Raw genomic sequence first — 121,896 nt, forward strand, 5'->3', positions numbered from 1 at the left:
ATAATAATTATTATTATTTTGAGACAGAGCCTTACTCCATCACTCAGGATTGAGTGCAGTGGTGCAATCAGGGCTCGCCGTAGTTTCAATCTCCCTGGCTCAAGCATTCCTCCCACCTCAGCCTTCCAAGTAACTGGGTCTACAGGTGCATACCACCATGATGGGCTATTTTTAAAATTTTTTTGTGGAGATGGAGTCTCACTCTGTTGCCAAGGCTGGTCCCGAAGTCCTGAGCTGAAACAATCCTCCCACCTCAGCCTCCCAAAGTTTTGGGATGACAGGTGTAAGCCATTGTGCTCGGCCTGGAAAGATTTTCTATCTTGATCTGGGTAGCAGTTATACCACCTGAGGATCTTGTTAAAATGCAGGTTTTTTTGTGGATATCTGTATGTGTACATGCATATATATACATTCATATACATTTTATATGCGCACATGCACTAGTACTTGAGGACACTTTTGGGGTACTTGTCTCTTTCTGTTCCTTGACCTAGCTACTTGCTACACATGTGCTCAGACTGAAAATTCATCAAACTGTAAATAGATATGTGCACTAGAAGTGGGTTTCTTCTCTGTAAAAATGGAGATAATAATAAAAATGATGTCTACTTCAGAAGTTTGGTTGACTAAAGTATAAAAAATATCTGCTGGGCCAGGCGCAGTGGCTCATGCCTGTAATTCCAGCACTTTGGGAGGCCAAGGTGGGTGGATCACGAAGTCAGGAGTTCGAGACCAGCCTGGCCAATATGGTGAAACTCCATCTCTACTAAAAACACAAAAATTAGCCAGGCGTGGTGGCATGCGCCTGTAGTCTCAGCTACTTGGGAGGCTGAGGCAGAAGAATCGGCTGAACCCAGAAGGAGGTTGCAGTGAGCCAAGATTGCGCCACTGCACTCCAGCCTGGGCAACAGAGTGAGACTCCGTCTCAAAGAAAAAAATAAAAAGTATCTGCTGAATAAAGATTAGGTCCTTTGCTCTTATTTCACCATACAGTAAGAGATACAGACAATGGTAGAATTACAACTTAGAGTGCAACATGAAAACAGCCACATTATAAAGTATTAACTTCATCATGTTCACATTTTGTCTGAAATAAAAGCCTTACATTAGAAAAATAATGCTTTAGAGTAGAACTGACGAATAGGTGGGAGAGATGAACTGGAGGAAGGGTAGTTTCCAGACCTCACTGATGGGCATTTTGCCAGTAAAGATGCTTCAAAGAAACAGCCAATAAGTTTTTTTTGTGTGTATATGTATCTGCGTGTGTGTTTATATGTACGTGTGTCAATATGTGTGTATATATTTGTGTAGACACACACATGCATATAAACACATATGTAGACATATATAGACACAAGTATATGCACACATACATATACACATACATATATATACACACACATATGATATGCGTTATGATCTAACAAGATTTTGGAGAATTCTTGAAAACGTAGCCAGCTATCTGATGTTCTTGATATAACATAAATATCTAGTCTCCTTTATAGCTAAGATACGTTTTATATATATACATAAGATATGATATATATATATATATGGAGAGAGAGAGAGAGAGAGCATACATATATGGAGAGAGAGGAAGAGAGAAAGAGATTTTAATGAATTGGCTCATGTGATTGTCGGGGTGGTGAGTCTGAAATTTCTAGGACAGGCATGCAGGCTGCAAATTCTGGCAGGAATTCTAACAATCTTGAGGCAGAATTCCTTCTTCTCTGGGAAATCTCATTTTTTGCCCTTAAGGCCCTCAACTGATTGGATGAGGCCCATACACATTACGGAGCATAATCTTCTTTACTTAATCCAAATGATTATAAAAATTAATCACATCGAAAAAATACCTTCATAGCAACATCTATTTGGGTACCATAGCCTAGCCATGTTGACACATAAAATTAACCATCACAGCATCTATAAATCCTGCTTAGAGTTAAAATAGCTTTGTACTCAGCTTAAACGGCCCTCACTATATATTTAGGCAGAGCACATCTATCTTCTGGAAGATATTTATATCCTGTTCCAAGTGATATATGATCTTACGGTTTAGTGTTGCCTGGACCATGGGCAATGATACTAATCTTGGCTGAAATAGCTTAGTTATAGCGGAGACTAGATATTTATGTTATATCAAGAACATCAGATAGCAAGCTAAGTCTTTAGGAATTCTCCAAAATGTCTTTAGATCATATCGCATAGCAAACCCTCTCATATCAAACTACTGTATATAAAAGTATCCTTCAGTCAATGAAGGGGTTGAATTCCAAAAGTTTGTTTCTTTTTGTTGTTGTCATTGGAAGTTGAAAAATGTTTTTTTTCTCCTCCAAAATAACATTATAAATGGGAGCTATTATGTTCCCAGGTGCACAGAAAGACCTAGATGGTATCCCTATTTATGTAATTTTAACAATTTCCTTAAGTAATTGTTTTCACAATTAATTTCCTGATTGCCTATTTTCCTTTCCTAGACCTACTGAAAATGTCAAAAATGGGTGATCAAGTCTTTTGCCACAAAGTTATGTGAACAGAAAAAAATATTTAGTTGACATTGCACCTATTGATTACATATGGCCCATAGAAGTATTTCCTTTTGATGTATATGTTTAAAAACATAAGAATTAGTTGTTGACATGTAAAAAATCAGGAGATTTCTCAAAAACATGGATTCCTGTATTCTCTTAAAAAAATACAACAGGAGATCTGGCAGGAGGAAAAGTAACGACAGCTGTAGCTTGGGCTCCCCGGGTCACCAGAGCCACCCTTTGGCTGGCTTTACAGTCATGTTACCCGTCTGGCCCTGTAGGCATTTGCATTGTGACCTCTGTCATAGACAGCCTGTAGCTATCACCTTGCTGGGGCTGCCATCACAGATCCAGTGTCTGCCATTGGGCTTTAAGGCCTTTATTTCCCTCCTCCTGCCAGCCAAGATGAAACAGTCTACATAGTGTTGTAGCTACTGCCCTAAGGGACACATGACCAGCACATGAGTTGCCAAATCCCTTTCCACAAGGTCTGGAGGAAGAAGGCCTTATTCCTTAAATCCCCTTCCCCATGGAATGAGGAAGAAGGCCTTATTCTTTAAATCCTCTTCCCCCCGAAGGAAGAAGTCCTCATTCCTTTTTTTTTTTTTTTTTGAGACGGAGTCTCACTGTGTTGCCCAGGTTGGAGTGCCATGGCTTAATCTCGGCTCCTGAAATCTTCCCTCCCAGGTTCAAGCGATTCTCCTGTCTCAGCCTCCCGAGTAGCTGGGATTACAGGGGTGCACCACCAGGCCTGGCTAATTTTTGTATTTTTAGTAGAGACAGGATTTCACCATGTTGGTGAGACTGGTCTCGAACTCCTGACCTCGTGATCCGCCTGCCTCAGCCTCCCAAAGTGCTGGGATTATAGGCATGAGCCACCGTGCCCAGCAGAAGGCCTCATTCCTTAAACCTCCTGGGATCCCTATCCTTCTTTCCTTTCCTTGCCCATGTGCCTACCTGTCTTCCTTCCTCCCTCCTTCTCTCCATTTTCCTTTCCTCCTTCCCTCCTTTCTTCCTTTTCCTTTTTCTTTTCCCTTCCCTTTTCTTCTCCTCACCCCTACCTTTCCCTCTCTTTATCTCTATTGCTGTCTCCTTCCTGCCATCCTGGCTGCAAGTTTTTCAGCAGCAAGGCAGTGAGAGCAGGTCTTCCCTGCCTCCACGTCCTGGTGAGAGTTTATACTTACACTTAGGTGGCAAGAGGCTGGGGCTAGGGCTCTGGGACGGTGTTTAGAGTAGTGGCCCTGGGATGCAGCCCTGAAAGATGGGGTGAGGGAGGAGCCAGGAGCAGTTTCCTCTCATTTTTGCAGCCCCTTCTCTCTCTTTAAGAGTCTTCATAAAGAAGGTGAACGAAGAGAAGGACTCTCTCCGTTTCTGTCTTCTTGGTCCCTCTAATTTTCTGGTCCATTTTATTCAACTCCTTTCTCCCATTTTCTCTCTCTTTCAAACAGTCTTGCTGATCTTGTTCCCAGACAGGTACTTGATGGGAATAAAAGCTGGAGACTGTGCTTAGTGGGGAGAGTAAGAAGTGGCAAAGGGGACACTGAGCGGTGGCCCTCGTGGGAAGGAAGAAGGAGAAGAAGAAAGTTCTGTATTGGATTGGAAGAAAAAGCTCTTTCTGAAGCAACTTGACTGGACTCCGTTTTATACCACGTGTGCGGAGGAGCAAAGGCAGATGCCCTTATTCTCTTTATATGTTTGACACCCCATTCCTGGAGCATTGTGCCCTGTCTGCTTTTGCAAGTGTGTTTCTATTAAGTGAATTATATGATAATTAAAAATAAATGCCCAACAAGCTAAGGAATAGGTTCTCAAGTCTCTTCTTCTTCTCCTTCTCCTTCTTCTTTTCTTCTTCTTCCTCTTCCTCTTCTTTTTCTTGAGACAGGGTCTCGCTCTGTCACCTGAGGAGTGTACTGATGCAGTCTCACCTCACTGCAAGCTCCTCCTCCCAGACTCAAGCAATCCTCCCACCTCCACCTCCCGAGTAGCTGGGAGCACAGGTGTGCACCACCACGTCTGGCTAATTTTCGTATTTTTTCTAGAGACAGGGGCCTCACCATGTTGTCCAGGCTGGTCTCCAACTCCTGGGATCAAGCAATCTGCCTGCCTTGGCCTCCGAAAGTGCTGAAATTACTGGCGTTAGGCACTGCGCCTGACCCCATTTTTTTATTTTTGAAATGGAGGCTTACTCTGTCTCCCAGGCTGGAGTGTAGTGGAGCGCATCTTGGCTCACTGCAACCTCCACCTCCCAGGTTCAAGCAATTCTTCTGTCTCAGCCTCCTGAGTAGCTGGGACTACAGGCATGCACCGCCATGCCTGGCTAATTTTTGTAATTTTAGTAGAAATGGGTTTCACTATATTGGTCAGGCTGGTCTCAAACTCCTGACCTTAGGTGATCCACCCACCTCGGCCTCCCAAAGTGCTGGGATTACAGGTATGAGCCATTGCGCCCGGCCTTTTTATTATTATTAGTAGTAGTAGTAGTACATTATACCAGGGTTTTTGGACATTATAGAAAAGGCCTTTAAAAATAGTTACTAATCAATGGATATTATAGAAAAACAAAGACTGGCCAGATGTTTCAAACTCAGTGTTTATTTTAACACAATCAAACAAAAATCTGGGTATCATTATCCCTTCTCAACTCTGAGTACATAATCAACACATAAAGCATAATGGTGTCTGTATTGTGATGGCCAAATGAATGATTGACATTGTTAGTATACAATTATCATCCCCAAATGTTTATTCAATGCTGATATATTGGTGGAGCTGTGATCAGATCCTACATAAAGCAAATTAATCAGCAGGTAACCACTCAGGCATCATTCACTACTCAACATCAACAGCAATGCTAATAAGACATGCAAAATAATGATGTTAGTCTAAGAGGCAATTTTTAGAAATTACTTGGTTGATTCTGTCTTACCATTAGCTTCTATGAAAATGATAATTTTGACTATTAAAAAGGATACAAATGGAAGCCACAGTTTAGATATATCTCAAGGTCATCTATGCATACTCAGGTAGCCAACACTTAAGTCATCCTGATTTTCCCAAATGCTAGCTCTACTTATAAATGAAACACAAAATACAAGCTTAACATCTTTGTCAACATGATTCAGTGAAATTAAACCAATTAGCTGTAGACAAATAAGCTTAAACAGCTCTGCTTGCCTTAAAAAGAATGTTAATGTCTAACGGTCAATCATGAAAAAAGTCAGAATTCTTGCTCCTTTAATGCTCTATAAACTGTTCTGTAAGTGCTGTGAACAGGACGTTTTACCATATTTTATTCAAGGTCTCTTTGTTCTCCAACCATTCCTTTGTGCACGATAAATTTCTACAGTTAGTTTCTTTTTTTTTTTATCTGTTACTTTTATTATTCAACAAAGCAAACAAAGTCATGGCTTAAGGTGGAAAATATTTGAAGTAAACAGGACAATATTATTTGTGCAAGTTGCCTTATACAAGAAATTCCAAAAAAAACCCCAAACATCCAAAGTGAATGTGCACACTACACATGGTTTCCAGTGAAATTGTGCCAGTGACAGAAAATGTTCTGACAATAAACTATTGTTGATATAGGGGATAGTTGAATAGATATTTTCCCTAGGAACAATTCAAAAATTTGATCTGATTTTATTTTTAACACAACAAAAGTATGAAATCCATAACCAATTATTTCAGCTATATTGGGATGAATTCAAAGGGCATAGCTTGAATTTAAATTGGTATACATTAAGTGATCTATTCATAAATTCATAAAATTTCATATATGTTAAGTGATATATATTAATAATTAAGTAATGTAATATAAAATTCTGGCTGGGTAGAGGTCCATTTTTCTCCTTAAAGTAGGAGAATGACTTTTGGGAAGGTGGATGACGAGGAAGAACCTTCCTAAACATGGCGGCCGGTTCTCAGGCAGATGAATTTCAAATAAGAGTATGTATGGGATTTGAGAACCTAGAAATTGATTCCCTTAAAACTATCTTTGCTCATATGATCCCTTGAAAGTCTTCGGGTATCCCCAGGAGTACTCAAGTTTGAAGATCACTACTATTAAGAACCAAATAACCAAACTTCCTTGACATCTAAAAACACCAGGCACATATATAGAATATACAGAGATACAGATATTATTAACAATAATTTTTATACACCCATATAGTAGATTGTGGCATTTTAAATTCCCATGTCTCAGAAAGAATGCAATAATTAAATCATTTTACTAATCCCATAGTTATCTTTATGTTTTTCAACAAGGAAGAAGGGGATCTGGGAAAGACTTCAAGAGTGATATAACTTGAGTGGCACACACCTGTAATCCCAACACTTTGGGAGGCCAAGGTGGGAAGACCGTTTGAGCACAGGAGTTTGAGACCAGCCTGGGCAAAACAGGGAGACCGTGTCTCTACAGAAATTTTTTTAAAAAAATTATTGAAGCATGGTTGCATGTGCCTGCAATCCCAGCTACTTGGGAGGCTGAGGTGGGAGGATCACTTGAGCCTGGGAGGTCAAGGCTGCAGTGAGCTCTGATCATGCCACTTCACTACAGCCTGGGCAATAGAGTGAGACCCTGTCTCTAAAAAAAGAGAAGAGTAAATGTCTGCCATGATGAAGTGAGGGATTAAGGTTATTTCAGGGGACAGAGGAGAAAGAGTAAGGGTCCAAAGACAAAGGACAACTTAGTGTAGCTCAGTTTGTCTGGAATGAAGGGTGGGAGAAACATGGTCAAAAGTCAGTCTAGCAAGGCAAAAAAGAGTCAGAGCATATGCTAAGATCTGGTGTTTCTCTTGAAGAAGTTGGTGCTTCATGACACAGCCAACAAAATCTATTTAAAGCTTTGGCGCAAGCTGAGACTCTAATAAGAAAACCTTGCCATCAGAGAAATGGGAAAACCTAAAAGCAAGGTGTCAAACTAAGGCGGCTAGCTACAGGGTTAGAGAGAGTGGGAATGACAGGAGGGATGTTAGGGATATAAAAGAATCAAGGTTTGGCTACTAGGTGGATGTGGGGAGTGAGAGAGAAGGAGCCATGGAGAATGGTCCAGGTTTCTGGGTTGGTTATGATGTCAGGATTGTGCTTGACTAGAAAAGTTGGCAACACAATCTACTGCTATTCTGCAGATTTGTGATGCCTCTCCTAACTTTCTGCTCAACCTTCTTTAGAATGGCTTTTCATCCTCATGCTTGTCATCTTGTTAATGTAGAAGCATGTGCTACTTTCAGCATCACACTGGTCCAGGCTTGATGAAGGGAAGGGTTGAAGTGCAAAAGGCAGAGACAGCCCTTTTAAAAAGAGCCTTCCTGGGCCAGGCACGGTGACTCATGCCTGTAATCCCAGCATTTTGGGAGGCTGAAGTGGGTGGGTCATCTGAGGTCAGGAGTTCCAGACCAGCCTGGCCAACATGGTGAAGCCTCATCTCTACTAAAAATACAAAAATTAGCTGGGGATGGTGGTGCATGCCTGTGATCCCAGCTACTTGGGAGGCTGAGGCAGAAGAGTTGCTTGAACCCGGAAGGCGGAGGTTTCAGTGAGCTGAGATCACACCACTACACTTCAGCCTGGGCAACAGAGTGAGACTCCATCTCAAAAAGAAAAAAAAAAAAATAGCCTTCCTGGATGTCCCACCCATGTCATTATGATATGCAGTAGCCCAAGCAGTTTGTATAGCTACCCCTAGTTGCAAGAGAGGTTCTTTATTTTTTGGTTGTTGAATTATTTTATTTTTTATATGTGTCTTTGTTTACCTTATTATTTTTTAAAATAAAAAATTGCATATATTTCCAAGAAAGTTTTTAAGCTGAGCAGATTGCTTCTCTGAACTAAAAGTGATTCTGTTAGTGAAGAATGGCTATAGAGTGGCCAACAACAGCGTTTCCCACAGATCATTGTGAGATGCTAGTTTCATGCTCTGAGACAGGAAATATAGGACGAGTAGCAGGCCTCAGTGGAAAGACAACAAATTTAGTTATGGATGTGTTGTGTTTGAGGTTTCTATGAGTTATCCAGCTGAGATATTCAGTTGAACAAGCATGACTAATGATAATATGGGGGCAGTTCTTGACCTATAAATGACAGTTGGCCCTTCTCAATAATAATCGTTACTGATTATTTGATTTTTTTTTTTTAAGGTATCAAAGCAGGTTGGTTATTTGGTTTTTAATAGCAGTGGCCTTCAAACTAGAATATTCCTGGGAATACCTGAAGACTTTCCAAGGGTCATGTGAGCACACATAGTTCTAAGGGAATCAATTTCTAGGTTCTCAAATCCCATACATACTCTTACTTGAAACTGATCTGCCTGAGAACCAGCTGCCATATTTAGGAAGGGTCTTCATTGTCACCCACATTCACAGAACTCCTTCTCCCACTTTAGGGACCTCTACCAAGCCAGAATTTTATATTACATTACTTAACTATAGATTTGTTGTAAGAAATCACATTATTTTCTTGTTTTATAATTTATTATAAAAATGAAAAAATCCTATTACCTCTACATAATGATTTTAAGACTTTCAGCAATCTACTTTATAAAATGTTCTTCATAGTTTAATACATTTAAATTATTAAATTTAAATTTAATGGTTTTTGTAATGTTCCTTAAAAGTCGTATCAACATATTTACTTGAATTGGAAACTGAAGTCCTTCTGAAGAATGTAAACCTGATGTTGCCTTTGCCAGTCAGGTTGGATGGCAAACATTTTCCACAGATTCAGTGAGCTAAATCTGTTGTCTTAGCTCATCAAAGTTTTGACATAAAATATATTGAAAACATGTGAGAAGATGAAAATAATTTTATTAAAAATTGTGAATTGGGCTAAGGCACATTAAAAGAAAGAGTTTTTATTTTCCCAACCCCTTTGAGTACATCTTACTTTAGAAAATACCTTTGAGCCAAAAATAACATACATATTTAATAACCATTTGATAAGTCTTGGCAAGCCTTTCTTGGGGAAAACCCTGATACCTGGATAAAAACCTCTTTTGCAAGCCAGGTGGTTTCCAACTCTTTACTTCCAACAAAATTGAAGACAAGCTTAATCAAGCTGTCATTTGCTAGAACATGAAAAATAATGTTATGATAGATCACTAGGTGATTTTTGACATAAAATTTAGAACGAGTTGAAAGGATTGACTGATTTTTGTTTCAGCAAAACCTTTTCTATCCCCATTTATTCATATAAGCAAGATTTCTTAGCCTCTACATTTATAAAATGAAAACAAAAATGATGTCAAATCATTTTCATATTATTGACAAATTCTATTCTGGATAGATATATGAACTAATTTTAAAAACAAAGCACATTCATCTCATAAACAGATGCACTCCCAACAAAAATTTTCTTTTATGTTTAATAATTATCAAAAGTGTCAGCATGTTGATCTGCTTTGATCAACTGTGTATTAGCAATTGTAATGGCAGAAAATGTTAATTACAGCATTATGGGCACATAAAGTAAAAAATGTTCAATGTATATACACAATTGTGCAGATCATATAATGTTGTGATCTATAAAAGATTTTTAAGCATAGAATGATACTACATTTGGATAAATTTATGTGGAGGAGGTAGAATGGAGTTAGCAGGGGACAAAGTGAAATTTTTGACTGCTAAAAGCAACTTCTTGTTCAGATCTTTTAAAGCCACATACTTACAGGTATCAAACTTCTAGGGCAGCAGTTCTCAACCTTTTTGACACCAGGGAATGGTTTGGTGGAAACAATTTTTCCGTGAATGGGGGGAGGGATAGTTTCTGGATGATTTAAGTTCATTACGTTTATTGTGCATTTTATTTCTATTATTACTACATTGTAATATATAATGAAATAATTATACAACTCACCATAATGTAGAATCAGTGGGAGCCCCGAGCTTGTTTTCTTGCAACTAGACAGTTCCATCTGGGGTGATGGGAGACAGTGACAGATCATCAGGCATTAGATTCTCATAAGGAACATGCAACCTACATCCCTCGTATGCACAGTTCACAACAGGGGTAGCACTCCTATAAGAATCTAATGCCACTGCTGATCTGACAGAGGTGGAGCTCAGGTGGTCATGCGAGTGATGGGGAGTGGCTGCAAATACAGATGAAGCTTTGCTCGCTTGTCCACCACTCACCTGTTGTGTGGCCCTGTTCCTAAGTGGCCACACACGAGTCCTTGTCCTGGTCTGTGGCCTGAGGACTGGGGACACCTGTGCTAGGGTATTTATATTCTTTTACTACTTTTAAAAGAGCAATGCAAGCTGGAAATTACATCCATTGCAAGTCTTAAAAGTTCTAATAATAAGTACTTCTGGAGGCTGGGCCCTCATGCCTGTAATCGCAGCATGTTGGGAGGCCAAGGTGGGTGGATCACAAGGTCAGGAGTTTGTTTGAGACCAGCCTGGCCAACATGGTGAAACCCCGTCTCTACTAAAAATACAAAAATTAGCCAGGTGTGGTGGTGTGCGCCTGTAATCACAGCTACTCTGCCTGTAATCACAGCTACTTGGGAGGCTGAGTCAGGAGAATTGCTTGAACCCAGGAGGTGGAGGTTGCAGTGAGCTGAGATCTCTAGTCTGAGCAAGAGAGCAAGACTCTGTCTCAAAAAAAAAAAAAAAAAAAAAAAAGGAATCATGAATAAAATGTGTGAAACAATACATAATTTTACAAAATCTTTTTTTGTTTGTTTATTTTTTTGTTTTTGTTTTTTGTGTGTGACAGAGTCTTGCTCTGTTGCCCAGGCTGGAGTGCAGTGGCGCGATCTCGCCTCAATGCAACCTCTGCCTCCCCAGTTCAAGCAGCTCTCCTGCCTCGGTCTCCCTAGTGGCTGGGACTATAGGCGCGCGCCACCACATCCAGCTCACTTCTTTTATATTTTAGTGGAGATGGGGTTTCACCATGTTGCCCAGGCTGGTCTCAAATTCCTGAGCTCAGGCAATGCGCCCTCCTCGGCCTCCTAAAGTGCTAGGATTACAGGAGGAAGCCACCGCCCCCAGCCAATTTTACAAACTCTTTTAAGGCAGCAGAGCAAAATGTAGTTTGAATACCACTACCATATCCCATTGTCATTCATGGAAGCTGGCCCTTCATTTTTTATTTTTTTATTTTTTTTAAGACAGGGTCTAGTTCTGTCATCCAGGCTGAAGTGCAGTGGCGTGATCATAGTGCTGAAACCCTGAACTCCTGGGCTCAACTGATCCTCCCGCTCCAGCTCCCCTGCTATCACCACCCTGGGCTGCGACTGTAAGTGTGCACTAGGCTAATTAAAAAAAAATCTTTTTTTTGGCCCGCCTGTAATCCCAGCACTTTGAGAGGCCGAGGCGGGTGGATCATGAGGTCAAGAGATTGAGACCATCCTGGCCAACATGGTGAAACCTATCTCTACTAAAAATACAAAAATTAGCTGGGCATGGCGGTGCATGCCTATAGTCCCAGGCAGAAGAATTGCTCAAACCCGGGAGACAGAGGTTGCAGTGAGCCAAGATCGCACCACTGCACACCACCGTGGCAACAGAGCGAGACTCCGTCTCAAAAAAATTTTTTTTTTTTTTTTTTTTGTAGAGACTGGCCTTAAGTGATCTTGCCTTAGCCACACAAATTGCTGGGATTATAGGCGTGAGCCATGGGGCCCTGCTGAAGCTGGACCTTTAGATGCCCTTGGACACGAGTCCCCACGTCAGTTTGCCATGCTCAACACACACAACCCTTGTGTGCCTAGTTCCTCTTCCAGAGCTGGGGTCAGTGTCCAGGCTCCATGCTTTCCCTAGGAGGGGATGTTATTGTGGCAAGCCATTTTGGGGCTTCGTAAGAGCTGATACTGAAGGCATTCTGAGACCATGAGGACTAGCCAGATCGCTGGAGAGAACCCAAGGCCTCCCTGGATGCCACTCCACAATGGGGACTTCAGGCTTAAGTCTTCTGGTGAAACTGAAGACTGTGACATCAAAGGCCAGAGAAGAGGTGAGGAGGATTCAGGGGCTTTGAAAATGGAACCCAGCAGCCACTGAGCTGAGGCTTTGAGGTCTGAATAAGCGAAATGATACTGTTTGGCACAACTCATTTCTTTGGAAAAGAAAGATGAAAATCTTTTTAGCATACAGAAAAATATGGAGAATATTATGGGAAGTATCCATGTTCTACTCACCAAAATTGGATGTCATCATTTTGCTATATTTGCTTCGGCTCTTCCCAATGAACTTCTAACTGTATCAGCAATATATCAGAAATGTTTTAGTTTGGGAAAACATGATATTATGCGGTGAAAGAGATTTTTAAAAATAAACACAGGCACTGCTCATTGTATCCTTGAAATTTACCAGTTTCTGGTCCTTGGTCCTGTGCGTTTCATAATAATATACATTGAAACTTCCTATGTTTATGTTATGACTACCTTGAAGTTTGAAATCCTGAAGTATCATCAGTATACTCAAGAAACTCCTTTTCTAGGTTACCAGTTCAAATTTGGCTTGAAATCACTGGAGTGGCTGCAAAATAATTACAATTGATCATGTTCACTGACATCATAAAGACTATCATTAGAGTAATTTAGGTATCATCTCTTTCCAAAATTTTATCATGAGTTCCACTCACTGATCCAGACAACCACACATCTATTATCAAATAAATGTGAAAGTGGGTGTTAAGTTGAGCCTACACATGGTTCAGTTCACTTGTCTACTTGCCATCCTCTTAGGACTTACGTGTTCAGTATGTGTGGTCATAGTTTGCTGAAACTGTGATAAGCAGATGCCATGTCCCTCTCAACAAGAGTCAAAGGATTTCATACTTGTGATCAGCACCCACAGGAAGAATTACATTTTTTTATTGGTTCAGTAGATACACATACATATTATATTTAAAAAGCATATTTTATATATATATGTTTTTCTTTTGGTTTTACTTGGTTGAATAGCGTACCCCCAAAATGCATGTTCACCTGGAATCTCAGAATGTGGCCTTATTTGGAAATAGGGTTATTGCAGATATAATTAGTTAAGATGAGGCCATACTGAAAGTTGAGTGGGCCCTGAATCTAATATGACTGTTGTCCTTATAAGAAGAGGAGAAGAGACACAGAGACAGACAAACACAGGGAAGAAGGCCATGTGGAGACAAGGACAGAGATTGCAGTTATACAGCTGCAAGACAAAGAAGACCAAGGATTGCCAGCCACCACCGGAGGCCACAAAGAGGCAAGGGTTCTCCCCTAGAGGCTTCAGGGAGAACATGTCCCTGCCAGCATCATCCAGTTTGTAGTATTTTGTTATGGCAGCCCTAGGACACTATACATATATATATATATATATATATTTTTTTTTCTATCTATTTTGTGTGTGTGTACATTACAATGTTTTCCCAAAATAATGCTTACCTATATTGTTCACAATACATTCTGATATTTTATTTCTGGGTATAGTCCATTATATTTTGTTCAATTTTTTAAAGATTGGGCTATGAAAAAATCAATTTCTTTTTTTTTTTTTTTTTTTTGAGACGGAGTCTAGCTCTGTTGCCCAGGCTGGAGTGCAATGGCCGGATCTCAGCTCACTGCAAGCCCCGCCTCCCGGGTTCACGCCATTCTCCTGCCTCAGCCTCCCGAGTAGCTGGGAGTACAGGCGCCCGCCACCTCGCCCGGCTAATTTTTTTTTGTATTTTAGTAGAGACGGGGTTTCACCGTGTTAGCCAGGATGGTCTCGATCTCCTGAACTCGTGGTCCGCCCGTCTCGGCCTCCCAAAGTGCTGGGATTACAGGCTTGAGCCACCGCGCCCGGCCCTGAAAAAAATCAATTTCATTAGGATGCTATGTTCTTTTCAATAAATCTGCAGGATGGAAAACACTAGATGCTCCTAAAGGAAAGAGAGTATGTTATATATTGAAAAATACCTAAAGTGTTTAATAATTAATGCAAAAAAGGCATCAGTGTCACTTGCCTTATTTTGACATTATTACTACATTAAATAAAAGTCCCCCAAAGAGCTGAAATGTTAATGTGCTTTCCCAAAAGATGTGACTATTTGTGTCATGATACAGGGACTCCACACATAACACAGACAGGAAACCCACTTTTCTATTCAACTCAGTGACACCTGAAATTGCGTTACTAGAGCTGTGTATAACTGTATATCTCTAAGTTTTAAAGTCAGAAAAACTGACTTTTAGCTGGGTGCCACTAGTCACTTAGACAAATGACTTTAGGTGAAATTAATAAGTATCTCTGAGCTGCTCTTTTCTCATCTGAGAAATAGTGATAATAGTACTGTATACCTCGCATCATATAAAGTGCTTAGCAAAGTGTCACACATGGAGAAAGTGCCCAATATCTAGGAGTTGTCTTCTATTCTCCATTTATACTGATGGGTTCAGAGAAAGGGACAATGGAAAGATCATGAGGATACCAGCTTCCAAAAAGAGAGAGGAGGAGATGGAAATGAAGATGCCTCGGAGATCACAATAGACTGGCCAGGAGTGGTGGCTCATGCCTGTAATCCCAGGATTTTGGGAGGCCAAGGCGGGTGGATCACCTGAGGTCAGGAGTTTGAGAATAGCCTGGCCAACATGGTGAAACCCTGCCTCTACTAAAAACACAAAAATTAGCCCGGCATGGTGTTGTGTGCCTGTAATCCCAGCTACTTGGGAGGCTGAGGGAGGAGAATTGCTGGAACTCATGAAGTGGAGGTTGCAGTGAGCTGAGATCATACCATTGCACTCCAGCCTGGGCAACAAAGCGAGACTCGGTCTCAAAAAAAAAAAAAAAAAAAAGAGATTATAACAGACACCACACAAATACAAAGTCCCCCAAGAGTTGTAAAGGTAAGAACTGGTAATATTATATGTGTTTCTAATTTCTATTTCTAGTTTGTCAGATTTTGCCCTAGGTTCAGCTAGTTATCAACTTTTCTATTTGTTTCTGCATTAGTATAGTAAGATACACATATTAAAGTACAATAAGCTTTTATAGTGAAGCAATCCAAATATACAATGGCTTGAATAAGACAGCAGTATAAATCTGTCACCTAACAGTCCAGAATTAATCAGGTCAGTACCAGTGGGGAGCTCTGCCATTCTCAGTAAGTGTCTTCTCTTTCCCAAAGCTTATCTCCCAGGCAGCAGGAAAGGGGAAAGGGCGGGGAGCACACACGCCTTCCTTTTGCTGGGCACTACAAAGAGACAGAAGTCACTTCTATTCACAGTCCATCAGCCAGAATTTACTAACATGACAATACTAAACTGTAAGGGAGGCCGAGAGATAGATCTGATACTGTGGCAGTCATTGTCCCTTAATGGATTTTGGTCTCTACCACAGTCCCTCCCTCTTGCTTTCCAAATATGCATACTCTTCTCACATATTGAACACATTCACTCCTTCCATGAAGGAGACAATCCAAACACCCTTCCAGTGACTAAAACCAACTCAGAGTCCAAGATCTCTGGGTGGTGTGCCATCCTCTTCAGCAGGGCTGGAAGTGGATCATTTGGTTCGCTGGCCCATAAATGAATAGAAAAGTGTTCTGTCCTCTACTCCATCCCCAAAATACAGTGGAGAAGTAGAAACAGGGTAACTTCCATACGTATTTCATTTAGAAAAGCAAAGAATGGGAAGCACATGGCAGTTATGGGAATTTTGAATTCCCGCTAGGTGGGAATAGGGAAAACATGTCAGGGACCCCGAATGGAGGGACCGGCTGAAGCTGTGGCAGAAGAACATAAATTGTGAAGATTTCATGGACACTTATTAGTTCCCCAAATTAATACTTTTATAATTTCTTACACCTGTCTTTAGTGTAATCTCTGAACATAAATTGTGAAGATTTCATGGACACTGATCACTTCCCCAGTAAATACCCTTGTGTTTTCCTATGCCTGTCTTTACTTTAATCTCTTAATCCTGTCATCTTCTTCATAAGCTGAGGACGATGAATGTCGCCTCAGGACCCTGTGATTGCATCAACTGCACAAATTGTTTGTAGAGCATGAGTGTTTGAACAATATGAAATCTGGGCATCTTAAAAAAAAGAAAAAAAGAACAGGATAACAGCAATGTTCAGGGAACAAGAGACGTAACTTTGAACTGGCCGCTGGTGAGCCGGACGGAACAGAGCTATATTTCTCTTCTTTCATAAGCAAATAGGAGAAATATCGCTGAATTCTTTTTCTCAGCAAGGAACATCCCTGAGAAAGAGAATGTGCCCTGAAGGTAGGCCTATAAATGGCCCCTTTGGAAGCGTGTGCCGTCTTTTATGGTCGAAGCCGAAGGGATGAAATAAGCCCCGGTCTCCTGTAGCGATCCCAGGCTTATTAGGACGAGGAAATTCCCGCCTAATAAATTATGGTCAGACAGGTTATCTGCTCTCAAACCCTGTTTCCTGATAAGATGTTATCAACGACAATGAATGCCCGAAACTTCATTAGCAATTTTAATTTCACCTCGTCCGGTGGTCCTGTGATCTTGCCCTGCCTCCATTTGCTTTGTGATATTGTATTACCTTGTGAAGCATGTGATCTCTGTGACCCACACCCTATTCGTGCACTCCCTCCCCTTTTGAAAATCGCTAATAAAAACTTGCTGGTTTTACGGCTCGGGGAACGTCATGGATCCTGCTGACATGTGATGTTTCCCCCAGACACCCAGCTTTAAATTTCTTGTGCTCTTTCCATTTATTTCTCAATCCAGCGGAGACACTTAGGAAACAGAAAAGAACTCACGTTAAACATCCGGAGCGGGTTCTCCCGATAAGGTCCTTCATTAGGGCCCTAGATCTGCTTCCTGGAAGGAGCCTTCCTGTCCACTGTCCTCCACAGATCATGTCTTTGCTCTCTTGGTCCACTAGCCTTGTGGATTGCCTCTGAAGGGGGTGCTGGAGAATGTGCCCTTCCTGTGGCAGACAATCCTGTTAGTGCAAGATTAAAGGCTTGGGTTGCTTTAAAGGGCCAAGAACAGTATGGATCTGACACCCTGGGGTGGTACTCTTCCCGAGACTGCTACTAGAGCTGTGAGTTCAAGAGTGCAGCTTTGCAGCTGTGCTCCAGTGGTCAGGAAGCTGGAGTCAAGGCATGATCATTGCTGCTCAACTGCCCTCCACGCCTAGGAAGCTGAGAACAGGAACTGGGACATTGCTGCAGAAAAAAGTGACCAAAACATTGGCAGCAATATGGCCTCCATTTCATTTCTGCCTCCTACTTCTCACAAGATTCATGTACTGGGCAGAGTACAATGCACATCCAGAACCCAAGCTGTAAGGGAGTTTTGGAAAGATGATTTTTTAGATGTGCAATCTTTCTAATCAGAAGGAAGAGGGCTTGCATGTTGAGGTAGCCAACTCACGGTCTCCATCACAAGGTTTATAAAGGAGTGTCTATTTTGATAAGTAAGTTCACTGTGAGTTTCAGTGACGTTGATTTAGGAGATTTTGGTGTCCAGTTAGAAGGTCTTGTGTCCTATAACTTGGGGGAAAAGTGTTTTGTGGTGTTTTTTTCTTTTGGAAAATCCCAGAGCCCCTTTGTGAATGTCAGCATGCAGTAGTTGATGCCCCCACGGCCTCCAGCAAGGGCAGGCAATACAGACTGTGCCAACACAACTCTCAAGGGCCAGCATTGACTGAAATGGCAAAATGGGGAAGGGATTAAAGAGACCCTGGCAGTTTCTCGTCAATCTAGGGACAAATGAGAACTTCTTGTACCTACTCTGGGGCTGAACTGGAGTCATTTGCTTTTTTCCAGATTAATGGCAAGATGACAAATGACATGTTCTGGTTTTGTAGCCTTAATAACACCATCTCCCCGTAATAAATATAGTATCACGACTGTGGCGGCTGCTGCCGTTGCCACAATGACTCACTGTGAATGCTATTATTAACATCACAACCCTTTACAATGAAATCTGGGTAAAGTGGTTGCCTATTTGTCACTGTAAAGTGGCAGTATACCAATGGTAATTTTGTAGGCTGAAAGGTGGAAAAACTTAATTCAACTTCCTGTGCACCTTACCATTAACCATGGTTTGGACTTAAGGAATTACCAGACTCATTTGCTGTTTGTTTCTCATGAGTCACATTTAAACAATGAAAACAAATCTGATGGTTAGTACTATGCCTTCAGAAATTTTCTGCAACACCATAAAACTGTATAAATGATAGGTTATGTATAATAAAAATACCGTCATATTTTTTGGCTTATAATATGTAACTATTTTGAATCCAGAATGAGGATTTCTTCCCAGTAAACTATTTGGTGAGAACCTGCAGTTTGTTATGCTCTGAGTATCTGATTCTCTCACTCTCTCTCTTTAACACACATGCACACACACAGATGCACAAACATACCTTTTATCTTTCTCTAGTTTTGGGAGGTAATATCACTCAATAGTTAAGGTTTGGACTTTGGAGTTAAGCTCCATTGTAGCCTCGTTCTGAGACTTGAAAGTTATTTAACTCCTCTGAGCTTCAGCTGGCTCACTGACAATTATTATTATAGGACCAGCCTCTTGTTGTTGAGGAACTCCATGAGATAATGTCTGCAAAGTGCTTAGCTCAGAGCATGGCATACAGTAAATGCTCATCAAATGTGATTCCTTTTATTTTTAGCCATGTTGTGAAATGTTATTGTACTAGACTTGTGTTTAAATTGTTAAAGAGTTCATTTTGGAGGAAATGGCATGAGTAGTAAGCATATGTTATTATCAGAGCACTCGTAACTATCTCCTGACAAAATAACAGAAAAATGGTATTTACTATCAGCACCAAAGTTCAAGTTTATATTTTGTAGCTTTGATGCTTAAAGAGCAGCATCAGCTCTTTTAGTATATTGTACTTACATTAACTATATTAAAAAGTACATTACATAATTTATAACACGGTGATAGAAATGTGTAACCTATATGCAAGGGAGCAGAACATGAAATAGTAAAATAATTTTTAGGTACTATAATGGTTTCTGCAGGAAAAGCATTGCAAGTCTGGGTGCAAAACCTGCATATTAAATGCAGATCTTTTTGTCCCTTACCCTGAAGCTGTGGAAGAGATCTTTTCAAAGGGGCTCCAGGAATCAACTATAGAAGAAAGAGCCATCTTTTCCTAAGGAACTTAATTCTCTCCACCAAAAACCACAGGGATGGTAGAAATGGCTCTTCCAAGCATGATGCGAGCACAGATCCAAGATTCAGGAAGATAATAGGAACCTGAGAGCTGAGAAGTGGAGTGAACAATAGATACCCGGGAAGAGACCAGATGTCTACTGAGCCTGGTAGTAAAGATGGACTAGAGGGTGCAGAGAGCCAGAAAGGGGTTACTGACCTTATGGTACTGGAGCCAAGGTATGTTTCCTTGGAAGATCATCTTCAGGTGTTGGTGGGCACAAAGAAATCACTGGTTTGAGAAGGCAGAGCAAGGAACAAAAAATTACAGAACAAATCAGGAGTCCAAAAATCTTCAGGACCTGACAGCGAAGGATCCTGCACTCAGTGACAGGTTTAATATTGTAGATGAATGAACACAAATGCCAACAGTGATGTGAAATGCAAGCCCTGCAGTTACTACGGTCACCTGATGGAAGGCAAAAAGCCTAAGGAAATTGCAGGGAGAATCTTGCAAAGTCAGAACTACTTCAAAAGAGTAATTTGGCAAGGTCAGGCCTAGAAATGGGGAAAGCGTGAGGCTGGGGACTGTGACAAAGACAAAGCTCTGGCCCTGCTCACCTGGGGCGGGAAACATTCACCAGTCCTTTAATGAGAAAGCATGTACTGACTGCATGGAAACCACTCCTGCATCTTATTCCTTATAAATAGCAGGACACGAATATTTGTCCAGGCTAAGAGCAGGGCAAATCCGTAGCATAGCCTGGATTCTTCCCAATTAATCTCTTTCTACTCTCAATCTCCAACATAAAGAATTCTATTCAGTTGTTATTAAAGAGGAAACTGAATGAAAATAAATAACTGAATCTCAATAGACCAAGAGGACCATTTGCTTGAAAAAATAGCATGATTAAATTGCAGTTTTAATAAGAGTGCGTGTTTTGGAGTCAGCCAGATTCAGGTCTGAGACCTATTTCTAGCACTAAGTGGAGGACTGTGGGCTCATTAATTAAACTCTACTGGCATTATTTCCTCCTGTGAAAATTGGGAACAATGATGTCAACCTTGCAGGTTTGAAAAATTTTAGGATTCGGCCGGGTGCGGTGGCTCATGCTTGTCATCCCAGCACTTTGGGAGGCCAAGGCGGGCAAATTACCTGAGGTTAGGAGTTTGAGACCAGCCTGGCCAACATGGAGAAACCCCATCTCTACTAAAAATACAAAAATTAGGCTAGGTGCCGTGGCTTATCCCTGTAATCCTTCATTTTGAGAGGCCGAGGTGGGCGGATATGAGGTCAAGAGATCGAGACTATCCTGGCCAACATGGTGAAACTCCGTCTCTACTAAAAATACAAAAAAAAAAAAAAAAAAAAAATTAGCTGGGCTTGGTGGAGCGTGCCTATAGTCACAGCTACTTGGGAAGCTGAGGCAGGAGAATTGTTTGAACCCAGGAGTTGGAGGTTGCAGTGAGCCGAGATGGCGCCACTGCACTCCAGCCTGGAGACAGAACAAGACTCTATCTCAAAAATAAATAAATAAATACATACATAAATAAATACAAGTTAGCTGGGCGTGGTGGCATATGCCTGTAATCCCAGCTACTCGGGAGGCTGAGGCAGGAGAACTGCTTGAGTTCAGGAGATGGAGGTTTCAGTGAGCCGAGATGGCACTCCTGCCCTGCAGCCTGGCCAACAGAGTGAGACTCTGTCTCAAAAAAAAAAAAAAAAAAAATTTAAGCTTAAATGAACTTACTAAAAAAATCATTTGGAATGAGGTAGGTGGGCAGTACATGTTAGTCTCTTTTCTCTTGATTTTGACATTCCCAGAACCAGACTCAGGTATAAGTCTGATGGGCACCCTGACAGGTGAGACCACGGGCCAAGTATCGCTAAGTTGTGCAGGCTTCCAAAGGGACTGCAAAGGTCTCTGGAATCAGACTGCCTGGGTTCAGAACCACTCCATCATTTTCTGACCTGGGAGGAGTTACTTATTCTCTCTGTTGCTCAGATTTCTTACCTATCAAAGAAGATAGCAGTGTCCACTTACAGGGGTTTTTGAGTGCTAAGTGAAATAATCCACATAAGGCTTTTGGGATGATCTGAGAAGGGCAGGACTGAGGTGAAGTCCACGGAGACAAAGTTCCAGGGATGTTAAGATAGTCATCTCTGGAGTTGCCTAGCTAGGTGTTGGTCAAAGGTAGCACCAGAGGGCAGCATGGTGATTGCAAGGCCCCTCCCAGACTCTGTGGATGATTTTAAATTAGTCATACTAGCCTTCCAAAGAGGCTTTGTGATATAAGTACAGAACCTGGGAATGGCCCCTTCTGCTCAAATGTAATAATGCCAACCAACTTTGTAGAGCCAGGCTCTGTGACAGCCCACTCCCCCAAGGCTAGCTTTGGATGGGTAGCATTTACTGAAAATTGTACTTTAAATTTTTTTTCTGTCTACTTTTTTTATTATTATTATACTTTAAGTTCTAGGGTACATATGCACAACGTGAAGATTTGTTACATAGGTATACATGTGCCATGTTGGTTTGCTGCACCCATCAACTCATCATTTACATTAGGCATTTCTCCTAATGCTATCCCTCCCCCAGCCCCCCAGTCCCCGACAGGCCCTGGTGTGTGATGTTCCCTGCCTGTGTCCAAGTGTTCTCATTGTTCAATTCCCACCTATGATTGAGAACATACAGTGTTTGGTTTTCCATCCTTATGATAGCTTTCTGAGAATGATGGTTTCCAGCTGCATCCATGTCCCTGCAAAGAACATGAACTCATCCTTTTTTATGGTTGCATAGTATTCCATGGTGTATATGTGCCACATTTTCTTAATCCAGTCCATCATTGATGGACATTTGGGTTGTTTCCAAGTCTTTGCTATTGTGAATAGTGCTACAATAAACATACGTGTGTATGTGTCTTTATAGTAGCATGATTTATAATCCTTTGGGTATATACCCAGTAATGGGATCACTGGGTCAAATGGTATTTCTAGTTCTAGATCCTTGAGGAATTGCCACACTGTCTTCCACAATGGTTGAACTAATTTACACTCCCACCTACAGTGTAAAAGTGTTCCTATTTCTCCATATCCTCTCCAGCATCTGTTGTTTCCTGACTTTTTAATGATCGCCATTCTAACTGGTGTGAGATGGTATCTCATTGTGGTTTTGATTTGTGTTTCTCTGATGACCAGTGATGATGAGCATTTTTTCATATGTCTGTTGGCTGCATAAATGTCTTCTTTTGAGAAGTGTCTGTTCATATCCTTTGCCCATTTTTCGATGGGGTTGTTTGCTTTTTTTCTTGTAAATTTGTTTAAGTTCTTTGTAGATTCTGGATATTAGCTCTTTGTCAGATGGGTAGATTGCAAAACTTTTCTCCCATTCTGGAGGTTGCCTGTTCACTCTGATGGTAGTTTCCTTTGCTGTGCAGAAGCTCTTTAGTTTAATTAGATCCTATTTGTCTATTTTGGCTTTTGTTGCCATTGCTTTTGGTGTTTTAGGCATGAAGCCTTTGCCCATGCCTATGTCCTGAATGATATTGCCTAGGGTTTCTTCTAAGGTTTTTATGGTTTTAGGTTTAACATTTAAGTCTTTAATCCATCTTGAATTAATTTTTGTATAAGGTGTAAGGAAGGGATCCAGTTTCAGCTTTCTACATATGATGAGCCAGTTTACCCAGCACCATTTATTAAATAGGGAATTCTTTCCCCACTTCTTGTTTTTGTCAGGTTTGTCAAAGATCAGATGGTTGTAGATGTGTGGTGTTATTTCTGAGGTCTCTGTTCTGTCCCATTGGCCTATATAATCTATTTTAGTACCAGTACCATGCTGTTTTGGTTACTGTAGCCTTGTAGTATAGTTTGAAGTCAGGTAGTGTGATGCCTTCAGCTTTGTTCTTTTTGCTTAGGATTGTCTTGGCTATGTGGGCTCTTTCTTGGTTCCATATGAACTTTAAAGTAGTTTTTTCCAATTCTGTGAAGAAAGTCATTGGTAGCTTGATGGGGATCGCATTGAATCTATAAATTACCTTGGGCAGTATGGCCATTTTCATGACATTGATTCTCCCTATCCATGAGCATGGAATGTTCTTCCATTTAATTGTGTTCTCTTTTATTTCATTGAGCAGTGGTTTGTAGTTCTCCTTGAAGAGGTCCTTCACATCCCTTGTAAGTTGGATTCCTAGGTATTTTATTGTCTTTGTAGCAATTATGAATGGGAGTTCACTCATGATTCACCTCTCTGTTTGTCTGTTTTTGGTGTATAAGAATGCTTGTGATTTTTGCACATTGATTTTGTATCCTGAGACTTTGCTCTCTGTTTGTCTGTTATTGGTGTATAAGAATGCTTGTGATTTTGGCACATTGATTTTGTATCCTGAGACTTTGCTGAAGTTGCTTATCAGCTTAAGGAGATTTTGGGCTGAGATAATGGGATTTTCTAAATATGCAATCATGTCATCTGCAAACAGGGACAATTTGACTTTCTTTTTTCCTAATTGAATACCCTTTATTTCTTTCTCTTGCCTGATTGCCCTGGCCAGAACATCCAACACTAGGTTGAATAGGAGTGATGAGAGAGAGCACCCCTGTCTTGTGCCGGTTTTCAAAGGGAATGCTTCCAGTTTTTGTCCATTCAGTATGATACTATCTGTGGGTTTGTCATAAGCAGCTCTTGTTATTTTGAAATATGTTCCAGCAATATCTAGTTTATTGAGAGTTTTTAGCATGAAGGGCTGTTGAATTTTGTGGAAGGCCTTTTCTGCATTTATTGAGATAATCGTGAGGTTTTTGTCTTTGGTTCTGTTTATATGATGGATTACATGTATTGATTTGCATATGTTGAACCAGCCTTGCATCCCAGGGATGAAGCCCACTTGATCTTGGTAGATAAGCTTTTTGATGTGCTGCTGGATTCAGTTTGCCAGTATTTTATTGAGGATTTTCGCATCGATGTTTGTCAGGAATATTGGTCTAAAATTCTTTTTTTGTTGTGTCTCTGGCAGGCTTTGATATCAGGATGATGCTGGCCTCATAAAATGAGTTAGGGAGGATTCCCTCTTTTTCTATTGATTGGAATAGTTTCAGAAAGAATGGTAGCAGCTCCTTTTTGTACCTCTGGTAGAATTCGGCTGTGAATCCATCTGGTCCTGGACTTTTTTTGGTTGGTAGGTTATTAATTATTGCCTCAATTTCAGAGCCTGTTATTGGTCTATTCAGAGATTCAACTTCTTCCTGGTTTAATCTTGGGAGGACGTATGTGTCCCGGAATTTATCCATTTCTTCTACATTTTCTAGTTTATTTGCATAGTGGTGTTTATAGTATTCTCTGATGGTAGTTTGTATTTCTGTGGAATCAGTGGTGCTATCCCCTTTATCATTTTTTATTGCATCTATTTGATTCTTCTCTCTTTTCTTCTTTATTAATCTTACTAGTGGTCCATCACTTTTGTTGATCTTTTCAAAAAACCAGCTCCTGGATTCATTGATTTTTTTGAAGTGTTTTTGTGTCTCTATCTCCTTCAGTTCTGCTCTGATCTTAGTTATTTCTTGCATTCTGCTAGCTTTTGAATTTGTTGGCTCTTGCTTCTCTAGTTCTTTTAATTGTGATGTTAGTGCGTTGATTTTAGATCTTTCCTATTTTCTTTTGTGGGCATTTAGTGCTATAAATTTCCCTCTACACACTGCTTTAAATGTGTACCAGAGATTCTGGTACGTTGTGTCTTTGTTCTCATTGGTTTCAAAGAACATCTTTATCTCTGCCTTCATTTCATTATTTACCCAGTAGTCATTCAGGAGCAGGTTGTTCAGTTGCCGTGTAGTTGCGCTGTTCTGAGTGAGTTTCTTAATCCTGAGTTCTAATTTGATTGCACTGTGGTCTGAGAGGGAGTTTGTTGTGATTTCCATTCTTTTACATTTGCTGAGGAGTGCTTTACATCCAATTATGTGGTCAATTTTAGAATAAGTGCGATGTGGTGCTGAGAAGAATGCATATTCTGTCGATTTGGGGTGGAGAGTTCTGTAGATGTCTATTAGGTCTGCTTGGTGCAGAGCTGAGTTTAAGTCCTGGATATCCTTGTTAACCTTCTGTCTTGTTGATCTGTCTAATATTGACAGAGAGATGTTAAAGTCTTCCATTATTCTTGTGTGGGAGTCTAAGTCTCTTTATAGGTCTCTAAGGACTTGCTTTATGGATCTGGGTGCTCCTGTATTGTGTGCATATATATTTAGCATAGTTAGCTCTTCTTGTTGAATTGATCCCTTTACCATTATGTAATGGCCTTCTTTGTCTCTTTTGATCTTTGTTGATTTAAAGTCTGTTTTATCAGAGACTAGGATTGCAACCCCTGCTTTATTTTTGTTTTCCATTTGCTTGGTAGATCTTCCTCCATCCCTTTATTTGGTGCCTATGTGTGTCTTTGCATGTGAGATGGGTCTCCTGAATACAGCACACTGATGGGTCTTGACTCTTTGTCCAATTTGCCAGTCTGTGTCTTTTAATTGAGGCATTTAGCCTATTTACATTTAAGGTTAATATTATTATGTGTGAATTTGATCCTGTCATTATGATGTTTGCTGGTTATTTTGCCCATTAATTGATGCAGTTTCTTCACAGCAACAATGGTCTTTACAATTTGGCATGCTTCTGCAGTGGCTGGAACCAATTGTTCCTTTCCATGTTTAGTGATTCCTTCAGGAGCTCTTGTAGGGCAGGCCTGGTGGTAACAAAATCTCTCAGCATTTGCTAATTTATAAAGGATTTTATATCTCCTTTACTTATGAAGCTTAGTTTGGCTTGGTATGAAATTCTGGGTTGAAAATTCTTTTCTTTAAGAATGTTGAATATTGGTGGCTTGTAGGGCTTCTGCAGAGAAATCTTCTGTTAGTCTGATGGGCTTCCCTTTGTGGGTAGCCCAACCTTTCTCACTGGCTGCTCTTAACATTTTTTCCTTCATTTCAACCTTGGTGAATCTGACAATTATGTATGTTGGGGTTGCTCTTCTTGAGGAGTATCTTTGTGGCGTTCTCTGTATTTCCTGAATTTGAATGTTGGCCTGCCTTGCTAGGTTGGGGAAGTTCTCCTGGATAATATCCTGAAGAGTGTTTTCCAGCTTGGTTCCATTCTCCCCGTCACTTTCAGGTACACCAATCAAACTTAGATTTGGTCTTTTCACATAGTCACATATTTCTTGGAGGCTTTGTTTGTTTCTTTTTATGCTTTTTTCTCTAAAGTTTTCTTCTCACTTTATTTCATTCATTTGATCTTCAATCACTGATAACCTTTCTTTCACTTGATTGAATCACTAGTGAAGCTTGTGCATGCATCATGAAGTTCTTGTGCCATGTTTTTCAGCTCATCAGGTCATTTAAAGTCTTCTCTACATCGTTTATTCTAGTTAGTCATTCTTTTAATCTTTTTTCAAGGTCTTTAGCTTCCTTGTGATGGGTTTGAACATGCTCCTTTAGCTTGGAGAAGTTTGTTATTACTGACCTTCTGAAGCCTACTTATGTCAACTTGTCAAAGTCATTCTCCATCCAGCTTTGTTCCTTTACTGGTGAGGAGCTGCAATCCTTTGGAGGAGAGGAAGCATTCTGGTTTTTAGAATTTTCAGCCTTTCTGCTCTGGTTTCTCCCCATCTTTGTGGTTTTATCTACCTTTGGCCTTCAGTGTTGGTGACCTACAGATGGAGTTTTGGTGTAGATGTCCTTTTTGTGGGTGTTAATGGTATTCCTTTCTGTTTGTTAGTTTTCCTTCTAATAGTCAGGTCCCTCAGCTGCAGGTCTGTTGGAGATTGCCGGAGGTCCACTCAAGACCCTGTTTGCCTGGGTATCATCAGCAGAGGCTGCAGAACAGCAAATATTGCTATCTGATCCTTCCTCTGGAAGCTTTGTCCCAGAGGGCCACCTGCCTGTATGAGGTGTCTCTTGGCCTCTCCTGGGAGGTGTCTCCCAGTTAGGCTACACAGGGGTCAGGGACTCACTTAAGGAGGCAGTCTGTCCGTTCTCAGAGCTCAAATGCCATGCTGGGAGAACCACTGTTCTCTTCAGAGCTGTCAGACAGGGATGTTTAAGTCTGCAGAAGTTTCTGCCGCCTTTTGTTCAGCTATGCCCTGCCTACAGAGGCGGGGTCTGTAGAAGTAGCAGACCTTTCTGAGCTGCAGTGGGCTCTGCCCAGTTCAAGCTTCCCAGCTGCTTTGTTTGCCTACTCAAGCCTCAGCAATGGTGGATGCCCCTACCTCAGCCATGCTGTAGCCTTGCAGGTTGATCTCAGACTGCTGCACTAGCAGTGAGCAAGGTTCCATGGGCGTGGGACCCACCGAACCAGGCATAGGAGAAAGTTTCCTGGTCTGCCGGTTGCTGAGACTGTGGGAAAAGCACAGTATTTGGGTAGGAGTGTCCCGATTTTCCAGGTACAGTTTGTCATGGCTTCCCTTGGCTAGGAAAGGGAAATCCAGTGACCCCTTGCACTTCCTGGGTGAGGTGATGCCCTGCCATGCTTCAGCTTACCCTCTATGGGCTGCACCCACTATCCAACCAGTCTCAATGAGATGAACTAGGTACCTCAGTTGGAAATGCAGAAATTACCCGTCTTCTGTGTCGATCATGCTGCGAGCTGCAGGCTGGAGCTGTTCCTATTCAGCTATCTTGGAACCAGACACCTACTTGTTAATTTCTTACTTGCTTATTTTATTTTTCTGTCATTAAAATGTAGCCTAGCTGGTGGCAGTGGCTCATGCTTGTAATCCCAGCACTTTGAAAGGGGATGGTAGGTAGATCTCTTGAACTCAGGAGTTCAAGACTAACCTGGGCAACATGGAGAAACCCCATCTCTACAAAAATTACAAAAATTAGCTGGGCATGGTGGTACATGCCCGTAGTCCTAGTTACTCAGGAGGCTGAGGTGGGAGAATGGCTTAAGCCTGGAGGCAGAGGTTGCAGTGAGCTGAGATAGTGTCACTGCACTCTAGCCTGGGTGACAGAACAAGATCCCACCTCAAAATAAATAAATAAAATATAATAAGTAAAACAAAAAATAAATAAGGAAATTTATTGGCTCATATAGCCAACAGGTGCAAGGGTTGAATCCATAGCCTGATACAAGTAATCAGGATCCCACAATGCCACTTTCCTCTGTGCTGGTGTCATAGGTTTGAGATGAAGATTTGTTGAATGCAGGCAGTTTGCTGGGGAGTGCTCTCAATAGAAACATGGCTCAGGGGAGTAAATAAAGCAAGACTGGGCATGGGAGACAGCCGATTCTGTGATGAACTCTGGTACCGAATAACCCTATCTAGGGTTGTTTGGTCTTCAGCAAAGGGGACTGGGCCTTTATAAGCTCTCAACCCCACATCCATCAGTCCTTGGGCAAGGTGGCTTTTCTTGGTGCGGGCAATTCACGGAGAACAACTCAGCTGAGAGCCATCGGCTACCAATATTCCAAGCAGCTGGAAACATCAGTGTCCCAGTCCAGAGGGAGTGATTTGGGCAGTATGCCATGCTTTATTTGACTTTATTTTCAGGCAGCATCTGTCCATGTGCCATCCAAGATGGCCACCTGCAGTTAGGCTTACATGGTGGTCCTTGACCCTGCAATCTTTCCTCATAGTAACAGTGAAAGTCCCAGTGAGGGTTTTGATTGGCTTGATTTGAGTCATGTGGCCATCCCTAAACCAATCATAATGCCAGGGCAATAGGCTTCTCTGATTGTTCAAGTCTGGATTGTATGTCTACTCCTGGAAGTAGTGGTGATTTCTGAAAAAGATTACCGAAAAGAGGATTTCAGTTCAAAACTGACAGTTGCCTATGCAACCTATGTTTTGGGTTAAATAGTAGAATGCCACGCAACAGATTCATCTCTTGAAGTCCCACTCCCACTCCCATGGAATGTGATCTTATTTGGAAATAGGGTCTTTAAAGAGGTAGTCAAGTTAAAATGAGGTCATTGAGGTGGGCTCTAATCCAACTCCTCATACAAAGGTGAAATTTGGGCACAGCCAGCCATGAAGGGAGAATGCCATGGGAACATGAAGATGGCTGTCTACAAGGCAGGGAGAGAAGCCTGGAATAGCTCTTCTCTTCACAGCCCTCAGAAGGAACCAGCCCTGCCAAAACTTTGATTTCAGACTTTCTAGTCTCCAGAACTGTGACACAATACATTTGTTTTAGACACCCTCTTTGTGGTACTTTGTCACAGCAACCCGAGCAAACTAATAAAAACCTGATGGAGATTAAACTTTTTAGGCCACAAGATTTCCTGAGGCCATAACACAGATGCTAAAATAGGTTATTTGTCTTATAATTTTGCCTGTCTAGTACTTAGTGGATTTGTCAGAGGCGTCTGAACCAAAGCAACTCCATCTTGAATAGGGGCTGGGTAAAATAAGGCTGAGACCTCCTGGGCATTCTAAGTTACAGTATGAGATAGAAGGTTGGCAAAAGACACAGGTCACAAAGACCTTGCTGATAAAACAGCTTGCTGTAAAAAAGCCAACCAAAATCCACCAAAACCAAGATGACGACAAGCGTGACCTCTGGTCATCCTCATTGCTACTCTCCCACTAGTGCCATGACAGTTTACAAATGCCATGGCAATATCAGGAAGTTACCCTATATGTTCTAAAAAGGGGAGGCATGAATAGTCCACTCTTTGTTTAGCATATCATCAAAAAATAGCTATAAAAATGAGCAGCCATCAGCCATCAGGGTTGCTCTGTCTATGGAGTAGCCATTATTTTATTCCTTTACTTTCTTAATAAACTTGCTTTTTCTTTACTGTATGGATTCACCCTGAATTCTTTCTTGTGTGAGATCCAAGAAGCCTCTGTTGGGTTCCGGATCGGGACCCCTTTCTGGTAACATCTTTCTGGCAACCAAGGAAGGGACAATACTGAGGAAATCTCCAAGCTAAATGATAACTTTGGGTAAGTGGTGGGGTCCAGTAACAGATTGAAATATTAAATTGCTCACTAAAAGTTTCCCATTTTGCTCTGTGCAAGTGTAGTCTATGTTATCTATTCTCAGGTAAGATTTCATGAGAGGGTTAAGCTTGGAAGCATTCAATGTACACAATGAATTAACTTCTTTCTCTCTCTCTCTCTTTTTTTTTTGTTTTTTTGTTTTTGAGACAGTCTCGCTGTGTTGCCCAGGCTGGAGTGCAGTGGCGCCATCTCAGCTCACCGTAAACTCCGCCTCCTGGGTTCAAGCAATTCTCCTTCCTCAGCCTCCCAAGTAGCTGCGATTACAGACACCTGCCACCACGCCTGGCTAAGTATTGTATTTTTAGTAGAGACGGAGTTGCACCATGTTGGCCAGGCTGGTCTTGAACTCCTGATCTCAGGTGATCCACCTGCCTTGACCTCCCAAAGTGCTGGGATTACAGGTGTGAGCCACCGTGCCCGGCCAAATTAACTTCTTTCTTATGTGTCTGTAATGGCACTAGCAATGTATCATCTCGGTGGGGTAGGGGTGGAATTGAGGCATAATCAAAATCATTTTCTCTTAATTTTCTCATGAAACCCCAATTCCCCAATTGAGAAAGGTCAGTAGGCTCTAGTGGTACCAACTGCATCTAACTCATATATCTCTACTTTGACTTGTACCAGTTATCATTTATGCACCTGGAAGTTATCTTGGTCTGACAAGTCAACATCATTGAGTAGAGGCAATTGGGAATGGTAGCCAGTGCCTCTGTCTTTTTATGGCACTGTGGTCATAAAAATAAAAACTTTAATGCCATCTTGAGTTCATAAGGAAGAAGAGGAAATTCCTAAATGGCAGAGATTGAGAGCAGTAAATACACAAGCTAAAACTATGACAGTCCCAAGTTGAAGTATTATCAGATTCAGTATTGGCTTAATAACTTGAATTTTAATGTTAATGTAATTTTAATTTTAATAGTCCAGAGACATTCTGGGCTATCTGGCTATTCTTGTCTATTTTGTACATTAGTCTCTCATGATCTGTTTATTCTTATGCCAACCTAAATATAAGGGGATATATAATAGGTCCTCAATGTCATGAATAGGTTCTTGGAAACTAATTTTAAGCCCAACAATGTAGAACAGATCCTTGAATAATATCATTTCTTTCAAAGTCATTAGTAATAAAGTTAATGAGAATTTTTTTTTTTGAGACAGTCTCACTCTGTCGCCCAGACTGGAGTTCAATAGCATGATCTCGGCTCACTGCAACCTCTGCCTCTGCCTCCCAGGTTTAAGTGATTCTCCTGCCTCAGCCTCCCGAGTAGCTAGGATTACAGGCATGCTCCACCATATCCAGCTTATTTTTATATTTTTAGTAGAAACAGGGTTTCACCATGTTGGCCAGGCTGGTCTTGAACTCCTGGCCTCAAGTGATCCACCCACTTTGGCCTCCCAAAGTGCTGGGATTACAGGCCTGAGCCACCCTGCTCAGCCAAAATTGGTTTTGTTATACGTTATTTCACTTAAAGTCACAGCTTCCAAGAACCTATCCAAGTCCTTAAGTGAGGACTGACTTTAACAGCTGGAATGTCTAATTTATTCATATTACCCTTGAGTTTCATTTTAAAAGTTAATCTCACTCATTTCTCTGGCTAAAAATAAAATATTTTTAGATCGTCTTCCAAATTCCATTGCAACAGTGATTGGGATCACACTAAATCCATAAATTAATTTGAAAATATTTACATCTTCATAATAGTTGGGCTTTCATCTAGTCATAAGATGTGTTCCTTCCAGTTATTTCTTTCTTTCTTTTTTTTTTTTTTGAAACTTAGATTCAGAGATTAAGTGTTCTCCTCATCATCTTTGGTTTGTACAAAGCTACTCTCTTATTTTAAATCACTTTTCATGTCTGAGGAATTTCATTTGTAGCCATAGAGAATCAAGTTGACCTTGATTGAGAAGACCTGACATTGAGAAAGAAGCAAAAAGACAAATGAAAAACAAGGGTGGCTGTGCTCTTCCTGGGTCTCAGCCACTGGATTTACTCTATTGCGGAGGCCTGACTCCATTCTGGACTCTGATTCAGATACCTCTAAAGTGCACTTCAGGCCAGGTACAGTGACTCACGCCTGTAATCCCAGCACTTTGGGAGGCCGAGTCAGGTGGATCACCTGAGGTCAGGAGTTTGAGAACGGCCTGGCCAACATGGTGAAACCCCATTTTTACTAAATACAAAAAATTAGCTGGGCATAGTGGAGGGCGCCTGTAATCTTACCTACTCGGGAGGCTGAGGCAGGAGAATCTCTTGAATCCGGGAGGTGGAGGTTGCAGAGAGCTGAGATTTTGCCATTGCACTCCAGCCTGAGCAACAGAGTGAGACTCTGTCTCAAAAAAACAAAAACAAAAACAAAAAAACAACTAAAGCCAAAACAAAAATAAATAAATTTTAAAAATGCACTTCAGATTCTTTCACCTCTGCCTGTCTCAAGAATCTTTGGCTAACTGTTGTTGCGACCAACAAGTAAGTAGCTCTAGGTGGGCTCTGACTTCTCATATGCACAATCAGACAGGGCCCTGCTGCCAACACCGCTTGCCTTTCGCCTTCCACCGGTCACCTCCTTCTGGGGCTTCCCTTTTGATTCTAAAGCACTGAGAAATTTCAGGATCTGTGTTGTGGCCGTTTATGATGGTGTAACTTAAAAGTACAAAGAAGTCAACTCCTTGTGGGGCCATCCACTGTCCGGTGGAGTCAGGACACTGTCCAGTGGAGTCGGGAGCTGTTGGACAGACTGTCCTGATAGTCAGTCATTTATAAAGCTCCCTGGAAAACAGAGACTACCGTCAGATGTGGTAGTCTATCTCTTTAGATACCAAAGGATGACATGCTTGGTAACACACTCATATTGTTGCTCTCCCTCCCTCACTTCTTGGCTTTGTCTCCTCTCTCCTTCCTAGGCTTGCATGCTCTAATAAAATAGTAGCACATGAGCTTTTGCTTCAGGCTTTGGTTTCTAGGGAACCCAATGTAAGACAGATTTTGTAAAATAGCTTTCTTTTTTTTTTTTGAGATGCCCAGGCTGGAATGTAGTGGTGCGATCTTGGCTCACTGCAACCTCTGCCTCCCGGGTTCAAGCGATTCGCCTGCTTCAGCCTCCTGAGTAGCTGGGATTACAGGCATGCACCACCATGCCCAACTAATTTTTGTATTTTTCGTAGAGACAGAGTTTCACCATGTTGGCCAGGCTGGTCTCGAATTCCTGACCTCAAGTGATCTGCCCACCTCAGCCTCCCAAAGTGCTGGGATTACAGGCATGAGCCACTGTGTTGGGCCACATAACTTTGTTTCCTTATAAAAACTCACCTTTTGCCTAGCTAGTTCATATAGAGTCCTGTTATTTGCAAACAAGCCAAAAGTATTTAATTAATATGTCTTTTATGATTATTTATTTTCAATTTTTCTGGAGAAAATATTTAAGAATTTCTTCCCCAAAAGTTCATGTGGCAGGATAGCTTTTTGATTCCATGGATATGTATCATTTTTCCCTTTAAGCCATACAGTTTGAGTATAGAACTATGGTATAGACACAAAATCTGTTATCCTTAAATTTTGCAGAAATAGGCCTATTATTTTCAACACCCTGTCTAGCAGCTGAGAAGTCTGATGCCACTATGATTCTTATTCTTCTCTTTTCCAGTGTGTTTTTGGAATTAAAAGAAATAATTTGAGATCAGAAATTTTGTGATCATATGTACAGCTGTGTCATCGTGTTCTCTGGGAAGTGGATGCTGCAAAACTATTTTAACTGTAGGAGGTTTACTATGGTATAAACCTTGGGAAACATAAAATGAAGGGGAAAAAGGATTGGTTAGGGAAAGCATAGACCCCGATACAGATCTGACACTTCTCAATCTAGTTTGTCAGTTTGGTTGTATCTGCTCTCTCTTTTCCAAGAAGTTTTAAAAATTTGTGGTCAGCCAATGGTACTCATCCATATTTTCTTTTTCATTTACCTGTTTTTAGAATTCAGTGGACGATGTGGTAGAAGGATGACAAACGTGCACTCAGTCTGCCATCTTAAAGTATTCAAGAACTTTCCAAGTTTGTGTGTGTGCGTGTGCATGTGTCTGTCTGTCTGTGTAAAACAAACTTGCTTTCCATGAAAGCTTTACAAAGTTACATTTCCACAATCTGAATATCAGTGAGAGTATTTCAATGTAACATATAAAAAGTTGGGTTTTATTAAACAAACAAATAAAACATTTAATTTTATAGACAACATCTATGCTTAAAATGTGTAATCATCTTTAGTAAGGTGAAACGTTTGTCTTTCTAATATGGAAAAATTTCAAGCATATACAAAAGTAGGGAGAATTGTATAAAGAATCGCATGTGCTCATTACCCAGTTTCACCAATTTTCAATTATTCCAGGAACCAAGGTAAAATGTTTTGCTAAATATATATTAGCTATTGTGTTTCTTTCTTTGTAAATTTTTTTAATGCTTCTAACTAGCTGTCTTCTTGGATTTTGGTGTTTTTCTTGTCAAAAAAAGTTATACACTTCTTAGAAATTAATGTTTTCTCTTTGTCATAATCATTGCAAATATTTTTATCACATTTTTCTTTTGATTTTCTGTTGTGTTACACTGAATTTTAAATTTTTGTTTGCTAAATGGAATGATGTCGGAGTTGCTGTGATTTTTAAAAATTGTTATTTAATTTTCCAGCACCACGTATCTAAAAAAATTAACAGTCTGTATTTCAGAATAATAATATTACAGGTTGGAAAAAAATTCTTATTATTTTCTAGATTTTGAGATTTTCCATTAGGCTTTTTTCACAAAATGAAGTTTATTTCAACATTATCTTTTTTTAGAAAAAAGCCTAAATTTTTAGAACAAATCTAGAACAGAAAAATTGGAAAGACTACGCAGAGTTCCCATGAACTCCATACCCAGTTTCTCCTACTTCTAGCATCTTACATTAGTATTCATCACAACTAATAAACCAATCCTGACATATTAATAAAAGTCCATACTTTACTCACATTTTACTTAATGTCCTTTTTCTGTCCCAGGATCCCATCCAGGAGACCGAGTTACATTTAGTCATCATCTCCTTAGCTCCATTTGGCTATGATCATTTCTCAGAATTTGTTTGTTTTTGATGATCTTGACAGGTTTGAGAAGTGGTCAGGTATTTAGTATAATGTCTTTCTACTGGGATTTGTCTGAGGCTTTCCTCATAATTAAACTGGGGTTTTGGGTTTCAGGGAGGAAAACCATAGAGGTCAAGTTCTATTTCATCACATTATGTCAAGGACACATGTTATCAGCATGACTTATCCCTGTTGATTATCACTTTGATCACCTGGCTGACGTAGTGTTTGTAAGGTTTCTCTACTACAAAGTTGCTTTTGTTTCCCTTTCTGTCCTGTACTCTCTGGGAAGGAGTCACTTTATGCAACCCACACTTAAAGACTGGGGAGTTATGCTCCCACAGTGGTGCAGCTTCTACATAAATTATTCGGAATTGTTCTGCCTAGAATTATTTGTCTTTTCTCCCCTAATGTATTTATTTAATCATTTATTTATGTAGTATTGATAGTGACAGGAGGCAGCCAAATGCCTAGGCAGACAGCAGCGAGTTCTCAGTGAAATCCCACCTCCAAGCAGAAGAGAGTTTAAAGCCTGAAAGTCAAATTACAAGTTAAATCCCCAGACTGGATTGAGAACTTGTCCTCCTGTTTGGGGTGCTTTCCTCTATTGATCCCCATCACCTATTTTACATATGCCTACCCTTTTATAATTTGTTTTCTATACTGTTATGCCCACTTTTGAGTGGTGTCTTCACTTTGACCTTTTTTGCATACTCACAAGTCAATCAGCATGCACTCCCCATCCTGTGCCTATAAAGACCCCAGACTCAGTCAGTAGAGGAGGAGATGGCCTGACTTTGGTGAAGATGACCTGCCCTTCCTGGCCCCTCTCCAGCTCCCCTGTCCACTGAGAGCGTTTTCATCACTCAATAAAATTATCTGTCTTCACCATCCTTCAGCCATCCAAGTGACCTCATTCTTCTTGGATGCTGGACAAGAGCTTGGGACCCACTCAGTGCAGGTATTCTAAAAAAGTTTGTCACAATGGCCCTTTGCCCTCACTGGCAGAGGGCAGCCACCCCACACAATGAGGCAAGGGGCCAGCTGAGCTGCTAAAATACTGCCGTCCATCAGACTGTAGATGGTGGAACTAAAACAGTACTGTGATACCCTCTCTGGGCCTTCAGGGTCATAGGCACTCTCACCTCAGTGCCACCACATTCCCTTTGAGGCAACACACCTGGTCTGACTGTAGGCCCCACCCAGAGCAGCCATCTGGATCCTGCACTTGCCCACTCACAAGCTCCCTCCCACATGGGGTTGAGCACAGTGGGCCAAGTAGATGTGGTGCTCCTGCCGCATGTCCAGTGAAGGGGCAAAAAAAATCATACATGAGTGTGGACTCATAAATATTTATTTTATATTTTGAGTTATAATCCAATGTTATTTCTTTTAGCTGTTGCTGTTGCACAAATTGTTCCAGCCTTAGCCATTGGAAGCTCTTTCCTTTGTCTCCTGGGTCCTTTTGACTACCCTCACTGTTTGTGTGTGTCTGGGGGCAGGGGGTTTGCATGAGTTAGTGTTTCCTTACTTTCTGGCACTATGAGATGTTCCAGGCCCATCTTGTATATTTTCTGTTTCAATCTTAGAATCAGCCATTTCACCAAGATACTCTGGTTACTTTTATTGGAACACGGATGCTAAGTGTGCTTGTTACTCCAGTGTTGTTGGTTTTAGGTCCTCTTAGCAGACAGTGCAAGGAAATCTATGTGTGTATACTAACATATATATATATACACACACACACACACATATTTCTATATGTAACCATCTGTATCTATATTAAGCTAAATATGAACTCATATTGATGCCTCCAACTTTATTCCTTTACCACTAAGATCGCTCCAGACTCTCCCCTTGCTTATCTGTAACCTCCAACTTCAACAGTGAGAAACCAGGCTCCTACCATCTGCCATGTGTTTACTTCATTGTTCAAATAGAGTATACATGTAGAATAGTAGCAGAATTGTTAAATTCTGTGGGAAACAACTTTCTTAGCTAGAAGTACAGTGCCTATGTAGTTTCTTTTGACTTTAGTTTCACAGACTTTGCTCATTTCCAAAGTTTGAGGTCAGCACCTGAAACATTTGTAAGGCTGTTTTGTGCATTTGTAATAGAGTTAGATTGTTTTGTCACATTCTGCCTTCCATCCTGGGATTCCCCTGACCCCCTAGTTTTGTTTTAATTTTCATACATAACTTCTTTGTGTTACCAGCACTACTTTAAAAAATAATTATTTTCTTCAATTTCTAACGTGTAAGGTTTTATCACGCATTAAAGTCTTACGTCTAGTAATATCTGTATTTCTTTGCTTCCTGTGTGTGTGGTACGTAAACCTCCTATCTAGCAATTAAATAAAAATTGATTTCAAATTAGAGCAGAGAAAAATACAAAACTTCCTTGGAGACACTATCCTACAACCCAGGCTGCTACTATGATTCCCACAGAATAAAACAAGTTTATTGGCATACACAGAAAGTTAAAAAACATACCGTTAACCATGGGTGACAGCAAATACAGCAAAGATTCATACCCCCAGGAATTTGAAATATAACGTGAACAATGAAATAAAATATTAAAAAATAAGTAAAAAACAAATAGTGATGATTATTTGGGGGAGTTAACAACAAATAGTTACATGTAAAATGAGTTACTTGAGAGATGAGAGGGTGTTTGTGAATATAGGTAGTTCAGGTTCTCCTATTGCCAAGTATCAGGTTCAGGGTACTAATGAATTTAGATTTTGTTAAGTGTCTTGGCAAAGTAGTTCCACCGAGGGCTGATTCTAGGTCTTAATGAAAATGAGCACTTTGACTAATAAATTGTGTATTGTTGCATTTTACTGTGATAAGCTCTAAGCATAACAGAGAACATCAGGCAGGCAGATGTGCAGTGAGCATGGTTTTCAAGTCCCCCCAAAGCTTCACAGACATGCCTGAGTGAACAGTAGTTTTCCATCTGTTTAGAGTAAGGCAATGTTTACCATGCCTCTTGTATACCAGTTTCTAAAACTCCAACCTAATTACCTTTTATGTTTGCAAAAGCTGCCTTTAAGTAGCTGTATCATTGAACCTCTGTTTCTGGGTACATAAGTTATAAATAAATAACTTCTAGGCTGTGGTTGTATGCAACTAGTTATGTCCTGGGTTGCAAAGCTGAAGAGTGATTAGGTAAGACAAGCTTGGCCAGAACCTATTGTAGCTTGTGAAAAATCTAAGACCAAAATGAAACTAATTGGAATACTATAAAGTAAGACTTCCAAAACCATTTGAAAAATAAAAGGAAATGCAGAAAACCAAATTCACCAAAAAGAAGTCGGGAAAGAAGAAAGAGAAAAAGGAGGAAGAAGAAGAAATGAAAAAAGCATATTAAAAGAACAAAATGAGATGCTAAAATTAAATTTAAATATATACTATTAAAATATGTTAAATTTAAATGAATTAATAGAGTATTTAAAAACCAGAGATTATCAGACTGAATTTTTAAAATCCCAGTTAAATGGGCCAGGATCAGTGGTTCACACCTGTAATCCCAGCACTTTGGTAGGCTGAGGCGGCTGGATCACTTGAGGTCAGGAGTTTGAGACCAACCTGGACAACATGGTGAAATTCTGTCTCTACGAAAAATACAAAAATTAACCGGGAGTGGTGGTGGGCACCTGTAATCCCAGCTACTCAGGAGGTTGAGGCATGAGAATCATTTGAACCCAGCAGGTGGAGGTTGCAGTGAGCCGAGGTCACGCCACTGCACTACAGCCTGGGTGACAGAGCATCTCAAAAAAAAAAAAAAAAAATGCTGTTACATGTTTATAACACCTAACACAGGATAGCATGGGGACATTGTAAATAAATAAATCAGTAATTCATACCAGAAAAATCTCAATCAAAAGAAAACTGGTATACTATAGTAATTCCACGCAAAATAGACTCTAAAGAAAAAAAGTGTTATTAGTTACAATGAGGATCATTACATAATAATAAAATGAACAATTCATTAGGAAGTTGTACCAACTCTGAATCTATATCTCGTACAATAGAGCCTTAAAATAAATATCCAAAATCTGACAGAATTACAAGAAGAAATGGATAAATTCATATAATCCCCTCAGTAGTAAATGAAGCAGTCTAAAAGAAATAAGTAAAGTTATAGAAGGTTGATACTACACAATTTAAAAACTTGATTGAGTTGATATAAATAGAATTCTGCACACATTTAGAAAATATACTGCTTTTCGGCTAGGCGCAGTGGCTCACGTCTGTAATCCTATCACTTTGGGAGGCTGAGGTGGGTGGATCACCTGGGGTCAGGAGTTCGAGACCAGCCTGGCCAACATGGTGAAGCCCCCGTCTCTACTAAAAATACAAAAATTAGCTGGAGGTGGTGGCACATGCCTGTAATCCCAGCTACGCGGGAGGCTGAGGCAGGAGAATTGCTGGAACCTGGGAGGCGGAGGTAGCAGTGAGCCTAGATGGCATCACTGCACTCCAGCCTGGGAGACAGAGCATGACTCCATCTGGAAAAAAAACAAAAAGAAAATATATGTGCTTTTCAAATTCTCATAGCACTTGTACAAAAATTGGATAACTACTAACCACAAAACAGATTTCAACAAAAAACAAAGAATAAATGCCATGCAGATTACATTATCTGATACCAGTGTAATAAAATTAGAAATTAACAAAAAGGTCATCAAATCTCCATTCAATTAGAAATAAAATAATGTACATGTGTAATATTATATCATAATGAAATGATACATATCATAATGAAATGATATATACCATAATGAAATGATATATATAATGAAATGATATATATATCATAATGAAATGATTATATATATCATAATGAAATGATTATATATATAATAATGAAATGATATATATATATATATATATTTTTTTTTTGAGTTAGAGTTTCACTCTTGTCATCCAGGCTGGAGTGCAGTGGCACAATCTTGGCTCACTGCAACCTTCACCTCCTGGGTTCAAGCAATTCTCCTGCCTCAGACTCCCCAGTAGCTGGGATTACAGGTGCCCACCACCACACCTGGCTAATTTTTGTATTTTTAGTAGAGACAGGGTTCCGCCATGTTGGCCAGGCTTGTCCTGACCACAGGTGATCCACCCACCTTGGCCTCCCAAAGGTGAGCCACCGTGCCCAGCCCAAATGATATATTTATTAAAGAACAATAATGGCACTAATTAAACTAGAGTGTGCAATTACTTGGGAAAGAAAATAGCCTTGAATGCACACATTAAAAAAAGACAAACGTTTCAAAATGAACGTCCCAAGTATCAACCTTAAAAAGTTAGAAAGGAACAATATAGTAAACCAGAAAAAAAAAGTGGAAGAAGCCAAATAATAAAAATAATAAAAATGAAGACTGGAACTAAGAAGTTAAAAAATGTATAATAGAGAGGATTAACAAAAATTAGATACTGGTTCTTTGAAAAGGTTAACAGATTAGAAAAACTCTTGGTGAGAAAGACAAGTGGAGTCACACCAAAAAGTTAAATGCAAAGGAGGATATAACCAACAAATAGTAGGTATTTTAAAATTATAACAGAATATCAAGAAGAAGTGTATGCATAATTATGAGAACATAGGTGAAATGTCCATTTTCTAGAAAAACATAATGTAAAAAAATTAGCTCAAAAAAGAAACACAACCTCCAAATCCATCTTAGACCATTGAAGAAATTGAAACAGCGGTTTTAGAAGTTTGGAGCTGGAGGGGCTTGGTGCGATGGCTCATGCCTATAATCCCAGCACTTTGGGAGGTTGAGGCAAGTGGATCACGAGGTCAGCAGTTCGAGACCAGCCTGACCAACATGCTGAAACCCTGTCTCTACTAAAAATACAAAAAAACTAGCTGGGCATAGTGGCGGGCGCCTATAATCCCAGTGATTTGGGAGACTGAGGCAGGAGAATCGCTTGAAACCAGAAGGCAGAGGTTGCAGTGAACCGAGATTGTGCCACTGCACTCCAGCCTGGGCAATAAGAGCAAAACTCCGTCTGAAACAAACAAAAAGAAAAAGTTTGGAGCTAGAGATATTGATCACATGGAGGTACAGAGGCTCTGTCTAAGGAGATAGACACCAGAAACTAGGAAGGGTAAATGGTGGGTTGTGGAGGGGAAGGGTGGATAAAGAGGTGCTGGAAAATGGTTACAAACATGCAGTTAGATAGAAGGAATAAGTTCTAATGTTTGATAGCAAAGTAAGGTGTCTATAATTGACAATAATACATTCTATTTTTCTTTTTAGTTTTTTGAGAAAGAGTCTTGCTCTGTTGCCAGGCTGGAGTGCAGCCGTGCGATTTCGGCTCACTGCAACCTCCCCCTGCAGGGTTCAAGTGATTCTCCTGCATCAGCCTCCTGAGTAGCTGGGACTATAGGCACATGCCACCACGCCCAGCTAATTTTTTGTATTTTTAGTAGGGTGGGGGTTTCACCATGTTGGCCAGAATGGTTTCAATCTCTTGACCTCGTGATCTGTCCACCTCAGCCTCCCAAAGTGCTGGGATTACAGGCGTAAGCCACTGTGCCCAGCCAATATATTATATTTTTCTAAATAGCTAGAAGAGTGGACATGAAATGATAAACACTTTGGTGATGAACCCCCCCAAATAACCTGACTTGATCATTACACATTCAATGCATGTAACAAAATTTCACTTGTACCCCATAAATATGTATAAATGTTATATATATATGTGTGTATGTGTGTGTGTGTGTATATATATATATATATTTTATATATATATAAAAGTTTGCCTACAAACAAAAGTAAACACCCTAAGGCCAAGGTGGTTTTCTAAGCAAGTTCTACTTTATCTTCTAGCAACGGAACAGATAATCCTCATATTATATATATAATTCCAGAGAATAGTTAAGACAGTGCCTTAAGTAGGGGCAGTGTCTCCCCACTCTCCTTGGTTCATGGTATGCCAATAAGGTAACCTTGATTTCAAGGGCCAAAAAAGGAAGGAAAATTATTGGCTAATTTTAGCTAGGGATGTAGGTACAAATGCAGCTAGATGAGAGTGGTTTCACTACATCATCGACTTTTACAGCAGGGGGAGTACGTGTATAGCCTCAGTCCTCCTGGCAACTTTTGAATGGTTGAGTAGCTGGGCATCCAGGATCAGGTTCCTTTTTTGAGACAGGGTCTCACTCTGTCGCCCAGGATGAAGTGCAGTGGTGCAGTCTTGGCTCTGCAATCTCTGCCTCCCAGGTTTAACTGATTTTCCTGCTTCAGCCTCCCAAATAGCTGGCATTACAGATGTGCACCACCATACCTGGCTAATTTCTTTTGTTTTGTTTTGTTTTGTTTTTAATATATTTTTTAAAAGTAGAGAGGGGGTTTCACCATGTTGGCCAGGCTGGTCTCGAACTCCTCACCTCAGGTGATCCACTCACCTCTGCCTCCAAAAGTGCTGGGATTATAGGTGTGAGCCACTGAGACTGGCCTTCAGGATCAGGTTCTGATCCAAAAACCTTACTAATGTTCTTTAGTCTGTGTCAGTATGGACAGTCAAGTTGGTACATGTTACAGGTTGAATTCTGAACCCCTGCCTCACAGCAAAATGTTGAAGTTCTAACCTGTAGTATCTGTGAATGTGACCTTATTTGAAAATAGGGTCTTTGCAGGTGATCAAGTTAAGATGAAGTCATTAGGATGGGCCCTGATACAATACGATTGGTATCCTTATTAAAAAGGGAAATTTGGCCAAGTGTGGTGGCTCATGCGTGTAATCCCAGCACTTTGGGAGATAGAGGCAGGCAGATTCCTTGAGCCCAGGTGTTCAAGACCAGGCTGGGTAAAATGACAAAACCCCATTTCTATCAAAAATTAACCTAACACAGCATGGTGGCATGTACCTGTAGTCCCAGTTACCCCAGAAGCTGAGGTGGGAGGATCACCTGAACCCAGGAGGTTGAGGCTGCAATGAGCCATGATCGTGCCACAGCACTCCAACCTGGGCAACAAAGTGAGATTCTGTCTCAAAAAAAAAAAAAAAAAAAAAAAGAAACCAACCAAACAAAAAAAGGTGGGATGGTGAGGGGAAATTTACTTACAGTTACAGTCACACAGGGAGAACACCATATGAAGAGGGAGGATTGGAGTGACGTATCTTCAAGCCAAGGGGTATCTCAGCTGCCAGGAACTAGGTGAAAGGCATGGAGCCAATTTTCCCTCAGAGACCTCAGAAGGAACTAACTTTTCCAACACGTTGATTTTGAAATTCTAGCCTCCAGAATTGTGAGACAATACATTTTTGTTGGTTTAGCTACCTAGTTTGTGGTACTTCGTTACGGTGGCCCTATGAAACTAATACAGTACCCATAACCTTAGTTCCAAAGCAAGACAACATTCCCCTATTCCATGACATGCTAGAACTGGGGTCAGGATAGTATAAAGGTGAGGCCTTCCTGGTTTCCACTTCTCTGTTAAGTTGGGTGGTTTTCTAGACACCTGTGCCTAAGGATGGACATAATTGTCCAGCCTGCTGTTGTGTTGTTTGATAGGCATAATCAGGTGGAGTCTTTGGTAGGGCATTGCATAGGACTTCACTACCTCTCCCCTGTATCGTACCTTGGTGGAGGTTTTCTCTGAGGCTGAAAGAAGGTTTGGCTGGTGCCCAAGCCTTCCCTCCCTACTGCAGTATAAACCAGAGAAGCTAGAGCAGTGACTCTCAACTGCACAGTGTGAAGGAGGGATATCCTTTCACAGGCAATGTCAGCATCTCTAGAAAAGGGTGGGCTGCAATATATATTTCTTAAAAGCATATTCAATATTTTAACAAACTTAGTCATGTTTTTCCATTCTTTAGCTTTCTATTTTTAAATATAGAAGCAGGCCAGGTGTGGTGGCTCACACCTGTAATCCTAGCACTTTGGGAGGCCGAGGTGGTGGATCACCTGAGGTCAGGAGTTCGAGACCAGCCTGGCCAACATAGTGAAACCCCATCTCTACTAAAAATACAAAAATTAGCTGGGCGTGGTGGCACGTACCTGTAATCCCAGCTACTCAGGAGGCTGAGGCAGGAGAATCGCTTGAACCCGAGAGGCAGAGGTTGCAGTGAGCCAAGATCATGCCACTGCACAGCAGCCTGGGTGACGAGCAGGACTTCATCTAAAAAAAAAAAAAAAATGTAGAAACATAAGAAGTTTCTTTTCCTTTGTTTTGAAATTTCAAATAAGATAGTTGGGGTATGTATTAGTTTCCTCTGGCTGCCATGACAAACTAGCACGAACGGAATACTACTTTGGATGGCTTAAAACAATGGAAGTGCATTGTCTTATAGTTCTGGAGGCCAGAAGTCCAAGATCAAGGGATTAGCAGCATTGGTTCTGCCTGGGGGAGAATCTGTTCCATGCCTCTTGCTGAGCTTCTTGTGGTTTGTTGGCAGCCTTTGGCTTTCCTTGACTTGTCGATGCATCACCTTGCCTTCAACTTTACATGGCATTCTCCCTGTGTGTCCGATTTCCCCTTTTCATAAGGATGCAGTCATATTGAATTAGGGCCCATTCGAATGACCTCATTAGCTTGATCATCTGAAAGATTCTATTTCCAAATGAGGTCACATTCACAAATATGGGGGGCTAGAGCTTCAACATATTTTTGGTGGGAAACAATTCTGCTGATAACACAGTGTATGAGTTTCTTATGTGTATCAAAAGGGGAATTGGTTTTAAAAAGTTAAGGACTTCAAAGCTAAATAGTGCAGCCACAGCTGATGTCTTGTCACATAGGTCCTGAGATGTTCCCTAACTTGCTGACATGAATCACAGACTTCAAAGCTCTTGTTGTAGAATTCCTATGCCCTACCCCTACTTACCTTAAGAAGTTGGTGTGTCAGAGGGTCCACAGGCCTCCCTGAAGTGGCTTTCACTTACATACTTTCAGTATGTAAGTATGTATGTCAAGTATTTGGGCTTTCTGGCAAGCAATGTGAAGAATAATCACCCATTTAGTTTTCTTAAAAAAAATTAAGTTTGTAGCTATAGGAGAAAAAAATAATTAACTTTATTTTTAAAAACGCTGAGGCTGGGTGCAGTGGCTCACCTCTGTAATCCCAGTCAGCACTCTAGGAAGTCCAGGTGGGAGGAGCACTTGAGTCCAGGAGTTCAAGACCAGCCTGGGCAACATAGTGAGATCCTGTCTCTATGAAAAAAAATGTTTTTTTAATTAGCTGGGTGTGGTGGCACACACCTGTGGTCCCAGCCACATGGGAGGCTGAGGCAGGAGAATTACTTGAACCTGGCAGGTTGAGGCTTCAGTGAGCCATGATTGTAACGCTGCATTCTAGCCTAGGAGACAGAGTAAGACTCTGTCTCAAAAAAAAAAAAAAAAAAAATTAAAAATAAATAAAATAAATTAAAACCTGTGAATTATGCTAGCAATATGCACCCCCACCGACATACAGAGACATATGGAGAAACAAACCCACCACCCCGCCCCTGCTCCAGCGACACCCCTGACGGGAGCATGCATGCGTACATAATGCAAGGCTGAGTCTGCTGCGGGAGAGTTTTCACCAAGGAGACAGGAAGGCTCCAGCTCAGTCTGGGCTCTGCAGAAGGTGTCCTTGGCTAGTCTCAGCTCCTGGCGCTGGGCAGCAGATAGGATCCAAGCTGAATAGAAAAGAGGTCTGTAAAACCTGGCTGTGACTACCTTACTCTTCAGCCTCATCTAAAGCCTTCTTCTTTCCATGTGGAGGGTTGGTTCTTTCTTACACATGTCTCACATAACCCACTGTTAATTACCTTCAAACCATTTATGTTTCAATTTTTAATTATAATTTTTATTTAACTGTTAATTGCTAGTTTTCCTCATCAAACCCTGTGAAAGCAGAGAATAGCCTGTGTTGCTTTTAATCTCCTGAGAACTCACTCACTATCACAAGAACAGCATGGAGATAACCGCCTCATGAGCCCAGGAGTTCAAGACTAGCCTGGGCAACATAGCGAGACCCTGTCTCTATGAAAAAAAATATTGTGCCACCATGTGAAGAGGGATGTGTTTGCTTCCCCTTCTGCCATGATCGTAAGTTTCCTGAGGCCTCCCTAGCCTTGCTGAACTGTGAGTCAATTAAACCTCTTTCCTTTATAAATTACCCAGTCTCAGGCAGTTCTTTATAGCAGAGTGAGAACGGATTAATACACAGGACAAACACGTGTCTGGCGCATAGTGCAGCCTCAGGAAGTGTTTGCTGAATGAATGATTTTGTGAATGAATGAATTTATAATTGAGAGATGGCACTAAAGACAAACTGTTTCTGTGTTTTTCAAGGTCAGATATTACACTATTTTCACAAATCATATTAATGTGTCCAGCATACCTTATGACATTTCCACCCAAAGACAATTAGGATATTTTGTTCTGCCATGCCTTGCTACTTGTGAATAGGGACTACTGGTAAAAGCTTGTTGCGTTGATTGGATGCTGGGGCTACAGTTTGCTGATCTTTAAGTGTTGATTGCACAGTCCCCAAGGGAAGGCAGGATGATATGGTTTGGCTGTGTCCCCACCCAAATCCAATCTCGAATTGCAGTTCCCATAATCTCTACGTGTCGGAAGAGGGACCCGGTAGGAGGTAATTGAATAATGGGGGCAGTTACATCCATGCAGTTCTTGCGATAGTGAGTGAGTTCTCAGGAGGTCTGATGCTTTTATAAAAGGTTTTACCCACTTCGCTTAGCACCTCCCTCTTGTGCCACCATGTCGAGACCGACGTGTTTGCTTCCCCTTCCACCATGGTTGTAAGTTTCCTGAGGCCTCCCCAGTCATGCTGAACTGTGAGTCAATTAAACCTCTTTCCTTTATAAATTACCCAGTCTCAGGCAGTGCGAGAACGGATTAATACACGGGACAAACATGACAGGAAGGTCATGTTTGATTTTCAGGTAAGTATTAAAATTTCACTCTAAATTCATTAGGTAGTGAATAGGTCCTTTATGTATTTCATAAACTATCCATATTTGACTTACCTCTCTATTGAACAAAAAAGTAATATTTAAAACAGGATGGAAAATGTTTTATAATTTTTTTCAAGGAACTAGACATAATTCTTAAGGTACTATTAGATTATAAAATTCAGTGGAAATGTTTTGTTAAAATGTGATCTTTCTCTCCTGTAGTCCTGGGACCATCATTATAAGGACCCTTAAGAGCAATGATGCACTATGTTTGTGGATATTGGGACATTTTAAAGATCTCATTATCTTTCATTGAATGGGGTTAGAGAGATATTTGATCTGCTCAAGATAGGAAGTAGAAGTTGCTAATAGTATCTATTTCCAGTCATTGTGCTGCTGCAAAGATGACATGCAATGGGAAGAGAGAATGAACCGAGTAATTCCTGGGTTTTAGAATTTCTAAATCTGAGAGAGCGGATCCAGGATTAAATGGATACAGTGGTAAACACAAAAATTTAATCTGAGCCACTTGATGGTTTTCCACTAAGATTATTTCAATTCAACTACAGTGAAATTTAATTACTAGTTACAGAGTGCCTAATGGAAACAAAGTTTGGATCATGGGTTTCTTGGTATTCTTTAACTGTTCTCAGATTAAAGTTTTGTTCCAACTCTGAACATAATCCACTCTTACACATCTAAGTTTCTGACCTAATCTTGCCTCCTTTTTTCTTATAATAAAATTATACTCTGTTCTCTTTCAAAACTCTGCTCAAGCTTCATCTCCTTTAATTAGCCTTTGCAGACAGTGCAGATAATGCCTGTTGTGGTATTTATTCCCACAATCTCTTTATCAAGAGCAGAAATGTAGACTCTCAAGGGGGCCATCCTCTGTCCAGATCTCGTTCCCCAACACCTCCCACCACAGGCCCTCCCTATACACCCCAAATCAGTGGCTCTCAATTTTGGCTGCACAGTAAAATTCCCCGGGGAGCTTTAAAAAGGTTACTTTTAAGAAGCCAAACAAGAATTTTTAATTTGGTATCCCTGGTAGCTGTAAAACAAAAACAAAAAACGAAACAAAATAAAAAACTAAAATTGGAAACCATAATCTCTAAAGGCAAGCCTCCCACAATTTGTTTTTTAAAGTTTTTAGGTCACTTAAAGATTTGTTCACAGGTGAGACTTGTCTTAAACAAAGCAGGACTCTCACTTACCTTAATATGTCTGTACTTAAGTATATGTTTCTTTATTTTTCTTTTGTTTTTTGTTACGTGTAATCTCACAAAATCACGTTTTAAAGTCGTATTTGGGTTCTCCAAAGAAACAGAACAATAGGTGATACACACACACACACACACACACACACACACACACACACACACATATAAAGATTTGTTATGGGAGTTGGCTTACACCCCATGTCTGCTGTCTACAGGCTAGAGAACCAGGCAAGCTGGTGCTGTGATTCAGTCAGAGTCTCAAAGCCTGAGAATCAGGTAGATGGTATAAGTCCTGGTCTGAGCCTGGAAGACCAAGAACCAGGAATGCGGATGTCCAAGGGCAACAGAGAAATAGAAGTCCTAGCTCAAGCAGAAAGAACAAATTCACTTTTCCTCTACCTTTTTGTTCTATTTGAGCCCTCCATGGATTAGATGATACCTGCCCACATTGCTGAGAATGATCTTCCTCGCTTGGTGTACAGATTCATGTGCTAATCTCTTCAGGAGGTACCCTCATAGACACACCAGAATAGTTTTACCATCTATCCAGGCACCCTTAGCCCAGTAAAATTGACATGAAACTAACCATCATAAGAGTTGAAACATGTCTTAGATGTCATTTCTTTCAATTTACCTGTGGAAATCTCCAGCAAAGGACATGTCTTACCCAGCCCCTGGATTAAGAACCAAAACATCAAGATTTACTAGGCTTAAGATGTTTGGAAGATTATTGTTATTATCATGATGATTATTATTTTAGACAGGGTCTTGCTCTGTAGTTCAGGCTGGAGTGCAGTGGTAAGATCACAGTTCACTGCAGCCTCAACCTACCAGGCTCAAGTGATCCTCCCACCTCAGCCTCTTGGGTAGCTGGGACTACAGGTGTGTGCCACCACACTGGGTCAGTTTTGTATTTTTTGTAGAGACAAAGTCTCACTATGTTACCTAGGCTGGTCCTGAACTCCTGGGCTCAAGCAATCTCCCACCTCGGCCTCCCAAAGTGATGGAATTACAGGCGTGAGCCACTGTGCCTGGCATGAAGATAATTATTTAGAAAGCAAATTCAAGGGTCTCTTTTATTTGTAATAGCAGACCAAAGTGAGCCCACAGATCACTGGATAGTCATGGCAGAGTGAACATGCCTGGCCTCTGAAGTCATGAGACTCCCTCAACTTCAACTCCTGGGATTGTCAGGCATGTCTCAACTCTTCCTCTTTAAGCCAGTTTCCTTATTTTCAAAAATGCAGAGAGTAATGCCTCGAGGCTTGTTTTAAGGATTAAATTGGGTAAATATTTAAGAAAGTGGGTGACATATAGTTAAATTTTTTAACAGTTGTAAAATGGTGAGAACCTTCTTTCACTGACTTTAAAAGGTAAAGAGAAAAACAACTATTTTGCATTTGAATAGGTGTTTATTATTCTGTCAGCTCTAATGATTTTTAAATATCTCAAAATTTCTCAGTATAACCCGGCTCCACCCGGCCATTTGGATTCAAAAGTGTTTCTGGCATGCTTCCTAGAGCTTACATTTCTGTATTCTTTGAAGCATCTGAAAGAAATATAAGCTCCACTGTTGTCCAGAAGGAAGTTAGCATATTAGTCACCTATAAAAGTACGAATCTATAATGTTTACAATATAACCCTTTCAAAAATTTCTTTAGAGGAAGAAGAAAAACCCCAAAGCAGATACAAGACATGGTGATTTATTCATCACTAATGAAGAAGGAGAGTTAGAAATGCAGTGAGAGGTGGGCGCCGTGGCTCATGCCTGTAATCTCAGCACTTTGGGAGGCCAAGGTGGGTGGATCACCTGAGGTCAGGAGTTTGAGACAAGCCTGACCAACATGGTGAAACCCCGTTTCTAGTAAAAATATAAAATTAGCCAGGTGTGTGGTGCATGCCTATAATCCCAGCTACTTGGGAGGCTGAGGCAGGAGAATTGCTTGAACCTGGGAGGCAGAGGTTGCGGTGAGCTGAGATTGTGCCACTGCACTCCAGCCTGGGCAACAAGAGTGAAACTCCATTTCAAAAAAAAAAAAAAAGAAAAGAAATGCAGTGACAGTGAGGGCTTCAAGGCCCCAGGGAGCTTAATGCTTGTGTGTGTGTGTGTGTGTGTGTGTGTGTGTGTGTGTGTGTGTGTGTGTGTGTGTTCTGCATGTTCCTGATGATCTTTCAGTTTGAGCCACGAAGAAATCAACCACTTTTCTGTTTTGCCCCCAGGAAAAATACCAGAACAGCCTATCAGAGGTAGAAAAACAAGAAAAGATAAGATCTTAACTATCATAATGAGGACAGGCACTTGCTTTTAACCTCAGAAGCAGGGGAAGTGGTAGAATTTGAGTGTTGCTTGCAGAATCCGAAGCTCTACCGAGGCTGGAGCAATGCAGATGTCTACCAAGACCTCTGATTATAAGTGACAATTTCAACATCAAGTTTTTTGAACTGGAAAGTAAATTCTATCCAATAATTTATTTTGGGGAAAAATTCTTCCCCAAAGTCTCCTACGTCTCCTACTCCCAAAACTTTTAACCCACTTGACCTTAGACTGGGGAAATTACAGAAATTAGATAAACATAAAAAATTAAACGATGAGAAAGTATTGCATTGTATTAAGTGTTACAGGTCTTTAAATCTTAACTATATATGCTTGCCTCTGAATATACCTTAAATATAAGTTATAATAATGACCTATGCTATTTACTTAGACCCCAAAAGAATTGTTGGATTTAAAAGGATGTACTTATTTCACCTCTCTTAATTCCCTCTCTTTGGACCCAGGATATCTTAAAGCATCACCCTATCTAACCTAAGCAACCTAAGGGCTGCCCCATAAATTATAATACAGCATCTTCCCAGTAGCAAAGCCATTGTCAATGGACAGAAATTATAGAAATACAAGACTCATCTCAACATAAAAAGGAACTTTCTGGGAACCAAAAACGTCCAATAATACAGTAGACTGCCTTACAGAGTGCTTAGCTCACTGTTACAGGAGGAGCTCAAGCTATGTCTAAATGATCAGGTTAAGTCCAGAGTCAAGCTAAGACTAAATGTCCATCTACTTGGGATATTGTGGAAGGAATTCCAGAGCTTGATGAAAGGTTGGATTCCAAGGTCTCTTCCCAATATAAAATTATATGACTTGGAATAAAATAAATCTGACACTGAATACTTTGTTTGGTGTCACATTTCTGATTTTAGATAACTCAGCTCATCAAGAATAAAGAGTATGGCTTATTTTTAAGCTGGAACCCATCACATTTTATTGGGGGTCCCTTAGATGACTGTTAGTAACTTTCAAAAACTGAAATATTACCTAGTTTATGGTTTTGGATTCCATTTACATATGTTTCCCTGCCCCCCCGCCCTTACCGCTTACCTGCCAATGTGTTCTTCTGTTTCATGTTTTATCTATTCATTATGTCAATTATACCTGAGTACAAGATACTTTCATGGAAGATTAATTTCTATTGTAGACCTGAGTGAAATCATATATATCATTTCCACCAATAACCTTTGTGGCTGGAAGTCCTGTGCTGTGTATATTCCTCAAACATAAGGATAGTTCTAAGAGGTTCTGTCATTAGTCCCTTGAATGAAAAATATATTGCATAAAACATAATTTATTTCTTTTAACTCATTAGGAGCCATTTAAAAATTGACAGCAAAATTTATTCCTTACCAAAAAAAGGGAGGTTGCAGATAAAATGGTGTTCTCCCCTCAGCACACGGGTGTTGCACATGTAGGGATAACAGCTGGCACAGGAATAGTAATAGGCAGCCATTGTTTTTGCACCTGGCTGGGGAATCACAGTCTGAGGCTATAACAAGTGCAGCTGCAGAGGTTCTTGTCAGATTTTTCTGAGCCACAGAAATGAGGAAACAATCATTTTAGATCTATGACATACTAGTCTTCATGAAATTACCTCAGATATTAAAGAAGGATAAATGACGTAAAGAGTAAAATATGATTATTTTGAACAGTCTCCAAACTATTTAGTGCACTTTTCTATTATCTTAAGAATAAAGAACATTGATTCTAAAGGAAAACAAAATAGAAGAGGTATTTGAGGAAAAGAAAAATATGGCACTGAACATCGGTATTTGGATATGTGTAAATGTTATCTGACTTAAGTTCTTAGAAGGTACAACTGAGACACTCATTCAAAAGAAAATGAGGATCTGTTTTTGGAAAAATAAAGGGTATAAAAAAGCTTATTTTGAAAAGGAATAAAATTAGACTTGTTCTGAAGGTCTATTATGTACCTCACATAAAAAGACACTACCGAATTTCTTCCACTCCCTTCCCTTCCATTTCATTCTGTTCCTCTCTGTGTCCTTCTGGTTCCCTTTTCCTTCCCTTTGTCCCTTTTTTCTCCTTTGCTTTCACAAAGGTTTCCTAAAACACTTAAAATCTTTGTATAAGGTCATCTCAAATCGGTAAAGGTGAAAAAAAGGCAGCTCTTATACAGCAGTTGTTGCACTAAGGGATATGGCATCTTCATAAATTATTCAAATATAAGCTGGAATGGGCACAACAGGGTAAGTGAAGTAGAGAATAGTGTGATGGGTAATGAGAGGTAGAGACAGCATTCTGCCAGAAGCCAGGGAAGGTCACATCAGGGAACTGGCAGTGGAAACAGAATAGAGGGCAGTCTACTTGTGAGGGACTGTGGACACAGAATCCACAGGGCCTGGAGATTAGATGGCTAAAGTTGGCAAGAGTGAGGTGAAGCCAAAGAGGCCAGCCATTTTTCAATTATTTTTACTGGTTTTCCAGAGTTAAGAAAACATAAAGGAGGAATGTGTCTCTCCTCACACGTAGTGTAGGATTGAACACGACTATTGATTCCCAAAAGAAAATCTACTTCATAAGCCAGTGTTGAGAAGCTGGTATTTGACTTGCGATTTTATATATGTAAGTGTGAGTAGGTGGAAACTGGGGTGGGTAGAAAGTAGTTACAGGGCAAGATGTTTCACTACTGAGACAGGTCTCCTCCTCCAAATCCATTTCCTCCCCCAGATCTCTCTGTCCCCACCTGCAGTTGATGGGACTCTTATTCTCTTTCATCCTCCCTCCCACTCATACGATCTCCAGCTTCTTTCTTTTCCTGGTTTTCTCCCCACCTACCTTTCCATTCTCATATGTATGGAAATGTATCTCACCCCATCTCCTCCTCACCCATCTCTTAATATTGTTTTCAAGTGTCTGCGGTCCTGAGGATGACTGCATGTGTTCTCAGCAAGCAAAAGATCCTTTTGCTAAATGATCCACCCCCTTTACAGAGTGACAGATGAATTTTAAACACCCAGTTTTTATTTCTGGGACACCCCCAACTGTTGTCAACCTTGGCATCTAAAGCACTGCTGGGTAAAGACATTAAATAACAGTTTTGTCATCTCAGCAAATAATTACAAGTACTCTGAGACTGAAGAGCCCATGCAAATGTTTCCAAAGGTCCTCAGGTGGTCAGCAAGGGAGGTCTCAGATTTCTCAACTGTGTCACTCATTCTCATTTTATGCATTTTTATCTGTGGGAACCTAACATTATCCTTGGTTATCTGGTGTTAGTGCCAATCACATTGCTGTGGAGGTCCCTTCTGCCACATACCTGGACTGAGCACAGAGGCTCCTCTGTATCTGTTGATGAGGAAGCTAGTCACACTATGAAAAGGTTGGAACGTGCTACTTTCCTTTCATACCTGGCTGAATCCTGAAGAAAAACACTACCTTCATAAAACCAACCACAGAAGTATATTACCTTCCCTCTATTTTTCTTTTGCTTCAAGGCAAATCTTGTTACCCCTTTTTATCGAATGGGTTGGAAACCTAAGACTTGTTCTTTGACACCAGAGGTGCAGGTTATTTTATGTTTAAAATTCCCTTTTCTGTTTTACTCTTCTCTTTCTGTTATTAGGTAGAGAGATAACTCTCGACCAAATCATTTTTAAAAAGTGTAATTCAACATGGAACTAGAACCATTCTCCAAAGAACACCTGTTGTTTTGTGGTCTTGAATTTCTGAGGAAATCTGCTTTCACTTGATATAACTCTAAAACCTTATTGATTTTTTAGACACCCACCTCTCAGGTACACTCTACTTTCTTAATTTATAATTTCTTATACTTAGTATTAAGGAAAAGACAAGATATGCAAAGTAAAAATAAAGTGAAAATCCTTCAATTAAAACCTGCTTTGATTTTTTTCATGTGAAGCTTGTTTGTTGTGATGGGATAACCTTTTAAACACAATATTCCATCCATAATAAATTTTTGCAGCAAGTTAGGTGTTTGCAACAAAACGTGTATATTTCCTTTAGAAATTGAACAGAAGTTTCCAGAATCTCTTCTCAATGAGCGTTCTCCTCCAACCCTGAAAAATAAAACCAGAGTTGTGTCCCCTCTGTTATCTCATAGCACCTTCAGCATATTTTTGTCATTGTACTTACCACATCATAATTAAATTGTCTGCTTAAGTAAACTCTGTAGACTTGCTTTTACTGAACTGGGGTTTGGTTTGAAGCCATCAGCCCATACTGAGATATAATAAAATGTAAGAGCTGAAACTATAAAAATACTAGAAGAAAACTTAAGGAAAACTCTTACGGATATTGGTCTAGGCAAAGAATTCATGAGTAAGACAAAAGCACAAGCAACAAAAACAAAGCAGGGGCTTAATTAAACAAAACCTTCTGCACAGCAAAAGAAATAATCAACACAGCAAACAGCCTCCAGAATGGGAGAAAATATTTGCAAACAGTGTATCCAGCACAGGGCAAATAACCAGAATATACAAGGAACTCAAACAACTCAACAGCAGCAAAACAAAACCTCATTAAAAAGTCGGCAAAGGACATGAATAGACATTTTTCAAAAAAACACATACAAATGGACAACAAACATATGAAAAAATGCTCACCATCACTAATCATCACAGAAATGCAAATTAAAACCACAATGAGAATCTATCGTACATTAGTCAGAATAGCTATTATTAAAATGTCAAGGTGTCCGGAATTGGTGGGTTCTTGGTCTCACTGACTTCAAGAATGAAGCTGCGGACCCTCACGGTGAGTGTCACAGTTCTTAGAGATGGTGTATCCGGAGTTTGTTCCTTCAGACGTTCAGATGTGTCTGGAGCTTCTTCCTTCTGGTGGGTTCGTCCTCTCACTGACAGGAGTGAAGCTGCAGACCTTGGAGGTGAGTGTCACAGCTCTTAAAGGCGACCGTCTGGAGTTGTTGGTTTTTCCCAGTGGGTTCGTGGTCTCCTGGGCTTTGGGAGTGAAGCTGCAGACCTCTGCGGTGAGTGTTACAGCTTATAAAGGCAGCCTGGACCCAAAAAATGAGTGACAGCAAGATTTATTGCAAACAGCAAAAGAACAACGCTTCCACACGGTGGAAAGGGACCCAAGTGGGTTGAGCTGGCTGGCTCTGGCAGCCTGCCTTTATTCTCTTATCTGCCCCACCCACATCCTGCTGATTGGTCCATTTTACAGAGAGCTGATTGGTGCATTTATAATCCCTGAGCTAGACACAGAGTGCCGATTGGTGTGTTTACCATCCGTTAGCTAGACATAAAAGTTCTCCAAGTCTCCACTAGACTCAGGAGACTAGCTGGCTGCACCTAGTTGATCCCGCACTGGGGCTGCCGGCAGAGTTGCCGGCCAGTCCTGCCCCATGCACCGGCACTCCTCAGCCCCTGGGTGGTTGATGGGACCGGGCACCAGGGAGCAGGGGGCGGCACCCGGAGAAGCTGGGGTTGCCCGGGAGCCCACCACGGAGGGGGCCCTCGGACATGGCGGGCTGTAGGTCTGGAGCCCTGCCCTGCGGGGCGGCTGAGGCTCTGCGAGAATTTGAGCACGGTGCATACGGGCTGGCAGTGCTGGGGGACCCGGGGCAACCTCCGCAGCTGCTGGCCCGGGTGCTAAGCCCCTCACTGCGCTGGGCACGGGCGCCGGCCTGTCGCTCAGTGTGCGGCCCGCTGAGCCTGAGCCCGCACCCTCTGGAACTCATGCTGGCCTGCCAGCGCCTCGCGCAGCCCCGGGTCCCACCCGCGCCTCTCCCTCCACGCCTCCCGGCAAGCAGAGGGAGGCGGCTCCGGCCTGGGCCAGCCCAGAGAGGGGCGTCCACAGTGCCTTGGTGGGCTGAAGGGCTCCTGAAGCGCTGCCAGAGTGGACACGGAGGCCAAGGAGGTGCCCAGAGCGAGGGCTACTAGCATGTTGTCACCTATCAAAGGCAGGGTGTGGTGGCTCATGCCTGTAATCCCAGCATTTTGGGAGGCCAAGGCAGGTGGATCACTTAGGGCCAGGAGTTAAAGACCAGCCTGGCCAACATGGTGAAACCCCATCTCTACCAAAAATACAAAAAATTAGTTGGGTGTGTTGGCACATGCCTGTAATCCTAGCTACTCAGGAGGCTGAAGCACGAGAATTGCTTGAACCCAGGAGGCGGAGGTGGCAGTGAGCTCAGACTCTACTACTGCACTCTAGCCTGGAAGATAAAGTAAGACTCTGTCTTTAAAAAAAAAAGTAAAAACAAACAAACAAACAAACAAAAAACATGTTGGCAAGGATGTGGAGAAAAAGGAATACTTATACACTGTTGGTGGGAATGTAAATTAGTACAACCTCTATAGAAGACAGTATGAAGATTTCTCAAGGAACTAAAAGAATTACCATTAGATCTAGCAATCCCACTGGGTATCTACCCAATGAAAAGGAAATCGTTATATCATAAAGATACCCACACTCATTTGTTTATCACAACACTGTTTACAATAGCAAAGATATGGAATCAACCCAAAGTCCATCAATGGATGAATAGATAAAGAAAAAATTATATATATACATATAATCTACTCAGCCCTAACAAAGAATGAAACATGTCTTTTGCAGCCACATGCCTGAAACTAGAGGACATTATCTTAAATGAAATAACTCAGAAACAGAAAACCAAATACCGTATATTTTCACTTATAAACGAGAACTAAGTAATGTGTCCACATGGGCCGAGTGTGGAATGATAGACATTGGAAACTCAAAAGGGTGGGAAGGTGGGAAAGGCATAGGTGATGAGAAATTAATTCATAGGTAAAATATACGTTATTTCGGTGATGGAATAATAAACAATTCAGGTGATGGAACAATAAACAATAAAAACCCAGCCTTTACCATTATTTAATATATTCATATAATACAATTGCATTTGTATCCCTTACATTTATACCAAAGAAAGAGGTGAAAAGAAAAAAAATAGCCCCACAACATTTACCATAAGGACAGTGTTGAAAATGTTCTTCAGTGTATCACACAGTATTTGTATTTGGGCCAGATGTGGTGGCTCATGCCTATAATCCCAGCACTTTGGGAGGCCGAGGTGGGCAGATCACGAAGGCAAGAGATCGAGACCATCCTGGCCAACTTGGTGAAACCCCGTCTCTACTAAAAATACAAAAATTAGCTGGGCATGGTGGCATGCCTGTAATCCCAGCTACTCAGGAGGTTGATACAAGAATCTCTTGAACCCGGGAGGCAGAGGTTTCAGTGAGCCCAGATTGTGTCACTGCACTCCAGCCTGGGCAACAAGAGTGAGACTCTGTCTCAAAAAAAAAAAAAAAAAAAGAAAAGAGAGTATTTGCCTTTGGATGATCCTTGAGGGTTTTGTTTGTTTGTTTGGCCCTATGTCAGGAATAGGTATGCTTTCCCTGAGCATGTGGTCTGGTTTTATCTGGTGGAACTGAAACAACCTCAGTTGTCCCATGGAACTGGTGTTTATGGTTTCTTTGAATAAACATAAAAATTAACCTCCCTTAAAACGTGAGAAAGTTAACATTTGTCTTATCTGAGTTCCTTTCTCAGGAAACCAACCATGAGGACTGCCAGATAGTATCAAGGAACTGAAACTTACCAGATCAACATGTCTGGACAATGAGACACAGGACCCTTCACCCATCATCATTGGCCTAACTGACCACCTGCTTCCTGTGAACCACCTTCTTTTTCTTATTCCTCTCTAATTCCTGTTTTCCCACACATGGTTAAAATTCGTTCCTGCTGCATAAACCCCTAATTTTAGTCAGTCAGAGAGATGGATTTGAGACTGATCTCCCATCTTCTTAGCCATAGCACCTAATTAAAGCCTTCTTCAAAGCCTGGCAATACTTATTGTCTCAGTAATTGGGTTTCTGTGTGGCAAGCAGCAAGACCTAGACTGAAATCCTGGTGTTTTGGTAACAGAACCTGTGGATTGTCTCTGCCTTCACAGAGATTACCAAAAAGCTTAGATCCAAATTCCTGGTGCATCCTTAGCAAATACATGCAGGTCTTCATTGCATTTATTTTGTGTATTACCCTGCCTCTAGTGTATGATCCCATCATTGCCTTCCCTTTGCCTTTCTCACTTGTTTCTAATGGACTTTATTTTCTTACATAGTACCCCTCTTTGTTCCCCTCTGTAAATCCTTTTGAAGAAAGGCATGAGAATAAAGACATATCTGTATCTTTCTCTTACCAGGCTATGAGCTCTTTGAGAATGTCCTGGGGTTGTCTCTCTATCATTTTGCACTTGGATGTGGCACAGACTTCACTGTATGTTCAGTAAATATTTTTTAAAGTAAACTAAATGAAGTTGCCATTGAAAAATAAAAAGGAATCATCTGGTAATTTGAGCAATGCCCATTTTCTCTTTCATGGTAAGACAAAAGGAAAAGATTGAGAATCCAACTGTCACCTACAAACAAGAAGGCAGAAGATATTCCTTATCTAAGTCAAGGATAAATAGATGACCTCAATGAAAAGTTCCTTGTTTTTTTAACCTGTTGATGGTGTCATCGTGACAATGTTGTGGTTTATAAACCAAGAAAAATGAAAGATGCCTGTTATCCATCTATCACAGAGCTTTGCACATAGTTGATACTGGATAAATACATGTTGAACCCAGTCTCTCTGAATACTAGTTTGAGAAACAGAGTCATTTAGAACACTTGGCAGGAAATGTCTGGTACTCCTTTTTCCTCAGATTGAAACCAAAAACATCTCAGGAAACCATTGAACTCAAGATTGTTAAACCAGAGTCATACAAAATACATCTAGCTCACTGGGCAATGTTTTTTAATGACAGAATGCCCTATTTCATCTAGAACTTTTTTTTTTTTGTCATTTTTTTTTTATTATGCTTTAAGTTCTAGGGTACATGTGCACAACATGCAGGTTTGTTACATATGTATCTATGTGCCATGTTGGTGTGCTGCACCCATTAACTCATCATTTACATTAGGTATATCTCCTAATGCTATCCCTCCTCCCTCCCCCCACCCTATGACAGGCCCCGGTATGTGATGTTCCCACTCTGTGTCCAAGTGTTCTCATTGTTCAGTTCCCACCTATGAGTGAGAAGATGTGGTGTTTGGTTTTCTGTCCTTGTGATAGTTTGCTAAGAATGATGATTTCCAGCTTCATCCACGTCCCTACAAAGGACATGAACTCATCCTTTTTTAAAGCTGCATAGTATTCCGTGATGTATATGTGCCACATTTTCTTAATCCAGTCTATCATTGATGGACATTTGGGTTGATTCCAAGTCTTTGCTATTGTGAATAGTGCTGCAATAAACATATGTGTGTATGTGTCTTTATAGTAGCATGATTTATAATCCTTTGGGTATATACCCAGTAATGGGATCACTGGGTCAAATGGTATTTCTAGTTCTAGATCCTTGAGGAATCGCCACACTGTTTTCCACAATGGTTGAACTAGTTTTCAGTCCCACCAACAGTGTAAAAGTGTTCCTATTTCTCCACATCCTCTCCAGTACCTGTTGTTTCCTGACTTTTAAATGATTGGCATTCTAACTGGTATGAGATGGTATCTCATTGTGGTTTTGATTTGCATTTCTCTGATGGCCAGTGATGATGAGCATTTTTTCATGTCTGTTGGCTGCATAAATGTCTTCTTTTGAGAAGTGTCTGTTCATATCCTTTGCCCACTTTTCGATGGAGTTGTTTGATTTTTTCTTGTAAATTTGTTGAAGTTTTTTGTAGATTCTGGATATTAGCCCTTTGTCAAATGGGTAGATTGCAAAATTTTTCTCCCATTCTGTAGGTTGCCTGTTCACTCTGATGGTAGTTTCTTTTGCTGTGCAGAAGATCTTTAGTTTAATTAGATCCCATTTGTCAATTTTGGCTTTTGTTGCCGTTGCTTTTGGTGTTTTAGGCATGAAGTCCTTGCCCATGCCTATGTCCTGAATGGTATTGCCTAGGTTTTCTTCTAGGGTTTTTATGGTTTTAGGTCTGACCTTTAAGGTTTTAATCCATCTTGAATTAATTTTTGTATAAGGGGTAAGGAAGGGATCCAGTTTCAGCTTTCTACATATGGCTAGCCAGTTTTCCCAGCACCATTTATTAAATAGGGAATCATTTCCCCATTTCTTGTTTTTGTCAGGTTTGTCAAAGATCAGATGGTTGTAGATGTGTGGTATTATTTCTGAGGGCTCTGTTCTGTTCCATTGCTCTATGTATCTGTTTTGGTACCAGTACCATGCTGTTTTGGCTACTGCCGCCTTGTAGTACAGTTTGAAGTCAGGTAGCGTGATGCCTCTAGCTTTGTTCTTTTGGCTTAGGATTGTCTTGGCAATGTGGGCTCTTTTTTGGTTCCATATGAACTTTAAAGTAGTTTTTTTTTTCCCATTCTGTGGAGAAAGTCATTGGTAGCTTGATGGGGATCCCATTGAATCTATTAATTACCTTGGGCAGTATGGCCATTTTCACAATATTGATTCTTTCTATCCATGAGCATGGAATATTCTTCCATTTGATTGTGTCCTCTTTTATTTTGTTGAGCAGTGGTTTGTAATTCTCCTTGAAGAGGTCCTTCACATCCCTTGTAAGTTGGATTCGTAGGTATTTTATTTTCTTTGAAGTGATTGTGAATGGGAGTTCACTCATGATTTGGCTCTCTGTTTGTCTGTTATTGGTGTCTAGAAATGCTTGTGATCTTTGCACATTGATTTTGTATCCTGAGACTTTGCTGAAGTTGCTTATCAGCTTAAGGAGATTTTGGGCTGAAACGATGGGGTTTTCTAAATATACAATCATGTCATCTGCAAACAGGGACAATCTGACTTCCTCTTTTCCTAATTGAATATGCTTTATTTCTTTCTCTTGCCTGATTGTCCTGGCCAGAACTTCCAACGCTAGGTGGAATAGGAGTGGTAAGAGAGGGCATCCCTGTCTTGTGCCAGTTTTCAAAGGGAAAGCTTCCAGTTTTTGCCCATTCAGTATGATATTGGCTGTGGGTTTGCCATAAATAGCTGTTATTATTTTGAGATACATCTCATCAATACCTAATTTATTGAGAGTTTTTAGCATGAAGGACTGTTGAATTTTGTTGAAGGCCTTTTCTGCATTTATTGAGAAAATCATGTGTTTGGTTCTGTTTATATGATGGATTACGTGTATTGACTTGCGTATGTTGAACCAGCCTTGCATCCCAGGGATGAAGCCCACTTGATCACAGTGGATAAGCTTTTTGATGTGCTGCTGGATTCGGTTTGCCAGTATTTTATTGAGGATTTTCACATCGATGTTCATCAGGGATATTGGTCTAAAATTCTTTTTTTGTTGTTGTTGTGTCTCTGCCAGGCTTTGGTATCAGGATGATGCTGGCCTCATAAAATGAGTTAGGGAGGATTCCCTCTTTTTCTGTTGATTGGAATAGTTTCAGAAGGAATGGTACCAGTTCTTCTTTGTACCTCTGGTAGAATTCGGCTGTTAATCCATCTGGTCCTGGGCTTTTTATGGTTGGTAGGCTATTAATGATTGCCTCAATTTCAGAGCCTGTTATTGGTCTATTCAGGGATTCAACTTCTTCCTGGTTTAGTCTTGGGAGGGTGTATGTGTCCAGGAATTTATCCATTTCTTCTAGATTTTCTAGTTTATTTGCATAGAGGTGTTTATAGTATTCTCTGATGGTAGTTTGTATCTCTGTGGGATTGGTGGTGATATTCCCTTTATCATTTTTTAGTGCACCTATTTGATTCTTCTCTTTTCTTCTTTATTAATCTTGCTAGCGGTCTATCACTTTTGTTGATCTTTTCAAAAAACCAGCTCCTGGTTTCATTGATTTTTTGAAGGGTTTTTTGGTGTCTCTATCTCCTTCAGTTCTGCTCTAATCTTAGTTATTTCTTGCCTTCTGCTAGCTTTTGAATTTGTTTGCTCTTGCTTCTCTAGTTCTTTTAATTGTGATGTTAGGGTGTCCATTTGAGATTTTTCCTGCTTTCTCTTGTGGGCATTTCGTGCTATAGATTTCCCTCTACACACTGCTTTAAATGTTTCTCAGAGATTCTGGTACATTGTGTCTTTGTTCTCATTGGTTTCAAAGAACATCTTTATTTCTGCCTTCATTTCGTTATGTACCCAGTAGTCATTCAGGAGCAGGTTGTTCAGTTTGTATGTAGTTGAGTGGTTTTGAGTGAGTTTCTTAATCCTGAGTTCTGGTTTGATTGCGCTGTGGTCTGAGAGACAATTTGTTATAATTTCTGTTCTTTTACATTTGCTGAGGAGTTCTTTACTTCCGACTACGTGGTCAATTTTGGAATAAGTGCTATGTTCACCTAGAACTTTCAAGTCATGATTCATAGTAGATTAATTTTGTCCTTTAAAAGAAAATAAACCAACATAGCAAATATTGGGTTATTTTTTCCACTTGCAGGCTTTACTAGAATAGAAAATGCTAGCAATTTATTTGTGGGTACTGAAACTTATGGTATAGATCTAAACAGAATAAGATGTTGGTGGGATGGCTTTTCTTTAAGATCAAATTTTTGTCTTTAAGTCCCATGATTTTTTTCCCCCTTCAAAATGTCTCCTATAGTCATCCTTTTCCTCTGTTCTTCTTTTAACTCCCTAACCCCAAATTCTCATCGTCTCATCCCAACAATGATACAACAGATTTTCAGCTGGCTTCCTTGTCACCGATTTTTCTATCAAATCAATCCTGAATGTTACTATCAGAGTATTCTTCCAAAACGATATTTTCATCACATCATTCTTATCTAGTAACTTACAATAACTTCTTAGAGCTGGACAAATCAACTTCAAACTTGGGCAAGGCATTGCTTCTCATCATCTCCTCCCCCACTGGCTCCCAGCTTTGTACACTAGAGTGCGCTCTGTTGCAATCTTAGCATCCTGCATGGGTCCCTGGTACAAACTGTCCCTTTAAGGTATCTGTATCTGCATGCAACAGGAAGTGGGGTGTGGTTTGTTCTGGGATGAGACTACAGTTGTATGCTGAAAAGAGTTTATCCTTGACCTAGAACTAGTACTGCTTTTAGAAAAAAAAAAATCTTGTTTACAGTTAAAAAGCATAGCACTTACAGTTAAAAAAGAAGAAAGGCAAATAACAACAAAGAATATAACATTTAAATGCTCCTGGTAATAACAACCACTATTTATTGAGAGCTTACTATGCGCTAGGCACTACACATACATTATCAGTCTTAACTCTGAAATAGATACCATTATCCCCATTTCACAAATATCTTGCCCACAATCACACAGCCAGCAAGCCAAAACTGCAACTCGGGAAGTCTGGCTCCATACACAGGCCCCTAACCACAAAATTATAATAACCCTTCATTGGATCTAAAGCTGGCATCTATCCTGAAACCTGAGAATTGCCTGCCCTAGGAAATAACAAATGTTTTCTGCTTACATGCTAGATAGAAGGAATTTCCTCTATCTTGAAGGGAAAGTTTTTTTTTTTTTAAACGAAAGCACACTGTAGTGTGGGTCCAAACAAGGCACAGTGGTACTCTTATCACCCTTGCTTCCACTTTCGAGCAGCTCCTTTAGGTATTGATCAGGTGTTTCATTTTACAAAGAAACCCCACAGATTACTGAGGACAATGTTTTAACCCAAACCAGACCATGGGCCACAGTATGACAAATTGGAGAGTGTGGTAGGATTGGTTCAGAGTAGAGTCCATGCTGTGATCCTCTGTGGGAGACTCTTGAGTAAACCCAACTTGGCAAATTTAATGGTGCAAAAAAATGGCCCAAGCCAGGAAGGCTGCAGAATCAGTGTCTCAGCATTTCAAACAGAATTTTCTAATAAAAATGTTAACACAATATACAAGTAGAGAACTATGACTAGGTGATCAACAGCATATAGGAAGTGGCCATACCTAGAATTTCAGGCATAAGAAGATCTTGTACATGGGATGTTGCCTCCATTGCCTACTACAATATCACAATTTAATCATTTCCCATTGGCTCATAAGAGCTGGTTGTGCACGTCTCTTCCCAACCTTGAGTTCAGTGGCTTGTGCTGATAACCTAAAATTGGCCACAGTAGGAGTATTTATACCATGGGCAACTAGAAATGCTACAAATCAGGGTTCCCTCCCACCTCCCTTCCCAGCCAGTTTAGCAACAGCACAGCACTAAAACTACCCCAAGAGTTGCTTAAAACAGCAACTATTTATTATTTCTCACAATTCTGTGGGTTGACTAGGCTCATCCGGGCAATCTGTTCCATGTGGTAAAGCTGTGGTGACTCATACGGCTATATTCAGCTAAGATAGGATTTCTCAAGCTTGGCACTAGGTTTGGGGCTGGATGATTGTTTGTTGTTGTGTCCTGTGCATTGTAGGCTGTTTAGCAGCATCTCTGGCCTCAACCTACTGGATGCTAGAAGCGACAACCAAAAATATCCCTGGACACTGCTAAATGTCCCTAAAGGCAAAATTGCCAGGGGTTGAGAAGCACAGAGCTAAGACCTTGGCTGGGGCTGGAACAAGAATATCCCTTCTCATCTTCCACATGTGCATGATCTTTTATTAAAGAAAAATGTTATTCATGACATTTGTTAGAGATGGTAAGGCAAACTTTTCAAGGGGACTACTACCGTGGAGTTTTGTATTAAGAGAGAGAGATTGGACTAAACTCCAAATACAACAAGAAAAAGCAGGGATTTGTAGCCAAGAAGCAGGCATGGGAGTCAGTGGATGGACAATTACTAAGACGAAACATCAAGGTTAGGGGGATTGTGGCCAAACTGACTTGAGAGGATTCTTGCCGAAGGCAGTCCAGGCTGATTTCATATGGAAAGTTGGAGATTTTTATGAAATTGACCCAGCAAGATTCTTGCTAAAAGAGAACTAAGCAGGCTAAGGACAAGGCAAGGTTGGGGCCTCGTCAAAAAGATGAATCAGAGGGACCTGACTCAAGTTTGGTCAAGGACAGAGTCTTTGTCACCTTCTCCATGTGGCCTCTCATCATTCCATAGTCTGTCTCAAGTTTCTTTGCAGCATGGTGGCTGGCTTTTGGGAGAGCAAAAGCAAATTTAGGGTCCAGACTAGAGCAATTGCACTTTTGATGCATTTCTAATCAGTCAAAGCAAGTCACAAGGCCAGGTTAGATTTAAGTAGAAGGCAAATAGACTCCACCTTTTGAAGACAAGAGTAGCACATTTGTGTTCATCTTTAATCCATGCAGTACCATGTTTGCATTTAAGGACTTAGAGCAAATATTCTGCAGGAGGAAAGGAAATATTAAGACATAATTCTCTTCAAGATTGACTGAAATTAACTCCAGAACCATACATAGCAGTCCTTATTACTGGACTAACAGTGAAACTGATTGTTCATATGATGGTAAATTTTTGTTCCATGTAACAATTATAGCATATTTGAAATTTCTTAAAATGGAAGCAATACCATGAATATTCAACTGCTTACATAATTTAGAATTAGTAGTTAATGTATTATATCTTCTGACAGTTTCAGTTTTATAGTTTTGAAGATATTTCCCAAGAAGTCTTCTAAAGAATTGGTTGTTTACAAGAGGGATCCAATATCTGTCTTTTCACCATTGTATCAATACTCACCTGATGGCTAGTGCCAGAAGTAGATTATTTTCTTTTCTTTTTCTTTTCTTTTCTTTCTTTTTTCTTTTTGAGATGGAGTCTCACTCTGTTGCCCAGGCTGGCGTGCAGTGGCACCATCTGGGCTCACCACAACCTCTGCCTCTCAGGTTCAAGCAATTCTCTTGCCTCAGTCTCCCGAGTAGCTGGGATTACAGGCATGCACCACCACACCCAGTTGATTGTTATATTTTTGGTAGAGATGGGTGGGGGTTTCACCATGTTGGCCAGGCTGGTCTCAAACTCCTGACCTTAAGTGATCCGCCTGTCTCAGCCTCCCAAAGTGCTGAGATTACAGGTGTGAGCCACTGTGCCCAGTTAGAAGTAGATTTTTGTTGTTGTTGTTCCAAGGCATTATTTCCCGTAAAAATATACAGCAGGACTCTACTTCCACAGAATGTTAATGGGCATTACATGTAAAAAGATTTATAGGTTATATACATTTGGGAAATTCTAAGTTGAGAGTAAACAGGTTTCTTTACTGCTGGACTTTTAGGATCTTTACTATGCTAATATATATTGTGACTCATACAATATACAGTGTTTCCTAGACTTATTTTACCACAGAAATAGAGGCACATCTTATATAACTAGTGTTCCTTAGAATATTCTTGGTAGAAATCATTCCAAGTAGAAATAAAGGAGGAAGCAGAATCTTGAGAGAAAATTCTAGCCAAGATCAATCAAAATAAACTCCAGAAACAAGCAGAGCAGTAGCCTTAGGACTTAGAAAAAAATAGGTGTTCTTGAAGTAGATCCTCAGATCCAACAATGAACTAACTACACTGATTGTGTTTGTTCTAAAAGTCAACAGTTCTTTAACTGCAGGGGCCTGAAACACTTAAGCCAAAGATCTTTTGCAAAAGTTATTGTAAATTAATGAAATTTTATCATCCAAGATCATCAAAGATTCATTAGTTGAAACAGCAGTGTGGAAAGGAAGAACTGGAATAAGGTCTTACCTTTTTCCATGCTTTTTATCTCATAAACTACACTTGAAGTCCTTGAAAATGAGAACTTAAGAGTGCAAGCAGTATATTAATATATTTGTGGTAAGTAGCTTCTAAGATGGTTTTGTTGTTGTTGTTGTTGAAACAGAGTCTTGCTCTGTCGCCCAGGCTGGAGCTCAGTGGTGCAGTCTTGGCTCACTGCAACCTCTGCCTCCCAGGTTCAAGAGATTCTCCTGCCTCGGCCTCCCAGTTAGCTGGGATTACAGGTGCGTGCCACCACACCCAGCTAATTTTTGTATTTTTAGTAGAGATAGGGTTTCACCATCTTGGCCAGGCTGGTCTCAAACTCCTGACCTCATGATCCACCCGCCTCAGCTTCCCAAAGTGCTGGGATTACAGGCGTGAGCTACTGCACCTGGCCCTAAGGTGGATTTTAATGATCCCCATCCCTTCGTGTTCATGCCCTTGTGTAATCTCCTCCACCCAAGCTTGGGCTAAATCTGGTGACTTGCTTCCAAGAAACAGAGTACAGCAAAATGATGGATGTTACTTCTGAGATTAGATTACAAAAAAGATTGGCATCTGTCTTATTTACTCTCTCATGCTCCCTGTCTTGCTCCCTTGGATGAAGCCAGCTGCCCTGTTGTGAGGTGCCCCAGGCTGAGGCTCCTGTGGTAAAGAACTGAGGGGAGGTCTGGGGCCAGCAACCCACGAGGAATACTGAATCCTGCTGACAACCCTAAGAGTGAGTTCGGAAATGGATCCTTCCCCAGTTGGCTGACTATAGCCTTGTGAGGACTCAGCTAAGCCATCCCTAGATTACTGATTCACAGAAACTGTGAGATAATAAATGTTTGTTGTTTTAAGCTGTTAAATTGTGGGGTCATTTCTTAGGCAGCAATAGATAACTAGCACCGTATTAAAAGAGGCATTTAGAGAGGGCCAGTGTTGTATTATCTAAGTCAAATCTTGCAGACAGCCTACAGAAGCACTGTGGTTAAGTCAAGCTTTAGAATGGCAGAATAGAAAAGTGCTGATTTTAATTGGGAAGAAACATAGGGGATATTGATAAAAACTAGGTGACAAAAATCTTTGAGATTTCAGTGACACTCCAGAGGAGATATCAGAAATACAAAGTGTAGAAATGGATAATTCCTTGGCCACTGCAATTGCTGATGAAGGTATTGCTATTATATGGGTTCTTGTTATACAAATCGAGACCAAACTGAGCCATTCCTTTTTGGTTTAAATATTATGCTAGCTGAACATAAAAATGTGGTTTTAGAAGAATTCGTTTTTTTCTTCATTAGGTCTGGCTCAAATTATTCTTTCAGGTGCTCCTCTCCATTCTCTTTTATTGAATGAATATGTATTAAACACTTACTATTTGCCAGGCCCTGTTTTATGTATAGGAGATTAACAGAGAAATCCTCACCCTCTTGAAACTTACGTTCTAGTGTGGAAGGACAGACAGTAAACAAAATTAATAAACACAAAAATAAATCTCTTAGGCCAGGCGCGGCCTCTTAGGTGGCTCACGCCTGTAATCTCAGCACTTTGGAAGGCTGAGGCGGGCAGATCGTGAGGTCAGGAGTTCAAGACCAGCCTGGCCAATATGGTGAAACCCCGTCTCTACTAAAAATACAAAAATTAGCTGGGCGTGGTGTCGCACCTGTAATCCCAGCTATTCAGCAGGCTGTGGCAGGAGAATCACTTGAACCTGGGAGGCGGAGTTTGCAGAGAGCAGAGATCACACCACTGCACTTCAGCCTCAGCAATAGAGCGAGACTCCATCTCAAAAAAAAAAAAAAAGTAAATAAATAAATAACTCTCTTGAAGGAAATGTCCTTTTGGGATTACTGGGGCCTAAGATAGTACTGATGTTGAACTGGGACAATAGTATGAGCAAGGAAGGCACAGAGGTTGGAGTAAGCAGCAAGTTCAGGGATCATTCAACAAAATTCTGACCGTTTTTTATGACTGCTTTTATAGATTATGAAAATAATCTAAAAGTCACAACTAAAGGATGGAAAAGGGATTTTAAGGGCAAATATTTGAGAAAAATATTAATATTTGTAATCGGGAACAGCCTAAAGGGACAGTAGATCTATGGAATTTATTAATCAATATTCTTATTTGCTTTAATATTCCATTTTTTCAAAGTTTTTATAATCACAATTGTCATTATTCCTCAAAGAAAACCTGTGGCCATAGGAGAGGCTATTTCCAGAAGAAAAAACTGATGCATAAAGACAATACATTGCTCCAGGTATATTTATTTGAAGTGACCTTTTTAGCAGATCAGGCTTTAGTACCTTTTAACTTATGTTTCCATTGTGGACATATTCTTGTGTGCATTACTGTGTTATCTGCAGAATTCCTTCTGAGCTCCTATATGATCTTTTGGATCAAGGTATATTTGGATATTTGGCTTCTTACCCATATTCTATGTCTTCAATTATCCTTAACACATATATTTTGTACTTTAAACCTAATCCAAACTTAGCTGACCCCAAGAGCTCAGAAGACAGGCACAAAATGTCAAATGAACAAAACTAGGGCACTGAAACAATGACTGCTTATTCCAGTTCAGCCTGAAAATTAGCCCACCCCTTTCTCAAGGGTGTAAATTGTTTGCTTTTGATGCCCTTGATTTGTTGCTGTGCTTTATTTTGTTTTTGCAGTGAAGTGAGCGATAGGGTGGGTGAGGTTTCGGGGAAGGAAACCTGGGATAGAGGTATAATTTTTTTTTAAGTTTATTTCAGAGCATGAGTTGATCAGGGAAATTGAAGAATGAGAAGGCAAGTGTAGATGTACAGAACAGAGTGGCTTCCTCAGTTCCTTGGAGTTCTTTATACTTCTGGAAGTTTCTAAGGGGAATGTTCCATTGTACCATCTGCCACCTTTTGTCTTTTGGTACGCTGCCTCTCTCTCTCTCACCTTGAGAAATGGTGGGAAAAGGGCTAGGACAGCAGCATAGAACATAGGAAATGGAGTCCTTTAACTTCACCTAAATTTTGTTCCTAACATCTTGATTTTAGTATATTGTCTTTGTAGCAATAAAATCGTAACTATTGCCTCTGCATCAAATTTGACTAAGGCTAAAAACAGATTAGCAAGGTTGAGCATGGAAGAAGTGGCAAGCTTCTCCTTCCTCCTTTTCATTTTGTTTCAGTTTGAATAGAAGGAGGTAGCTTACACAATTAACTAGAACAGTAACTGGCTGCATGTCTGGGTGCTTTGAGCCAATTAGGATATTTTTGTGGAAAGTTTCCAATTCTTAATTCTCAGTTATGTAGAGGTGGGAGGCAGCTGGTGTGAATGTCTGTCTGCAGGGTACATGCATACTAACTCTGATCCAATATGGCATGACAGCAATGTGCTTATTCAAGAAAATAATTATCTCAATTTTCTTGTACTCTAACCTAAAATGTCTTCACCTTCATGACTTAAAAAAACAAAACAAAAAAACAGAAAAAAAGAAACGCCAAAGCTAACATCACCAACATATTTTGAGACCTCTAGTGGTATCAATAATGATACTAAGCTAAGTCTGAATGGGCAACACTAATTCACTATCTTCCTCCACAGCTCCATTGTCTTCCCCCGGAAGTCTCCCTTTAACCACCATCATCATTTCCTCTGATTTTCAGAATTTCTTGACTTCACTTGCTCCTTCATCTCTCATTTTTGGTGTCCAGGTGGCCATCAAAGCAATATCCCAGTGTGTAAGCTGCTGTGGTGAGGGATGTGCAGGGAGTATATGGGGACAAGTCTAGTTTTGGGTTGTCAGAGATTTCCTAGAGAATTGATGATTTACCTGAGATTTTAAGGTTTGGAAAAATATAGCCAGAAGAAGAGTGCTTTAGGTATCTTCCATGCAGCAAATTTTTATTGAATACTTACTGTGTGTCAAGGTTTATGCTAGACTCTGTAGAGTTAGAAAGCTAGGCACAATCCCTGCTCTCTTAGCACTTAGGGGATTTCAAGGTAGGGGAGAAATAGACATGAAAATATAAGCACAAAATATCTAACGGGTCACTATCCTCTAATACACATTAGGGAATTAAAAGTTTCATCTTCTTTTTTCTGCTAAACAGTCCAACCAGCAATTTCCCCTGAGTATCCAGTGCTTGCTCCTCCTTGCTGCTCCAGGCTCTGTTATGCACTCTGCTGTGGTTGCCTAGAGCTCCCAATCAGAATCCTCTCTCCATTACCTGAATGTGGGGGAGGGTATTGTTTCCTGTACTTTCCTGTCTGTATCTCTATAGTTCACAATGAGGCAGAGAATAGAGTCTGGAGGCAGGGAACCTAAGGGCGTTTCACCCCGACTTCCTAAACTAAATTGAAAGGAAAACCCTAACTTTCCACACCTAAGTAACAAAAGAACCAGAAGCTGCTCTCTTTGCAAACCCTCAGCTTTTCTGCGTGGCAGATGGGAACTTGGCTGTCGGCAACCCATCAGACTGATTGCGGGTGGAGTCTTTGTTTGCATAGAAGTGCAACTTTGTAACTTCACCTTAGCCTCTGGTTGCTTTTTGAACAGAAGTGTGCAAAAAGTGTGTTTGCACAGAAGTGTGACCTTTATAACTCCACTTCAGCCTCTGATTGGTTGCCGCAAGCAACCAGACCAATTGTGGGCCACCACTTCATTTACATGGTGTGAGGATGAAGTGGCCAGTAGGAAACCTCCAGGGGTTATTTGGACCTGAGAAGATTCTGTATCCGGAACCTTGAGCCACTACTGGGGCCGCTTCCACACTGTGGAGTGTACTTTCACTCTCAATAAATCCCTGCTTTCTTCTTTCCTTGCTTCCTTCTTTCCTTGCTTTGCTGGGCGTTTGGTCCAATTGTTTGTTCAAAATGCCAAGAACCTGGACCACTTGCAGTCAGGACCCTCTAATGGTAACAACAACACCGTGACAGAGCTTTTACCGAAGAGCTAAATTAAAGATTACACTATAAAAGGGGAACACTGTAAAGCTGTCAGCTAAACTAGTCTTTCCTCCACAGTTCGTGAGGAAAGAACCTAATTTATACATTCAAGAAATTTATGCTAGCTGTTCTCTGATGTGCCCAAGGCAGATAAAATCTATCCATGGAGGTTTCATTTGAGTGAGAGGGAGATATGCAAGAAATAAGTAAACACGTACATTGCCAACATAATTAGAGATGGAGGAGGAAAATAACAGGGTGGAACTTCTGACAGCTCTCCTGGGAAGGTCTCTGTGGAAGTGATGTATTTGAGCTGAGACCTGAAGGAAGGGAAGGAGTTGGCTGAAAAGGCAGAACAGAATTGCAGAAAGAGATCAAGGGGAGCTCTTCCCAGGGGTCCCCTGCCCTCATGTTGCCTGTCTTCACAGGTATCACCTAATCTCCTACTGCTCATAACCTGGCTACCCATCTTTCAGGACAACTGAGCCCTACGCATAGGGATGGGTTCCCCCCAAGCAGGGACTGCTTCAAAGTCCAGGCAACATCTAGTTACATCCCTGGATGATGGGTCTTGTTTCAATGAATTGTTTTCACCACCAGACTGTGAAGGCTCCCATTCAAGACCCTGGTGTTCATCCCCATTGTCTGGGAACCCTACCCTGTTTCTTTTTTTCTTTTCTTTTTTTTTTTGAGACAGAGTCTTGCTGTGTTGCCCAAGCTGGAGTGCAGTGGCGCGATCTTGGCTTCCAGGTTCAAGTGATTCTCCTGCTTCAGCCTCCCGAGTAGCTGGGACTACAGGCGCACGCCACCACGCCCAGCTAATTTTTTTTGTATTTTTAGTAGAGACGGGGTTTCACCATGTTGACCAGGATGGTCTCGATCTCTTGAACTCGTGATCCATCCGCCTCGGCCTTCCAAAGTGCTGGGATTACAGGCATGAGTCACCGCGCCCGGTCCCCTATTTCTTTCATTACTGTTACTGACGGGCATAGCCTTTGAATGAGTTATTAATCCAAAATCCTTTGTTTTCCATTCTTGCTCTAGTCACAGCTTATTTTTCCAGACCATATTGTTCTAAGCCTCAATTACATTAAAGTCAGGAGGCCACCAAAGAACTCCACATGCCACCGCGCTGGCGGGTGGAGCAAGTCAAACAGGGCGGCTCACGAACACCCAGGAGTCCAGGAGGCCGGGGTGGGGACGCCTGATTGACGTCACTGGAGGTGGCCCGGCCCCGCGCGCGGCGTGACGTCACGCGGGCGGTCCCGTCAGCCGTGAGGTCACCTGGTGGGCGCGGCCAGGCCGAATCCCCAGTGTCGTCACGGGAGGGGGCGGGCCCAGAGCGTGTCAGCGCAGCCGAATCAAAACAAGCCGGAGACCCGCCTTTTCCCTCCGGCTCGGGAGAGTCTCGCTCGCGCCCCGGGCCCGCGGCGCCCGCGCGGCTGCGAGCCTCGGGTAGCCGCGTGCCGGCTCCAGGAAGCCGGAGAGGGCGCGGCGGCCGGGATGGCGCGGCACGGGCCGTGCGGCTAGACGGGTGCCGAGGGAATCGCCGGCTCGCGCCCTCCGTTCTTTCCCGGAGCCGGCTTCGCGCAGGGCCGGGAGCGGCCGTGCAGCTGGGATCCGCCTTCGCTGACGCCGGGCACCTACCTGGACGCTCGCGAGCGAGATGCCCAACCCCAAAAACAGCAAAGGCGGCCGCAAAAACAAGCGCGCCAACAGCAGCGGCGACGAGCAGGAAAATGGAGCCGGGGCCCTGGCAGCGGCGGGCGCGGCAGGAGCGGCGGCCGGGGGGGCCCTGGCGGCGGCTGCCGGCTGCGGGGCGGCGGCGGCGGGTGCGCCGGGCACCGGAGGCGCGGCGGGCGCAGGAGGCGCGGGGACTGGCGCCGCGAACGCCGCGGCCGCCGCGGGGGCTGCAGCCGCGGGCGATGCCAAAAACGGTAAGACGGGGCTGGCGGGGAGAGCGCCAACTTCCTCCCCGACGGGGACGGCGCGGTGGCGGGGCCCTGGGTGGCGCGGGCGGTGCGTGGACAATGCGAGAGTCAGGAAGTGCTCACCCCGCCCCTCCGCCCCGCCGCGGCTGCCCCTTCGCGGTCCCCACGCCTGGCGGCGGGGACGGATCTGCGGCCCCTGCCGGGTGTCCGCGCGGGGGGCAGCCCGCGCCCCACACTCTGAGGGACTCCAGGCTGCGGCAGCGCTGCCCTCGGGCCCAGCCTGCTGCCCGCGCTGGCACTGCCCCGCCGTGTGTGCCGGGCCGCAGGGAGGAAGGAAGGGAGGAAAGAGCCGCCCAAGTTGAGAAGAATGATCCGACTGAAAACTTAGGCACCGGTTCATTCTTCTCGGTGCTCCCAGGCCACCCATAACCCCCGGAGTAAGGGAGAGCCTCAATTCTCTGCACACCCAGGCTTGCTGCGTCGATCGCCACAGGTGAAGAGGCCTCGAGACATTTAGGGCCTCTGTGTTTGCTCTTAATTTTTTGGCTTGCTTGAGGAAGGAAGAGAATCTGAACTTGACTTCCGTTCTCAGCCCGTAGTTAAAAAAAAAAAAAAAATCATTCTCTATGTCATTCTGCTTAACATTGTCAGAAGGAAGCTTTATAATCTTAGGTAGCGCCTGAATGCTCTTTTTGAGGGGACACTTAGGAACTGGCCAAGATGTGACAGGATTTCTGTTCTCATTACAGAGCCGTGGTTTTCGTTAGAAGGTGCTGGGCAAACACTTTTACTCATTTGGACAGTTCTTTGAATTCCTCTAGTCAGGCACTTTTTCCAGGAAGACAACCTAGGTATTTTAATGAAGGGAGACTTGAATTGTTATATCTGGCTTTTAATTTACAGCTTCAGGTTTTCAGGTTTTTAAACCATTCTTTATGTAGATCAGGCACTTTTTTTTTTTTTAGACGGAGTTTAGCAATTTCGCCCAGGCTGGAGTGTAGTGGCGCGATCTCGGCTCACTGCAACCTCCGCCTTCCGGTTTGAAGCGATTCTCCTGCTTCAGCCTCCCGAGTAGCTGGGATTACAGGCCCCCACCACCACGCCGGGCTAATTTGTGTTATTTTTAGTAGAGACAGGGTTTCACCATGTTGGCCAGGCTGGTCTCGAATTCCTGACCTCGTGATCCGCCCATCTCGGCCTCCCAAAGTGCTGGGATTACAGGCGTGAGTCGCCACGCCCGGCCAGATCAGGAACTTTTTAAACAGGGCACCTGCATTTACAAGCAACCTATAGCGCTCTGAACATAGGCGGCTGAATGTCGCCTGTTAGAAACAGAACTGTAGGCCCCGTTGGCTGTGTCTCTGCAATATTGAAATAGGAAGATTTATTTATTTATTTTCAGAAACAAACTTACCCCGTTTGTGAATGTCTCAATACTAGTTTTGGGTAGCCTGTGTTCTTCATGTTCTTTTGTTTTTCTCCTGGCTTTAACCTTCATTTTGGTATTGATGTGGCAGAGAGAAAGGTGCTCAGACTCTGGGTAGGACAGACTCCTAGCTCAGCCATTTAGAGCTTCGTCATCTTGGAAAGGTCAGTCTTCCTGAGCCTCAATTTCCTCATGTGTAAACTTGAAAAAAAAAAATTACCCTGGCTCCCTCCTAGCGTTATTGAGAGGCTCGGAGTGTCCCTTCCCTATTATGCTCCCAGTTCTTGTTATTTTAAAGGTTACATATATAATGAGCTTAAGGTTTCTCACAAAGAGTGCATGAACAATGATGACAGCTTTCGTTTATTCATTCAAAAAAGATTAACTACCTGCAGTGTTCCAAGTACCGTGTTCAATACTAAGGGATCCAGCGGTAATTAAGAGGAGGCATCCTGGTCCTCAGGGAGCTTGCATTCCTGTTCTGCTGGTGGTTTTGGTTTGCTCTGCCACCCCCTCCCCCACCGCCTCCTTTTTTTTTTTGCCCTATGTGGAAGCCTCAAGTTCTCAGTTTCCTTTTATTTTTCTTACTCCAAAAGATTAGTCCACTTTAAGGTGGTGAGAGGAAATTTTTTTCTTAGGCTACTTGTACCTCCTAGTTTGTACATATCAAACTGGTTAAGGGGCCCCTATTATTCTCTGAAGTGGCAAACTCAAGTATATTTAGCAGCACAGTGTATGTGAAGAGCTGTGTTTCTGATTAGGAGCTTAAGTGAAAGTCAGAGAGAAAAAGGAATGGGCCAACATTCCCATAGTCAGGGGCAGAGAATGTAACATATTAGAGGAGTGAACCAGATTTTATGATGCCCAGTTCTTGGTTCTGACTTGGTGTGAAGTCTACGTGAATGATTCACCTTAATTTGAAGAACCCCCCCTCAATTCTGCAGTTGATGATAACTGAACTTGTATGCTGAGGACTCCTGTGTGCAAAATCAATGAATACGGAAATTACAAATGCCTTTTTTTTTTTTTTGCTTTGCTTGCTTTCTTTCTTTTTTTCTTTGCTATTTACAGCTATACTTTAGGTTTGGGAGAGGTGTTACTGGTGAATTTTTAAACGAAGGGGCAAGAGATGTGTCAATTCTTAAAATCAACTAAGGACCAATATTTGGATTTTTAATGTTAAAATTGTTATTGGTACTAGTTTTAAGTGTATTTCAATTTTTTACTTAACCGTGACATTAGGTTTTGTAATTACGAATATTACAAATCAAGTAATTATTACAAGAAAGGAGGTACTTGATATTTGCTGAAAATTGTAAATAGTTTGTTTTCACTGTTCAAGTCAGCTATCTGCATCTACAAACATGCAAACTTAATGACTTCACTTAAAATTAATAGTGTTTATTTGTAGTTGTTTGGAGTTTATAGAGTGGTTTTGTGTCTTGTAGCTCTTGGGCAGTGTGGCCGCCAGGGCAGGGCAATATTAGCTTTTATTTTGTTCAGTTTGTCAAGTGGGCATAAATACTTATTCTATAAAGGAAGATTACTAGCTAGGGAGAGCTTGGGGAAGCTGTGGTATAGTTGTGGTTGGAGAAGTTGAACTGGCTGCAGTTGTGCATCTTGAGTAAGTTTAATATTCTTAGGATATCATACCTCTAATAATAAATTTATTGGATACTAATTTTAAGATGCTAGTTTATGAGGCCTATTTTTCAGGGATTGGAGTAAAAGACCACCCCATCCTCTTCCTACGTAGTAATCTGTCTGCACACATACTGTTTGCATTTTCATTGTAGGTACACAAGATTACCAATGGTTATATTTAGAATCTAGTTATCAAAAGGTAGATATGTAGTTTCATTCTGGTTCCATTAGGCCTCTGCAATTTTGCTTCAGGACTAAAAGTATTTGAAACCTTGATCATGGTATATCTAGTTTTCAATGGGCCTGGCTCTTAAGTACTTTTATAAATTCCTGTTACTGGATGACCATGGTCCATCACTCCACTCATTCCTGACTGACACCAGAACCCGTGGGCAGCAGAGTCTGCCTTAATTCATGGAACTGTTTCTAGCAGATGGAGTTCGTTTGCATAGAGATTGGCTTTCCATTTGGTGGACCTAAATTCAAATTCTGGCTCTTCAAATTGGCTGTCAAATGACCTTGGGCAAGTCATTTAACTTCTCTGAGCCTTGGTTTCTGCTTTGTAAAATGGGATTGTAGTACCTACCCATACAGATGTAGTAAAATATCTATATAATATATTTAAAATAAATAGATTACATACACTAGATAGATTAGAACAATGTCTGACTTACAGTACCAGCTTATGAAGTGTTAGCTGTTTATCTTAGATCCTGGAAATAGTCTGAGCAGAGATACACGTGCTGGAGGTTTACTGGGAGTGCTCTTGGCATCATTCCTAGTGGAGGAGGGAAGGAAGCAGAATTGGGCAGAAGCAGGAGTTGAACTGTGTTGCATCTGTAACAGAGACCCCAGTTGACCCTCTCTTGGGGAGCTCTGGAGGTGGGATGGCCTTTCAGAATTATCTCACCTTAAATAATAGGGGCAGGGCCTTCTTGTACACACTCCCCTGACTCCCAGTTGACTGATCATTTCAACTTGGGCTCCCTACAGGAAGAGAGTATGACCTTGAGGGTGGCATCTCTTTACCTGGAAACCCTTTGTGGAGAAGGACTCGACTGAGAAGCTTCAGCTCTGAGTGAAAGGAGAGCCATTCTTATTCCCCTAGCATTATGGGTGTCTTCATTTAGACCACCAGTACCATTCACATAATACAGGTGTGGGATAAATATTTCTCACTAACAACTAAATAGACTTTGTGGAGGAGACTGGGAATTAACCACCTTTATAACAATGTTTCCATGGGAAAATGCGTTCTGAATTCCATATATCTGTTTACAAGTAGATTTTTTTGGAGTACCACCTGCTCACTATGCACAGGATTTGTATTTTGCTGCATATTTAGGTCACTAAAGACACTTTTTATAACCCAGGTTTGTAGTATATTTTAAGTAGTTTCTTTTTAGATGTTTACTTTAATTCCTACTACATTTAAATTACCTATATCCATCAGAAGGAAAATGAAAAATGTTTGCTTGCTGTTTGTTTTCAAATCAAGGAGTATCTGTTGAGGATTTAAGGTATATAGACTACCATTATAATCTTAGAAAACATTTTCTTGCCTTATCTAGAAGTCAGTTTTTTGGGTCTTCAGAAGTATTTGCCTTTGGATGTTGTCTTTTGAAATTCACCTTTATAATGGAGATTGGCAGAAAATATTGCCTCATGCATCAAAGATTCTTCCTGTACACTTTGTGTATTAAAGTGAAGAGCTCTTCTGTGCGCCGTTCATGGCACTCTATGCACAGTCTCGTCTTTCTCTCATTCTTTACTTGTTACAGGACCTGTGATCTGTCCTTAAGTTCTAGAAACTAAACCTTCAATGTCAATTTTCCTGTAAGTCCAAAAATTTCATTCTATGGAGAATTGAAAACAGGAGATAAAATGGGAAAATCTCTTGCAGCTTAATCCTCCTATGAGTTTACTTCAGGCTTTTAGCTATGAATAATTTAAAGAACTTGAAGGTATCAGAAGAGATTCTTTACAGGGAAAAAAAAAAAATCTGTCCTGACTCATTTTGATCACCAACTCTTTGGCATTTTTAAGGGCTTTATTTATTTGAAAATATTGTGTAATTTTATTATTTTACCAGTAATAAAATAAGCATTGTAGAAAAAAGCTTTCCTTGCCTTTCTGGTTAAACACATAATTCCACCACTTAAGAGATCAACATTATTAGTATTTTGATATATGTTCTTGCAGCCTTAAATTTTTTTTTCTCACAAAACTTTTAAAAGTACGTATACAGTTTCTGTAAAAAGAAAGTCATATATATTATAATCTGATTTTTACACATAGAATCGTTTGTGGACATTTTAGCAGAGCAGTAAATATACCGGTGCATCGTCATATGTCTGCACCTTGGAAATTTGATCATTCCACTATTGTTTACCTTTAGGTTCTTATTCATATATTTCTGGGCATTTGTCCACTTAATTACTTCATGTTTTAGTTTGTTTCTGCTGCCACAACAAAATACCTCAGTCTGGATAATTTATAACAATAGAATTTTATTTCTCACAGTTCTAGAAGCTGGGAATTCCGAGGTCACAGCCAGCAGATTCTGTAGCTGGTGAGAATCACAGCATCCTTACATGGCAGAAAAGGTGAAAGGGATGAACTTGTTCCTTCAAGCACTCTTATGAGGGTTCTAATCCCATTTATGAGAGCCCTCATGGCCTAAACACCTTCTTTTTTTTTTTTTTTTTTTTTTTTTTGAGACGAAGCCTCCCTATGTCGCCAGGCTGGAGTGCAGTGGCGTGATCTCCACTCACTGCACCCTCCACCTCCCAGGTTCAAGCGATTCTCCTGCCTCAGCCTCCCTAGTAGCTGGGACTACAGGCATGTGCCACCATGCCTAGCTAATTTTAGTATTTTTAGTAGAGACAGGGTTTCACCATGTTGGTCAGGATGGTCTCGATGTCTTGACCTCATGATCCGCTTGCCTTGGCTTCCTGAAGTGCTGAGATTACAGGCATGAGCCGCCACGCCCGGCCGTGGCCTAAACACCTTCTAAAGGCTCCACCTCATACTGTTGCACTGGGGATTAAGTTTCAGCATGAATCTTGGAGGGACACAAACATTCAAACCATAGCATGTACTGAGGAAAAATTCTTCCTATGGACTTGCTATGTCAAAGGATATGCATATTTTCATGACTTTTAATACATGCTGACACATTGCCCTGTTGAAAGGTTGTACCAGTTCGACATTGCTGTGATCAGGGTACTTTTCCCATGGTCTCATCATTCCGTGGTTGTTTTAAAGGGATGCTGGAGAATTGCTCAGCAAATTCTCCAAAATGTCTTAGCAACTGGAGGGCCGCATTTGCATCCGGAATTTGGAGCAGATGCTATCATACATAGGGGGACTTTCCAAGGCTGAATGTATTTCTGTTGGAGACTTCTGTAGTCTTTAGTGATTTGGTAGCATACAGAGATTTTAAAAAGTATTAATGGTGGCTGGGCAATGGTGGCTCACGACTGTAATCCCAGCACTTTTGGAGGCCGAGGCGGGCGGATCACAAGGTCAGGAGTTCGAGACCAGTCTGACCAACATGGTAAAACTCTGTCTCTCTACTAAAAATACAAAAATTAGCCGGGCATGGTTGCGGGCTCCTGCAATCTCAGCTACTCGGGAGGCTGAGGCAGGAGAATTGCTTGAACCCATGAGGTGGAGGTTGCAGTGAGCCGATACCGAGCCATTGCACTCCAGCCTGGCGACAGTGAGACTTCGTCTCAAAAAAATAGTAATAATGTGTAGATGATATTTTAGTAACTGATGATAGAGTTAGTGAAGATGAAAGCATAGACCTTTGAAATTCTGTCTGCATCATGATTCTAATCTTATAAAGTAAGGTCTGGAGTTTTTAAAGTTTTAGTGAAAAAAGACTGGGTACTTCAGGCCTGGATGTAAAGCTAGGTGCCATAACTTACTAGCACAATGGCTTTGGGGCAAGCTATCTAACTTTTCTCAGCCTCTGTTTTCTAAATGCAATCCTTTGGGGTGTTTTTTTTGAAGGAAAACAATATATGTGAAAGACTTTGGCACAGGGCCTGGCAGATATGAGCCTTGTCAACAACAACTTTATAAATTTTGTGGTTTGTTCAACCTTATACAACTAAAAAACTTGTTAAGCCATTGTGCTGTTAAGAACAGACACTAAGACATTAATGTGGAAAAAGACTATAGTACCATGCACGTTTTTATTCAAGCACTGCTTTGATTCAAAATGATTATCTACTCTTCCTCCATCTTCTCTTCCTTATAGTTTACTGGGAAAAAAATCAGATAATTTAGCTAAAAATAAGCAAGCAAAAAGCAACATGTAAAAATGGGTACATCTTCCTTATCTAGAAATAAATGCTGCCGGGCATGGTGGCTCACGCCTGTAATCCCAGCACTTCAGGAGGCTGAGGCAGGCAGATCACGAGGTCAGGAGATGGAGACCATCTTGGCCAACATGGTGAAACCCCATCTCTACTAAAAATACAAAAATTAGCTAGATGTGGTGGCACGTGCCTGTAATCCCAGCTACTCAGGAGGCTGAGGCAGGAGAATCGCTTGAACCCGGGAGGTGGAGATTGCAGTGAGCCGAGATTGCGCCACTGCACTCTAGTCTGGCGACAGAGCGAGACTCCGTCTCAAAAAAAAAAAAAAAAAAAAAGAAAGAAATGCAAGTAAGTTATTATATGTATTAAACAGGGGCAACTGTGAAAGAGCAGGAACATATGAATGGCAGAATATTGGGTTAAATCTAAGTACTGGATTTGAAGATGGAGAAGTCACGTGAGTATGTGGAGTTGTGTAGCTGAAGGAGGTGAGGAGCACAGGTTGTACTTTGGGGGATCAGCCAGGGCTTAGTGTTACTGAGAATTAAACACAAGACCCTTCCCTCTCTCTAGGCAACTACTGGATTCATTAGGTCCTCATTCATTGTTTATGCGCTCATCCATTTACTACATATTTATTATGCACCTACTGTCTCCTATGACTGAGAAGTACAATGTTAAATTATACTTGGGGGCATCAGAATCCACACCCTCAAGGGCTCACTGTGAAGCTGGCAGAGAGACATGGAAACAAGAGCCATGATAAGGTACTGTGGGTACCCAGTGGGGAAAATGATGTTTCCTGGAGGAGGGGACATTTGAGCTGAGTCTTACAGGAAGAGAGACAGTGAATTCTAAAGATAGAGAGAGGATGTTCCAAACAGAGGGAGGTGAGAAAGGGCCTTGAGTTCTGGTTGCTCCAAGAGTTTGATGTGGCTCGTGTCAGGCACTGTGGTAGGACTGGAGGCTGGAAAGGGGGCTGGGTCAGACAGTCAAATCTGGATGTTTTGTAGCCAGTGGAGAACCGCCCCCCTAGGTTTATAAGCAAGGACATGGTCAGCTGAATTTGAAAAGGGGGTAATCATAGGTTGTTGACAAGTTTGTAAAATTATATATTTTAACAGAATGAGTATCTTTTAATACAGCTAATAAAGGATTGGAGGTGGTGCCTGCCATGGACCCTCAATTGTGGGTCTGCTGATCAATGAAGCAGATTGCACATGGCCCTTGCTGCTTTTCTGCCCATCAGGATGACAGTGTTGCAGGATCCAAGACTCCTGTATGGAAAGCCTGTCTTAATTGTGGGCAGCAACAGCCCCATGCTTTCTGAGCCTTGTGAGGTTACTAATTGAGGTTAACATCAGAGAACTAGATGCCAGGGGGAGGGATTGGGACCATCTGAGCAGATAAGATTTTCTCTAGAGGCAGGGGCTTGTCTCTATGGCTTATTTTTCATACCTAGGTAGAAAGTGTATATCTCTGTGCCAAGTTGTACTAATTATCTTGGTTTGTCATTTTATTTTTGTCAACATCTTACCAGTTTTTAAAACAATAAACTCTAGTGAGGGGAGATGCTATTTTGTACAGTGTGACTGTGTGTGTTTTAATTTTGTATATTTCAGAAAGCTTCCAGTTTTCAGTGGTTAGTGAAATAGCAACTTGCTTTATTTAATCAACAGGATGTTTTAGCTTAATTGTACTTGAGAGCTTTTTATAAACTAGCAAAAAGTCAGTAGCATTTGTAATACTTTAAAACGTTACGATTTTTCAGACAAATTATTTTGGCTAAATTATACAGATAAGGGTAATACTTGAAAAGTCTAAGAGTGAGAAACAAGAAAGATATTAAGAGGAAGCTTAAAAAAAAGTGAGGAAAGAGGAAGACCAAGTGTTGAATGTAGTCACATAATTGCTTAGATGGCATTTAATGAGAAAGTTAGCATTGTTCTCATATATACTCATAGTGTATTCCGTAGATTTAAATTGTCAAGGAGAAGAAACTTTCTCTACTCTCTTAGGCTTAGTGATTGAGGGTCTGCAGGTTAAACTGGCAAGAGACAGATTGCAAGAGAAAAGACATTTAATCATAGAAAAATGTGACTCAAAGGAGTGGTTAGAAGCAGGGGCTTGTATGTTATTTTAATAGGGGAAGGGGGAGGGGAGAAAAGAGAACTTATGGGAAAACAGAGGACTTTTTGGAAAGATAAGTGGGCCTTTTGGAGAATACATGGAAGATACGATCGTTTTGTGGTAATATCAACTTGGTGTGGGGTGAAGACTTCTCATCTCTGGTGATGAGTCACTCTTCCTTGGTTGCTCCTGGGGAGGGGATTTATGTTAATCGAATGCTTTTGAGAGCCTCTGCTTTTAGGCCAGTAAGAGATTTCAGGAACTTAATCACTTTCAGCTCTTTAATTTTTATGCCACAGTGGCATATTCTGGACCGCTTCAAAATATATTGCCACTCAAATCATATTACCCCCCTTCCCACCAAGAACAATTACAGATAGTCAGATAGGAAAAGATGGTCCAGGTGTCATAATTCACATTTCTCTTTATTTCATTTTATTGGAAATTCATTAAAAATAGAATGCCTTAAGGTCTGTTCCTTCCTAACGCTGATCAAGAGGATGAATTCAGACAAAAGTTAGTAAGGTATCAAATTGCTCAGGTAAGTAAAGCAGCTACTTGCCACATTGAAAATGTATGTTTTTCCCTAGGGGTAAGCATAGGTTTGATTATACTTTAGATCATATTCCTTCAAGTTATAAAGTCATCTCAGGAGAGTCTTTTGACACTAATGTTGAAACTGAATCACAAGTTTTGTTTTCATTTTATAAATGAGCACTCCTGATTGTGATGCTTATTTCAGTATAATATTTAGTATAACACAACTTACTAAGGTAACACACTAGTTGTTATGCTTAACACAGCTCAGTGGGCAGAAGTCAAAACAGAAATGTACAGAATCAAGTTCTGGCTATTTTTGATTGGCAGCAGGTACAGTCTGTAATCTGAGAGCGGGAGCCCGAGATGGCTGGTGATAGGTGTCAATGAACAGACACGGAGAGCCCAGAACAGTGCTGCCAGAAGCCATGAAGAGGGCCTGGCATTAAAAATAAGAAGTGCCTGCAGTGGTGGAGGCAGAATTGTACATACCTAAAAACACAGGGAAGCTCAAAGAATTCTTCTAAATGGTTTCCAGCTCCTTGGATCCGTTCTTACTGGGCAGTGCCTATGTGTCAGTGACTTTCTTTACCTCAGTAATGATACAGTTCCACTATGTTAGGCATATAGTTTTAGTAGTGAAGGTGATATGCTGTAGTGCAGAAGCAAATTAGAGAAGATTCCTGGGTGATTGGTGTGTTGGGGCTGTAGAACTCACAGAAAGGAGAAGCAGCCATTCCTAGTGACAGGAACAGTGAAGATGCCACAGCTCCCCTTTTTTAGTGTTTAATAGGAGTCAGGTGTGATCCCTGTAGTCCGCAGTCTACATTTGAGTATGAGGACAGTAAGCTTCTGAGATGGCCTTCCCTTCTTGCTCTGAGAATAGGCTTGGCTGTAGGGAAGTGTGCCTGACCCCCATGCTGTATAGTTGGAATCTTGATGTTGGGTCCGTCTTGACTCACACACATACGTACAGAAATAATGAAAAACTATATGCAGGTTTTTAGAGGACAGGACTGAAATTCAGTATGAAAACACCAGTATGGTTTTTATACTGAATAGGGACATTTACATTACTTTTAAAAGGTCTTGTGGGTTGGGCATAGTGGCTCATGCCTATAATCCCAGCACTTTAGGAGGCTGAGGTGGGCGAAACACTTGAGTCCAGGAGTTCGAAACCAGCTTGGGCAACATGACAAAACCCCACCTCTGCAAAAATACAAAAATTAGCCAGATGTGGTGGTGCGTGCCTGTAGTCCCAGCTACTCGGGAGGCTGAGGTGGGAAGATTGCTTGAGCCTAGGAGGAAGGGGTTGCAGTAAGCTGTGTCTGGCCTGGGTGATAGAGCGAGATACTGTGTCAAAAAAGAAAAAAGCCTTATGCTTGTCATTCTGGTACTTGAACTGAAATTACATTTGTAAAACAAAATACTTGACCAAGGGAGCACTTTATTCACACATTGTACACGTATGTTGATCTGATCCTTCCATCACAGAAGGACTTCCTGGTCTTGGCTCGGGAGATTGTGAACATTTGAACTGGCACTTCCTGTACTTAATGGACCAGAGTTCATAACTAGCATGTGATTATCTTTAGGGTAAAGTCCTAGCAGTAGGATCACTGGTTTGATACATATTGCCAAACTGCTCCTACAGACGAGGTTTGCCAGTTTACACCATCAGTGGCGATAGTTTCTTCACACTCTGTAATGTAAATTTCGATAATCATTTTCATCTTTGCCAATCAGATGGATGAAAAATCACATCTCATTGTGTTAATATTTACATTTGTTGGATTGTCAGTGAATATCTTTTTATATTTATATTGATCATTTGTATTTTTTTTCTTGCTTGTGATTTTTGTCCATTTTACTAATAGGGTATTTGTGTTCTTACTGATTTTCACAAAGTGTTTGTATATTCAGGGTACTTTTTGACATAGCTTTCCCTAGTTTATTGTTTGTTTTTCAGACTTGTTTATGGTTGTCTTTGCTGGTTAGAAATTTTACAGTTTTGTATGATTATGTTAACATCCATATAGAAATAAAGGAAAGGTAAGGGAGTGTGAGGAAAGTTGTGAAATTACTTGTAGGCAAAGCAGTTTGGGCATGGCATAAAGTTAGCAACTTTGAGTTCATTTGTATACCAGTGCACAGTAATGCTATTACATTTATGAGATTGTGTTTACTTTTTAATTTGGAAGGCTCTGTTTCTCAGAATTGGTTGCAACCCGCCAGGTGTGGTGGCTCACGCCTGTAATCTCAGCACTTTGGGAGGCTGAGGCAGGCAGATCACTTGAGGTCAAGAGTTCGAGACCAACTTGGCCAACATGGGGAAACCCCATGTCTCTACTAAAAATGCAAAAATTAGCTGGGCATGGTGGTGCATGCCTGTAATCCCCAGCTACTCATGAGGCTGAGACAGGAGAATCGCTTGAACCCAGGAGGTGGAGGTTGCAGTGAGCTGAGATCATGCCTCTGAACTCCAGCTTGGGCATTAGAGCGAGACTCTGTCTCAAAAAAAAAAAAAAAAAAAAAATTGGTTGCAACTTCTGCTGCCCTCCCTTACCTCCTGTCCGAGTCTCTGGCCACTCACTGCTGTCATGTCAACAGGTGAGCTCCAGTGCTCAATACCCGTCTCTTCTTGCACATTTCTAAAATCCCTTGTAGTTTTTTTCCAGCTATGTAGGACTTTGACACTTGTAGATAAAGACTCATTATTTACTTGTAATTGCCTCTTCTTAAGAACCAGGCTGCAAACTGAGGCCTCTTAAGGCTAAATTGCCCATAAGTTGCTCATAATAACAGACTTAAATGCTGAATCATAAGAAAGTTCTCGTTTTTCTCCTTCTGGCACTTGAACTGAAATTACATGTGTATATTAATAAAATGAGAACATAGCACTCAACTGAACCAAGAGTTTATTCACACACCATGCATCATGCTGATGCAGGCAGCCTTTGTGCCTTCTCAGATGTCTGTGATTTGGAAGAGGTTTCCAAACTCATTCCTGTTCTAAAGAGTGTGAGATTTGGGAGATACAGGTTATAGGTGAAGATCTGGCTCTGCCATTTTGCAAGACTGCTGAACCTTGCCAAGTCCAAGTTTTATCTGCAAAAGTGAGCATAACATGATACTGTTTGTGATGAGCTTATTTTTCAAACCATAGAGCTGTTTGGAAAAGCAAATTGTTGTGCCATGATTTGGGGATTTTAGTTTTTTCTAGGTGAGTTTTTGGTTCTCTGTTTGTAATGTGGTGTTGGGTGGCTGCTTCCCAACCAGAGATGAATGCACACACTGATTTGTTGGAAGAACCAGTGCTGACCTTGGCTTTCCCCCAGGGAGTTTGCAGTGAATGCTGGTCTTCCAAATCTGTATTCTGCTGCCTGGGGGAGCCTTTCGTTTCTCTGCAAGTTTGGATCTGGGAGCTCTTGCTGTGCAAATTTTGCCCAGAGAATCTGTAGTATTCATTCTCCTGCTGGTCTCAGGGCAAGTCCAGTTTTTTGAACGAGACCTTCTGGAGCTACTGCAAATGGCCTTTCTGATCCCACAGTGGGGAGAAACTGAGGTAACTGAAGTCTTGAGGAGGGTTCTTTCACTAGTGTGAGCATAGCTGACTTTGGAATTCTTTTGTTGTGATCTGTGGATCAATTCTGTTCCCGAGCTCTCCTGGATTTTGTTATAACAGCAGAGTCCACTTAGATTTTAACCATTTGATCAGCAGAGCCTTGTTTTTGGCCTGTTGTGCTGCATGATTTACAGTGTGCATCTGGATTTGTAATTATGCCTCACATAGTTTATATTTTGATTCGCTTTTCCGCTTTCTCCTCTTTACTTGCCTCTAGGACCATATGGAGTGGAAGTTTGCATGTTGTTGTAAAAGCATTTTGAAATGTTCACCAGACTTTCGTGGTTTCCTTACTTCCCTTTTAGGTTTTGCATTTTAAATTAGGTTATAGAATTGTGAATTTACCAAACTATATTGTGGATTTTATCCAAACAGTTTCTGTGGGTATGAAATACTGGTCATGTGTATGTATCAATATTTTATATGGAATCATTATACTTCTTGGGGTTAGGCTGACAAAAAACAATTTGTTAGCTTCATTCATGAGAGGTATTCAGATTTGAAATTTTTGACTTTGGAATTAATCAGTTTTCCTCAACTTATATTTTAATGTTCTGTGATATATGTGATCTACAGATGACTTTGGGGGTAGGAGTGGGGCTAAGAAAAAAAGAAATAGATGATAAAAAATATGACTTTGAATAATTTTAAATAATTTTAAATATTTTTTTCTTGATTAATTTTGGACATATGAATTAGAATTCATTTGGAATACATATTGAATATAATCATAGTTATATAACAAATTCTCTAATGGTGGAAAGTAAGTTTTAGATTTTTTTTGGTAACTCTTTTCACAAATGTTAGATTATTTTTCCCCTCTGGTTTTGAAATGAATAGTTTTGGGTCTTTGAGAATGGTCATACCATAAAATTGTGTCTGTGTTCCACAAAAGTTAGTAATTGGAAAAGGAATGAACATTTAGTTAAAATATCACTAGCTTAAACTATCAATGGGAGTCTGTAACTCTAAGTTTACTTAGTTTTCCTTAGAAAATTTTATGAAATACTCCCTTGAAATCAAATCATATTATAGCAAGTTGCTTCAAGTTAGTATATGTGAACTGCTAGGCTAAGACATAGTCATGACTGATTGTTGAGTCTAGTTTTCATTTTTACTGAGGTATGGATAAGACTTAGACATGCCCTCTTCTTTGACAAGTTTTTCCTTGTTGCAACAGATCCTATAACTTGCCTGTTGGTTGCTGATGCAGCTTTTCAGAAATAGGCTGTGCAGTGTGGCCCCAGGCAAAAGCTTTGTCTTTTCTCCCCAGAACCTAGCAAAATGACTGCCAGAATGATCACTATAAAGCATTTTACCAGGTTATTTTGAAGGGATGCAGGGAGCAGAAAGAGTGTATTTCAGGAAGTTCAGCAGGGCAGAAAAGGCCTGTGGAAAACAAAGAAGTGTAAGGATTTCTTTTATTTTAGGGTATGTGTAGGGTAAGGAAATGAATTTAGCTACATTGTGCTGAGATTTTATTGATTTAAATACAGTAGTCTTAAAATCATCTTGGGAGTTGGTGTGTTAACTCAATCCATTGATCCAAACAGAATGCAGGCAAGGCAGGCTGAACTTCTGTTTCTCCCGGCAGTGCTTTTTCTGCTACTTAATTTGATATTCTCCATACTGAGAGAATGATGTTTTTTTACATTCTTTCGAAGGAAAATCCTCCTCTTTTGAGTTTAGCAATTCTATTAACTAGAGCAGATTGTTGTTATTTATTTTTTATTTTTTATTTTTTTGAGACGGAGTCTCGCTCTGTCCCCTAGGCTGGAGTGCAGTGGCCGGATCTCAGCTCACTGCAAGCTCCACCTCCCAGGTTCATGCCATTCTCCTGCCTCAGCCTCCCGAGTAGCTGGGACTACAGGCACCCACCACCTCGCCCGGCTAGTTTTTTGTATTTTTTTTAGTAGAGACGGGGTTTCACCGTATTAGCCAGGATGGTCTCGATCTCCTGACCTCGACCTCGTGATCCGCCCATCTCGGCCTCCCAAAGTGCTGGGATTACAGGCTTGGGCCACCGCGCCCGGCCTGTCGTTATTTTTAAGGAGTGCAAAGATTGGGGTCAGGAAATCTTTATACTGTAATTGAGTTTAAGTACTTTTTTAACGTGGTCTACTTAGGTTGGTGCAAAAGTAATTTGTGATTTTTGCCATTACTATTTTTACCTACTTTTTTTTTTTTGAGACAGAGTCTCACGCTGTTGCCCAGGCTGGAGTGCAGTGGCGCGATCTCGGCTCACTGCAAGCTCCGCCTCCCGGGTTCCCGCCATTCTGCTGCCTCAGCCTCCTGAGTAGCTGGGACTACAGGTGCCCGCCACCGCGCCCGGCTAATTTTTTTTTGTATTTTTAGTAGAGACGGGGTTTCACTGTGGTCTCGATCTCCTGACCTTGTGATCCGCCTGCCTCGGCCTCCCAAAGTGCTGGGATTACAGGCTTGAGCCACCGCGCCCGGCCTTACCTACTTTTTAAGTACTCTAAGGATTAATATGAGGATTGAACATTTTGAATAAGATCCTATTCTTAATTGTAGAACTACATACTACTATCTGGTTACACAAAGCTGTGGGGTCACTGCCTCTCCATATAAGCTGGCTCTGTGCTCTCGATTGTCCTGTATGCAGTATGGGTGGAAATACAAGAGAGACGGCCACTTACTAGCGGAATGGCCTTGGGCACATCACCGAAGGTGAGCCTTCCTGTGCTCAGAAAAAGTTTGTGGAATCTGGACCAAAGCGATTGTCCAATATCTATTCTGTGAAACTTTGATACTTTTAAGAAACGTTTAGGATAAACTATGATACTATTATCTTCATCCTAATGTTCAGCCTAAACCAGGCATATTCTGGGTCCATATTCTTTTGGGTCTAGACGTGGCTTCTATTAGAAAGGAAAATATGAATCTTCTACTTTATAATCATTATTGAAGTGATTTCTTACTGAGATCAGAGTGTCAGAGCCAGAATGGAAATAACAGGTAAAATAGAAGCCTGTAGTTTTTAATTTAGTTTGAATTTGAGGCTGGGTAGACTTATGGGTTTTAATTTCAAAGTAAGAAAATGGTGGGTCTAGGAGAACAGACTAAATATATTAAGAGAATGTTAAAAACTCAAGTTGTTAACTGTATTGAAGAGTTGGTTTTGTGTGTGTGCATGTGTGTGTATGTGTAGCTTCCATGTTTATTTTGACAGAGTGGTTTGCCTGAGTAAAAGCTTTGTGTTTAAATCCTACTCTAAGCAAAGAAAAACATGTTTAACTGAATGTAATTGCCTTGTGTTCAATTTGCTACCCACTTTGGAGCAGGTTCACACACTGAAATAACATAAGGGGAAGTTAAATTACATCAAAGGTTAAGACAGATAAGCTTAAGTGATTTCATTGTAGCTCCTATACTAATTAAAACAAGTTGACAAAATATTTTTGTAAGTACTAGCCTTCCTTTATGTGCAGTGCTTAGTGTCTTTATTTTTAGTAGAAAAAAAGATCTTAAAAATATTTGAGGAAATTTATATTAAAACCTTTTGAGTTTTCATTTAAATAATACTTGCCAGTTAATCAGGAAATGATTCTTTAAAAATTTTTTTATTTTTAATTTTTGTGAGTACCTAGTAGTATATAGGAAATGATTCTTAAACACCCTGTGAATTTGAGGTACAGTGTGGAGCATCAGTGGGCTGCAGTTAACTTTTTTGTGCACTCCCATCTCTTCTCATCTAATTTCCATGTTACAGCCACAGGGATGGGCCAAGGCTGAAGCAGAGACTTTACCGTAGCTGGTGATCACATGGAAAAGCAAGGCTGGGGCCTAATTACAGGAGCTCCTTGAACATGACCCAAGCACTTGGAGCATTAGTCCGAGTTTCTGAGGTTTCTGAATGTGTATATGACATGATCATAGTCAAGGTTTCAGAATGCCGATCTGAAAGTATTAATCAATCAAACTTTTTTTTTGCTGTGTATCTCCTAAGAGAATTAGAAAAAAACCAGGGTTCTTGTACATTTTTAAGTTGTCACACCCAGTTTTTTAAAGGCTTAAATAGATGCTGAGGATCAATGAAAAGTTTCCAGTTCATTATAAACATTGTCATTTACTTTTATGCAAACAGAATCCTAATTATCATAGTAACTTGGTAACCATTATCATCCATTTAAAAAATTATATATATATATGTGTGTGTGTGTATATATATATATATATTTTTTTTTTTTTTTTGAGATGGAATTTTGCTCTGTTGTTGCCCAGGTTGGAGTGCAGTGGCACGATCTTGGCTCACTGCAGTCTCCGCCTCCCAGGTTCAAGTGATTCTTCTGCCTCAGCCTCACGAGTAGCTGGGATTACAGGCATGTACCACCATGCCCAGCTAATTTTTGTAATTTTAGTAGAGACGGGGTTTCGCCATGTTGGTCAGGCTGGACATTCCTGACCTCAGGTGGATCCTCCTGCCTCAGCCTCCCAAAGTCCTGGGATTACAGGCATGAGCCACTGTGCCCGGCCTAAAAACATAATAGAAATTTTACATTCTTTTCTTTATTTCCATTCAGTTTGTACTCAGAATTTGATCCTAAGACAGGGTGTTGTCCTGCTTAAAAGCATTTTATTGATCATCCTATCATATTTTCCTATAACAAAATATATATATATAAACTTAAATTTTTATTAAGATGGACTTCTGAGATGGCAGAGTAAGGGCCTCCAGAAATTTGCTCCTCCATGAGAGCAATAAGAACACTGGCAAGAATTACCAAAATTAACTTTTTCAGAACTCTGGAAATTAACCAAAGGCTTACAGTAATTCTAAGAGCGTTCTTTCAAGAGAAAGGACTGAATCATAATAAAAACAGTGAGCTGTGGCGTTTTAACTTGTGTTAGTCCCACCCGCTTTCCCTAGCTCTGTGGTATCAAAGCAATGTAAATGCTATGTAAATAGTTGTTATACTGTAAATTTAGGGAATAATGACAAGAAAAATAAACCTGTGTATATTCTGTACAGACACAACCATCCGTTTTTTTTTTTTTCCATTGACAGTTGGTCAGATCCATGGATGTGGAACCCACAGATATGGAGGACAGACTGCATCTGAATAGGGTAGAGAGGGAGTCCTAGCTACCTGGAGAATGTGTGCTGTACCAAAACAGCATTCTGATTCACATTCCATAACAAAAACTCTGGACTGGTTTAATAAGACACAATGCAGGCCAAACTGACCCATTGGAACTCTGATCTAGGGGATATGTAGACATCATATCACCTATTATCAGTTGAGCTTTTAGAAGATTTTGAACAGCAGGGAGTTGTGAGTTGTATTTTCTAACCAGTAACTGGTCTACAGATGACCCATGTTGCCATTTAATCATGCAGTCATATGCTTTACCTGTTGGGCAGACTAGGGAAGGGATAAAGTCATTAGTCTTTTCAGCAGAAGTCATTGGGATTTCAGAGGTAAGGGGAAGGGGCCAAATCAGCCATGGCCTTTGGCCTCCAAGCACCATTTTGGAGCTCATCAAGGGAGAAGAAGCAGGTCCAACATTTGGGACACTACGTTGTAATTTACGTGGTAAATGAAAATCACATAGATAAACTATGAATAAAGAGGTTTGAGTATTGCCACATTTTGAATATTTGTGCTGACAAAGGAGGACATTAATATGGATAATCAAAATCAAGATTATTGAGTATTGCCACATTTTGAATATTTGTTCTGACAAAGGAGGACATTAATATGGATAATAAAAAAATCAAGATTATTTTCCTAAGCAAGGATAATATTGGAATACGGCACTAAAGACTGACAAGAAGTCTTTAAAAAAAGGATTGTTTAACAACTGGTTGGACAGTTTCTCCACAGTTGTACATATACAGTCATGCATTGCTTAATGACAGGGATACATTCTAAGAAGTGTGTCATTTGGTGATTTCATCCAAAGGCATACATCGTAGAGTGTACTTGTACAAAGTATAGCCTACTACATACCTAGGCCAGATGGTATACCCTGTTGCTCCTATGCTACAAACCTGTACATCAGGTTTGTTGAATACTGTAGACAGTTGGAACACAATGGTATTTATGCATCTAAACATACAGAAACATAGAAAATGCCCAGTAAAATACAGTACAAAAGATAAACAGTGGTACACACATGTAGGGCACTTACACATGAAAGGAGCTTGCAGGACTGGAAGTTACTCTGGGTGAGTCAGTAAGTGAATCTGAAGGCCTAGGACATTACATTACTGTAGACTTTGATAAACACTGTACACTTAGGCTACCCTAAATGTAGGGAAAAATGAGATAGGTATACTAGGACGTCACTAGGCAATAGGAATTTGTCAGTTTAGTTACACTGTTATGTGACCACTGTTGTGTATGGAGTTCATTGTTGAATCAAACGTCATTATATGGCACATGACTGTATATGCACATGTACATATACATACATACATTTAACACATATGCTTAGTCTGGAGTCTTCTTCCCATTTTATGATAGTGTGATTTGGTTCCAAGAGCTCCTGAATCTACATTTCCTTCAGAGCACATTATGCAGTGCACGTTCGTGCTAGGATGCTGCGTAGTTTTCAATGATTTAGTACCCTCAAGATCTAAATCTCCAAACAAGAGAAAAGGCAGCCTGCTAATTTGTTTTCCAGTACAGTGTGATCCCATTATATACAAATTGAATTATGCAAATTTCAACTAATCACATACAAATAATATTAATAAAAGCTTCACATTGTGTGCAAAATTTCAGTAAGCATGTTTTCCCAAATTATGTGTGAAGCCATTTCATATTTTCAAAGCTGTCAGGTCAACTGAATTATAAAAATGCTTTCTTACACAGTGGCATCATTTATATTTTTTATATTTTATATGTTTATATTTTATAAATATGTTTATAGTTTATATGTTTTTATTTTCTTATAAACAGAAATAGTAACTTGTAGCAGTATTATGTGAACTCTTCTCATTGCTAGAACTTCTGTAAGGATTTTGGTGACATTTGTATTATTATTATTATTACTTTTTACATTCACCATCATAATTTATAATCTTTATTATAGCTTTTTCTTTTTTTTCTTTGACAGGGTCTGGCTCTGTCGTACAGGCTGGTGTGTAGTAGCATGATCTTGGCTCACTGCACCTTCTGCCTCCCAGGCTCAAGCAGTGCTTCCACCTCAGCCTCCTGAGTAGCTGGGACTACAGGCATGCGCCACCACACCAGGCTAATTTTTGTATTTTCTTTTTTTGATAGAAATGAGATCCCACCATGTTGCCCAGGCTGGTTTTGAACTTCTGGGCTGAAGTGACCTTCCTGCCTTGGCCTCTTAAAATGTTGGAATTATAGGCGTGAGCCATTGCATCCAGCCTGTAGCTTTCAAAATATCACCTAAGTGTGCTAATACTGGTGCTGAAAAACATCCTGGAAATCAGTAACTTTGGAACAGAAATTAGATGTGATAAAAGATACCAGGACATGACACGCTGTTAATTTATGAAATAAACTCAGAAGTATGAGAGTCAATGCTGATAGAATTAAAAAGTATGAGTAAAGCAGAAATACAGCACAATAACTGCACGTGTCTATGTTCTGAGTGTGCATTCCCCATACTCTAGACTATGGAATAATCTGTTCTGAATTATGTAAGTTCTTCAGAACCATGTCTCATGAATAAAATGCAGTCATGCTTCATGAAATCACTGTTACCCATGCTAAGGAAAGATGGCTTAGGTTTAACATATTGTTACAGGACAGGGGTCCTGATCCAGACCCCAAGATAGGGTTCTTGGATCTCACACAAGAAAGAATTCAGGGTGAGTCCGCAGTGCAAAGTGAAAGCAAGTTTGTTAAGAAAGTAAAGGAATAAAAGAATAGCTACTCCATAGACAGAGCAGTCCCAAGGGCTGCTGGTTGCCCACTTTATGGTTATTTCTTGATGATATACTGAACAAGCAGTGGATTATTCATGCCTCCCCTTTTTAGACCATATAGGGTAACTTCCTTGTGTTGCCATGGCATTTGTAAACTGTCATGGTGCTAGTGAGAGTATAGCAATGAGAATGACCAGAGGTCACTCTCGTCGCCATTTTGGGTTTGGTGGGTTTTGACCGGCTCCTTTACTGCAATCTGTTTCTGTCAGCAAGGTCTTTATGATATGTATTTTGTGCCGACCTCCTGTCTTATCATGTGACTTAGAATGCCTTAACCATCTGGGAATGCAGCCCAGTAGGTTTCAGCCTCATTTTACCCAGCTCGTTTTTAAGGTAGAGTTGCTCTGGTTCACACGCCTCTTGACAATATAACAGAGTACTTATTTGTCTGACACTGGGAAGAACATCTTCACGGGGTTAGAAGAAGATAATTTTGAAGGTCTCCTTTTCCTTCTATTTCTTTGAAACTAGTTAGTAAATATTGAGTGAATTACTTTATGCATGCTGTACTGCTTTGCTGTGAAGAAGCACTCTACTTCTTGCCCCTCATAAGCCTAAAGCACACATAGAAAGTCATGCGACAAAAGTGTAAGTTGGGAGAGCATGCAAGTGGCAACATTTGGCCCAAGAGTAATATAGAGGGCTGCAGAGAGCGGGATGGTACTTTCCCAGCTAAGAGAGGCTGGCACCTCCCTGGGCTTGGGAAGATGTGGAAGGGATTTGGGATTGGGACAGGATTGAGGCGAGGCACAGGTGGAGGAAGGTGTGTGCCTGCATGTAGCAAAAGGGGGCAAATGAGAAGGGGTGAATATACTGAAGTGCTCAACTCCTGGTGGACTTAGCCAGCCTTGCACTTAACGTGGAGAAAGGAGGATGGATGGCCACTTCCTGGTTGTGACTTTGCTCTGAACTTGTTCAAAATCCCTTGATTTTTATGACAAGTAATATAAAGTGATATGGTGTTTATTAACAATTGCTTATAGTTAAACAGTGCTTGGCCAGGTGCAGTGGCTCACACCTGTGATCCCAGCACTTTGGGAGGCTAAGGCAGGAAGATCACTTAAGCCCAGGAGTTCAAGACCAGCCTGGGTAACAGAGTGAGACCCCCATCTCTACAAAATTTTTTTTATAAAAAATCGGCTGGGGCTGGGCACGGTGGCTCACGCCTGTAAGCCCAGCATTTTGGGAGGCTGAGGCAGGCGGATCACGAGGTCAGGAGATCGAGACCATCTTGGCAAACACAGTGAAATCCCGTCTATACTAAAAAATACAAAGAATTAGCTGGGCATGATGGCGGGTGCCTGTAGTCCCAGCTACTTGGGAGGCTGAGGCAAGAGAATGGTGTGAACTCGGGAGGTGGAGCTTGCAGTGAGTGGAGATCACGTCACTGCACTGCAGCCTGGGCGACAGAGCGAGACTCCATCTCAAAAAAAAAAAAAAAAAAAAAAATCAGCTGGGAGTGGTGGTGTGCATCTGTAGTCCCAGCACCTGTAGTCCCATGCTGAGGTGGGAGGATGGCTTAAGCCTGGCAGGTTGAAGCTGCAGTAAGCCATGACCATGCCACTGCACTCAGTGTGAGCAACAGAGCAAGACCCTGTCTCAAAAAAAAAAAAAAAAAAAAAAATTGTGCGTACGTGCCAAGCACTGTTCTAACTACTTTAATAACTTTTTTATTCCTCATGGCAACCCTTTAGGGTTAGTTATTAGGGTATTAATATTATTATTTCTGGACCAGGCATGGTGGCCCACGCCTACTATAATCCCAGCACTTTGGGAGGCCAAGGTGGGCAGGTCGGGAGTTCAAGACCAACCTGACCAACATGGAGAAGCCCTGTCTCTACTAAACATAGAAAATTAGCCAGGCATGGTGGCACATACCTGTAATCCCAGCTACTTAGGAGGCTGAGGCAGGAGAATTGCTTGAACCTGGGAGGTGGAGGTTACGGTGAGCCGAGATAGCACCATTGCACTCCAGCCTGGGCAACAAGAGCGAAAATCCATCTCAGAAAAAAAAATTGAAAAAAAAAAATTATTTCTGCCATTTTACAGGATTTTACAGGTGAGGAAACAGAGGCACAGGGAAGTTCGGTGATTTGCCAAAGGTCTTTAATAAGTTGCAGAGCTGAGTCACATCCAGGCAGGCTGGCTCTGTGTCATGTCGCATAGTCGGGAGTCGTGGAAGCTGGAGATGGAGGACACTGGTCAGAAATTCATACCCTAAGAGGACCATGCTCTCTGCAAACAAGGGGATTTGTTCCCACATAAGAGGAATAATCAGCGATCTAATAAAACAGTTTTGAAACCTTACATTTGTAATAACCAGTTCACTTTTACACAGCTAGTATCCCAAGGAACCGGGACTTACACATACATGTCCTTTTTTTTCTCGTTTTTTTTTTTTAAAAAAGTACCTGGGTGATGTTAGTTTGAGGAAGTGAGGGTGAGGGCCAAGCTCTGTCCTGACAGAGAAGGCCTGGACTGAGTCTGGGAGACCTGGCTGGAGCTCTGTGGCTGCCTCCCCAGCAGCTGGGTTGGTTCTCCCCATGGGTTCACCCTCTCTCTAGCACTATGGTCACAACCAGAGGACTGAGTCTGGTTGGGTCATTCTTTCCTTCGTCAGAAGATTTATTAAACACCTATTTACACAGTAGTGGGTTTACATGGATGAATGTGACTAAGTCGTCCCTACTTTAGATTTTGCCTGGAAAGCCTCGTGTGACTTAAGAAGACCCTCCTTACCTTCGTTCCACCCAACTCCCCACCTGCTTATGAGGCAACTATTTTAAGGAGGATACAAATATTTAACTCACAGTTAAAAAGCTGAAAATAGCAATGTCCTGTTTATGGGGCTCCTCAGTGAATGAGGTTGTCAGGGGATTTGGGCTCATTGGGCAATCAGTGTGATCCTCCTCTTTCAATAGGTGGGGAGCACAGAGTTCTGAAGTGCTGAGGGCAGGATGCAGGGTAAGAAAGCTGGAGAGACAAGATAGGCTTGGCCCAGGTGACTTCAGCTAGCTACTCTGTTGTCCAGACTTGAACTCTTGAGATTTTTGCCCAGAATCACATGAACCCTGTTGATTTTAACTTGAGCAGGAGAAACAGAAGCTGGGTACTGAACACTTGATGATGAACCTAAAATACAGGCCTTAGAAGGTTCATATACTTTTTAAAAACAATGCCAGCTCCGTGTAAAGGAGCATTTTTCTGTTTTGCTTGTTAGGTTATCACAGTTTAGATTAATGCCCCAAGGGAAGTTGGTAGCACGAGTGTATGATACCCTTCTCCCATCTCTCCTGTTGAAGATTTAGTTGTATCAGATCAATCTATATTCCATTTATGCCTTTGTGGGACTGCTATTCTCTTTTTTTCTTTGGAGACAAGGTTTCACGCTCTTGCCCAGGCTCACTGCAGCCTCAATTTCCTGGACTCGCTTGATCCTTCTGCCTCAGCCTCCTGAGTAGCTGGGACTATAGGCACATGCCACTGAGCCCAACTAATTTTTAAAAATTTTTGTGGAAATGGGGTCTCACTATGTTGTCCAGGCTGTTCTGTAACTCCTGGCCTCAAGAGATTCTCTGGCCTCAGCCTCCCAAGTGCTGGAATTATAGGCATGAGCCACTGTGCCTGGCCATACTTACTTATTTTCTAAATACCTACTGTATGGCATGTTTAAAACATTAGAAAAAGTAGAAAACATTGGAGCAGTTTGCATTTATCTGGGGAGTGAAATACACCAGTGTAAAATTATGGTAGAAGTAGCATATAAGTAAACATTTTTATGGAACTTTATAGTGTTTCCATGTACATGAACTGAATAGGGCAAGCATTTTATCCCCACTTTACAGATGAGGAAACAAAACTGCTCAATGTCAAACAACTAATCAGGAGCAGACCTGGCACCAAACACCTCTCTTCTATTATTTCCTGCTGCTTTTCCAGTTTGGACAGTGTGTGTGTGTGTGTGTGTGTGTGTGTGTGTGTGTGTGTGTGTTTTGTGTGTTGTGTGTGTTGGGGGGGGCGGTGCTAATGAGGGAGGAAAGTGTGTTTGAACCGAGCCTTGAAGGAAATACTGTCCGAGTTTAGAGGCCAACACACCTCGGCAAAAGCATTGTCAGATGTCCTCTGACTGTTCCCGAGGGCCCACCCTGTTACGCCATTTTGCCTGTCTCCCTGGGAGCCTCACCCTGCTGGTGTGTAATAGGGTGAGGTGTCTGTTGTGTATATTACTGGGCATATTTAACATGCTCTTGGCCTTGTATTTGTTTTTGAAGCCTACCCGCAAGGCCACATCAAAGTGGCTGACTGTAAACAAGCAGGGCTGGCAAGTTGGAGTGGGGGCTCTTTATACAAGGAAGAGGCTTGCTGGTTAGGAAATAGTGGAGCATGGCTGTGAACATGACAAATACTGTTAAAGGGACAGGGACGGGCACAGCTGTGGTACCTCATCTGTGTTCCATGTGTGCACTTCTGTTAGACTATTAGGGCTCTTAGCTCAAGACCTGGCATGTAGGAAGTGCTCAGTATTGGTTAAATGATATATTTGCTGCTTTTTGAAAAGATACAGAATTTTTCCTCTCTTAATACACCTTTCTTTAATGTGAAAATACTTTTCAAAGAAATATCAAGTCAGTCTCAGCATTTACATTTGGAATATTGTGAATGCAAATGTTAGTTAGATCTTCCTTTGACCTAATTTGATTTTATTGGTCTTGGGTTAGTAATAGTTGGTTATTGTGGTTACATTTCAGTGACATTCACTTCAAGGCTCTTCATTTGAAGGATCAAGATTAAAAAAACTATACTTAATAATTGACCAATTAACATTTTAAAGGCCTGTAAAAGTCACAGCCCAGGTGACTGGTAAATTTACTCAGTTTCAACCACTCTTCTACTACTTTTTGGTGTGCTTGAGTACATCCAGGTCTGTCTGTCTAGGATTACAGCTCTCTTTTTCCCTTCTGCTCCTCTTGTCATGTGCGGGTTTGGTGAGCCAGTGTCTTTAATGCGACTTCATTCAACACTGGAGTTGTACAAAGCCTGGGCCCAGTGGTGCCAGGAACACTAAGATGAGTAAAAGGCTTCCTTTCCTGAGTCATCAGCTGGTGAGGATTATGAAGAGAGTCCCCATGATGAGGGACTCAAGTAAGATTGGGGCCAGACCATCGGGGAGGGGAGGGGAAGGGTTGGACTCAGGATAGGGGGCAATCCTGGTAAAATTGGTGTGTAGAGAGGTGGGCCTGGAAGCAGTAGGAGTGGAGAGGAAGTTTACTAGATGCCAGGTGCTTTCTCAGTACTTCATGTGTATAGTTTTTTTCATTTCATTCTTCTGAACCATTAAAGGTACATTCTGTTGTTTTCTATATTTTATACAGAGGAAACTGACACAAAGAGAAGTAACTTGTCCAAGAGCATGCAGCTTATAAATGGTCCTGCCTGGATTCCAACTCAGGCAGTCTGGTTGCGGAGTCTGAACTGTGAATTGCTGTCAGTGGCTGAATGGGATTTGGACAAATGAAGATTAAGGGGAAGCCACGGTGATCAAATATTAATACATAGAGGTAGACAAATTGGTTTAGGGCCATTTTGCCAAGGCCCTGGAATCCCACACCTGAAGGGGATAATTGTAACATATGACAGAACTAATATTTGTACAGGCTTTATGGGTCCACATTGCCACCACCCTCTGCTGATTGATTTGGTGGAATGTTGTGTCTGTGTTTCAGTGTGCAGGGATAAGGTTGGGAAGGTTGTTGAGTAGAGGAGTCACATGGTTTGTTCCCTCTCGTATGTCTTTAAGCTGTCCTGAGGTTTTGGCCTGCATTCCCTGAGCTCATGAACATGGTTAAGGCTCAGCCTCTGCTGTCTTCTGTCCCTGCCCATGCTCTTTCCCTGCCCTACAGTTACCATGTGGAAAGAGTTTCCTGGAGTCTCCCTGTTTCTGCCTTTTCACCTCACTGTCCACCTCTGCCTGCCCTCTATCATCCCTGAGGAGACAGTGCCCTGGCTCACTGCTCATTTTGGTTGGGACTTTTCAGGCTTATTGCATCCTGTGAGTTCTCAACCAGGGGTGATTTTGCCCCCTAGGGGATACCTGGCAGTGCCTGGAGACACTAAGTGGGGGTGGCTTTTGTGAGATGGACAGTGAGGTTGCTGCTAGGCATCTTACAGGATGGCTCCCACAACAGAGAATGATCCAGCCCAAATGTCTGTAGTGCAGAGGTGGAGAAGCACTGATGTTACTTGGTGCTCTGGGACATTTTGCAGTTCTTCATTCTTTATTTTTTTGAAAGGGAGTCTCACTGTGCCACTCAGGCTGGAGTGCAGTAGCGCAGTCTCTACTCACTACAACCTTCGTCTCCCGATTCAAGCGATTCTCCCACCGCAGCCTCCTGAGTAGCTGGGATTACAGGTGTGCGCCACTACACCCAGCTAATTTTTGTATTTTTAGTAGAGATGGGGTTTCACCATGTTGGCCAGGCTGGTATCGAGCTTCTGACCTCAGGTGATCCACCCGCCTCGGCTTCCCAAAGTGCTGGGATTACAGGTGTAAGCCACTGCGCTGTCCCCTAACTGCCTGGACGTAATTCTCTCCTGACTTGTTTTTCAGTAAATTCTTAGTTCATTTCTTACCAATCTCTGCAGGGGAATCTTCTCCTCCAGCCTTGGTTCCAGTCCTTGCATCCCAGGATTCTTTTCCCGGCCTCTGGTCTCTGCCCACTCCTCACATTTTTCTTGGGCATCTCATTAGTCCTAGGGATTTGACCTTCATCTGTGGCTGAGTGACTCCACATCTGTATTCACAGCTCTAGATGTCTTGAACTCCAGTCAAATTCATGTCTTCTCCACCTCCGTGGTGCACAGGCACTTCCAAGTCGGTGGGTCTTAAGTAGGGCAGCCCTAAGACTTCTTCATCCTCCCTGCCCCGCTCCCACATTGCTGTCCATCAGCATTCTCTCTCTCTCTCTGTGTCTTCTCATGCTGCTCCTGAAGCACAGGCACTCTTCATTTCTCAACCTGCAGCACCCTCCCTCTGGCCTCCCTACTTCCAGTCCTGTACCCCACTCTGCCACCGGGGAAGCTTTCTACAGCAGAACTCTGAGGCTGGGAGTCTGACTTTAGCTTCTGTCATCTGTACACATAATCTAAACTGCTTCATGACCAAGCCCAGTGGTTCCCAATTGGGAGAGTAGTATTGCCCCCCAAAGGGGCCCTTCGAAAGTGTTACGAACGTTGGGGGTATCATGATGGGGAAGGTGGGGTAGGTGGGCTACAGATACTGAGTGCTCAGGCCCAGTGATGCTTCTTGCAGTGTGCTGTGCAGATGCTTCTTGCAGATGCTTCTTGCAGCGCATTACAGGAAGAGAATTGTCCAGATTACAGGAAGAGGGCACTTAATAATAGTGCCCTCATTAAGAAGTGGTGATGTAGTTTTTAGCTTCTGCCTAGAGGATTAGGAGAGAAATGCTGAGCACTGGTCCTGGAGAGTACTTACTTTGGGGATCAGGAGGCAAAAGAACTGCATGGTATAAAACACTACGGAAATGCAAGCAAGAGTGTAAGGGAGTGATGAATTGTATTGAAAATTGTAGAAATGCCAAGACACAAGTGGGGAAATCTGTTAGTTGTGTGACTCCCTGAAGCACCCTTCTCATCCCGGCCTGTAAGCCGCACCAGCCCCCGCTCATACAACCGGCAGCCACTCTTTTGGGCCTGTGGCAACAGGTATGCTTCCTTGGTCCTGCACTATGAGACTCTCAGTCTCCCTGTTTGGCCCCACATTTGGTCAGTTTTGCCATCTCTGCCTTAGCCCCTTTCCACCTCTGGCCACCCATTACACAGCTTCTTTTATAAATAAAAATATCGCAAGCTGTGTCACAGTCAGTTAACGACAAGAACAGCAGCAACTACATTAGTAATCCTTTATGTGCCAGGTACTGTGCTAAACTCTATAAGCATTTCTTATTTAATCTTCAGAAAATCTCTATAAGGTAGCTACTATAATTATGCCCATTTAGGGTTGAGGAAATTGAAGATTAAACAGATGAAATAACCAATTCACTTTTACACAGCTAGTATCCCATGGAACTGGGACTTACACATGCATGTCCTTTTATTTGTCATTTTAAAAAACAGATTTTATTTTTTAGAGCAGATTTAAGTTCACAGAAAAACTGGAAGTATAGAGTGTTGCCATATACGTCCTGCCCTCCTCCAGCCTCCCCCACTATGAACACAGAATAGTCCATGTGTTAGAATCGATGAACCTACATTGACACATCTTTGTCACTTAATTTCATAATTGACATTAGGGTTCCCTTTTGGTGGTGTACATCCTATGGATTTTGACAAATGTATAATGACATGTATCTGCCATTATAGTATCATAGGAATAGATTCACTGCCCTAAAAATCCTCTGTTTCACTTGCTCATCCCCCACCCCCCGTGGCAACCACTTGTTTTTTTTTTTTTTTTTTCACGACTCTATCATGTCTTTTTGACATTTTAGAAATAAATTCTAAGTTCAGATGTTCAGTTATCATTGAATATCTATAAGGAATCAGTGGAGTTCCCATATCCATGAATCATGTTTATTTCTTAAGAATTGGGTTAGTGGATTCTACTTTCTGTCACCATGTTTTCTGTCCTTTCTGGGAACCGGCTTGGCTATTTGCACCATGTGTGGGACATGTACTTAAGAAAGAGTATAACTATGTTATTCCCACTTCCTGTCCTGATAGCTTTGGAAGAATTCTGGTTTTTCCCTTCACAGCCCGTCTTTGTAATTTTGTTTAGACCAACAAATTAGTTTGATCCATTATCCCTGACATTAGGTGTCAAACCACCTTAGATGAGAAATGGGCATGAGTTCGTCTATGTTTCAGCATCTTTCTGGTATTCAGGACAGCCTAAAGGTCGGGATGAAGGGCTTTGAAGGCCCTTTTTAGAGATTCCACCGGACTGGTTGGTTAAGTAGTGATGAAGCTACTTATATTATTCCCTGGTTCACTGGAGTGATTCATCTTTAAAGGAACCCTGGAACTGCCTTTCATTGTATTCATGTATTAGAAAAACCTTACACCATACTGTTGCAAGTACAGGTTGAGTATCCCTAATCCAAAAACCTGAACCCTGTTCTCTCTCTATTCCTCCCCCAGAAGCCCCATGTGCCACTCCCTTGATCTGCAGCTTCGGGAGGCCAGTGGACCTGGAGAAGGACGACTACCAGAAGGTGGTGTGCAACAACGAGCACTGCCCCTGCAGCACCTGGATGCACCTGCAGTGCTTCTACGAGTGGGAGAGCAGCATCCTCGTCCAGTTCAACTGCATCGGCCGTGCGCGCAGCTGGAATGAGAAGCAGTGCCGCCAGAACATGTGGACAAAGAAGGGCTACGACCTGGCCTTCCGCTTCTGCTCCTGCCGCTGTGGCCAGGGCCACTTGAAGAAGGACACAGACTGGTACCAGGTGAAGCGGATGCAGGACGAGAAAAAGAAGAAGTCTGGCTCCGAGAAGAACACAGGGAGGCCCCCTGGTGAGGCGGCGGAGGAGGCAAAAAAGTGCAGGCCGCCAAATAAGCCCCAGAAAGGCCCGAGCCACGACCTCCCCCGCCGGCATTCCATGGACCGGCAGAACTCCCAGGAGAAGGCAGTGGGTGCCACGGCTTACGGTGCCCGCTCCCCCGGCGGCTCCCCAGGCCAGTCCCCACCCACGGGCTACTCCATCCTCTCTCCCGCCCACTTCAGCGGCCCCCGCTCCTCCAGATACCTCGGGGAGTTCTTAAAGAACGCCATCCATCTGGAGCCTCACAAGAAGGCCATGACCGGGAGCCATGTGTTCAGAAATGCCCACTTTGATTACAGCCCTGCGGGGTTGTCAGTTCACAGGGGGGGACACTTCGACACCCCCGTGCAGTTCCTTCGGCGGCTGGACCTCTCCGAGCTCCTCACTCACATCCCCAGGCATAAGCTGAACACTTTCCACGTGCGCATGGAAGACGATGCCCAAGTGGGCCAGGGGGAGGACTTGCGGAAGTTCATTCTGGCCGCGCTCAGTGCCAGCCACAGAAACGTAGTAAACTGTGCCCTGTGCCACCGGGCACTCCCGGTGTTCGAACAATTCCCACTGGTGGATGGAACTCTGTTCCTAAGCCCGTCCAGACATGATGAGATCGAATATGATGTTCCTTGTCACCTTCAAGGTATAGGTGTTAATTCACCTTGCCTGCTTTCTGTTTGTTAAAAACCAAACAGCAAACAAGACGGATTGCTCTATTTTGGCTTAGTTTTCACCAGTGTTGTTTCTTTGTTCTAGTCAGGTGCTAGGTAACATTTGAATATTTCAGCTTCGCCCAGTGACGTGGTGATTTTTTACTCTGATGTGGCAGTACCAAGTACAGTTGTCCTAGTGGATAATTTTGTGTGTGTGTTCTGTAATTTGAAGAGAGGATTGCTGGCGTGTGGTTTTGCATAATGGGGAAGGAAGTTAGTGGAGTTTTTGCATATTTGTCACTTACTGTAAACCTGTTTAATGGGTCCAACTAGCCGTGCATCCTCTTTGATCCTTATAACAGCGAGGAAAAGCAGTGGTCAGAAAAGGGCCAAGGTGTTTTTAGATTAGTTGAATTAATTTTGAAGTTATGAAAGATGAGACTGTCTTGATAGCAGCAAAGGTAAACAGGATTATTGAAAGCTCAGGCATTAGCCTGGTGTTGGTGGTGGATGGAGGGAGGGGCGATGGGGAAGCTTATTATTCCTATGGATGACATGTAAGGACTTAGTATGTTTCAGCCATAAATTGAATAAGATGAGGTTGGTTAGTATAAGAAATCTGTCAGTTCATATACAACTACTGAACTTCCATAAAGGTGAGACACATCACATATAACATGTTTATACTTTAAATGTGTGCTAAAAAGCTTGTTGTAAAAATGATATATCCCTACGTGTCTCCTTCCCGCCAACCCTGCTGTGTCAGTACCCAGACAAACATTTTCAAATCTTAGCTTATGCTTCAAGTTTTTAACATCATGATTGTAAATACTGCTGTCTTCATTCTCCAGTTTTACATATTATCTGTTTATTGACTGGCTTTGAAGGTGGATGACTATGCATCCCCCTTCTCCTCCCTCTCAGGATGAGATACCACAATTCTTGGTTAAATCCTTAATGTTTACTAACGTGAATATATATTTAATATTGAGCCAAGAAGTATGGGGTTTTTTCTTATTATATAGTACCGTATATTCTAGGACTCCTTTTGTTTTTATTAGGATTAATTGATTATTTTCATTTGCATAGGTTTTTTTTTTTAATAACCTTGGCTAGTTCTCACTCTCCAGCAGCTTTACAAACCATCTTTCAGAAACATTTCCACATACCTGTCAGATTTTTTTGGAAAAAAAAAATTTTGCCCCTGAAAATGCCCTTCATGGAGACTCTTACCCTCCTGCTTCTACCTGTCCTGGTGCACTCAGGACCTGGTGTACCACATTGCTGTCCTTCTAGGAATGCCTTCATTTCTGTCCTATTTTTTAAAATCTTGTTTCCTGGATCTCAGTATTTTATTTTTTCTCGGTTTGTTCTCTCAGCTTTTAGGAAACATCCCCCAGGAGCTTTTTGAGAAAGGGAATAGATGATTTGAGACTTTGAACATCTTGAGAGTATCTTGATTTTATCTTCACTCTTCATTGCTATTTAGCTGGGTGTAGTCTTCTAAGTTATACATATTTTGCCCTCGGAATTTTGAAGACATTTCTTTACTGTCTCCCATCTTACAATGTCGCTATTTTGAGAGGTCTGATGTTACTCTTATTCCTGTCTTTGCCTCCATCTCTACCCCTCCATGAAGGTTTTAAGATTTTCTTCATATATCCCTAATGTTCTGAAATTTCACCATATGCTGGTCTTTTACACAGTTTTCTCTGTTTGTTGTGCTTTCTGCACTCTCTTGGCCCTTTGGCTCTATAAAGTTACCATCTTCCATTTGGAGAAATTTGTTGTTGTATTATTTCTTTGATAATTTCCTCTACCCTATTTTCACTTTTAAAAAATTCTGTGAAACTCTGTATTAATCAGACATTAGACCCCTTAGATTATCTTTTGTTGGAGTGGAGAACTCCTTTATTTTATATATAATAAAGGATATATAATATATACATGGCCCTGTTCATCTCTTTTTTCTGCTTTATGGAAAATTTCCTTGACTTTTTATTCTGGTGTTTTTACGGAGTTTAAAATTTTCTGTTCTTACATTTTTGATTTCCAAGAGCTCCTTTTAATAGCATGCTCTTCTTGTTTCATGTATGTAATTTCCTGTGCTACCTTTCTGAGCAAGGAAAGGGAGCTGAAATTGCAGAGAGAGTAGTCTCGTTCATTTTGAGAATTGTAACTAACTTTACCTTATATCTTTTAGCATTTGTTATAAAGCAGAACATTCCAAAACTTAGTGGTTTAAAACGATAATTTAATGACTTCTCACAATTCTGTGGGTGGATTGATTAGGACAGTTAGGTTGGCTTAGGGGGTCTCAGCCGGAATGACTTGTCTTATGTTCCATGTAGTTTCATCTTCCAATAGGCTAGCTTGGACTTTTTCACATGGTGCTCTCAGGATAGCATTCAAGAGATATGAGTGGAAGCTGCAGAGTCTGTCTCTAGAGGCTTAAGCTTGGAACTGAGTAACATCACTCCTGTCACATTTTGTTCATCAGCATAAGTCCTAAGTCTAGCCCAGGTTCAGATGATGCTGAAATACTCTGTTTTTTGATGGAAAGTGCTGCATAGAATTTATGGTTGTTTGTAATTTATTGCCCCCTACGATCTCCCTACAAACTCCCCAGTGCTTGTCCAGTTTCAGAGCTTAACCATTTACTATCCCTCACTGCACTTTCTGACTTCATATAGTTTGATTCAGGGTTGAAATAACTTCATTGTTTCATGATGGAGTTTGTGTTTTTGTTTTTTTATCCTGTTTAGGGGTAATTTTAGAGGGAAGTGGATGGAAACACCTTTATTTCTCCATCATAAAACTTGAAACATTTTTTGTGAAGATGAATATGGGTACAGCATATATGAGAATAGTAGTGTTCTTTTTCTATCTGTAATGGACAAATTATTTTCATGTAATCCATTCATCTGTTGATCAAACTTACGGATTTCACACATTCTGGGTACTATCAGTTCTTGCTTGTCATCAATTTATAATCTTAGGATAAGATGCTTTTATAAAATGTAACTTACCAGGCTTCAAGTTCTAGTATCACACCTGGATATGATGTACATTAAGTATCCTTTAATTTCCAGAGGAAGGGACCACTTTGGCTGGGTTCATAAAAAGAGGCAGCATGAATGCTGATGTCAAAAGGTGGGCTGGATCTTGGTAAGCAGAGGGTCTACCCAGGTCAGGTGTTTGTTGATGAGGAGGGAGTGCCTGCAAGCAAAGGAAGGGTGGTTAAAAAGAGGGGCAGGTTGTGATCAGGAGATAGGGAGAGAACTGGTTGGAGCCAAGGGTGTTCTAGAGTGGGAAAGGAGTAAGATAGGGAGAGAATAGATTGCAGAAGTACTTTCAAGCCATAATAAAGAGCTTTGCTATATGTTCTTTATGAATGTGAATGGACAGATTTTCAACGTTTTTTTAAAGCAGGCAGTCACGTGGAGGAAAGGGACAGGAAAGGGGTTTGAAAGGGGTGGGATCTACAGACAGAGTTGAGACTTTGTAGTCTAGATGCAAGGATATAAAAGAATGCTAAGGTGTGGACAGAATGGAAGGGAGGGGATATTGTCAAGAGGTTATTTTAAAGAAAAATTATAGCTTGTAAATTCAGAAACAAAATTCACTTTGTTTCTAGACCAGATAAATGGTGGAAGAGTAGAGAAAGGAGATGGGTAGGTAAAGGTGGAGAAAGGGCCTGGTTTTGGGGGCAGAAGATGAGGTTCGTGAGTCTTGGGTTTGAAGGGATGTTAGGACTTTTGTGTGGAGATGTCTAGCAGACACAGTTAAAAATAAGCATTTGAGTTGATAACTGGGGAGTTTGTAACAGTGGTGGTTAAAATCCTAAGGGTGGAAGAGCTCTTGGATAGGAAGAAAAGAGAAAGAAAAGGAAGGAGGATATGATAAATCCATGACCAAATCTTGAGGGTACTTTGCAAGGAGCAGATGAAGAAAGAGGTAAAAATTAGGCCGAAGTACTTGTGTGTGTGTATATACACATCAAAACATAGACATACATAAATAGATAATGCGCACATTAGATGTGCATCACAAAGATACTGAGAAGTTGAACGTTTGATATAAAACCTGAAGATCAGGGTATTTAATTATTACCAGAGAAGTCATCATTGCCACAAGTGAGTCCTTGACCACATGTCAAGGTTATTATTGCCACATCTTTGAGAAATCCATGCCATCTTATTTGTAGTAAGAAAATGTAAATCATGTCTTTAATCACCAATTACTGACCATGCATTCTTCCATTTTCCTTTCCTTTCCTCTCCTCCCCTCCCCTCCCCTCCCCTGCCCTCCTCTCTTTTCTTTTCTTTTTTCTTTTCTTTTCTTTTTTTTCTTTTCTATCTCACTCTGTCACCCTGGCTGGAAAGCAACAGAGTGATCATAGCTGCTGCAGCCTTGGACTGCTCAGCTCAAGCAGTGCTCCTGCCCAGCTTCTCCAGTAGCTAGGACTACAGGCTCAAGCTACCATACTTGGCTTATTTAATTTTTTTAAACTTTGTTGTTGTTGTTGTTGTTTTGTTTTGTGACGGAGTTTCGCTTGTGTTGCCCAGGCTGGAGTGCAATCCTGCGATCTCGGCTCATTGCAACCTCTGCCTCTGGGTTCAAGTGATTCTCCTGCCTCAGCCTCATGAGTAGCTGAGACTACAGGTACCTGCCACCACGCCCAGCTAATTTTTTTGTATTTTTAGTAGAGACAGGGTTTCATCATGTTGGCCAGGCTGATCTAAACTCCTGACCTCTGGTGACCCACCCGCCTTGGCCTCCCAAAGTGCTGGGATTACAGGCATGAGCCACTGTGCCCAGCCTTAAACTTTTTTAAGAGATGGGGTCTCACTATATTATTGCCCAGGCTGGTCTTGAACTCCTGGCCTCAAATGATCATCCCATTTCAGCCTCCCAAAGTGCTGGGATTACAGGCATGAGCCACTGTGCCTAGCCCGACCACGTGTTTTAAAAAGCATTTTCAACTCCAATAGAAGGGCCACACTACACTGCAGGCCACAGGATTGCATAGCGTGCAGGGCTGACACAATGCTGCAGTACTTGCTGTGTCCAGTGGCCCTCTCTGGATTACTACTTCCTCGCCCTGCCCTTTACCCCTCACTGCCCTCCCCGGACTCTGTCTCTGGACTTTGTTTGCTCTCTTTTCCTCTGAAAATAGGTTTTGTTTAGCTTTAATAATTTATTAAGATTGATCTAATTAAGAAGTTCTTATTGGGCTTCTTTACCACTTTGAACCACATGTGATTGTTCTCCAGGGAATCGGCTTTTGGTTTAAATTCACAAAGGGTTTAGAAATTCAAAATTCTCTGTGGTCAGGACAATGTTTAGTAGAACTGAAACAAATCTAGACTGAGTCCAGACCAAGTGTTCCTGTGAGTTTACCTGTAGGTTATGGATCCAAGAGACATGAATCAGTCTGGACTTGCTACTTAATTATCTCATGAACTTGGGCAAGCTGCTCAGCTTCTAAGCCTCACTTCCTACTCTCAGAAGTGGGAGCAACAGTAATGCCTATTTTGTAATGGTGCTGTTAGGGTTAAATGAAATGATTCACATGGAGCTGGTAGCATAGTGCCATACCCTCGGTTAACTCTTAGTAAAAGTTACTCTGTCTTCATCATTATGGTCATTGTTAGCAACACCTGACTTCTGTGTCTAAAGCTGCCCTTACCCTTCTTAGCTGTGACCTCTGTACCTGTGAATGTTTGGGAATTGCATTGAGTAAGCAGGATGAAGAGTGCAAATGAAGTTGTTTCCAGTGGCTCCTGGATCCTTGAATGGACTTCCTAACATGCCCCAAGGCTAGAGTAGATGTGGCATGTGAGACCCTTTTATTTTCAATGCCATAGAGCAGAGGTGGGCGGCATTTCAAGAAGTTCTTGTCATCCTTCCCCTTTTTGGCATAAAGGCCCCCAAGGTTATGCTGTCTTTGGCTGTTAACATGCCCCATCCATTTACCCAACATACGCTTACAAAGTGCTTTCCACATCCTAGACATTGTGATAGTCACTGAGTCTACAAGGATGAATAAGACATGGTTCTTGCACTGAAGGAGGAAGGGGGTCATGCAAGCAAATGCGAACGAAGGGCTCCCCCTAAGTACTGTAGATGGAACATATATACCTTTCCATCGGGTAGGGAGCAGGTTGGTCCTTACTACTGAGTGCTGAAGACCCATAGTCTGACTGATGGCAATGAGCAGCACATTCTGAATATGAGGCCACTTAGGATTATGTGTTCTCCTGATGGTAGTTTTTAACATGGGGAAGCGCCCTGGGTCCCACACAGAGAGCAGAAATGTTGCTGTTATATGTTGCCTGGGCAGATTCTGGGCATTCTGACTTTTCCCTAATTATTTAAACTGTGATGCTTCCATATACACTAGGATGACATCTTTCCTTTATAAACATTAAGATGTTATTAAATAATGGGGATCATGTTGTAACTTTTAAGAGCTCAGTGAATAAAATGTTGAACTTCTTTTAAAAAATTACAAGTAAGATACAATTCTGGTTCCTAAATTAGATGTGGTGATGGCTGAGCATTTTGAGAACAAGGATAGTTAACATAGTAATTTTGGTTGTGGTGTAATTTTGGGCTATCAGTCCCCAAGACAGACTTGATTTTTATGATGGACTTGTCAGGGGGTGAGAGCTTGTGACAAGACCAATGTTATTGGTTAAGTCTATATGCTAAACATAAAGTTTTGAGCAGGAAGTCCTGCGTAAATACAGTACAGGCTGGTTTTGAGTATATGTGGCTTTTGTTTCTTGAATTTGGATGGACCCATTATGTAAGTCCAGCAGCACTTTTTGGAAAAGCAAATTGAAGCCAAGTTTTTAATATGCTTGAACTTAAAATACATGTTTTATTGACAATAACTAGTAGTTCATCATTATCCTGAAAGGACAGCTTGTGTACTAAATATTGATTTTTCTTTTTATATTTATCCAAAAGATAAAATCTTTGCTTATAATTGGTAGATGAAACATTTTTTATCCCCTTGGAGATGAAACATGATTTCCATGATGGCCACTCAGAGCCTTGTGTCTTCTGTGCACAGGGAGACTCATGCACCTGTATGCGGTGTGCGTGGACTGCCTGGAAGGGGTTCACAAGATCATCTGCATCAAGTGTAAGTCACGGTGGGATGGCAGCTGGCACCAGCTGGGCACTATGTATACCTACGACATTCTGGCTGCCTCTCCATGTTGTCAGGTAGGTATTGAACACACTGAGGGAGCAGTGGGTGATACTAGGCTTCTGTCCCCAAGTGAATGTAGGGAAGATGCTTCTGGCAATAAAGAAGAAATTCAGTCTAGCAATGATGGCTGAGTTACTACTTGTAATGTAGTCATTTAGTGGAATACTGTGCAGTCATTAAAAGGGATAGTGTATAACATATAATTATGTGGGAAGCATTTCCAGTATATTAGGTCAAAAGAATGGGTTATAAAATGGCATAATAATATGCTTGCATTTGTAAGTAAGTGAGCATGAAAAGGGAATTGCTAACCTGTTACCAGATGGTCTCAGAGGTGGGAGGCTGAAAGATGCCTTTAGTTCTCTTTTTCCTTGAGTATATTTTCTAAGATTCTGTATGATTAGCTTATACTAAATTTATAATAGAAAAAAAGTTACTCAAAAGGAAGAAAGTCACTTTCTTAAATAGGATTTTCTTGTTGTTTTCTTTCTGTGGGATAGTACAGTTATCTAGGAATTGCCTGTCTTGTAAGGTGTTTGAGGTTGTAATCCTTAAAGCACTCCTAAAAGGAGGCATTGTCTCATGCTATGAGAACATCTGAAATTTAGCTGTCATCAGAAAAAGAGGGAGGTATTCACATATGAAAACACAAATAACCTATAGAATCACAGGAGACAAAATCCTTGGAAATATCTTGCTTTATTTCCAAGTGCTTGGGAAAGAAAATAGCTTGTTACATAATTCCTTGATACTGTCATGGGCAGGAGAGAAATTTTTCTTTGCTCTAAAGTGTTCCAGCCTGGTTTTGTAGTGCAAATAGCTGATACATACTTTATTAGTTACTGTATAGTTTTATGTCTTTAGCATTATGACTTGATTTTTCTAAAGAGAATATCTTTACTGTTATCAGTAGTTATTCACTGTAGCATTTTACGATAGTTATTATGCCTTAATGCCAGCTCATGAGGGAAACCAGAGGAAGTAGCTCCCCTCTGCACACACAGCGTGGAGGATTATCTTTTAAATTAAAGAAATAAGGAAGCGAAAGAACGTTTGAGCCTGTTAACTCAGAAGATTAGCACTGGAAAGGACCTGGGATCTAGACCAACCTCCTTATTTCCTCATACAATGGAGGCCTACAAACTTGGGATGTTTTACCCAGGTCTACATACATTGTGTCACAGCCATGACCGCACAGTGTGACTCCTGTTCTGGTGGTCTTTGTGATGCACCATTGAAAGGCAATGAGATTATTTCCATGTCTTTAGGAAGAAAAACAGAACAGCATCCTGCCACACCCAGCCTCTTGGTATTCATCATGCACTGTATTTCTTCCTTAAAACAATTGAAGCCCAGACCTTTCTTTTCTGGCACCCTACTGAAATGGAAAATATGTTCGATTACTATTAATTTAAAAAAAATCTGTGAGGATACAAGTGTTAGACGCTACTAATGAATCAAGAGAAGTCTTCAATAAGATGTAGCCAAAAATAAGCAATAATTGATTCTTAGAAAGGCATAACAGGGTGAAGACAGGTTTGCTCAGAATCACACTTTTAATCAGAGAGATTACATAGTTAAAAGAGTGTTTATCTCAGGTTACAGGAAAGTAGTTCCTGCAGTGGTTGGGGATCAGCAGGCTGCTTTGGTTCACTCCAGCCTTGCTGCTTTCTAAGCGTGGTCTTGGGCATGGTGCTTTATCACATGTGCCTCAGTCGCATTATCTAAAAGTCAGCTAATACTACCTACCTCCCAGGAGTATTTTGAGAGCAAGTTGAGATTATACTTTTTAAGTACATTTTTTAAATGAGTCTAAATTTAGTCTGTTTTATTTATAATTTCTGGTTATTCACTTAAGTCCTGGACCCATTGCTGAAAGGTTCCAGGACTGTGCTGTTAAGGAGAGGCTAGGCATGAGTGAAGATGCAGGGTGCTGGGAACTCCAGAAGCCTCAGACCAGCACCACACTTCCTGGATTGCTAATTTTACTTGAGTATCTTGGGAAATTTTATTTTTACGTCAAAGAAAATGCAAGTTTTATATAGAGTAGAATGAAAAATGAAATTTTAAAGAAGTTTCGTGGAGGTTTGGGTGAGGGAAGTCAGCTTCAGCCACTGTCTTAAAATCCAGGGGGAGGGGTTTCTGATTGTTAGGGAACTTCAGTTAGGCAGTACTAGTTTAGAATTTTCTTCTCATAAGTAGGTGAAACAACTAGCAGTGCTGCATATCAGGAGAGAAGTTGGGAGTCTTTCAGGCATACCCTGTTTCCCTGTTTCTGGTAATAAAGGGGATCCTTTACGAAGCCCTTGATCAGTTTCCCAGCATTTTGGTTTGGGTGGCTTTGACAAGTGTTGGGTAGTGGAGGGGTGTTGTGGCTGATGGTGTCTGTTTCCCCCAGGCCCGCCTGAACTGTAAGCACTGTGGGAAGCCGGTGATCGACGTGAGGATCGGAATGCAGTACTTCTCAGAATATAGCAACGTCCAGCAGTGTCCACACTGTGGGAACCTGGACTACCACTTCGTGAAGCCATTTTCCTCCTTCAAAGTTCTTGAAGCTTATTGATGAAAGCTTTGCTTTAGTAATAGCTATTTTATTGATATTATTACTTTATTACATATCTTTTATAGGGAAACATTCTGTGACATTAATTTCTTTTCTAATTTAAAGGAGAGTTACTTTGTTGTATGTGTGCCACTGAAATAGGGGCTGCCCTTGCCCTGTCTTGATTCCCGAGTGTTAGTCTGTGGTTTTGACCAGAGCCCAGATGGGTAATCCTGTGCATTTGGGTCGGGGTTCACTCTTACCAAGAGTCTTTGAGGCAGCTTTAAGATGGTGGGGAGGATGGGGTGAATTTAGGAAAGGAATTTGTGGTTATAAACTAAGAGCTTGATAGGAGTTGGAAGGAAACACTTACTAAAATGTTAACTTTCTAAAAACCTTCCTTTAGATCTTCCTTGGGCCTTTGGAAAAACATGTGACAAGTGAATGTAAGTCTGTGCCTGGAGAGCTAATAGTGCATTAGTCTATCTCAGCCTAGTGTTCTGCAGCACACATGGGCAGGCAGTTTACTCACACTGACAGGTGATCTGAAAGTGGCACAAGTGCTGTTTCTATCGCTATTGTAATTTGCCGATTCATTTTTCATGCTGAAAACAATATCCAAATTGTAAGACATATGAAAGATACTAGTGTTGCAAATTATGTTTAGGTAAACTGACCTATAACAGAATATGTGAAATGAATTTGGAAATAATGCAAGAAGGCAGAACTCAATCATTTGAATTGTGTCTTTGAAGTTGGTAAAATAGCTCTTAAGGAGAACCCATGAATAACATGATTTGGGCAGTGATGATTTATTACAGGTTGCACTGTTGAAGTGTCATTTGGTGTCATATTCTTCTCACAGGTAAATCAGCCACAGAATCTAACTGGTGAGCTTCAGAACCAATAATTGCCACACTTATTGTCCTCAAAATTACTTATGGCCATGTTTAACCCATTTAATTCTGAGTTTCCAAAATCAAAGATTTGACCTTAAGAGGGAAGGGAAAAAAAAGTATGAAAGGATGATGAAGAAAATAATTTTACTATTTCTTTTTTAAGTATGTTTTGGAAAATCAATGATTGTAATGCATAGCAGTACGTTTGAAAAATACACCATTCTAAAAAGCCCATGATACCTTACTGTTGATGAAAAAAGATGATCATATATATAGAACTTGATTAGTCAGAGCATTGGGCATTCCAAAATACAGCCTTTGGTTCAGTAGATTTTAATGCTTTAAATAGACTGACATCCCATACCCTTATAGAATTGGAATATGATTTCTCAAAAGTTAATTTCATAATTTCATGTATGATGTGCATATATGCTAAAAATGCTGAAAATCATTTTATGAATAGCCAAATTTGGGGTTGATGTGGACATTTTATATTATTCATTTGGTTTATACCTTTTTTTTTTTCCTGTGTGTTTTTTCTTTTCAGAAGTATTTAGGCAATACTGCAAGTGAGTTTCAGTTCTTTTTTTCTTTTTTTGAGATGGAGTCTCAGTCTGTCACCCAGGCTGGAGTGTGGTAGTGCAATCTCGGCTCACTGCAACCTCTGCCTCCCGGGTTCAAGCAGTTCTCCTGCCTCAGCCTCCTAAGTAGCTGGGACTACAGGCGCATGCCACCACCCTCGGCTAATTTTTTGTATTTTTAGTAGAGACAGGGTTTCACCATGTTAGCTACGATGGTCTAGATCTCCTGACCTTGTGGTCCACCTGCCTTGGCCTCCCAAAGTGCTGGGATTACAGGTGTGAGCCACCGTGCCCAGCCGAATTTCAGTTCTATATGAAATATTTGATGTTGCGTTTGAAACAATGCAGCATTAAAGAACCAATGTTATTGACTAATAGTTTTTATCTTTCAGTTTGGATGATTTGGTTTGCTGCATCTAGGTTAGTGTTTGATCATCTGAAAAAACTTTTCAGTGGGAAGAAATGCATGAAATGCCTATAAGAAGTAGAAAGTCATTGAACTGACAGTGTTTGATGCAACTAAAGGAGGAGGATTGTAAGACATAGCTTTCTGCAAACTTGTCTTTAATGCACAAAGCTGTAGTGGTGAATTAACTATTTCCTTATTGATTCTCTCATGTACCCAGATGCAAAAAGTGCTAAGTTTCTCTTGTCCTCGTAATACCATTTGGATTTTATTTCTGAATTTAAATAGTAAAATATTGATGATGCTGATCTTTAACCCACCTAAAATTTTATAGTGAAACCTGCTTTATATTGTTGTTCTGAAGCTTACAATTGACCTATACATTGCATTCAGCAAGCTCCTGAATTTAGAACTACTGTCGGTGTAGTGTATGCTGTGTTCCATGTTGCCTTTTTAGATGGTTTTCTACCCCCTGAACAATAAATAGGATGAGGTTTTACTGTAATTGGATAAAGTTTACTCTTGGACATTATTTCAATGCTAAATTAAGGATTCTATGGATGTCTTCAGTTACTTAAAGAGAAAATAATGAGAGCATGAAGCATATCTGAGAATATCTTTCGCCTTTAAGGTGATTCATTCTTGTCTAGAGGGAAAATTTGGTTGATTTGGGAATAAAGTATAATTGAGTATTCAACACCATGAAGATAAATCTTATTTTGGAAATCTACTGACCGTAATACCCCAAGCTTGCCCTGAATACTTTGATTGGAATTGGAATATATCAAAAAAGGTTATTATTTTTGTTGTAGTTACGATACTAAAAGAATATTAGTTACCCAAGAGATCCAATTTCTGTTTTTCTGATGAATAGTGTTCAGTAAAATGAAGCAGTCTTAAGAGTGACTAATAATTTCAAAGTGTTTTTTCGTCTACTCTTAATATTTTTTAATTATTTATTTTTAAGGGTTTTATACCTTGAACAAATACAGTGATCTGCTTTAGTTTAGTGAGAGTACAATTTCTGATTGATTGTTTTCTCTTCAGGCCATCTCACCTCTTCATTCTCTTGGTACATTTGAAGCAGTTGATATAATGGGTTTATACTTTAAAAGAGATATGGTGCCATGAAGTTGGGGAGTTGGGTGAATTTTCCTCTTCTAGTTACAGAGGAGCTTTCCTCAAATGCCCTTTAACTTCTAGGTTTTGTGCAAGAAGTTCATTTTCTGAGTAAAAGTTATTTTCATATATGTTGGGGGAAAATTAACTCATCAAAAAAGAATCTTATTAGGTATTTGAACTCTGAAACTAACAGATAAGACTTATATGTACCTTATTAGAGCACCAAAACTAATTTGCTAAAATCTTTTGTTTAGTCCTGCAAGACTGATGCTTAATACACAGTCTGTTCTCCTGTGTCTAGGTCACGAACTCCAGTTTGCTTTTCTGTTTTGTATCCTGGTAGCAGCTGTTGAGTGACTTTCATTGGAGATTGGAAAGGAAGTGAGGAGAAAGTGTTCTTGTTTAGTGTTTTATTTCCTATAATAGGATGCTGCCTAACCCAGTTCATCTTTATGTCCTGTTCACTAAATATTCCAGGTAATTGAAATAAAATAAAATGGATGGGCTCCGTTAAAACCAGCTCAAAAATAAATTCTTGTCAGTAAAGATTTCTTGTCAAGATGTCTTGGATTGCACTTTTGTTGAGGAAAGACAGTGTAAATAGTTAAAGAATGTGGATAAAATTGAAACATTTGGTTGTGGAACTGTGTGTGGTTTTAGAGGGTTTCTGTTTGTGAAATGTATGTATTAAAAATAATAAAATTCCAGAAACTAACATTGTACTCTGTCTTTAGTTTGTCACTTTATTTTTCATTGGGATTTTTGAGCAGTGGGATTGTCTGGTCAGAATAAGATGAAGAGAAAGCTTTCTGAGGTTTTGATCACTATTCAGATAACCATTTCAAAGTCACTCCTGCAGCTAATAAAAACTACCAACTTTTTATGTTGCTTACAAGTCATGTATCACATGTAAACTCACTTTGCAATAAAAGCTTTCTGTATAACAAAATTGATTCTATGTGAATAGTCCAAAATTGTTGTTCTGGTTTTAGGGAATTCTATTGGATAGATGGTATAGTGTTAAAGATTAGATATACCCCAAGATCAACCACCCATAGCCACATAACCAAAACTTAAGTCATCCTGATTTCCCTGAAATGCTAGTTCTAATCAAACAAAACAAAATGCAAGGCCTTGTCGGCATGATTTGGTGAAATCAAACTTACTAGCTACAGTAGTCCCCCCTTATCTGCCGTTTTCTTTCTGCAGTTTCAGTAACCCATGGTCAACCTAAATGGAAAATTCCAGAAACAATTCACACGGTTTAAATTGTGCACCATTCTGAGTAGCATCATGAAATCTCAAGTCCTGTGCCACCCTGTCCAGCAGGCGAATCATCCCTTTGTCCAGTGGATCCATGCTGTAGATGTCCCATGCCTATTAGTCACTTCAGAGGCTGCTAGATGAGTCCTGGTATTGCAGTGCTTGTATTCAGGTCACCTTTATTTTACCTAAAAATGACCCCAAAGCGCAAGAGTAATGCTGGTGTATTCATACACTTATTCTGTGTTATTACTGGTCATTGTTGTTAATCTTTTACTGTGCTTAATTTATGAACTTTATCATAGGTATGAATGTATAGGAAAGGTCTTGGAAAGGATCCCCTAAGGATAAGGGTGTGCCTACTGTGTAGACAAATCGACACTGGTCTGCTTTTCTTATAAAGAATATTAACATGTAATAGCCAGTTATAAAAGAGGGTGAAGATACTTTCTCCCTTATGTTTTATAAATGGTGCTGTAACTGCTGTGTGCAGACTTCTAACCATTTTGGTTTGAGGTCTCCAAGTTTGCCAACTGTTCTTTTGTATGCACAATAAACATACAATTTTAAAATTTGATCTGATTTTATTTTTGACAATAGATTATTCTACAGATGTTTTTGTTTCCTAGGCCTGTAACGATTTTCATAATGAAAAGACTTGATCGTATGCTTCTTCATTATAAGCAAAGAGAAAACAGTCATTGAACGTCTTGCTGACTTCATACACTGTGATCAAGAATAGTTTATCCTTAAATCTCCTTGTCCTCTTCAATTCAAATGTCATTCTTGACCAACGGATTGAAATCCACAAACATTAGAACACAAGATAAGTTGGGGAAACTGGGTTAAGAAAGTCTTGAGTCTGCCAGTGGATTCAAAGCCTGTGTTGCTACTTACTAATGCAAATGTCTGAGGCATAAATTTTATTTTATTCAAAGCCTTATAAAAGACTTGGGATATGATTTCTACTGATGTAATTTATGGTCAGCAAAATTCCTTTGAAATTTTAAGGAAAGTACAGTTCTTACTGCAGAAGGAAAATAGTTGCAGAAAAAAATGAAGTTAAATGGTGGTTGGTAAGCATTAAGTTTAATGGAAGAAAATTCTTATTTCTTCTTGGTGGTTTCTGTTACTTTAGATCTCGCTTATATTGTTTTGAGTTAAATTTGGCAAATCCAGCAGCAATTAGATTGCTAATTACGTAGGCTGTTAAAGGGTTAAATTTTCAAAGGGGGAAAAATTCTTGAGCTTTTCTTCTTTTTTCTGCTCTCTCAAGTCTACAGTGAGGTAAACCTTACCTGCTGAATGTGAACTACCTTTGAGGACAATAAAGTGCTGTACAGATGTAATAGTTGAAATAGTAATTATTTTTAAGGCATATTTTTCTTTAGTGGAAACTTTTAGCATTGTGGTAGTTATACTAGCTCTACCTGGCATTGCTAAGCCTCAGAAACAGCAAAA

General features: G+C 41.0%; 1 protein-coding gene across 1 annotated transcript; it reads left to right on the plus strand.

Moving 5' to 3' along the window:
• Positions 1-73,975: 73,975 nt before the first annotated feature.
• HECA (hdc homolog, cell cycle regulator) lies at positions 73,976-119,887 on the plus strand. Its single transcript, XM_045391446.2, has 4 exons — positions 73,976-74,573; positions 105,347-106,387; positions 113,482-113,636; positions 116,021-119,887. Exons 1-4 carry the CDS (start codon positions 74,303-74,305, stop codon positions 116,183-116,185), a joined length of 1,632 nt encoding a protein of 543 aa, XP_045247381.2. The 5' UTR covers positions 73,976-74,302; the 3' UTR covers positions 116,186-119,887.
• The last annotated feature ends 2,009 nt before the right edge of the window (positions 119,888-121,896 follow it).

The sequence above is a fragment of the Macaca fascicularis genome, chromosome 4, assembly GCF_037993035.2.
Source record: "Macaca fascicularis isolate 582-1 chromosome 4, T2T-MFA8v1.1".
NCBI lineage: Eukaryota > Metazoa > Chordata > Mammalia > Primates > Cercopithecidae > Macaca > Macaca fascicularis.

Bases quoted from the DNA above. Each gene is read 5' to 3' on its own strand.
- HECA (XM_045391446.2), top strand. From the start codon at position 74,303: ATGCCCAACCCCAAAAACAGCAAAGGCGGCCGCAAAAACAAGCGCGCC. The intron at 74,574-105,346 runs GTAAGACGGGGC...TTCCTCCCCCAG, and splicing joins CGCGGGCGATGCCAAAAACG to AAGCCCCATGTGCCACTCCC. The intron at 113,637-116,020 runs GTAGGTATTGAA...TGTTTCCCCCAG, and splicing joins CTGCCTCTCCATGTTGTCAG to GCCCGCCTGAACTGTAAGCA.